At 38.1% G+C, this 144,179-nt stretch overlaps 3 protein-coding genes across 4 annotated transcripts in view; all 3 read right to left on the bottom strand.

Annotated features, from left to right (window-relative positions):
* Positions 1 to 21,480, bottom strand: part of LDLRAD4 (low density lipoprotein receptor class A domain containing 4) — a 246,518-nt gene extending 225,038 nt beyond the window's left edge. The window contains exons 1-2 of one of the 2 annotated variants that reach the window (XM_018081925.2): positions 21,445 to 21,480; positions 7,936 to 8,066 (exon numbers count right to left, since the gene is read on the bottom strand). The gene's annotated coding sequence lies outside the window, so the exon portion shown is untranslated. The remainder of the gene's footprint in view (positions 1 to 7,935; positions 8,067 to 21,444) is intronic. The other variant, XM_018081916.2, reaches the window with a different exon arrangement.
* A 54,770-nt stretch (positions 21,481 to 76,250) lies between these two features.
* On the bottom strand, positions 76,251 to 136,514 carry CEP192 (centrosomal protein 192). The gene is made up of 43 exons (XM_018081893.3): positions 136,293 to 136,514; positions 135,290 to 135,412; positions 133,603 to 133,757; positions 132,042 to 132,088; positions 130,395 to 130,527; positions 129,393 to 129,547; positions 128,168 to 128,308; positions 127,576 to 127,912; positions 127,060 to 127,200; positions 125,009 to 125,073; positions 124,749 to 124,931; positions 123,148 to 123,271; positions 122,888 to 123,018; positions 120,183 to 121,206; positions 119,954 to 120,080; positions 119,017 to 119,188; positions 115,178 to 116,072; positions 114,083 to 114,231; positions 112,081 to 112,311; positions 110,520 to 110,645; positions 109,440 to 109,574; positions 109,156 to 109,219; positions 108,394 to 108,533; positions 108,189 to 108,281; positions 107,229 to 107,344; positions 105,545 to 105,721; positions 103,851 to 103,941; positions 103,002 to 103,178; positions 102,238 to 102,498; positions 101,909 to 102,018; positions 99,727 to 99,836; positions 96,796 to 96,925; positions 96,053 to 96,225; positions 95,596 to 95,719; positions 92,391 to 92,496; positions 90,872 to 91,076; positions 89,254 to 89,333; positions 88,280 to 88,375; positions 86,621 to 86,740; positions 82,716 to 82,834; positions 81,777 to 81,900; positions 81,292 to 81,350; positions 76,251 to 76,723 (listed from the first exon to the last, which is right to left on the bottom strand). Exons 1-43 carry the CDS (start codon positions 136,460 to 136,462, stop codon positions 76,585 to 76,587), a joined length of 7,578 nt encoding a protein of 2,525 aa, XP_017937382.3. The 5' UTR covers positions 136,463 to 136,514; the 3' UTR covers positions 76,251 to 76,584.
* A 3,626-nt stretch (positions 136,515 to 140,140) lies between these two features.
* Positions 140,141 to 144,179, bottom strand: part of SEH1L (SEH1 like nucleoporin) — a 34,767-nt gene continuing 30,728 nt past the window's right edge. The window contains exon 10 of the mRNA XM_029959394.1: positions 140,141 to 140,905. Within this exon, the coding sequence (XP_029815254.1) occupies positions 140,716 to 140,905 (190 nt within the window). The 3' untranslated portion in view covers positions 140,141 to 140,715. The remainder of the gene's footprint in view (positions 140,906 to 144,179) is intronic.

The raw sequence follows: 144,179 nt of genomic DNA, 5'->3' as shown, positions 1-144,179 counted from the left end.
TTTGTATGTAAGAATTCAGTTACTGAAGCTAACAAATGTATGCAAATAAAACCAAAAGGCTTGAGAATCCTAACTAAAAGCTCTTATAGCTTCTACAAAAGACATTAAGAGTATTTAGATACTGGATATAGGGAAAAGATAAGTACAAATCCATTTAATATAGAAAAAAAATACAGTTGCTCTTAGAAAGAGAAAATATTCTTATAGTGCTTTAATGTGTTAATTCTCCATTATTATATATTTGTAAACTTAGAAAGTACTACTGAAGTTGAGCTTTGCTTTTCAAGTTTCCACAAAATTAGCACTGAAAATGTTGTGTGTCTGGTTACATTACAAGATAAATGTACCACTAAAAATAATGTTACCCAATAAAATAAGGACTATTAAGTACGGTAGAAGTTACATGACCAGTGTAATTTGTGTACAAATGCATATTATCATTATATTGTCAGTAGCTTAAAGAAAATCTAGAAATCAAAATCTTTGGGCTTGGGGCTTTATTTGCAGGAGATATTTTTCATACATGAGATAACTTTTTTTTTAAATATATCTTACTCATCTGAAAACTATTAAGTCAAAGAAATCATGAGCATAATAATGAGCTCCTAGTACTTACTTGTTACTGCTCTTGTTTGATATTAACACTGAAGAATCAGAAAACCACGGGCCACTATCTCTCTTATGCAATCATACAATACTTCATTGTATGATGTGACTCTTTAGAAGCACAAAACTAAATAAAATCAGGTGTTTAGCTGGACTGCTTCATCTCTATCTTTATTCAACAGTCAACAATAATTAAAAGCCACATATGAAAAAAATAACTGGCAATTCCCCCAAATCATGCCAGAAGAAAATTCACTGATGAGTCGAGCTAGCCTGCAAGTGGGACACAAAGTATGATTCATAACTCATTGCTTCAGGTTTAATTCTTGAGAGAGAAAAAGCTCCATCAATAACGTAATACAGAAACTCAAACTCCGATTACAAAAATATAACAATAAATTCACTGTGTCCCTTCAGTTCTGAATAATTCTGCTATGTATGTTCACCACAGGGTATAAAGCCATGACCAGTAACCTTCAGCAGCTCCTGCAGGCAGTGAAATCTTGCAGAAGACATGTCGGACTGCATTCCTAAGCTGTCTTCTGCACAGCTGTGGGGCACAAACTCCAGTGTCCACCACTGGGGCAAAGGGAATGAGACCTTTATGGCACAACTCAGTCATTGCCAATATCAAATTTATAAAAGCAGCTGAGATTCAATAAAGCTGCTTAACTTGCTCTTTGTGGTTTTTTTTTTTTCAAATGCAACATTTAGGTAAATTGGACTACAACATTAAAAAAAGATGAGTCCAATGAGATTATAGCAGAGAACTAAGAGGTGCAAGAAGGATCACCACTGCCACTTTAAGACTACAGATCAGATACTAAGCACTACGTCAAAAATGACTTCTGGGCTCAGCAAATTGGGTTTTCAAGTACATTCCCCGTCCTCTGCACTGCATATTTATCTCATTTCTTTCTTTCCAATCCAACCCAAAACCAGAGGCTATGTGACGTAATTCCATTTTAAGCCCAAAGGACATTTATCACAAGATTATTTTTAATATTTAAAGTATAGTAGAAAAAATAAAGAAGACTAAATCTACAAAGAAACAAAAAATAAAGATCCGTGGGCCTCTTTCATTAAGGAGCAAATAAAATAATAAAAGAATCTAAGAAAACTCCTCCTCCAAAACCCTGTATGACCTTGCTGTTCAATCACATCCTTCAAAACGACCACTGAAAGGAATGTAAAGTAATATTCATTTTCCCACATCTCTCATCACAGGCCAAATGACAGCTCTGCCACTGAAAACAGACTGGCAAAATATTTTATTTCTCTTTAACCTCAGTTATGAAAATGATGAGAAATAAAAGAAAAACTAAAAAGCCACGCTGCTGTTGGACACTTCATCATACATCATACCTGTACTGTAGAAAACATGCAACGAGATTAAACTTCTAAAATGTAGCTGGATTAAATGTATGCCACTTCACTTACATTCTCAATTAACAGGCCTTTAAAGAAAGATTATCAAAAACACTCCAGTCACTGTGATGTGAAGACAGAACAAGTAAGCACGACCTTGAGTTTTCCCTTCGTATTTGGTGGCATTTCTTCTTTAGCATTTTTTAAATCATCAAAACAGTAAGCACTAACAGGGACACTATTGAACAGAACGTGCATTTAGGGTGATGACAATTACTTGAATGAATGTCTTTTGGTTTATGTGCTCATTTACATTCCCCTCAGGAGTAATATATTAGCAATGTCACTGCTATGAACAAGTAAGTGACATATCAGTAACGACCATTTATTAATAAATACTTCACTCATTCCATGAGGTTAATCTTCATCTGCACCCATGAGGCAGGAAATTATAGTCAGTATTTCCCATGGGGAAGCTAAAGTCATGTTATAGACTGTCCTAGTCCATGCAGTGATTCAGGTGTCAAAGCCATAAGTAACAAACCATAAGAAACCCTGCCTCCCGATCCCACTTTCTAATCATTGAATTTTCCCCATCTGATGAAGAAAACTATAAGGATGATACTGTCTTGTCGTAACTGAAATGTAAAACATTTATTAAAAGCTGTTAGAAGCTTAAAGATAAATTTGCCATTAAAATAGAAAACACAAAAACCCCCTCAAGATTTAACAGCTAGTTTCCCCTTCATCTTCAAAGGATGTATGCATGATAACTTACAGAGTTAGTGCTCCCTCAGATTAACTAAGATCTTTATTTGGAATAAAGATCTTTTGTAAGGAACTTAAGAATATTTTCTCTGTCTAAATTTATTGACTTCTCTTTACCTCTTTACCTGGCTCCTAGTTCACAGATACTCCCCAGAATGTGAACAGAATGGTTATGAGGAGATACTACTCCTGTTGCCAAGAAAAGGAAGAGAAATATTGACTTTGGAGAGGGGAAAAAAAAAAAAAGAAATGTTTTGCTGCACAACACAAATTTACTACTCATTTCTCTAGTTTGCTTCTAATAAAATTAATAAAGCAATGAGTAGGTAGACAATCTTCTACATGAGCGTAGTGGTTGCCTTCAAAAAGGGAAATGTCTTCTGATACTCACAAATTGGAGAAGAATTACAAAAGTAGGATTCTATCCATATGTTAAATGCGTATTTCCGGCTCATCCATATTAGCTCAGTAAATGTTTCAAAGCTGACCAGGACACTGAGATAGAGAACTTCCTTTAAAACTAGTAGGAATTGTATGAATAAATCCCTTAACAAGCTTTCAGATCTCCATCCATGAGTTAAGAAAAAAAAATTTTGGCTGCAAATCCTGAAAGACTCCAAGGGCTCTGGAATTTCACCTGTCCAAAAATACCCACAACATCTACATTTACTGTGTGCAGCAAAGCATTTCTGTTATCACCCAGAACCCAGGAGGTGAGAACTTGGGAAACAGTGAAGTTCTAATGAATTTTTAAAAGTCAGTTAGGAGCTCTGCATGGAATTTTGAACGAGTTCGGGGTTTTGTACAGACTTCTTCCATCTCAATTGTCAACTGCTTGCTCGTGTTTAACGTGCTGAGGAGGAAATCCTCAGAGCAGGCAGCAGCAGCAACCCACTGCAGGAGCATCATTAGGAATGCTCCAAAAAAAACTTTAGTGCCTGAATAGTTCTTTCCTTTCCTCAGGTTCCTTAAGATAAAAGGAAATAATTGCAACAGGTTCTGCTGAGCACAAACAATGCAGCTTTTCTGTACTACCGCACCCAAGAACACCCATTTGCTCATTTCTCATCTGACTGAAGACCAGCTTCTTCTAGTACAGCTGCTTCCTCCTACAGGGAACATTCATTTCCACTGTTCCTCTAACAATTAGAAGACAACACTTACCACTCCAAGTACTACAGGCCTGTATACCACAGTATAGACATACAATATACTGCTAATCTCCACCATAAATTTCCAGCTTAAAAGGAAGTACAGAGATCAGTCTTCACAAAGTCTAAACACAGCTCTCATAGCATATTCTTCCGTAAGAGCTGGGCCAATACAAACTTTATTAAAAGCAAAGGAATAGGGTCTGTGTGCTTTGTGCAAGGGTGTTTATAGGATCAAGACTCAATTGCTGAGCCATTATTTTACTTGTGCTCAGGAATCACTCCAAAGCAAACATGAGAGAGTAGTGCTTAATACAGCAACACGTATTTTCAAAATTAATCAAATGCATAATCAATTTTAAGCAATGAAATTTTGGACTTTAACTGAATTTCAGAGGTCACCAAAGTTCAGCTCTACCCTTCAGCTGATCATCCAGATTTCTTTACTGCCTCTCTACTCGTCAGTAGTGATAAACAGGTAACCTCAAAGTCACTATCACACAGCTCGAGCTAAACGTTTCTTTCAAAAGTAAGTATTTCCAGAATGGATTTAAAATCATATATATTGTTGATAGTACAAATAAGCCAACAATACAGGAAGTCCTTGCTTTTCTGTTCTAAATATAGCATTTTTCCATAAAGGGATATGGTTCCTCCCATGTAAGAAAGGAGAATGAAAGTGGAGGTCCCTACCACTTCCACATTCAGTGTGCACAACAAAATGGGATCTGACAAATCTTATCTCCTAAAACAAATGTTCTGGAATCTCACATTCATTCCCCCGTCACAGGAGTCAAAATTATTTTTAGCTTTTAAACAAAAAAATATTTGATGTTTATGAATGTGTACATTTTTAAAGACAGTACCAAGACTAAGTCATCATCTTTTAAATTTTTGCTTTAAAACTACCTCTTATATTTTTCTATAATACTTCTTACTATGTAGATATACAGTTTCTCTTGTGTCAATGTCAATAGGGCAGTATTTGATAAGACTTTCTCCAAAAGCAAGCCAATTACAAAAAAAAAAGATGCATGTGTCCATGATGCTTTATTTTATCTTCTCTTCATTTATGAATAATTCCTGAAATTTGAGCAATCCACCATAAGAAAAGAAACAACTTCCAACAACAAGAATTTAATCTACCCAAAATCTTCCTGAAGGGTCTCCAGAGTACAGGACAGCCTAGCGTTTCATGGAGCAGACTCCAAACCACTGAAGCAAGCGCAAGCTACATTGGAAGAGTTAAATAAAGCAGCTAAAATTCAGCAGCACTGCAAGCTATTCCAGACTACGGTTACTATAACCTACACTGGGTGTCCTCTGCATAAGCACCAGTGTGACTTTGTGGACTGCTGAGACTCAGTCTGTTGCAACTGGCATAAGTTGCCACAGGCGAGTAATCACAAGAAACTGACCTTGGCAAAAGCACATTTTACACTTCACTGCTGTTCAACTGTGTTATACTAAAGAGAGAGCAAGTGAGCACAAGCAGAAGGGGGAGGGAGAGAGAACAAAGGGGGATAGACAGCATAAAAGTGAACGCAGCCATTTTCAGCTTTACCTGCATTTAAGATTGTAAGAGAGGTACATCACACCTCCAATGCACAACCTACATATGGTTACATCAACTCTGCATGGTATCATTTTTAAATCATCAGAGTCTGGGGGGATTCTTGGGGAGGAGGAAGAGAAAGAAAGGAGACTAAATACTAAATTAGAAATTAGTATCTAAAAATAATTCTCCCAACATGGAGGGGGGGAAGTGTAGAAGACAATTACAACTTCACATTTTTCTACCAATGGATTACTGCATATATAAGGATTTTTAAATTGTTCTTTCCTCCTGTTTGGTTACACCTGTTGAGAGCACATTTTTGAACCAGCAGCAACGAATAAAACCTAAATATATTCCATGAGGTGTGCAGCAAGATGTCTTAGTCCTGATTTTTAAAGTTTCAGCTCAACCTTACCTTCAGAATCACCCTCAATAGCCCAGCAGCAATTTGCATGAACTAGTACGGTAAAATCCCCACCAGTGCACATACAGTTGTGTCTGGCCTTTCTCAACCATCTTTGGTCTCCATTGGTTTGGATCAGTTATTTCCTGCTAAATATTTTTCTCAGTTTCTGTATGACTTTTCTTTGGACCTGGCAGAGCAAGATGGCACGGGATCCCATCATTAGTGCTAACCCACATCCTGCCCAGATTTCACAGCAAGTTTAACACAAGGATCTAACCTTGCAGGTATGCTGGGTTTCCAGGACATTTGTTGGTTGAAGCAAAACATGAACAAGCTTCTTACGAGTTCCAAAATACCAAATCACTCTCCACTTGGGAAGTATACAAGGTATGCAAGTCTAGACAAAATAAAATGAGACTACGTACATGCATCTGCTTCCTTACCACTCTTAGGTCAGTGACCCAAGGACTCCATGCAACTTCTCTTCCAAATCTTGAAGCTTGCTTTTCTCCTATGTAGACAGTTTCTCTATTCCTCATCTGGTTCCAGGATTAACTGAAAAGCCTGCTACAAAAGCCAGTCTTTGTGCCTTTCAAACATCCAAGCCTTTCACATCTCTGTCTTCACAAAGTCCCCATTCCTCTATTAAAACTTCTCTTTCTCCATTTCAGTCCTCTAAATGTCATTACTACCAGTAAGCAGAAGTGGCTTTTTTTGGACACAGCCATGTTGTTCCCTTGAACCATTCCCATCTGACAAAGTCTTGTCATGGTTTAATGACCTCCACTGTCACTGGCCAGGGAGATACAAGACTCAGCCCTGACAGCAGATGGCTGATTCACACACACCGACGTTCAGCAATCCAACAATGATAGGATCACGCTCAGCCCATAAATTATGAAAACAGCAACTCTATGAAGCGTGACCTAAAATTTCAAGGGATCGAAGTATTTCTGAGTCTGAACTTTAGATCTGGGTCAAAAAGGTGTCAGCTGTGAATCTGCGGAATTTTAATCATCTCATCATAGTTCTCTCTCACACAAATGTACGATGTCTGGAAGGCCCACAGGCATGTTTCCTGACACCAAGGTAGGACTCTGTCTCAGAGGACTGGATGGGTCACCAAAACACTCACTGTTTCTGTGCAGTATGTAAGAAACTCTTCTAGGGTCTAGAAGAGAGCAAACTGATGTCTGTCACATTTTTCTGACTGTGCACTTGAGCACAAAATAGAATTATTAAAATTTTTATTTACTAAGTCTTATAACAGTTAGTTACAGTAGATAGAAAAAGATAAAATGGAAAAAGCACACTAGTTCTGCAGCAATTACTGTAGGCCTTCAGGTTGGCTATGCTATAGTCACCATTTCTCACAATGATGCACAGCAAAAGAAAGAAAAGGGTGACAAAAAATTAAATACCTGAAGGGTACTCACATCCACAGGATGAGTGAATCTTTGTTTATGCTAGCCCAAAAATGAGCACATCTTTATCTCACACAAGAGCATCCTCAGCTGAATGCAAGAATTTGACATCTCTTACTTCTTCCATGCATATCCTGAATAGTTTACTGAATTAGTCTCTGTCTTTGCAGTTCCCTCTGTGTCTCTCAAACCACACTGTATTTTAAATGTATGTGTCAATCAATGCTGCTTGAGCCATTTGACTTTACAGTTCACTGACTAGGATCTCATTTTCAAGTAATTCTTCTCACGAGGCAGAATAGAAACATTAACTGGGTCTTCCACATCCATGAAAGTAATTACCAGTATGCTGGCTACTGTGGGCATCTCATTTCTCTCCCCTCTTCCTTCTCCACCTCTTTCACCTAAGAGAATTGCTTGAAACAAGATATTTCCACAAAATATACAAGGGTTGACAAATCACAATCTTCCAACATCTAAAAATTACTAGTAAGGTTTAGTTACAGCTACATATATGGATATGTATCTATAAAACACGTAAACAAAAAATCATGATGTTGTGGTACAGTTGGTTGAAATGTTACTAGAATGTGATTAATTTGACCAAACTATTCCTCTACTGGCAAAAGATTAGCTTGTTTGAATCACATTTACCTTTCTTGAAGTGTTTCAAAAAGAAGTCTTGTCTAGTTTAAATTCATCCAATGCAACATAATGACATCCTTGAAATCCAGACAGTCAGGAAATTCTTCCTTTTCCTTCTAGTTGTGAATATGGAGTGTGATCTACAAGAAAAAGAAAGTGGGGGAAAAAGTTTGGCAGGCAATTCTTTATCTTCTCAGTGGGTCAGAATTTTCAAAATCCTTACTGAACACAGCCTTGACTCCAGAAGTTCATTCAATCAATCAATCAACCACTACTTAGTTTCCAGAAAGAATTCAAAGCAGATTTATAACTCCATGTCAGGTATTCTGTCCCTCTCTTTGCTGTCTTAATCACAAAGATATTACAGTGAAAGGTCTGATTTCTTCTTATTATTTAGGAAAAAACCTGCAATGTACAGTTTTCATTTTTCTGCTGTAAATTTAAATTTACCATCAGGAAATTTGTAACTTTTTGTTTGAACCTACCTAAGAGAAAGGTTATAGTTTCTGTGCTGTGAAGTGGTAATACGCTTCACAAAACCTGTACCGAGCCCTGAAACAGAAGTAAAACTGTGGAAAACATAAAATACCCTTTCTCCTATTAGACACTTCAATTAATCAAGAGCTGTTGGTGAATAAGTTAAGGTAAGTACTCACCAGCTTTGTTGAATAAACATGTTTTAACCTAGAAACAGCTGTGAAAAGTTCAGCAAATTTTATTCTCTGCAGTATTCTGCTACCTCTGGGATTTCCACTTTTCTAGGGAACATCACTTTTTCTAGATAGCATGTTGAGCCTGTTAATTTGCAGATACTCATGCAGTATAGTATCAGCCCAATCCTTCTAGTTCTTTCAGTAACGGCAAGCAAACTCACAAAAGCTTTGCCTCAGATTTCACAGGCATGTGTGTGCCTCTCTCTCAGTACCCAGGCTGACGTGCCAATATGTAGGATTAAACTTTTTCCAAGGTTGAATAAGCCACCATCTGTCTATCTTGTGTGGTGCTGTGCGCCATCCGGGAGACTTGTCCCTTAGAGCATGTTTCTACCATATGTCACTCCTGAGTGATCAGTTATGCCAAGACATTTGGGAAAAAATGACTAAGTCGAGCTGGAAAACCCTTTCCGAATTCCAGAGGAGGTTTGCCAAGCCTGTATTTGCAAATAACGTCGCATCCACCAGTTTTTGCATATATTGTATATAACAATAAATAACTTTTACCCAAAGGGACATGATGTACCTGCCCTCCACTGTCCAGAACTCATGTACTTTTTAATAAGGCAAGAGATTCACGTATTATGCATATTCAGGAGAAATATATGAATTTTTACAGCAACTTTTATGATCGCTAACTTAAGAAAAGAAAAAAACCAGATGTAAAGAATATATTCCAAGAAAGACTCTACTTGTTATTTTACAGCAACAACAAACTAGTAATTTCTTTCAAAATACTGAACTAAAATTACCTAAGGCAACCAAATGCAAGGCTTTTTCCTAATAATAACCATCTGAAGTGCTCACCTGCATGCAAAGTGATCACCTAAACTAAATGTTAAACTGCTGATATAGTTCATGCAATTAGAATTTGTCTAATAAAGAATATGACTCTATCCTATTTTAGATTTAAAGAACCATTTTATGTTCCAATTCCTCAATTATTAAATTAAAACTCAAGCCAGCTTCATTCTTACGGCCAGCTCAAGGCTGTTCATTTACATAACTGACTTTCAAGGGCACTTGGTTATGCAGCAATTAATACCAGTAAAAAATCTACCAGATCTGCTACCTAATGTTAAGGAAGACATTCTTGAGAACATTAAAGAAGAGAGAAATTAGTAAGTCGTGATTACAGCCTCCATGAGTAAGTTTAACATTGAAAGAAAATCTATCCTAAGGGCAATAGAAGTATTAAATATCAGAAGACAAATTATAGAAATTATTACATTTAGTGACAAAGTAAGATGAGGAGCAGTACTGAAGTCCAAGAGGGAACTTAGTCCTCTGTGTTTTGCCTTCAGAATTTGGACAACCATTGAAAAAAGAGGAAGACAATTCAGTACTGAGATTTGTAGAACAAAATGCAACAAAGAGTAGAAGTTCATGCTAGACAAAAAAAAAAAGTACTGAAAAAAGGTGATTATGAAAGGAAAATCAGGTAAACTATCACATCAGAATGGAATATGATTTATTTTTCAATGTATCTAATTTAAACCATCTCGCTATGCACAAAGAATGAAACTTGCAACGTGAGGATCTTTCAGTCAGGTGACTAATAACAAATTGATCTGTGAAGGAAAGAAAGCCTCATACTGCAACTTGGACTTGCTGAATGGAAAGAAGAGAGGAAAACAAATATAGAACAGTTAAGCAAATTTGGACTACTTGTCTACGTAATACCTAATGATTTTGAAGCCAGCATATTTTTCTAAAGGCTCAGCTCCTTCCTGTCCCACTCTGACAGCCTGAGGCATTCACAATGCTCAGCCAAGACAGACTGGAGATGCTGGTTCTACAGCATCAACTTTCTGCTAACCCTTCTTATCCCAAACAGAAAGCTCTAGGCTAACATGCACCTGCTCTACGGTTCTCCTTGTTTCTTGCATCCGTTTACAGGTCCAAATAATATTCCCTTTAGGATGAAATATGATTTAGGTTTACGACTGACCAACTCAGAGAGTTGCAAATAGGGACAAGAGGGGAGGAGGGAAATTCATCAAAGCTGCCAATTAAGAAAATTCTTATTCTGGATAAGAATTTGCACTGTGAAGCTGGTCAACAGCTTCCTCACAAAAGGAGCAGCCGTGTAGCTTCTGCACTGCCACCCCTTGCCAGAACTACAGCAGAAACAACAGTTTCACCTACAACAGGCATCATGAAGATCCACACATATCTGTAAGGAAAATCTGTGTGGTAACATAAAGGGAGAAAACATTAAAACAGAGAAGCATGAAATTTTTTCTTTCCCCTTATGTTCAGCTTGAGGAGGCTCAGGATCTGTCCCCCAGTTGTCCCGCACTAGTGCAGACATACAGACAGGAATCCTATCAATCTTCAGAAATATGATGTTTTTTAATTTGGTTTAATCACTGGGAGTTTCTTGGAAATTCCTGGCACACACATGCTGTGTGTTCTTCTGTGTTGCACTTCAAACATGTACTAAGCCTCAACACTGTTGTTCTCACAAACTTTTTAGGGAACTCTCCATGCTCCTGGAATTCATAAGCTCAGGATTCCAACGATCACATGCAAACCCATTCCCCTAAGAAAAAATTCACTCTGTGGCACAACTAAATATTTCTGTTACATAAATGCAAAACTTAACTGAAACATCTGCTGATAAATATAAGACTAGAACACATCAAAGGCAGCAACACTGAAATGTATTTCCACAGGAAACCTCATGTAGCAGGAATGACTTCAGAGACAGTGTTTACAGACAAGAAGGGTTCTTCAAGCACAAGGCCAAACCAGGAGACTTGTTATGTTCTCTGAGCCACCCATCTACAGGGTATTTCATATTTTCCCACAATCATTCATCACAGTTCATTTCCCAGTGGAGATTCTGGGCCCTACTTCGCAAGAGTATTTTTTTCAGTGACCAAGACATAAGGGAGAAAATACACGTTGGTGGGAAGCTATCAAATGTCACTGAAAACTGCAAAGATGCTGGTCCTCTAATAGAAAAGTGCAGTCTGCAAGCACTATGGTACTGCAACATAAAAAGAGTTTGTTTTGCAAAACTCTTAATGCAATATTACAACAAAGCACAGTTTCTTCTCCCATGAATCATCAGTATTCACAAACCAACTAAAACAATCTCTACATGCAATGGAAAAGTAGCTTGGAGATACCTTTGCTAGGGGTGCAAAAAGAAGTATTGTTGGGTGGGGGCAGGGGTAAGGCTTGCTTTTTCCAAGCACAGAGATAAAGCAGTTTTCCTCACGTAGCTTTCCTCTTCTTCACTTCCCCCCTCCTCCACACAAAACACAAGAAAAGCTGCCATTGCTTTAGGTCAAAAGAAAAACAGGCCCAGCTGCTGTAAGCCAAACAACGTACAGGTTTGCTATCTCCCCTGCTGTTTTGGCTCGAGCTCTTCAGACTGGAAAATTCAGAAGCACGATCTCCCAAGCTCTATAAATGCCAGAACCATCTAAGAGGAAAATAGGACAAGGCCACCCCCAGGCAAGTTTGTACTAAAATCTGCTGGCTGCAAGGCAAAAATACAGTAAACATCGCATAGGGACAGACTGCTCCTCGGAAAATATTCCACAAGAACAATATACCTTCTAAAGGAAGGCTGCGTTAAAGGGACTTCTGGAGGGAAAAAAAATGCAATGTTTTAAAATCCTTGCAAGGAGTTAGCAAGCTAATGGCACACTCAACAACAAATTGTTTGACAGGCAATATGCTTTTGACATTAATCCAAAGAAGAAATGTAAAAGCGACATTAAATGTTCTCTACAAAGTGATAACAAATTTGGTATCCTAGAATAGTTCTGAGTTCACTAAGGAAATTTTGCTTTTGTCTTGACGATTGATTATGTGGAATAAAACAAGTAATAATTAGCAATTAAATCATCAATATCATCATCTTGTCCTTTCAGGAAGGACAATTTAAGTTAAATTTTAGCAGTCCTTGAAAGCTGAACTTTGCAACTGATTACTGTATGTTTCAACGTGCTCTATACTGACTCAACCTTGAAAAACAAGCCAAAAACAGAAGTTGAAACATCCTTTTTCCTGTGTAGCTCCAATTTGCAGTAGCAAGAAGCTAAACAACATGCTCTCCACCAGATGGCTGAAATAAAAAGAACACTCCTTCTGATTAATTAGGAAACAAATGAATCTGCTGTTAGCACAACAAGTTACCATCAGGAAACCTGGGTTCCCATTAAACTTTGATATTTGTTCTTTCTCTGCAACTGTGTTCAAGACCATCCTCAGATTTGTCTCTCATTTCAGAAGCAAAACGTTACACACCAGTCCATCACACACAGGTATCACACCAGCCATTGCATAACCTAAAAGAGTATCAGCCCTTTTCACAAACTGCTATAGGCTTCCTAAAAGAGAGAGTGTCCATCAGAATAGAAACAAATGAAGGTCTCCTAGTGCTGTGAGCAGAGTCAATAGGTAAAACCACACATCCCCTGTCAGGATTCAGTGAGCAATGGAGGCTCATGCATGCACATCCCAACTCTCCAGTTGGTCCAGGAAACGGAAATCCCCAGACCAGCTATAGTACAAGGAGCACGGATGTGACAGCCAAAGCCAGAGAGGCCAGCCCCTGGTTCCCTGATGAGGCTGCCAAGACTGTCAACATCTCAAGTGAAGGTTCAGAATACAGTGCAGGCACTGGGGATGGAGACGGGTGAAGGTATAAAACATACAGAACTTACACAAAAGACATGCAAGTGCCTGCACTTAGAACATGAATAGGTATGCTGCTACTGAGCTGAGTAGTCTGGTAAGAAAAAAAATGAGCTTACCTGACCCAGTAAGGTACAGATAAAAGCTCTTGGTGTTGTCATTACTCCTCTGCTTTCAATGGAAGTCCTGCTGTTTCAGCAAGGTACAGTGTGAGCTCCAAAACTAGGAAAGGCATATGCAAGAAAACCATGCCCTGTTGCTAAGATGACAATACTGAGGCAGAGAGCCTCTAGCTTTCTTTGCATGAACAACTGCTGCTTTGCACCAAACCTGGGACTCCATACTGTCAGAAAGTGGACCCACGTAAAATTTCAGCAAATATAATAGTCTTTGGCACAGCGTTTTAAGAAGACCCACCTCTTCTTTTTGCTTATATTTTACTTGATGCCTCCTCTAAGACTCGTGTTGAAAGAGACAATGAACAATGGAACCTGTGCAGGTTCTTCCCACCACTCACAATACTGCAGACCTCAAGAATATCCTCTAATGTCTCCTCCTGACAGGATAAAGAATCCCTATTTCCCATGTACATAAGCCTTTCTGTATCTCTTAAAACTGATGCATTTTCCAAATTTTTCTCATCCTACTGTATTGTTTTTGAGCTGAGAGGATGAGAACTGCACATGATACAAGATGCTAGTGAGCCACGAACCTACACAGTGGCAACAAGTATGCCATCTCTTTAATTCTCTATTCTTTTATTAATATTTCCTAGCATTGGATTTGCTTTTCTGATCAGTGTAGAGTAGTGAGCTCTTGTTTTACACTGTTGTTTATCATAACCTGGTAAATGACTCACTCATGGTAACAGTCAGCTCAAAGCTCACCATTTTTTAGTAGAATCAGTTATTTTTTTCCCCATGTAGACCATTTGCCATTTATCTGCACTGAATTTTCGTTGCCCTTCCACCACTCAGTCACACAGCCATGTCAGGCACTACTCCAATTCTTCATGGTTCACTTCAACCTTACTACCACGAGCCGGTGAGTATCCTCAGCACCCTTTCTCACTTCATCAAGGCGCCCCTTTTCAGTATACTTTTTATATGATGAATGCATCAACCAGTCCAACTACTCTGGTGACTGTCAGAAGGGACCACCTTATTCTTCCCATCTTTTACCCACAGATTAGTCCATGACATGACCCTCCTTCTTCATGCACAGCTGCTTGGTTTTTTTCTGGTACAGAATGTTATCAAATACCTCTGAATGACATCCAGATCGTTCTTATTCACCTGCACATTCACCCCCTCAAACAGCTTCAGTTACTTTGAAAGGTGGCATTTCCCTTTGTAAAAGAAAAGTTGGCTCTTCCCACAGAGCTTCGATTTGTTCCGATAACGCATTTGTAAAAACTGCATTATGAAGTAGATATTATCCTTGTAATACATAAATTCTGCATCTTTGCAGACAAGATGTTAGGGAAAAGGGAATGTCATTTCCTTTTGATTAAAAAAAAAAAAATCCATAACCACTTGCTTATTTCGAAGCCAAACATTCAGGGAATTTAAGGTACTGCCAACCTATCCCCTTTATATATGGCTGCATATATAACCAAGAAGTGGCACAAGCAGAGTAATAACAATTTCTCCTCTTCAGTAAAGACAAGACTTTATTCAATTTTATAACTATTTTTAATCTGAGGGTCAGAAAGTAAGTGATATTTTTTAAAAAATTAAAATATTTTCCTGCTCTCTGCCACATGTGTAGGACTGCCAGCAACTGCATAGCCTCAGAAAATTTTTAGAGTCAGCAAGTTACAGCTTCTCTCAAGTTTTCTCCTTGATCGTATTCAAATTGCAACTATTCTTTACTAGATTAATACACTAATATCCATCGCCCTATTTGCTCATTTTTGCTGATCATTAAGTTAATGGTGCAGGAAAGCGTGTCTTTCCAATCTCCCATCCTAGCTGTTTCCTGCTAAGCCCACCACAGAGGGCGTGGGTACACCCATCTGAATTCTGAAAAGATATGACAGGGATTTGTAGGAGTTAGTGATGGGAAACTGATTCCACTCACTCCCATGTGTTCCTGCATTAACGGTAGCCACAGCCCAACCCTTAAATTATTGTCTGAAACCTGCAGTGACTCCTCTCATTAAAGTTCTCTCCTAACATTTATCCTGGCACTATCTGTAACACCCTCAGCTTCTTTGATATCACCACTTCCAGACTCTTTGTACCTGGATCATTAGTGTGAACAGTGGTCAGAAGCTCTGAAGAGCACAGGACACAAGTTGGGTGCTGGTACTCTCAATTTACACTACATCTCACACAAAATAACAAGTTTACTATCGAAGTAAAAAGACCTAGAAAACAGCACAAAGAAAAACTTCAACAAAGTGCAGCTTCATCATTAAAATCTCTCTTTATTTAAGCTTTCTTGTTGGTTTCATTATTCAGAGAGGCAGAGAGCTCTGTAAACAGATTTGCTTAGTTTCCACATCAGTTGCCAAATTTCCATCCTGCGGAACCAATTTTAAATAGAAATAAGTGTCTCTTCCCATCCTCTGTTCCTTGGTGTCATTCTTATTAAGGATACAGAGTAATAAATTAATGGAAATGAACTCCCCCACAGTGGGGTTCAAATCCAAATGTTAACTTTTCTTAATTGCAAAAAAAAATTCAGATCACTTTGATCCATAAGTCAGTCTTTTTTGCAGCTATGGAAAGTTTTTAAACAGAAGGTTGCCAACAATGACTTTGTTATAAACTAGGGTTCAGAGTTATTTTTATGGAATTTTGTCTCAGTAACTTTTAGCTCAGCAGTTCTCATGAAAATATTTCCAAACCACTAACTTAGCTAAATATTTCCAGTAAAGCAAAATAATTCCCATCTCCTAAATACAACTCTACTTCTTTTTTTTAACTTCACTTTATCCCTCAGAAAAAGTAGTACAGCTTTAAAAATGGGGAAGATAGAGAGGGGAGAAAGGAGACCAAAAAGAATCTAAGAAACCTTAAGCAGCCTCTCCTATCTCTGGGTCATAGCAGATGCAGGACTGGAAATGGAGATGAGATATTAGAAATAATCTCCTACATATACACAGATATTAATAGCAAAGGCAAATAAACCAAAATGATCACTGTAATTCAAAATACCACAGTACTTGCCTAGCAGAAAGATCTCAAATAGATTCAGCCATTGTTAGTCCATGCTCAGAGCCAGAATTTCCACACTAACATAAAGAGCCTCATAAATGGAAAGAAAATCTGATGGGCTTTATATTACCTTTTTGTTTAGCTTTTTCAAAGAGGGAGTGTAAAGGAATCATTTATTATAACCCTTTCCGTATCTGTCAGATGTTGCATGTTTTATGTAACTATAACACATTTGGCAAACTCTTCCTACCTACCCATATGCTAGGGAAAAGCTCAAACTGTGCAAGAGAAACCTTCCTTCACAAAGTAAATTTCCTCCTAGAGGAACTGTGAGTTGCACCTAGGGCTCCCAGATCTCCACGTTCTCCTCTCACCGCAAGGACTGATACTTCTACACAACCTAGAACTCACATATCTGCCTCCCTGGGAAGCAGAACTATCCATCGTGCACTTTACACATGGCAAAACAGCAGCTGCATTGGATCGCTTCACATACCAGACTGCTGCACAGATGCAGTACAACCAAAGCAAGCCCTCATCCATGCACCTACAATGGTTTATTCAGAATGCAGGTGCCAGATGTGTTTCCACAACTGGCCAATATGTTACCATCGCTAGTGACGCTAGTCAGGCCCATGACATGAAGCGGAATAAAAGGACGTTGACATCCATGACCCCACCACAGACTCAAGGGCAGTCAGCTGGGCATTAGAGCTGACCCCAGGGGCCAGTCCACACAAGATGCACTGTTCTGCTTGCAGTAAGTCTTGGTCTTTCACCTGGAGGAGAAGAGGCTCCCACCTCTGATGTTGAATTTCAAATCTCATTCACCATATGTAAGAGACCAAAATTTACAAGCTCCACAGGTAGTCCTGAAACTGGTACCTTCCAGTTTTTTACTGCAGTACATTGGGAAAATGGTAGCAGCTGTGATGAGTGGGAGTTGCCATCAGAATATTCCAGGAGAGGAATGAAAGGAGAGTATGGAGAACATGTAGGAAGCTATGGCAAAACAGGACAGGGTACACCACAAAGTTCTCACAGCACAACTTCAGAGAAAAAGAAACTGTTCTCAAACAATGGGGCTAAAAAAAGAAACAGAAGCGAGGAAGAAGATGAAGAAGAGTCCGGGTGCAGAAGAATGGCAGAGGTTGTGCCAGGCAGCCAAAAAGGATCTTCCTTCTTGGTTCATCCTTAAAATGTATTTTAGAATTTAGAATTTTAGAAACAGATTTGCAGAGCAAACTCGTAATGCATTTCATTCATCAGAGCTTTTACCGGCAACCTACCTATACAATTTAAAAATGTTTTCAACTTACAACATTTGCTAATTAAATACTTCACATAAACATCAAACAGTTGTGTAATCTCGGCAAATATGTGTCACAAGTAGCCCTCACAATACAACCTCACTATCAGATTCACATTCTTTAGCAGGTTTAACTGCGAGACCGAGCAGGAAGTACTCTTTGCTTTCAACATTAAGAATCAGGGCATGGGGGTAGAGATTGTGCAGGATTTTTCAAACTGCAGACAGACCAATTACTTTATCTGCTAGGATCATCCAGTCAAGTTTTGTTGCTGGCTTTGTTTGAGAAGCTGCTTCACTACCCTTTGGAGACTCTTCAGTTGCAGAAAAAATGCCTGTAACTCAAATATATACACATAGTTTAAAACTGTGATACACTTGTGTTAATAAGAACTCAAGACAGTCTATGATGACAGCAATCATGGCACGGTTTCTGCAAGAGAAGATCAGGAGTCACTGTTTTGAATGCAAAAAGTGAGCTGTCAAGTGACCAACAGGGGGAGGTTGCAACAAGATGTTTCATTGCATCCGCAGAAAATAGTGCTAAGCCCATCCATGAAACAAGAAGAGAAAAGGGATTTAAGGGATTAAAATATACAGCACTTGTTGTTTTTTAATCTAGAAAATGAACTCTGCAAAGAAGTATGATGGAATAAGGGTGGGACAGAGAGAAGGATAAGAGCAGGCTGCATGAGAGACCTGCAGAATACAAGTTAACTTGTCCTGAGTGAATAGGTTTTGATCAATCTTATAAGTGCCCTACATTGTCACTGCAAAGAAAACATGGAGCAAATTCTCATACAATTCCTGCTGGCCCACCTGAATGCAGTTACAGCACTAGATCTGAACCTGAGGGGCAAAAGAATCTTCCGTGGACAGAGTACAGAAAAAAGCATTCATTTGTCAAGTAAAAAGGGCTGTAACTGCTTATTACCTTGAAATCTTGCCTGTTATTTCTAACAAGATACCAAGGCACTGGATATTAATGTCTAGAAATAAAACCAGGTAGAGAAGCTCACAGGAAGAAAGATTATGGTTTTTTGAGTGCTAACTGATGCCATACTGAGAAGCATGGGGTTTACTTTAAAAAATGTAAATTTATGCATCATATTGTTTCAAATAGCTAATAAACGCCTCCAGAAGTGCAGTGTGGTTTATACCTGAAAACTGTGGAAATTAGTAGCCACTCCTGGATGGTGTATTAAAGATATCCGTTTCCCAGTGCTATACAAACAGAATGCACATTGGTGGAAATGCACAGATGGCAAAAAATACTCCTGCTTCATAAATACACCAGTACACGAGATGGATTACATAAAATTCTCAACCTTCCTAAATCTCTCAAGTATACTGTGTGTATTACGCTCACTTAGAATAGTGAAGTAACTCGAGTGTTGTCTTATGACTGACAAAGGCACAGAAAACAAAGGTATCAACTCACCACTAGTTTCCAGACAGCCAATTATTTAATCCTTGCTAAACTAAGCATGAAGAATAAAAATTAAGGTATCTTTACACATACACCGAATTCCTTCTGCATCCAGTTTATGATCCTGTTCCCAATTAAGGTTTCAAGCTACTGAATTTTTTTAAAAGTCTGCATTGAGTTTTCGTGGCAAGGTTTTGGCAGCAGAGGGGCTACAGACATGGCTTCTCTGAGAAGCTGCCAGAAGCTTCCCCCATGTCAACATTGCAGCCGGCTCCAAGACAGACCCACTGCTGGCCAAGACCGATCCCAGCAGTGACAGTGGTAGTGCCTCTGGGATAATGTACTATAGAAGGGGAGAAAACGGCAATTTCAGACAAAGAAAGGAAAGAGAATATGGGAGAGAAACAGCCCAGCAGACACCAGAGTCAGTGAAGAAGGAGGGAAAGGAGGTGTTTTAGGTGCCACAGCAGATTCTCCTGCAGCCCATGGTGCAGGCCATGGTGAGGCAGCTGTGCCCCTGCAGCCCATGGAAGTCCACAATGGAGCACAGATCCACCTGCAATTCATGGTGGACCTCAGCCCGGTGCAGGTGGATGACTGAAAGAAGGTTGTGACCCTGTGTGAAGCCCACACTGGAGCAGACTCCTGGCAGGACCTGTGGCCCTGTGGAGAGAGGAGTTCACCCTGAAGTATGATTGTTTCACAGGACTTGTGACCCTGTGAGGGACCCACGGTGAAGCAGCCTGTTCCTGAAGGACTGCACCCCATGGAAGGGACGCATATAGAAGCAGTTTGTGAAGAACTGCAGTCTTTGGGAAGGACTCACACTGATGGAAGGCTGTGTTGGAGCTAGAGAATTCGGGAGTGGAGTCTAGAAGAAGGGAGGGGTTGGGGTGAAGGTATTTCAAGATTTAGTTTTTATATCTCATTGCCCTTCTCTGATTTGATTGGTAATAAATTGATTTCCCCAAGTCAAATCTTTTTTGCTGAGTGATTTCTTCCTGCCTTTATCTCAAGCCATGAGCCTTTCATCATATTTTCTCTCCCCCGTCCAACTGAGGAGGGGAGTGATAGAACAGCTTTCATGGACACTTGACATCCAGTCAGGGCCAATCCACCTCAGAGAGTCCTAAATTTATTTCAGAAACAAAGTTCTCAACCCTACGGATTGAGCCCAGCCCTAATGAAAATTACATGCTCCTGTGACTTGACCAGGCTGGATGGGGTTTTGAGCAACATAGTCTAGTGAAGGGTGTCCCAACCCATGGCAGGGGAGTGGAACCAGATGATCTTCAAGGTCCCTTCCAACTCAAACCATTCTATGATTCTATGACTTAACAAGTTTCTCTTCCAAGAGTCCTCTTTAGAGGTGTGTAGGAATCTGTGGTTTGAACATGTTCCACAAGCAACCAACTTTACCTAAAAGAAATCAGGCTATGTTCAAGAGCTACACAATGCACTTTATAATAGAAACACTGACAACAAATCATTTCACACGTGTATTGTACAGGTCTAACTAAATATTGTTAAACAAAAAGCCAAAATAAAGAAAGCAAAATACACAACTAAAAATATTCTAAAGAAAATTGTGGGGGAAAAAAAATATACATATACTTGTCAAACTGTCTGCAATAACTCTACATTTTTCCCATGTGTACCTATTATGCAAATTTTTAACACAGCTGTATCTAACTACATTAAAAAATACTCCCATTGCACTGTATTGCACTTAACATACTATATCATTTGATATGCATATATTACAAATATTCTGCAAACATCACATATATTCTACACTTCCTGCTACTCTTCTCTCAAAGACCTTTTCCAATAGGGCAGTCACACCACCATCTCATGACTTGTACATTTTATTAATCTGTAGTGAATCAAACTAAATGCAAATGTAATCATTTTTACTGTGTACATTTCTACAGTTTTGACAGTATATGTCCTAATTTGACTCCACGGATCTCTTTAAAATAGTAAGAGTGTATTCATGTTTCCTTAAAACCTATATGTGAAATGATTTTGGTTATGATAATCAATATATAGATAATGCCAAACATGCATATAGAATGTAACATACAACTCGATGAAGACTGTGTTATGAGTCACATGTTGCAACTTCCACCCTTCAAGGACTAAAGGAACAAGTATGTACAGCTGAGTCAAAAGCTAGACTCTTCCTTGAGATAGAGAAGAAAAATTAAGCAGTTTACTAAAAAAAGTTAAATCAAAGGAATTTACCAATTATGTGCCCGATCTTCCCATTTGTAGCTGCATTAAGGCAGCTTCATGCACGCAGAGCACAGCATGGTATAACAACTTCAACTGTGTCACAATACTTCACCACGTTTCTAAGTTCTGCAGCTTATGCAACCTTCCAAATCTTCCGCATAATACTTACTCATCCAGCTAGAGAAAACACAAATAATCTAAAGAACCAATAATATACATGATTTACGTAATACGCCCTGTAAAATAAAGCTGTGGAACGAGTCTAATGAATTAAAGCAACACTAAAGCTGCAAGGGGTCTGAGCCCTCAGTCGGCTGCTTTGCATCACATGTGCTCACAGATCGATGGCTCCCCTGAGACAATGACAGAGCATCTGCACAAGTGGTATCTGTTCAACTTGTTAGAACTGAAAACTAGCTAATGTCACATGATTTACGCTGTTTTAAAGTATTTGCCTCATAGCATATGGTACCTCAGGAAAAATCTATCACCAATTGCCACTGACTGCTGGGAGAATGGTAACTCCTTTTGGCTGAGAGACAGTGAGTGAACCAGTTCTACAGAGTCACCTGTGACATGGAGGGTGTGACAATCACCAGGAAGAGAGTGAAGCAAACCACATGGGTGAAAAGAAGTAGTTTTACGTACATGGAGTATCTTCTCCTAAGTGGTTTCATCTTAAAGAGCTTTATCATAAAGAACTTCACTTTTTAAACCACCTAAACATGAAAAGTGATTCACTGGTTACAGCATCTGAATTTTTCAGCATCTGAATTTTTCAGCATCTTATAAAAATCTAAACCATGGATCTTAAAATTATACCGGCTTCTAGAAGACCAGAGTTCCACCTGAATTGTTTTAACCTACCAGTAACACTTTAAAACTATTTTCTCTCATTGCATCATTTTCATTGCCATTTCTGATGATCATTTAACAACTTGCCTTTTTGTGATGTTCATTTAGCAAACAGGTTCAGACAGCTACTTTCCTCTTCCTGTCACTAGAAAACATCTTAAAACATTTGATTACTAGACAGATTTCAGTAGCTTTAGTATATGGAACTACGTGCAATTTAGCCAGCTGCATGCAGTAGTTAGGACTAAGATACTTTAGCTATTAGTGGTACCAACACAACTGCCAGTGATAGAAACATATACGACATGAAGAGTCAAGTGAGAGAAAGGGGGCAAGAACAGAAGAAATGTGAAAATCCCAAGGAAAAGGGAAAATAGAAGATTCAAAAAGCTTTGGAAACTGCAAAGGCCGGCAGTGAAATGAAAAAGTATTTTATAAAAACACGGATTGTTTTCCCAGACAGTTAAAAATTTTTGTTAATGGATAACACTTCCTTATTATATAATTTCTACATGGAAACACTAAAATAAGGAAATGATGGGGGGGGGAAAGGTGAGCATTGTGTACAAAAATTGCCAATTTCTGTCCACAGCCATCTTTTCCTTCTCTGGTCTGTTTTGGAGCATCTACAGCATTAACACAGAAAGAAGGCTGCAACTAGAATCTTAAATATGACGGGATACAGACACTTGCCTTCCATGCACACTGTCATTGTGAATTAGGCATGAGTTGACAAGCTAAAGACCTGGCTTGCAGTCTCATCATTCAATCATCCATCCAATCTCATCAATTGAGCAAGGCAGTAACACATGTCCCCTCTAGCTTAAATGACAGCAAAACTGTGGGTTGTAATCACAGGTCATCTTCAAACGACACTTATCATTAAGGATGGTTTTGTTCCGAATCAATTATTATTGAGAATTACTCTAATACAATACCTCTCTTTGCTTCTTTTAACTCTTGAATATAATACTGTTTAGAAGAACATTTCAAAACAGTAATTTCATAATTTTCTAGGAATAAGCTAATAGTAAATGACATTGTGCAGAACTCAAGATTAGCCACTTGCAGTCCAAAAACTCTGGCAAAAATAAGGTCACCTATATAAACTTTCACTACTGAATCTTTAGCTAGTGCTAATCTACAGTGCCTTATCTACAGCCTAAATTATTTTAATCATGTAGAAGTGGTCTCAAATTACCCTGGACATAAAATTTTGAAAAATAAATGAAAATATAAATGATAGTTACACATCTACACATAGCATCTAATGTTTTTCTAACACATAAAATGCATCCTTTTTCTAAATTTGTCAAATCATGATTTTGTTCTTTATTGACCTTCTACAAAAAAGACTGAGCAATAGCTGTTCTCTCTGGAGCTTGAGTGGCACTACTGGACTAAGTCAGCTGAAGTGCGACCTGAAAGGATGCTGATGGAGCCAATGGAAAAACAATAGGAAGAAAAGTTATACTTCTGTAGAAAGGGTAGAAGTAAAGTGAGAATCACTACTTCAGTGAGAGGATAGGCTCATCCAGAGCTCATTTACCAGTTTTTAAACACCAAGAATTCCTTAATAAAAAAGGGTCAAATCCAACAGACACCACAGCAGCATCTCTGGGAATAGACAGAAAGACAGATTTTCAACTAGTCAGAGAAATATAATCAAATCTCTATTAGTATAATTTGCTTTGTGATAGTTTCCAACAGCTGAGGATCTGCCTTGCATATAACCGGAAATTTGTTTGTTATCTCACATCCCTAGACATGATGCACACCCTTCCCAAATTCTACCAAGCTTAAACGAAATTCTAACCACCCAGCACAGATATTTCATCACAAGTTTAGGCTTCTCTATAGCACCCTCACCACCTTCCCAAGCATATCAATCTCAAACACTTGATAACAGCTACAGAAAATAAGGGAACAGAGTTCTGTGACAGCATATAAACACTACCAAAAATATATTTTATTATCAGAAAACGTATTTTAAAATTTGCACCTAGTAAACTGTTAAATGTACCATTTATGCATCACTCTGACAAGAATGCGTTTATCCAAGTGAACAGTAAGGAACAGCTTTTAGATAAGGATATATCATAGACTCATAGAATAGCTTGGATTAGAAGGGACCTTTAAAGGTCATCTAGTCCAACTCCTCTGCCACGGGCAGGGATATCTTAAGCTAGATCAGGTTGCTCAGAGTCCCATCCAACCTGACCTTGGATGTTTCCAGGGCTGGGCCATCCACCACCTCTCTTGGCAACCTGTGCCAGCGTTTTACCATCCTCATTGTAAAAAACTTCTTTCTTATGTCTGATCTAAACTGACCCTCCTTCAGTTTAAGGCCATTCCTCTTGTCCTATCATTACAGGCCCTCGTAAAAAGTCCTTCTCCAGCTCTCTTGTAGGCTCCCTTCAGGTACTGGAATGCTGTTATAAGATCTTCCTGGAGTTTTCTCTTCTCCAGGCTGAACAACCCCAACCCTCTGTCTGGCTTCATAAGAGAGGTGCTCCACCCCTCTGATCATCTTGGTGGCCATCCTCTGAACTTGCTCCAACAGGTCCACATCCTTCTTATGTTGAGGACCCCAGAGCTGGACACAGCATGGGGGTCTCACCAGAGCAGAGTAGAATATACATATGTATGTGTATAAACACACACACACACAGAGTTTTCCAAATAACTGCTCTCTCAATAAGACTGTTATTATATTAAACAATTCATATTTTCACCTCAGTGATTTAAGAAATGTTTACCAGAAACTGGAGTACCTGAACTGACTGAGATCATGAACTGATCCTCTCCATGCAATCTGTCGCCTCTGCTCATTCTCCCATCTAGCCTGGATGCATCTCTTGCAAAAAAAGGGATTTGAGCAAACCTCTGAGCAAAAAGCCTCAATTTTAAGGAATTTTCAACAAAATATTTCTGTAGTTCCAGTAACTGAGTGATGGGAGATGTAACATAAAGGTAACTATTTACTCTCTCTAGGTCTACATTAAGTACGATTATTAACAGCTTGTGCAAAATAATCACTGCAGTGTGGCAAACAGTTCAACTGCATTCAGTCCAGGATAAGTCCTTACATCAAAAAACACACAAAAAATTATTTTAAATAATAAAATTTGGAAGCTAAATATCAGTTTAGAGTTCAACTTCATTTCTATTAAAAGATTTTTTATTTTTTTAAGCAGAATAATACCACAACCATTGATTTTCTTTTTCCTTTCATACAGCAATTGGGATTACTTTTAAGACAAAAATAAAGTTACTGACCTGCAAGATAAAAGTATTTCTGTTTTCAAATGAAATAATTAACATCATCTTTACTCTGGAAATATTTTTTACCCATGCAAATACAGACTCACAATGTCATTTTCTCTAGATCATGTATTTTAACTTAGAAAACATACCAATAGTTATGATAAGCCAAAAAATGCAAAGATAAAGTCATGTGTGTGTCAGTCTTGGAGACTGACAATCACTGGAGACTGATAATCAAAGTGCTCCTATTCTGACCACTAGGAGCAGCTATTGAGAATGGATGAATTTGAGAAGCCATGGCACAGTAAAGTAACTAACTGAATTTCAAGACAAATTAACTTAAAAATTAAAAACATCAGATATTCAATAACTGAGGTCGCTGATATCTTAGTAATATTAGTAAGGCTGGAACTTGATTATTTCAAAAATTAAAACCAAAAAAAGAGGCTAAGTGCACACAGAACAAGGCAAGTATTTTGGGATACACACAACAGTCAGTCATTCATATTTTACTTTTCTTCAAGTTCTAACTCATACTATATATCCTCAAAGTTATCTTTTTGTTTAATCTTTGGCCAAATACACTTTTTTTCCTCACAGAGATAACAAATTATTTTCATTACAGTTCTAAAGTTGGGGAGAAGGAGTACTAAAACCTTCCTTGATATGATAAACAAAGAGGACTCCTAAACCAAGATCTACAAAAGAACTTGGAAAATTAATCCGTATGTCCAATAAGAACAGTAAAACTAACACACAGAATGTCCATGAAAAATGAGCAGTCGGAGAACTATTACCTTTGGCATACTCTTGATGATAACAAGCTCCATGCAAGCCCTGAGGAATGGCAGATATTATGTAATTTTTTTTCCAGTCACCTCTTTATAATTAACTTCAAATATGAATGGGAGGTTTCCAGTGTCAGAGCTGCGCTGCTCCTGTGTAAAGGACACGTACCCAACCAGGGACACCAGAAATGGTTGTATTCCCCACCGTTAATACAACCACCACTTCATACACTGGTATGGAAGCCCTCACACCGGTGGTTCTTGTGGTGTAACACTTCATGTAAGTAGCAAAAGATCCGCTGAGCATTTGCTGAAAAGAATAACATAACAGTTCCAGCCAAACATGAAAAATGGTTTCCCCATGTGACAAAGCAAATCCAAAAGTCAGAAGGCAGACAAGTATGTCAGTAGGCAGGTCTTTGGTATGACCATCTCACCAGTGATGATCCTGCAGTGATTAACTGCAGGTTTATGTGGTGATAGTGGAGGATATTAGCACAGTATGTCTTAGGGGGGAAAAAAAAAAAAAGGGAACTCAACTCCACAACTTAATTTTTGGTATCCTCTTAAGATTATAACAGGACTTAAATAACTGGCTAAAGAAAGAGTAACCTTGGACCTACGCACCACATCCAGTAACTTTTTTTCCGAAAGAGTGCTTAGTTGGAAGGATTTCATGTTCAAGGTGACAGACTGGCAGTAATGAAATGTGAACTCTTCTATTTCTCTTCAAAATTGCAGGCAACAACACAGGGAACTTCTCACACTGTCCAGTTCAATTTCCTTCTCACTTAATTATAGATCAGGAGTAATTCCACCACAATTAATTAAGTTACATCAGAGGCTGACAAGAGAAGTAGCAGTCTGTCTACAGCATGACACAGGGGAAAGACGACTATTCTCCCACCACAGCCACTCATTTTTAGCCTCAAAGAACATTAACCCATTACAATTGCACTAATGACCAGAGCTATTCAATGAAAGGGCAATTAAAGTTCTGCAAAATTGAAGTCCTGAAGTCCAATCATACTTTTTAGGAAAATACCTTAATGAACAATGTAAAGACGAGTCTCAGAGAAGGGCTCTCCGGCCTTCCTGTATAAATTGACACAAGAGCCACAGGCAGAGAAAGGAGGAGCAGCTTGCAAGGACACCCACTGCTGGAGAAGACTCCCCCAGTGTGGTCCTTCTCATCTAGACTCCAGTTTTTAGCATTGCATTTGGCAAATGTCCAACATTTGCTGGACAAAATGAAAACACCCCTTTTTCTTACTTGTTCCTTCACAGCCATAACACTGACCGCTCTGAATCAAATTTCCATGTTTAATTCTTCATTTTCATTGCAGAAGGAACAAAATGCTCTAGTGAACTAAGACCACCATACAACATCTACCCGAGAAAAAAACATGACATAAGGTGAGAGTTTTCAGGCCTGGACTGGATGTGACTAAGTAAACTATAGATGAAAGTCACCTATAACCAAGGTTCTGGACTTGGAAAGGGAGAATTAAAAACAATTAAAATGTAACAGAACTCCACTCACCATCATTTCTGGATGTCTTTTAACATTATCTACAGTTTTTCAATCATAATTCACTGCTCTTGTCTTCTGGTTTATTCATTGGGTTCTCCACATCCACCTCAGACCTTTAGCACTCTCTCAATCAGTCTCTTTCCTGCTCTGCCCTGTTCATTTCCCTTTCACTTACTGCTTCTCTCTAGCCCTTCGCTGTACAGAGCAGCTCCACTCTCTCTCTCCAGAGAGAGTCACCACCTTGCTTACATTTTACTAAGAGCAGAATGAACCTGACTAATTCTTACCCAGTCATGGACTGGTCACTGTGGGGTATCTCAGAGGCTGACCCCAATTTCATGAGCAGACTGCAGACTGGGACTAGGGAGACAGACTTTATGTGCAGAAGAGGAAGAGAAGCAAGGCAAGATAAGAAGGGAGGCAGACGCAACCCATATTCTTTTGGGGGCTCTCTCTGCACTGCACAGATGTTGCCTTACACAGCTCATCATAGGAAGCAGAGTGTGAACAAGAATCCTGGTGCTTCAGACACTTTCAGGGAAAGGCTATCCAACTACTGGAATGAAGCTGAAAAAAAAGACAGAATGCACAGGAGATACAGTTTTTAATGGAAATACGGATTAGATGTCAGAGGGCTATGAAAATACCATAGGTTACACTACAGCTGACATAGTTTTAATATTTAAAAATCAGTGTACTTTAGTACTATTGGGGAAAATAAATTTGAAGTGATAAGCACGTGACAGTATGATTAAAGACAAAAAGTGGAGCTGCACAAATCTGAAAGAGTCACTTTTATGGAGTGGTGGCTGCTGCAAACATGAGCTGTAGAGTGGGTGGGCACTTTCTAATGCAGTGCAACTCAGAGACGGTCAGTTCCCTTCTGCACTGCATTCACATCTAAAAGTCATAACCTTAATTTGAAACTGTACTTTAAGTCAGTACCCAAAAGGCACACTGGAACTTCCTGTTTGTACTTCAGTATTCCTTCTCTCTTTGTTACAATCACAGAAGATGGAGACATACCACTGGCTCTGATCCACCCAAAACCACATGGATCCTCTATATTCCTAACAATATTTATTGACATTTTGATGGGGCCACCCTTAATAAACAAAAGAACAAAGATAAATTACTTATTAGCCCATGTGACAGATGCACAGAAGTCTGCTTTAACCAACCATTCCAGATCCATTTCCACTTTTTACATGACAGCATATGTTGTTATTTACTGGGAGTAATCCCACAGGTTACTGGTTAACTTTACAGCAGCATGTTTGGGTTTTCTATTTCTTGGTCTAACATTCAGGCAATGTTTATTTCTGCATTTAGCCTGACAACTTAAAGTGAAATAATTCTACTAGCTTAGACATTTCCTCTGTTAAACAACAGAAATCCAGGGGTTTCTGGATTCGGTAGGTCTTCAAGCCCAACTAGCAATCCACAGTTCCCTGCAAGAACATGCAGCATAAAGCTAACAAATGGCATAGGAGCAAGAGGGTTAGAAGCTACGTATCTTATCAGCTGCATCCTAAGTCCCTTACATGAAAGCCTGGCCTAACTGAACTCACTGACCAGAACTTTATAGATAACTCAAACAAAAGGGGATGTTTTTTCATGTGTTTTAAGTCAGTTATTAAAAAAAATGCCATCCGTTGCTGTCATGCAACATGGTAGGGAGTTATTTTTCCATAGTTGTTCTTCACATCACTCTTCCTCAACTCACTCCCAAACCCAGGTACTTCCAGTTCCTGACACAACTGAACAACCATTTTTGTAATACCAGTCCCAGAGTGGGTCATTTATAGAGGCTCCTTGTTTCTAAATAGGTTTTTTTACTGTTATTTTTCTTATAAATTCCTTCTTTTGCCTCCTGCAGTTTTTTTACACACAGAAGGACTTAGGACCCTTGGAGAGATATTTTCCCCAAACAAATGAGGGCTCTGTGTTCCCATACCTCTGGGAAAGACCAAGATCACAGAACACATACATATGTGCTCCCAAAGTGCTGACAGTGAGATTCAACCTAGCTAGAAATCCTCATTTAAGTACAATTTATTCTCTTCAACAAGATGCTTCCAAGTAAAACATATCATAGTAGCCCTGCTAGATGAAGGAGTGGCTTCAGCAGTGGCACTTGCTTGAGACATTCTCACTCCTGCTGACCACTCCATTCCCAGCCCGCAGACTGCTGACCCTTCCTCCTCTTCCCCTACTCCAGTCATGCCTCCACGACCACTTGCAGGGTTGCATTTAAATCGTATGGTGGGAATGACCTGCATTAACAGCAACTCCCTTCCCATTCCCACTTGGAGGTTTAGTCTAAATCCAGACCCTTCAAGTAACCCACTTCAAAGCACACCACTGCAACAGTTGTCCTAGCACAGCTCCAGCAATGGTCAACCACCAAATGTAAAGTCTTCCCTCAAAGACAGTCACGAATGGGTGAGACCTTCCCCCTGACACAACAGTGATCGTCTTCTTTCCTAAATTCATGCTCAGAAATACTTCCACTAATTTGTTGCATCTCAGAAGCTTTCCAGCCCAAATAATCAGTCCAAATCATATAACCAGGATGTAAAATTTTCGCTCCAATGGGTCATATTTGAGAAAGTTACGAACAACTGGAATGGTCTTACCTAACTAAAAACAACAGGAAACCTCAGCTACTCAAATGCTCAGTCTGTTATAATTTGAGCGTATAATTTTCCTCTCTATACTAATTTTTACTTAATAGTGTTCTATTTTTGCATTTTTTTCTCCTGAAGATCACTAGGAAGCATTTTTTGCAGGTAAACATTATAGACACTTTTTATCTGAAAAATATTCTCTCAAGCTTATTGATACTAGTCTTGAAGGCATATAAACTAAAGCATTAAGCATAACCTAGAAGATTTAAGTTCTTTGTCCCTACAGCCTAGTTATTTTCATTAAGACAGTAAAGTCTTATGTATCATGACTGTCCAAAGAATCACCTACAAAAACAAAAGATGAAAAGTTCTACTTAAGTGACTAACCTGTTCCTCTTAACTCCTGTTGAATCCATACTTTTACAGCTGTTCAAACAAAAGGGAAAGCAACCATACAAATCTTCTTTCCTGCCTAATTCCAAATCTTCTGAGGGGGAAAGAAATGACACTATCAGTATCCTCTAGAAATAGAAGCATGGAAGCTCAAAACCCCCACCTCTTACCATCAGCTTGCTGACTTCCTCTTGATAACATCACCAGATTTAAAACGGACATTTCAAGAAAATATGAGAAAAGCTGTCACCTTTCTACAATGAATTTAAATGAGAGGACATCACGGTCTGAGCAGCACCTCCCCAAAGCACCTCCCATCTCTGCAAATTTATGCAAAAAAATTTGCAGTGATTATTCATATTGCTACAGATTAGAAAGCTGACACTAATATGCTTTTGGACTGCTTCTCTGGACAACAGTAGTTTTGCAGAAGAGTCTTCCCTTCCAGGTTCAACAGCACACACCACAAACCAAGGGCTTATCGGATTGCATCCAAGGCTTAAGTCAGCTATTCAACAACAGAATGCAAACAGGGATGAACAGCAAGGGAGGGGGCCTTCTAGTCTGAGACAAACACCATTATAGTGTCAGATCACACCTCAAATCACCTACAGTGTTATGCACTAGAAGAATGATGTATCTCTAAACAAAGGCATTTTGTAATAAAAGAGACTCACTCAGAGCTCATCTCTCAAAGTTCCAGCGGAGGAGTAATGCTACCAGCATATGTGATTTTAAATACAATGCCCTTTCTTTCATAAACAGTTAAAAAAATAGATCCCACTATTAAATCTTTCTTTTAAAACCACAGATGGAACCACAACAAGTGAGCTTGTCCAAACTCATTTACACTAACTCCCCCTCTAAAACACAGTCCCACAGAGGATGTCTTTACTGCTGTTTAACAGTCCTTTCTCTCCACTCCAGATAAGTTCTTCAGGTAACTTAAGAGTCTTCCTGGGTTTTTGTGCCTTAACTGAACATGATGTTTACATGTGATTTCTGCTATAATAAATTCTTCATGCTACCTCCTCTAAAGTACTCTATATGCAGAGGAACAACTTAATGCTGAGCCAGAGCTGCTGTTCCTCCTCAGAATGAGGATCAGAACTTAAGTCCATGTTGTAAGGTCTATTCACACCCTGCTCTGGGAAGAAGGATTAGCACAGCAGAAATGATGCGGAGTTATCTGGCTCTTCTGGGGAAAAAAAAAAAAGAGAACTAAAAAGAAGAAAGGAAAAAAATACAGATAAAAATCTAATATTTTATTTAATAAAAGTTTGTATATTGTTCATATTATTGTTCCATATAAGCACTTGTTACTACACACTAAGTGCAAGCTAATGAAGACTAGTCAAGTCCCTTTCATCTTAAAAAGAACTGGAATGGACTCACTGAAAAAAAAAACAAGCAAAGTGAAATAGTAAAATAAAACATACAAACAGTTTTTCCAATGTTTGCAACTGTCGCACATGCCATTGCTTCTACTCTATTAACTTTCAACAAGAAAACAAATCATATTGGAAATTGAACTTTAAAATTGTTCAGAGAGTAAGTGGGGGAGGAAAAGGAAATTAGTAATCCACTAGTGGAGGATAAAAATCACAATGAGTCTATATCCTTGGATCACCAAGTGTTCTTCTGAAGCATATACAGTACATTGGGTTGACATGATTCCCAAACTGCAATGCACCTTCGAAATTTTAATTCACTGAAATGTAAGAATCATTATAGGGCAAATAGAGAGTCTTCTTTGCAAAAAACTAGCATAGAAAAGATGTTTAATCACATTAAAAACAAGCATCTAAAACAAATACAGACGAACTCTACTATAAACTATTGTGCCACGGTGAAGCCTGAGCTCTTAATGCTACAGATCAAAAACACAAACACACTTGTGTTGAGATCAGCCTTCAGACTCAAGAATAAGCTTGAATTTTGTAAGAATTATGATATATTTGGACTTTTGGTTTCTTTAGTTATCTATTATTAGCTGGAGTTTAGTTGTCAAGACAACAGTTTCCTCTTCTACAAAATGCTTTAACTGTCAGCAAAATGTCACAGTCAATATCAAAAGTTGACCAGATTGGCCATGTCTATAGGCAGGAAATTAGAGTATTTCCTGAGGGCAGGGTCAGACTGCCACCAGAACAATGGCAATCAAACCAAGGAGTCTGGATATTTCCGAAAGATCCTCCTAGTAGAAACTAGGAAGGATTCAAGGAGCAATCCACCTTACACGACATTTCCTGCCCTACTGGAATTCTGTGCAATACCTGAGGACAACAGCCACTCCAAAGTACCGTATGGTATGTGTAACACAACTGATGAAAGGACATGTTTCAACAGACAAAAACTGGATTTTACGTATCAGAGATATCTTTTACATATCAGAGATATCCATGGCAAAAACGCCCCAAAAATATCATAATGCAATGAATTTGTGTTACCAGAGAAATGGAAGTCAAAGGAACACAACAGTTAGGTGCTGAACATATCCTATGAAGAAGTGTAAGGAAAAAAGGAATATGCTCCCAAAATTAGGTCAAGCCTGATATCAAGAGAGAATGTGAACAGACACTTAGACTTCTTTTTTTTTTGACTATGTGATGTAAGCATGATAGCAATAATCATATTGCAACATGAGTCATGCCAAAGATCTATAACTCACAAGGTTCCTATATGTCCACAAGTCACTGTTGGGAAAGCCTGACAATATACAGATTAGCTTTTGTAAAACCTAGTACCTTAGGATTACATCTATTTTTCTTATACTCTATTTTTCCCTCAAAATAAGTGTTTTGTATTAAGAAAAACAAACAAACAACCACAGTAGATCAACATAATGAAATAATGATATCCTCTTATTAATCCCAGACTCAGACTCTTCACAGTGTGACTGTTTGCATGCATACAGACAAAACAACACACATCTCCTTGGAAGGCAGATGTAATGTGCTCCCTGTCACTAGTCACCTTGAGGTCTGTATGAGCCAGAGGCTGAAACAACAGCATAACAGACTGCCCAAAGCTTTATTCCCACCTGACTGGTACTCACTCAGCACGGGAGAACAGAAGAGTACAGAGGTAAGGATATTCAAGGGTAACTGCGCACAGAATACTCTACAGGATTTAGAGTCAGACAGCATTAGTCACTTGACTTTAAAGATCCACGTGACTAATTTTTTCTTTATATATAATATGTGTATCCATGCACATACAGCTCCCTACGCAGTCATCATCTGCCTTTTATCTCCGTGTTTCTCTAAATAGACACTTGCTTTAAACTAAGAGAAAGTAACTGTATCCTAAACCCCAACCTCAGATGCAATCTTTCCCCTCTGATGGAATGCTTCATAAATATTTACAGTATTTAGTCAGAACACTTATTTTGTTGCAAGAGCAACTACCTGAAAGTACCTATATTAGCTCTTGTTAACTCAGTTTGCAGGGAACTAGAATAGCTCACTGGCAGCAAAACTCAATAGAGAAGGAAAGGCAAGTAGAGAAGAGAAGGGAAGAACAGAACATTAGTGCACAAATAACCTCCTCTGTATGCCATCCTGAGGGATACATGGGGAAGTTATCTGGCAAACTGGAAACAGTCCTCCTGGACAACAGGCGTTTTTGTCAAATTTGCATTTCCAGGGATACAAGAGTATTGTTGCCTGCATACCTATGTTGGAACAGCTCCTCAGCTCAGTGAAGGCATCAGACACGCATTTATCAGATTTAAATCTTCTAGATTAAATCTTCTGGTCTCTACTCTTTAAGCACTGGGTTTTTATTTTTATCTCACAGGTTATTTTCAACACGTGGTAAAGTAACCTCTCTAATTTCAGAACCAATCATTTCTTTGCATTAAACAGGGTCAGTGCTAATCTATTCAGAAATGTTTATTTTCCTTTAAGTTTCTATATTTACTTCTAACCAGAGGTTGAATACTACATATCATGAGGAAGGTTACAGTTGCCTGGGTTGTTATTTTTAATTATCATTTCATATTAAGACTTATAGAATACTTCTTCCTTTTCTTACTGTTAAAAGTCATAGCTTTTTTCAATATTTTTAATAATATGAACATCATTCAAAAATTCAAAATTTCAACTTTAAACATTGCACTTTTTGATGCCTAACAATAAAACAAGATTCTTAGATGCTCACAATATACCAATTCCTAAGCTTGAGCAATGAACAATTTTGTCACATTGTGTTAATGTCCCTGTGGTCCTGGTTTTAGAAGAGAAGACTCTTTCCTCCTGAAAGCAAATTAATGGTTTTCTATATCTGGCATAAAATATAAGAAAAGCACCACAGATCTGTGAGCACTGCTAAAATTACACCGCTAACATTTCCCTTTCAAATAACCACAATCAAAAGACTATGTAGCTGCTGGGATTCTTCTACACAATCTACTAACCTTAAGTTAAAGAAGATTTTTTTCTTACGCACACCCCAAATCATAAAATACCAAGATGAGCATTCCTAAAGCTTTATACAGAGCAAATCTTGATGTGTTCAATAACTCTCCTCACATCAAGAAGACTTATATTTGCACAGACACAATATGCAGTAACTTAAAACATAAGGACATTTCCCCCTTCACAGACATGAACAGAAGTTCAAATTTGAATATATACCACACTTTCAGTTACAAACACAGATTTGGGTATAAAAGGAGAATCCGTATTGAGAATAGTCAACACATTTTCTTGGTTATAATCTCACTTGAGAACAGTACTCTTGCCAATTAATACAGCCAGCCATCAATATCAGCACAGGATTCCTGCAGAGTTAGCACTAGTAAATTTGCTTCCCTGAAAATCATACCTAGGAATTACTTAATTTAAGCTCAATCATCTGGTAAATTGAAAAGAACTGGGGAGAGAGGAAAATCATGTTTTATAAAAAGTTAAAATACCTAAAAAGTACTGATCAGGGAAAACACTGTATTGGTTGATAATCAAATTTCCATCTCTTCTACTTTCCCCATTTTCATGACAACTGTTAACCTGCACTCAGGGACAGGAAGAGGTCACTGGGAAGTTTGATGTTCTGTCTTTTTTAAATGTAGAATTCAAACCACAGGACCAAACTATTCTCTTGCAGTGAAATAAGCAGCATTGCCTGTTAACAATTCATGTCTGACCCCCTTTGCAGTTTTCAGTGAAAGTGAGAGCAAAGTTGGTGACAAACAGGTGGCAAAGTTTGACACTTTTCTGCCATCATGGTAATATTTCTTGCACTGGCAGGATGGCATGAGCTCTACATCCTGTACAGAACCCATAAGTGACCAACTCAAGAAGGCTACATGAATATTCACAAAAATACAAACTCAGACCTGGCACCCAGGAAACTCTTACTAAGCTAAGATTCCCAAAATATGTGGAAATGGATTGAGAAATAGCCTGAACAGCAGTGAGAGGAAAATTAAAGTAACAGTGACAAGAAGGTCTAGAAGCCATCATGGTGGTTCTGGCAGATGATATTCTACACCGGCCAGTCTAATTAACTAATGTATGGGCAGGAAATGGAGTCTTATTCCTTCTTTAAACATTTGAGATAGCATGAATCTAACAGCTGTTCATGCAAAAAGAACAATCATTTAATTTTTTTTGTAAAATTATTAGAAACCTCTGCAATGTTTTTGGGTTTTTTTTTACATCCTTGCTGCAGTTCATACTGGATTTCAAACATTCATGAACCTTCATTTCAAGTTTTCTATCTGCTAATTAACATATTTATAAGCATTATAAGCATGTTTGGGTTTTGCATTATCTGTATTATTCCACCCCATTTTATCAATAACTTTCAATTATATGGGATATCGTATTTGTACCATTTACCTTTTACAGGTTATCTAAAAAGAAGATGGAGAGCATGAATAACATCACTTATTTTTTTATTTAACATTAGCAGATAAAACAATGTTTTCAGACAGGTATTTACACAAATAATTGCTCAATAATTATTCTTAATTGCAAAAAATGAAAAAAAATATTTCACGGTCAGCTCTTTGCAGGAGCATTTGACACTACAAAGGGAATACAGAGTTCACAGCATAGGCACAGAACCAGTACAAAGGAGACTGCATAATGGTACTTGTGTCACTTTAATCAAATTCTAATTAATCTGATGGTTTTACATTCTGACACAGTTTTGGTAAACAAAGACATACCTAATTACAACATGATATGTTTATCCAGCAGCATATAAGGTTTTGACTGTAAAAGTGGCATTCACAAAACAAATGCACCCTGTAGCACGTAATTTACTTTAATATGAAAAACCTCAAACAAAAAAATTATACTGTGCCAGCAATCAGACAGCTAAAAAGAAATGTAAAAGGTGGCTAATTGCTTTGGCAGACCTAAATAGCAGGTACGTGTTTTGGTATCGTTTACCATTTCTAGTGCATCAGGCTTTGATGTGATAACTCACTACAGGCTGTTCCACTACCAAAGCACATTATGTCCATCCACCGGACATTGTGTCCATCCTTAATTGTGTATTCAACATTTAGCCTCCAATGATCAATGTTGAAATGAGCCTGCTGGTTTTTACAGCATTCAGGCCTATCATATGTTCAAGCTTTCAAGGCAAAAGTCAAAGACACTCTTTTTCACTTATTTTCTATGCTTTTTTCTTTTAATTTAAGTAGCATAAAGGCTATAACACAAAATAGTGCCAAACAGAAATCACTCAGCATAAGGACTTTCCCAAGTCAAATATCATATATCTCTTTTTTAACCCTATTCTGAGTATCCAAAGACAAGGACTTAAAACCATGACTGTTAGATCCAAGCAATAAGCACTGCAGAAATTATTCCAGGAAGATGTACCACCCTCCTGCATCCCCTTTATTTTTTATCGTTATGTGTTAAAACGCTATCTTAGTATACGTAAATTAAATCAGACAAGGCAGTCCAGTTTTATGTTTATTACTTCAGTAGATGTGAAGCACATAATCTTCTTTTGTAAGACAGCACTTCTGTATCACTGGACAGGAACATATAACAACAAGAAAAACATACTCATCCACACATATGAAGTGCTGGAAGAAGGAAAACACTTGCTAGTGGGACAAAGAACTGACATAGTCAGTGCTACACACTTACTTGAGAAGCAAAACCTCATTTGGTTTACTATTAGCCTCAATTATAAGTGAACAGAAACATAAAGTGGGTTCAAAATGATTCTGTATAAATCTCCTTCCATTTGTAGGAAGTGTTAAACTACATAGGATTAGCAGCAGGTAAAAAGGACTGGGAAATCAGCAGTAGGAGATTAAAAAAAAAATAATTAAGGTCTTGCACAGTATCTGTACATGTAAGAAATGAAGGAGATCAATATTGCTAGCTGTCGAGTCAGACAAAAGATATCCAGCAGCTGAGATCAACCACAAAGATGCTCCATCTTCTTCTATACATTAATATATTCTCTTACATAGTAAAAAAAATACAAAGAGAATGAAGCAACAGAACAGAATGAAGCTTCAAAACAACAGAGGTTTTGCAATCTCCCTAATCAAGTTCCAAATTTACAATGGAAATGGAAAGAAAGTAAAGGAACTTTTAAAAACCCAAAACAAATAAATGTAATTAAATAATAAAAGCGAATCTCCCAAACAAGAAGTTATCGGTTCTTGTCAGAAATACTCCTGCGGATCCGTTTTCCACCAGAAAATGCAATACATCAAAACAGAAATATTTGCTGCAAATTACCCTTTTGATGACACCAATAATAAAATAAAAACTGAAAAGATTGAAATTTTACAATATTTCATAGCTGTATGACTTCCAATAATTTTTTTAAATTTTATTTTGCATGATACCATACAAGACTAAAGACCAATGTAAACGTAATTTTTGTGGAAAAGTACAAAGATGATGTTTTCATTGTGTTTTAAAACAATCAAGTTTTGATCCTGTAAGTTTTCCAGTAAGATGTAAAATTCTTTTCTCTCCAAAAGCTTACTCAAAGTTATTTGGATCCATCAGAGTTACCTCTGAGAAGACTTCTATATTTTTATAAGGTGATGTGGAAAGATGCTTTGCTTCTATTTTATTTAACAAGTAGTCCTCTGACAAAAGTAATACAAATAAATATACATAAATTCATATCAGTGAAGAATTGTCATCTCTTTCCCTTCTCAAAAGGTAAACAGCAACATTCTTTACCAATTATCTAGAACACCTCAAGGAAATAAAAAGTGTTGCTTACTTTAAACACATGCAACAGTTTTCAGATACTCATGAGATGGTCACTCCCTCCCACTTGCAACTAGAGTTTGTTGTCAACTTTGCTCTTTTCTGGCATTTACTTAGTATCTTTAGAATTAAGATTCTCTTTATTCATACTTTAATTTCTTCTACTTGACTTCTACTGCACTTCTGCCCAAACACAAGCAATTCAAAACATATGAAAACAATTGAGTTTCGAATATTAAGATCTAAATAACAATTTCTAGATTTAAAAGTATTTCTTCAGAAAAGCCTTAGTCCTATCACTGCAGGTTGGACAAGAACTCCAGAAGGTTTCTTCTGACCTGAATTATTCTACAACTCTCTTTGTAGCATTAGAAGATGAAGAAAGAGTGAGTACAGTTCACCTCTTCAATCTCTATGCTCCTCCATGGAATTGTCCTGATTTTACTTTCACCTACTTTTTCAGTTTAGAACTGCTATTATGCTCACAGGAAAAAAAAAAAAAAAAGAAAAAAAAAAGTTTTACACCTGTAAGAAGAGAGGCCTCTAGTGTACAGCCAAGAAAGCAATTTTTTTTCTGTGTCTTATTTAGGATCTGTTTCTCAGCCTTATTTAGGACTGGCATTGACTATCATTTTTTTTCCCCCTTGAAGTTCACTAAGTATTTGTATCCATGCCTGCTATTTTTTAAACAACATCTGTCAGGTAAAATTTACCAAACTCAGTAGGTAGCACCATGTTGGCCTCAATCACACAAACAGCCGTACCCAGAAAAGGCTGCGACGGTCTCTCTATTCCCACTGAAATCCATGTGAAGCTGAATGTAAACTCCCTTACAAGACATGGATGAAGATTTACTGATGGATCTGATTCTAGAGTGGTTTGAATAAATATATGCATTTTTCCACAATAAATTAACCAGATTGCCTCAACGCAGGTTAATATAATTGCTATTAACATAAAACATTCTTTTCATCTAAATTTGCACTTCTCCTGTTGTTTTGTTCCCTTCTCAACTCAACTCTGACTCATAGACAGATTAGAAATCAGATCAGACTAGAATTTGCAACGGTAACTCAGCCTCTTTGGACTACAAAAAAAAAATGAAACAGTAGGATAGTGTCTGAAAAAATCAGGAATCAATGACAGTCAGCTTTAATGTGCTCTATTGTACCACAGTAAGAATGTAGAGTATCTGAAGTTTACAGAGCTGGTCTTCCCACAGTATATTTCGAGTACAATTCCCAGAGCTCTGACTTTGTGGGGCCAGCCGAGAATACAAATATCTAGAACGTATATGTTGAAGACTGTAAACCCCTTTATCTTGAACAAACGTTTCTGTTAAAGTCACCAAGTGAAATAATCACCTGGTTTATTCTGTGTAGATGGGCAAAATGTTTACTATGACAATTCCAGCTCTGGCCGCTGCAGGAGGAAATCCTCGCACAGCTCCGTGTGCTAAAATAATACCCTAAAGTAGTAGCAGCATGATTGGATTTCTACACGCGTCTAAGGTCAGCCGGGCCTCACATCTAGTCTGCTGATCCCTCTGCCACCAGACACCTGCACTCCATGGGTTCCCCACACAGGAAGGCTGGAGCCATCTCCTAGCAATGTGCTCATTCGGAATTTGAGAGTGCAACATCCTGAGGCAGATAAATAGATGAAATCCACCAAGCCACAAACTTCCTGGCATTCTCCAGAATGAGCAGGGGGTTTTTTTCCAGAGCACGGAGGTTTTGGTATTAATTTGGACAGGGAGGAAAGCTGGAGTCTGCTACGCAGAAACATCTAGTCAAATAAATACGTCATTAAGCTAACTAGCTACAGGATTGTCTAGCAGATGGATGACATCTTGGTTGCTAGTGGAACACTTTTCTATAGCCTTGTTTGAGGCAGACACATATGGCTCTCCCAAGCATTGATGCAAGCTCCCAGATGGACTAGATCATTGCTGACACCTTATTATAAATCCTAGAGATGAAAGAACAGAGCACAATTTTTGAATTACAACACAAGACTCTAAAATATTCAGGCTTCCTAAAAATCAAATTTACAACAGAATATCTTAACTTCTTTATGTTGAAAGAAGCTATTTCTAACCAGGAACAAAAAGTAGGGCAAAATGCTGTATCAAGAATGATTAGAAGAGCCTTGAGGAAACTTAAAAGACCAGAAGATCCTTAATGTAAATATATAACTACATATATGGAGTTACAAATATTACAGCTCTAAGGATGCAAAAAATTATCTGCTGTACAGCTGTTACTGACACCAAAGAGCTTCCATCTGGAATTTCTTGCTTGGGATGGAAGGGGAAAGGCAAGAAGAGGAAGCCATTTAGACATTACAGATATGTTTGTATCCTAAAGGACTACCCAACAGTTAAAAAAAAAAAAAAGAGAGAGAGAGAGACATCTAGCCATAGGAGCAACAGGAAAACTAGCAGAAATATGTGGGAGATTGGGAGATAACAGAACCAGTTGCACACATCATTTGTTTTGGTGTCAGGGATACCTGAGAACATCTCAAGCACATAAGGGTACTATGGCGTATTTTACCCATCAAAGTCAGAAGCAGGAAAAAATAGTCTTTTGACACTTTTACACTGTGAAAAGAGACTATCCTTAGCATCCAGTAAGAACTTTACTCCTCAACTCACCCAAATGTAAGACTCAAGCTGCCAGGAAGAGGACTTGATACATATTTTCTCATCTCTAATATCTGCTATATTATCTAAAGCCAGAAAGTTACATCTCTGAGACCATTATAACTCTGTGGCAAAACTTTTCAATTTCAAAACCAAATCAACTCACTGACTCTGGGAATACATCGGGAATTCTCTACATTCATGAGCTGGGGAGATGCTTAAGCTGCTAAAATTTATCTGCCTCTACTGCAATGGCCATAACCTTAACAAGCATGCAAACATCTTGAAAGATTCAGCTAAATGTACAACAGCTAATACAGCATAATTCATTTGTCTCCTATTTTTTTAAATGGACAACTGTGCTTTCAGTATCTTCAACCATAAAATAATTTCAATGTATTGAAATCAGATTTTCAAGTTTTCCTTCACAGCTTTTAGTATGGCTTTTATCTTCTTGACCAATTGAAAGTTCAGAAGGTTTTTGTTACACGGTGAATACAGTAATCCTTGGATCATCTTATAAAATAGAACATCTATAAATAAAGATACAAGGGTAGCCTTTTCCTAATCTCTACCTCCATCACAACATGGAGCTCAAGAGGAATGTCCAGGAAAAGTCTCAATTTTGTAAGGGTCACTTACAAAAGGGTGTCGGTAGAACAGAATTTCCCCCTATGTATACTGCATCTGCAACTACTTCAACTGGACAGTTCCTCTTCTCTGCAACAAAACTCCCTCTGGGAGGCAAGTTCAGCTGGACAAAATAGAAAAACAGATAACACCTATCTCCCCTCTTTCTCAGAACCCTGAAGAATATATGCTTCATTTTTCATTTTTATGTGTTGGTACATAAAAGCTTCAGGATATTCTTTCCTTTATGTAAGTCTTCCTATGCAAGACACAGGGAACTGCAACTTGCAAACCTCTGTGGTCAGGGCTGACATGACAAAGGGTAAATCAAAGACTTCAGGCAACAGAGGTTTGGTTTCCCCCATCAGATGAACTTCAGATTGAAAAAAAAAAAGTGGGGGGAGATATTAATTGGCATCCACAAAAGCATAATAAAACAAAGCTCTGACTAGAATCAGACATTTCTGGGCTGCAAGATATTCTCCAATATTATTAATCTGTCTCAAAACAGACAAACGCCATAAAACTCCTAATTTCCTAGCAACTGAAGGCTTCAATTTTACAACTGTCAAATAGAATGTATTTTTTTCTTAGTTTTAATCTTTAAAAGACCAAATGGTAGATATAAAGGATCACTTCAGGTCCCCAAATATGAGGTGAGCCCACATGGCTTTCTTCAGCCCTTGACTTTGCAGCAGATTTCTCTTGCAAGCTATCCAATGAAACCACATGTTTCTAGAATCATAGCATCCCTGGTCACAAAGTGGGATCCTTGGCAGTTTAGCTCTATGACAGGAACCCTGAAAACACCAGGCCTCTGGCCAAACAAAGTTTACCAGGAATCAAAGAGAGGCTGTGTCTTATTTTGATTTCAAAGCTTGCCAGATCTAAAATATTTGCAAAGAAACATCCCAATTTCAATGAACTGCCATTTTCTGAATAAATTACATTCACTTGAAAGTTTGCAATTAGCTCCATCCAAAATGCCTCTTAATGGCAGCATCATGAAAACTGATCAATAACAAGTGACATGGAGGAAACTTGTGATAAATCAAGTACAGTATAAAACCCTGAAGTTACAGCATGGTAAACATCTATGTCAAAAGCTTCTCATTCATTCACAGATGGGTTTAGATCACTGTAATTTAACTTATGTTCTAAATTATGTTCTCCATCAGATGCAAAATGACCTTTGATTGATTCAAGCTAAATATATAAGGCTGTTCTATATTCAACAGAGCATTCACACACAAGTTTAACACACTTTAACATATACATCCTGAATCAACACTTCAAATGATTTGCTCTGGTGTCTCCATGCAGACATGATTAAAGGCTTTTATCTCCAATCCCTAATAATACCCAGGGGAAAACGGAATGGGAAAAGGCAGAATCTGTTGTTGGTGCATATTCAACTGAAGAGAGAACTCAACATTTCAAAAGACACTTTCAGAATACCTAACACATCTAACTCCCACTCTACAAACTATAGAGGCCTTCTTATTCCTCTCTGTACTTCTTTTAATTCCTTTTGGTCTGCTATGCTTTTAGGTAATTTCAAACAAAATTAAGAATCATTAACCAAATACTTTAGAACTCATTACTATGCATTATCAGCAATAACACACATCAGCACTGTGATATTTCTGTCTTGAAATTAAACTACTTGCCCAGCCACCATCCATGAGAAAAAGGAGACCAGTCTACACAGATTATTGGTACCTCTTGCTGTAGAAAATTTACATTATTGCAGCTGTTTTCATCAAAAGGCTGCAAAGATCATTAGAACAGAACAGTGATTTTCACCTACAGTTGCGAGTTATCCTCATCTCTGTAGTAACTGCAGGTGACTTCCTCTTGCAACTAAAGAGAGGTTTATCTCCCTAATCCTTGGTACATTAATCCCTACACTAAAAAGTTATACCACTGTTGTTATCAATCTAATAAGGCACCGTAAGAATAAAAATATTTGTAGAATGCTTTTATGATAAAGCTTTGCCATAAGGTGCTAAGTAGAACAGGTCAGATAAAGCACACATTTGACAAACACTGGCAGTATTTTTGTTCAACAGATGGCAGCTTTTTTAAAAAAAAAATTATTATTATAAACTATGTAAAAGCAGACACCAAATAGTACCTGTAATCAACATTATACAAGCTGCTTTAATTGGATAGATGGATCACATGTTAGAGGCTTCTCAATTAAATGAGAATAACTCATACTTTAGGATATTTTAAGTGAAAATGGGGTACTTGCAAGAAGTTTATCTCAAATGACCTGTTTCTAGAAATGTGCTAGGAAGGTTATTAAAACAGTGAGAGGAATGTGAGAGGGTCAAAAAAACCCAGAAAACATCCATGTTGGAAATATTCATAGAACCCCCTTCCTCTTCACTTCCAGTACCCATGTAAGTTTGGTGAGGAATTATAGTCAATGCAAACCTTTTGTAAAACAAAACAACTACACAGTGGCACTGGCCAACAGAGGCTATCAGTCAGCCCAAGTCTAGCTTTATATGACCAGGTGCAATCTTTAATTTAGGAGTACTGAATCTTATCTGCATGCATTTCTACAAACGTTCCATTTAATTTTGCTTAGCACTAGTTAGGCAAAACCTACAAAACCAGTCAACCCTTGAGATGAAATTGTAAGGGAAGAACACACACCAACTGGGTATTTCACAGAAGACGCCATTGCAACAGCTATGGAGATTAAGTTAGGTTACTTATAAGCGTTCCTCACGTTTTCTCTCCCACACCTTCTGCTGCGCTCCTTAACTCTGACCCATAGGGCAGAAGTCAGGCAGCTCACTTTGTCTTACAAAAATCCCAAGCAAACCATGGCAAACATCCAGTTGACATTCAATATAATACAGTCCAAAATACGTTCCACAAATTAGCCTCACTTGACTCAATGACTAATGGTTAAGCAAAAGCAGAAAATGAAGCAATACTACTTACACCCAACAGTTTAAGAAACACTGTTACATTCAGGCAATTACATATACTAAGTACATCCCTACTAGATACAGGACTAACAAATCCATATTAATTCTTGCTTCATGTGTCATTATCACCTAATGGAATGTTTAAAGGTGTTTACAAGTCCAAAGTAATAATGGATCACTCTTAATTAATGCACAGTAAAAATTTCATGAAAGTCTCAGTGGAAGAAGGCGGCTGTTAAAGAGATTGCTTCATATCTCAGTCACAGACTGCCCCCTCCTTTCCCTCTATGAAACGAAGAACAAGTAGGTTACAGGTGTGAGAAACCAAAATAATAGGCTCAGCCACACAACATAAAGAGGTAATTAAAAAAGAATCACACATCTTCCTTCCAGTAATCTTTGAAATCAAGAAGAGTGCAACTTGTGTTTAAAAAACAGAGTACTGTTTGAAGATGCTTGCAAGTACTGGTGCTGAAAATTAAAGACAAAACACAGTAGCCTTATACTGGCATATGCTAGATAATACTAGGCATATGAGTCAACACTTATTTTAGAATTCTGAGTAAATTTCAGGGTTTATCCAGAAGAAAACACTGTTTTCTAGTCTCTTATCAATGTGGGAGAGATTCTAGAACTTATTTTATTACGCATTAACATTTGTTCCTAACAGAAACTAAAAGAATTTTGTATCGTCGTCTAAAATCATGACTTAAATACACTCAGTGATCAAAGGTTATGACAGAATCATACAAATTTCAAGATATTTATCATACAAACATGCAAAAAAGCACATCTTCCCCAAAGGTCAGTGCATCTTTTACAATTTAAGAACATAGGAACTAAATGAAACACTGAATTCAAAAAGAATTGAAATCTCCAAACTCATCTCTTACAGGCAATACACGTTCACTATCATGACTACCTTTTTTCAGAAGCAGATTTATTCTCAGTTTTCAACAAAAAAGGTGTTTAGCATGGAAGAAATCAAGAACACTAGGAGATGGAAACACAATCACATTCCTACAGACACTTCATCAACTCACTCCATTCTCACGTGCAGCATTTGAGCAGTGCATCTTTTCCACACAATACTGTCCTGCCTTTCAGAACTAATCCTAAACACATGCTAATTTAGAAAAGTGGGTACACAGTCTACCACTCTCATCATTTGTTCTCCCTGTCCTATAGACAGTCAGGAGTCAACGTCTACACAGGTAAAACTTTGCAAAGATCCCCACGCAACTGGCAAAATACACTTGTCCTTTTATCCACTGCAACCAGCACTTAAGTCCAACGACTTTAATATTTTCATTTTTCAACTCACCTTAGTGAAACCAAACAAAATCAAATAGGAGCATCTGGGTTTCAGTTTAGTACTACCCAACAGTACTCATCAAGTACTCACCACTGTTCTAGTGAATAAAATTTCTCTAGAGAGGAAGAGTCTTCCAAAACGGTAAAACACACAACTGAAACCTGTACTGAAAAGCAAGTACTAAGCATACACGTTTCCAAATTCAGTCACGTGCAAAAAAACTATTAGAATTATTTTGGATTTAAAAAATATTTTCAGGCATGCCTACCAACCAAATGTCTATTTATAAATTTGTCTACAGAGGACCCATGTTTTTTTGGTTCGGAGAGACTAAAGCCTGGGAAAAATGCTGAAAATGTTCGTCCCTTAAAAGTCTGAAATGATATTCAGTTCAGAATACAACTAAGTTTGCTCAGTCAGATTCAACCTCTAAGACTAAACATCTAATTCAACACAAACCAATATATTCTGGTTTTAGTGGCCCCATCTTGGTGTGTAACTGATTCTTGTAACAGTTATCTAGCCATCAGAGAATCTATTACACCTGCAATTCTACTTAACATGTACTAAAACATAAGCACAAGGTCATCAGGCAGAGCCCACACCACAGGTTTACACTGAGCAAAAGTGTTATAGCAGCAGTGGTTTATTTATCCCTGCCATGTAACTTTAACAGCCTTTCTGTGTGGATTCTGGCAACCAGGGACTTCCATTGTTCCCCAAACTGTTTAACAACATTTTCAAATACTTTTCAGTTTTAGCAGATAATAAAGCATAAGACCACTATCATTGCCCGTCCTCTTTGATGCTCTCCTCAAAAACTAACCCCCCAAACTCATAAACTGCTTTCCTAATAAAACTGTATGAGAACACAGCTCCCTCAATTTGAAGGACACAGACTCCTGCCCCCAGTGAGTTTTCAAAATCCTGTGGGGTAAGGATTTCTGACTAGTTTCTCTGCAAAATGCAGACATTAAAAATAAATTATGGGTGTGGATATGCTGCCTTCCCAGCCCTCTCCCCACCACATGCACTTCCACCTCCAGCTTCTTCGCTAGTTTTCATGCAGATTTGTGCCAGACTTTCGGCATCCTCATTAAGTGGTGTTTGGCAACCTGCCTAAGTTTTAGTGGGTTCTGGGAATGCCAATATATTAACCAGAGGACTTTTTGCATACCCTAGAGAGATTTTATTCTAGAAAAGTCAACCATTTGGCACAAAGAAAACTTACTTTAAACCTAGAAAAGCTCTCCATTGGCAATAAGAAGAAAAAACGCATTTAGATTGTTCTTAATTTCTGCCTCCTACCTGAAAGAAAAGTTTGATGTAGAGCAAGATCATTCGAACACAGTTTAAAAGGTCAGAGTGCTGTCTGCAGTAGGATTTTAGAGAAAAGAACAGCAGATATGAAAAACACAGACACGGTACAACATCAAGAAAATTATTCATTTTCAGTCCCTTGTCTCTTGTGACCAAAATAATCTTAATCAGAAAGATTAAATTTACCCATTATTATGCTGAGTGATAATGAATGATGATATGGGTGCTTGAAAATTTCCACTGCTTAACTAAACAATGAGAAAAAGCATTTAGTAAAATGCATCTACATTCAGCATATTCCAAATATGCTAAATCAAGGCATACGCTACTGTGAAACGCATATATTAAATAAATATAGATGACGAATATGGAGACATTTTGCCAGCACGAAATACAGAACACACTGTAATGTTGTGCTCACTCTTATTCACCTGCAAGCATTCTTTCTACTGCTCTCCCCTTACAGTAACTATTATTCAACTGACTGTCTCAGAAATCAGCAAATAAAACTCCTCTGTAAAAGAAAGAAATCAAGTTTATTTTTCAAATATGAGGTTCAGAAGGAGACAATAGAAAAAAAAATAAAGGTCCACAGCTTTCCTTCACTGGAATATTCTGCTCATGGAGCACACAGAGAAATTTAAAGTACACTGGACAAATGTGTCATTTCAAGGCTGTTTCTGCAGGTTTCTACATCCAGAGAATCCGATCCTCTTCAAGAACTTATTCAGGTAATCTGCTATCATACAGATATCACTATCCATTGTTACTATAAATTGCTTCAAATCTTTACTTCAAACTCATCATCTTTGTGCAAAAAATTGCTGACTTCCTGATACCAGCTCCAAAACACCATGATCCTTTTAAAATGACCAGTTAGCATCAGAGATTCAGCAAGAATCAATTAAAATCAATTCCATTTAAATGTTTTAGTGTACTAAGATTATGTTTGGTGTGAAAGAAATTTTTAGCTATCTAGGCTGCCTTTGCTTAGATATCAACCTTCTGGGCAAGACGGCTATTCTTAAAAATAGCTGTCAACTGAGAAAAGAAAATGTATATGTATGAATCATTTCACTACAGGGTTGGATTCCCAGCAACTGATGCACCACTGTTCTGGCATCAGTGCCTTTAACGAGCAGCTGATACTAGCTTGGTGCCATTGAAGAATTTCACGGTTACCACAGAACCAATCTGCAGAAAAATTCATCTCTAAACTCCTAGAAGTATCTGCATTGCCGTAACTGGCAATTCACTTGCAGGGAGCTGTTTTGAACCATTAGAAACTAGACAGAAAAAAAACTTTTCCAAGACCACTCACAAGTTGAATGCAACAACCATGACTCCTGATGCAAGAGCTGTTGGACAGACATCCACTTTTTAACACTTCATTTCTCTCAGAGATTACATTAAATTACTTCTAAGGTACTTCTCTATTATTTCAATAATCATTTACTTCTCTCTGGCACATCATATCCTGAAAGTATTCCAAATTATTTCAGATGGTGTCACTTGACATGCAATTATTTCTTGTCAGAAGGGCAGTAGCCACTAGACAGAGTATTGCAGTGCAGATGTGAAAAAGAGAAGTAAATTTTGGTCAAGAAAATCAGAAAACTTCTCTTCCCCTCCTCCCCCCCCAAAAGTGCACCTTCAATGCAGAAAAAACGAACAACTCATCTTTTCAAGTCTCTCACCTTAATGTCCTATGCAAATACCATTTTACCTACTTAAAAATAACAAAGGGACAGGTTAGTTCTAAATTCTTAGGTTAAGCTACTCCTTAATAGTTTTAGTCTTATCAAACTTAATGCAACTGTGCCTCAGTCTTGAATCTCGATTTCCTTCTACTTCCACAAGTTTTCTAGTAACAAGTCTATGATGATGAAGACTGAATTCAAACTTCCATCAGTCAAATGCTGCCTAGTGCCTGCAATGTTTCAGTTAACAAAAAACAATGGTCTGAGACATACTGTCTCACATTGTTCACTCATTCTGCGTTACACACTGATCACCATTTAGGCCCCAACTGGAACCTGAATTTACTGGAGAATATTGACATGCCTTATGTGTATGCAACTATGATCTTCACATACTTGAGTGGGAACTAAATATGCTGCTATAAACACAGATTACATAAAAACATGCATTCCTACTTCCATACATAACTCCATATAGTTGACACATTCCAATTTGATTTCTCCTCATGCTGGTCACTTCATGTATCACAGTAACTTAATACCTGGTGCTAAAACACCAGTACAGATATAGATGTATCATCACTATCTCAGCTAATGTGGATGAGGGGAGGCTGATTAGGCTGCTTCCCACTACTGTACTGGTTTTCCAGCAAAACTTACCCTTACAGTCACAAAGCCATAATATTTATATTCTCATTAGTGGAACCAAACACGTGTGCACCACACGCAGTAATTTAATTCTACTCAACAACTCTGGATCACTGCAGAAAAAAGAATAGATTTCCCAAAACATTATCTTAGAAATTAAATTGGAAGGCAGAATAGATAGAAGTTTTGTCTAACCAATATATCCAGGGGTTGAAGGACCAGCAAGGAACATTGCTCATACTTACGCAGCATCTATGTTCTTACCTCACCTATGACTACCAGTAATTGCCCCTCAGGCTTTCTTACTGGCAAAAACTCCCTTCCTTTTTGGCTAGTCTCAGATGTACAGTGCTGTAGACATTTCACTCCATGTGCTACATGATGCACCTTTCCAGTCCACAAACATTTTAATGCAGTAATTTTTTTGTTTGGAAGCACAGACAAACCTCTTAAAGGAACTTTTCGTCCTGACGAGAAGATGCCCATGTTTTAGATCAGCAAACTTTTATAACACCAAATGCTATTTCTAACACCATATGAAATTATTCACCAGACTTCTGGTCTCTTGCACAACCATCATTTGCTATTCCAAAAAGGTTCTGAATCCCACCAAAATCTGTATCATTCTAGGTGCTAAGATCTCCTAAGAAAACAGAAGTTACTTTTGTATTTTGCCCTATTTGTTCTTTAGTGAACTTAAAGTTAGACAAAACGGTGCGTTTGCCTCTTCAGCAAGCATCAAACCGTAGCCTACGTATAACTACCCACCCACCTATATGACAGAAAACGTGGCACACCATTCAGAAATTTGGGATGTACATATTCAATGCAAACAATGCAGGCAGGCGTCTGATACAGGCAGGCAAAGCTAGACTTCTTATAAACTTTCTTTTTTTAGGGAAAAAAAAGGCACTTCATTAAATATAGGTCACTGGTGCGTGAGCCCGGCAGCCGCACTGCTGCTCTGCCTTCCCGTGAAAGTTGCCCGCCCGGCGCTGGGCGCGGACCGCGGCCGGGCATCCCCGCCAGGGTCCCCCCTGGAGCCGGGCAGGACCGCCGTTCCCAGGCTGTTCTCGAGCTGCGACACCAGCCCTGCGGCGAGCCGAGCCGAGCGGCCAGACGGAGCTCCAGTACCCACTTCGGAGCAGCCGGAGAGGACGTGCCGCGCACTCCGTGTTCCCCAGCGCCCTGCCCGCCGCCGCGGCTCCGCAGCCCCGCTCGTCTCCGCCTCTCCTGCGGAGCGCCGGAGGTCTCCCCTCCCGGCGGCCGCTCCGGCTGCCTCCCCGGGCAAGGCGGAGCAGGACGGCGGCAGCGGGGCTCCCCGGCTGCTCCCCCCCTCCGGGGGTACCTGTCAGCGCTGCCCCTCGCCCCGGCCGGCACCCCACCTGCCCCTCCGGTGCCGGGGGACGCGCTCAGCCCGGCCCCGGCAGCGGCTCGGGGGGCCGGGGCTGCCCCGCCCGCGGCACGGACGGAGGTGGCGAGCGCCGCCGGAGCCCCCCGGCAGCCGCCGCCTCGTCCCTCGCCCGCTCCCAGACCTCCAACTCGGGCCTCCCCGCACTTTCTCCGGCACTTTCCGCCGCGGCCCCCCGCCCGCCCCCGTCCCCGCGGCGGGCGGCACTCACTCCCGCGGCCCCCGCCGCTCGCCCCCGCGACGCGCTGGCCTCCTCCGGAGCGCCTCGCCGCCTCCCCCTGCCTGTCTCCGGCAGCCTCTCTCCCTGCGCTGAGGCTGTGCCTGCCTCCAACTCATCCCCAGCCTCTCCTCCTCCTCCCCCCGCCCTGCCCGCCCGCTGGCTGCCGCCTGTCTGCAGCGAGTCTGGCTCCGGCGGGCGGGCGGGGCGCGGGGGCCGCGGCGGGGGCGGGAGGCGGGGGGAGGGAGCGGCGCTCCCGCCCGGCCCCGCAGCCCACACTGACACCTGCCGGGCGGATGTGCTGCGGCTCCGGCACCGGCCCCGACGGCGGCGGGGGGCGCACGAAATTCCGGCGGGGACTCTCCTTCGAGGAGAGAAACTGAGCGAGGTTCAACAAGGACAAGCGTAGGGTACTGAATCGGGGGAGGAATAACCCCAGGTACCAGTACGGGTTGGGGGCTGACCTACTAGAGAGCAGCTCTGCAGAGAAGGATCTGGGAGTCTTAGTGGATGACGAGTTGACCCTGAGCCAGCAGTGTGCCCTTGTGGGGAGGAGGGCCAATAGTATCCTGGGGTGCTTTGGGAATAGTGTGGTCAGCAGGTCAAGGAGGGTGATCCCCCCCCTCTACTCGGCTCTAGTGAGGCCACATCTGGAGTACTGTGTCCAGTTCTGGGCAAGAAAGACAAGGAGCTACTGGAGAGGGTCCAGCAGAGGGCCACAAAGATGATGAGGGGTCTGGAGCATCTCTCTCATGAGGAGAGACTGAGAGAGCTGGGCCTGTTTAGTCCAGAGAAGAAAATACTGAGAAGGGGTCTCATTATATATATAAATATAAAAATACCTCAAAGGCAGGTGCCAAGAGGATGGTGCCAGACTCTTTTTGGTCGTGCCCAGTGACAGGATGACAAACAACGGCCATAAACTAAAACAGAAATAGTTCCACCTCAAAGAATTTCTTTACATTGAAGGTGGCAGAGCACTGGAACAGGCTGCCCAGGGAGGTCATGGAGTCTCCCTCTCTGGAGTCACTGAAAACCCACCTGGAAGCAATTCTGTGTCGCCTGCTCTGGGGGACCTTGCCATGTCAGGGGGGTCGGACCAGATGATCTCAAGAGATCCCTTTCAGCCATAACAATTCTGTGAATCTGATTCTGTGCGCTGCTGGAATTGCTTCAGGAACAGCGCCACACTGGCTCCCAGTCAGGCACTGGGCACGCAGAGAGGGCACAGGCCATGAGGAACTCCTGGCAAGGGGGCAGCCACCAGCCCACCCAGTCCCCACAAGGCAGCCCCACCACCCACCCACCAGTCCAGAAGGCAGTCCCTGCCTCCGCACCTCTGTAAAGGTCAGGACTAGTGCGGGAAGGGGGGAGCAAAAAAAGTACACTTTGTCCCGTGCAGAACAAGAAATTTTTTGACATTTCAAAAAATGTTGCAAGACAGGAAAACCCAGTTCATGTCACAGCCCAGCAGGCACGAACCCAAGGCAGCTTCTGCCCTGCCTGTGTTCACTTGCAGGTCCTGTCCATCTCAGACTCTGTAATGCAGCTCTGCATAGAGCCATCAAGCATTCCATAGCCCTTGACCTCCCCCTCTTCCTGTTAATATCCTTTGGGATGCAGGGCTGTGGTACAGATCATCCATTAAAAAGGCCACCTTAATCTCAGTTATGCCAAGCCACTTGGGAACAAGTGTAACAACCAAAGTTGCGATTACATGCAGGAATATTTACACACAGAATTCTCACAGAAAAAAAATCCCTATTTCTGGGAGCACTGGAACAGATTAACAGATTGCCTAGAGAGGTTGTGGAGTCTCCCTCACTGGAGATGCTCAAGAACCATCTGGACACAATCCTCTGCAATGTGCTCTGGGATGACCCTGCTTGAGCAGGGAGGTTGGGCAGGATGACCCACTGTAGTCCCAGCCTGACTGGGATTCTGTGATTTCTGCTGATTTAGACCATCAGCCGCAGTCCACATTCCCATCCATGATGCACTCTGAAGACTTTTCCCTTCCCAGTTATACCTGTAACCCTAAGAGTGAAGAGGAGAAATAGCAGGGACAAGCTAACACGAAGAACTATAAAGGTTGCTAACTTTAAGCAGGTGCATGTTTGACTCAAATGTGCTTGTTTCCCTGCTTGCCTCACCTCGCCCTAGTTGCAAGTTGGAAGGAAGATGTAAGTCTGCTTGAAGGAGCCAGGAATCTGCCAACCCATAATTCAGAGCACCAAGCTATGAAGATCACGGAGGTGATGGCCTGTGGTTCATGCTGCGAGTCACCATATGTGACTGGAAATGGGGAACTACCAGAGTAGTTCCAAAACAGAGAAACAGTCAGATCAGCAGTGAAAGACAAATTTAGCAAACGTATTTTGGATTAAGACACAAGGAGCCAAAGGAACATCAAACACTACAGAGAGGAGGAGCTTCCAGTAATATGGATAATATACTGGAGCTATTTGTCCTGAAGGTTACAAAAATCATCAAAAGATCATGGGGTTAATCCATAACTTGGTATTTATAACATTTATTTATAGTCTAGCAAATTGGGAGAACCTTGATTTCAAATTTGCTCTGTAGTAACCCATCAAGAGTCAAGTGCTCCATTTCCAAGAGTGCCCTGGTAATCTGTATATGCTTCACAACAAATGGGTCTGACATGCTTCAGCTGTGTTCCCTTCAATGACTTCTCAAGGAAGACCAGCATTCATTCACTTCTGCCAAGAGAGTCTTGTCGTGTGCAGAGGAATATCCTAACCCATGGAAAACTTTGTAAAGCATAACAAAATCACCTACTAAGTAAAAAATTATTTCTATACAATACCTCTTGAATGAAAAAAATTGCCTGGCAGCAATTTGGGATATTTTGGGCACGTAGAAGGAGGACAGCAAAAATGAGAGAAAATGCATACACTAATGCACATGCTCAGAAAGCACCACGCATGGATCCACGTCTGGAAAAGGAAATGCCAAGAACACTATACTGCTGGTACTCTTGTTCCTACCCAAGGTATCTCTGGAAGAGACAATCTGCAACCTAATATACTGTTGCCAGTGGGCAACAATTCCTCAGATATACAAATTCCCTTACCTTTCAATCACCAAAATTACCATTAGAAGTTCTGTTCCCTGTCTTGCTCCGCTTAAAAGTGTCTGAAGATTATCAGTATTTTTGAAGCATAGAGAGATAGTTAAAGAGGAGTGTTAACATTTTTTCCCTGAGATCTTGGAGATCTCATAGGAGATCTTGGAGTTGTGTAGAGGTTTCACTCTAAAAAGAATCCCAGGAGAGTTTGGTTATATGAAGAAACTTACCTTAAAACAAAATAAACAAAAAAACCCACAGAAACATCCCTGCAGTGAAAGCCATACTGACAGTATCCACGAGGTTGCACAGGCATCCTGACAGTTCATTTCCTGGATAAACAAGTTCTTACAGCTGATTTAAGGTATAGGCAGATCTGTGTATGATTTACATTCTTATCTTCATCTTCCTCTCTAAACACAGCAATGATATAGTTAATATTTGAACAGTTGGGGGGTTGTTGTTTTGTTTACTACTTTATCATTCATCTGACAGTAAAAGTTACTTCAATGTTACTGGTAGACACCAAGGTGCTGTGTTCCTAAGGGTGTAACTTAACAACAGAGCACCACTTAGCTCTGCCACGTCCAGAACCCCAATACTAGAACCAAAGCAACCTGGCAGACAGGTTCTCTGCTGACTATAATAAATACTTGGCCCAATCATGCTATTAGATCTGGTAGGAGATACACAGCCTGGTGAAGCACTTAGTCTGAGCGTCCATACCCATCCCTTGTGAGCCCCTTGTCTGGGCTTGTTACATATGCTGTAACTGCTATCCCTTCTTCCTTCCCAGTCTGGCAGTCTGCAAGACATGCCGCACTGCTAGGGAGGAAGTCAGTGGGAAAAGCAAGTATTTGAACAATTAGACTGAGAGGAACAAATTTGAATCCAGGGACATAATGGCTGTTGGTTTTAGTTACTGGTGACTCATCTTGTTTCCCACCAGGAAGCCACAGATCAGTGTATTTCAAGTATTACTGATTCCTATTATCTGTTACACTGAGAGAACAAGGAGGAAGAAATTAAAAACACTCAAACCGCAGTAAGAACGTAGACAAATAACATATGGGCACATGTAATAAACCAGTCTTGCTAAACTACACATAAAAGCATGCTACAAATAAAGCACCTAAAACTAGTCAGAAGAGTATTCATTAGGGTTTTTTACCCAACAGGTCATCCAGATTCATCTCACAGTCGTCCACCATGAGCAGATAAGCACTGCTCATAATTCTAACTTGGTGCTGTTTCACAAAAAAAAAAGACTGCAACCTTGCTGGCACCCTGCAGTACACAGGGATAGAAACATCTTCAATATGCCATCTTCCAAAAGACCCTACTCGATCAAGTCATGGGGCGGGGGCCTTGGTTTTGGTGGTTTAGTGCATTTTTGTTATTGTTGGGTTTTTATCACAGCAGAATCTAGTGAGGGAAGCATTACAACAGAGAAAAATACGACAATTGTCTCTTCCTAAAGCCAGGAAGTTATATTCTTTCTCTTGGATGATTCCCAAGAAGGTCATTCCTTTCAAGGGCCTCCACTCCCCTTCCTGATTAGACTAACTAGAGTACACCAGGGAAGAAAATCTCTATATTAAGTAATTTATGGAACTAATAGCAAGCAATCAAATCTCCTCAAAATTTAAAAAATCAGTAACATACAAGAAACATTCCACAAGCTTGCCATTACGTTTTTGGCCATTTTGAAGGAAAAAGGTCTGTCAAGTATTTTAGGAAAAGATGCTGAAATTTTCTAAAGTGCTTCAAAATCTTAATGTAAATTCTAATGTTTCAGTGGTAGAGGGATGGGGGCCTCAGTCTGCACTGGGCTTGACGTGCATCTCAGTGCCCCAGCAGATGTGTGCAAATGGACTTACTTGTAGGGCCTCTTGACTAGACACAGGGTTCCAGCACAGTGGTGTGACATTGTGTCACTCCAGTGACCACACCGTCCACTTCATATGTCTTGTTAATTAGGCGGTAGGTATTAAAGCAATGACAGGAGGAAAAAGTATGGAAGGCAGCACAAGAAAGATTACTCAAAATATCTTGCTGTTGTAGAAAATTCTCTGTCTGTTCTAGTCATTCACTGAAATTAGACTCCAGCTAGTTTGTTGTTCATGGGTGCACACACATACTCACGCACATTCTGCAACATGTTGTTATCTGCCAATTCCACCCACACACCTGCAGACCCCGTCCCCAGATGTCAATCTCAGTCTGTAAACTTAGTGAGTGCTATGAATATCTGGATTGCATCCTCAGGTTTCAACACCAGCGTAATGTCACAGAGCATGTATTTCTCTGTTCTTGACAATAAAAAGCCTTGGAAAGGACATCATTACACAATACTATAGAGAGAGCAATCAGCCAAGTCCAGACTGGAACTATAGTAAGTACTTACTGCACTGCACACAGTAAGTAACCTAAGAGCTTGGAAGGGGCACAGCAGAAATCTCAGTTGGACACATATTTTATATCTCTCATTGAAATGTTAAAGACCGCACTGTCAGTCACAATGACATTTCTTGACATTCATTCACCAATGCACAGGTGAATTTGGAGTTTGTAAAAAACAGTGGGTAACTGATGCCCAGCTAACAGAACAAGCACCCCCAAGACTCTCCAAACTACAACGGCAGCAACATCACCCCACTTTTTCCTAAAAGAAGGCCTAAAGCAAAAAAAAAAAAACCTTCACTACAGGTCAGCACAGATCAGTTTGCCAGGTCTACCTCTAGCTTCTGATAAATCAGCCAAGACAGTTATGATGTGAAAACCCTCTGTGAGGAACCAAGCAAAATGGACTGGAATCAGATCGTATCTCATAAGCTAATAAATACCATGTACATTACCATAATGAAGAGGGAAATTACACTCCCTGGTAAGAGGGGCTGGATGACCCAAGACAACATCTTATTATATAGAGTCAATAATGTATATAGCAATTAGACAACATCTGATCATCAGACAAGAAACAAATTCATGTTTTAACCTGGCTGTTCTACAGGATGTATTCTGTTGTCATCAATTTACAAACAATTTACAAAGAGGTAAAATAAAAGTCTTTGCTATGTGAAAGATACAAGATTTTGTTTATAATACAATTTCCAAAATATACTTTCGATTGTTTTCCCAAGTCTAAGACTAATTTGTGTTGGAGGACAACCCTTAGTATTTGCATGATACAGATACAGAATCTAAGTCACAAAAGAAATCCAATTTGCCTTAAGAATGTACTATGAGAACAGGCATAATTGGGAACTCATCCAAATTTTCCTGGTTTATTCTACAGTATTCTGTCTACTGGACCACAAAGAAGCTATTCACTGCTTCTTATTCTACAATTTTTGATTTAATGTACCACCAAACCCCTCTTTTTCTCCAAAAACACATCCAGAATTACTTTCTTAGCTACCAGTCATACTGCACTGGTTTATGTTAGTTGTGAGGGGAGCAATTAGCTTGCAAAGCACTTTTAAATTAAAGAATTGACAAATATTGCTGGACAAGATTCTCTTTTCAGGTCCACATCAGAAATCCCACTGACTTCAGTAGAAGCACAATCAGACTTGTTGTACACACACACAGAAAACCCATAGAAGAAGTATTTAATAAAGAATGTGGTGCCCATCTAGTACATCAAATGAAGTCACGGTGCAAAAACTCCGAAACTTTGGACAGTCTTACATGAAAAGAGGGAAATCGCATGAGAAGGATGCATAGTAGAACTGACAATCAAAAAAAGCATCATCATCTTATGCTTAGCTATAATAGTAAAATCAGTATTGCAATCTATAACCTTCTGGTTTTATGTTCACTAATATAATAATTCCTATTCAGCTGCCCATATTCCTAGTTTTCAAATCCTTCCCAATAACTTGACACATCCACATGTGTTTAAAAGCCGCTCTAGTCTTCTTCTTCAAGGCTTCTCAGAATATTTCTGGGTTTCTATTTAAACACTTAAAAAAGTCCCTCATATTTTGTGATAAGGACCATCTTCGTTGTTTCCCTAGTACAGTACAGAGGCACCTGGTCAATGCTTAAACTTTAAAATATGGCTGTCTTCATTTTAAGAACCCTATACTGCAATAAATTTCTTTTAGTTCTGCCCTTCAACTCTCCCCAAGGATAAAGCTGCAGAGCTCTGAGAAGTTCCCAGTGTCCACTTACTACAACTCCTCCTTTTCTCTTTCTCCTTTTGTTACCCCTCTCTGCTTTTGGACTTCTTTTAAATTAAAGCCTTTGCATTAATGCAGTATTGAAAAACATGAAGGCTTTACCATCACAGAAGACAAAATTAAAGCAAATAGGTTGGACTAATAACACTATTCAAATTGCATATATTGTCAAATAGTATAGTAGCTGAGTGGTTTTCATGCCTAAGAAGCAAATCTACATCACCTTCAGGCACTCCAGGCTAACAATGACCACTGAATCCAATATCCATATTGTCCGGAACGAGAACAAGTGGAACCTGCTGCTGACCGTATGCCTGTTTTGCTTCATCTGCTGCTCTGAGCAAATGCATTTTTTCATGTCTGGAAAAAATGTTTTTACAACTGCTTACAGAAATATTGCAACTCAGACTGTTATATTATTCCCTTCTAGCTTACTCCTCCCCAGAGGGATTTTAGGAACTGTCTCTTTGCTCTTTATTGTTAAATGAAAACCAGTGACTTTTTCTTTATATTCCCCACTACTTTTGCATGTCACCTGTAATATATTTTTAATATTGAAAATCTTCATAGCATGCAGTTGTTTAATGCCCTTCATTAAAGCCTCTCAAAGCATTTTGTTGTCACTAACCAGTTCGATCTCACCAACCCAAGCATACACAAGCATTATTCCTATTCTATAGACAAGGAAACAACTACAGAGAAGGCTGAGTGGTAGAATTCATTCCTGCATTCAAACTTCAACCACTAGATCATGAACAACTTGCAAAAAGACAAACTGTTCTCTAATGCTCAGATATCTGTATGATTGCATTAACAGGAATTCCTCCAATAACTTGCTGTGTCTTCTCTCAGATACTTCCTTGGCCATTCATTTATTAGCAAGCTACCCACAGATGTTAACATACCATACAAACACCAAGAACAGAGGCCAGTAGAAAAAAAAAGCCATTAAAAAGGCTCTTCTCCAGTTAGTTTAGCATCATATAACAAGCTGCAAAAGTGCAAAGTACATAAAAACTATAAATTTTTACATTTTTCCTTTAACACACTGACGACCCCTTTGGCTGGCATCTTCAGCACTCTTCACTGTCAGCTGAACCACTTTAAACAAGACACTACTAGAAAAATGTATTACAAACTTGCGGAAAAAAAAAGTTTCTACATCTCAAAATTTTAACTTCAAAGCTCGATTTTATCTTTATATGTACCAGCCTAACAGGTCATACACATATCCCTCTAGTGAGTGTTAAAGTACTGAGATGTGCCCTGCCATGCTGTAAAAATGATACCCTGATGCAGAAGTTTAACATAATGAGATGTACAAAAACCACCTGTGTATTTCTCACTCAAATCTAAGGAGTGGGAAAGCACTATATTCAAGAACAGTCTTCTGCAACAGATTAGAAACGCTACAGACTATACAGACTTTCCCAAGTGAAAATGGAAGTAGGTTTCCTAGGTTAGGAAACTATTTACACAGTAGGTAGAGATGTCGTATACTAAAGTTTTGGAGTTTTTTAAATGTTAAGTGAAAGGACAGATTGCAATCCTAGCATTGAAAAACTCCTGTTGCAGAGTAATGCCACTTCGGAAGTTTTTCTGATATAATACCAACATTTGCAGAAATATGAGTCAATTTACACTATGTCATTAACTTCTATTTTTGTTTATTTCCTATTATTACATGTTACCATTTCTAGAGTAGTTTTCACTTTGTTGCATAGAATAGAGGCTGTTCAAAGGATGAATCAGCAATACATATGGAAAGAAGTTCCCCTTGGTAGAAACTCTGCCCCACTTGTGGAGACTTACATCTTTCTGTTGTTAAGTATCATATTCACTATGTCACACTCCAGCAGTAGGAATTCATGATCAAATTGTCACAAGTCAAGCAAGGATGTCAAACATACTATAAGTCAGTTAATCTTCAGTTATTTTCTATAAAATGTATACTCTGCCCCAGCAATGCATGCAAAAGTTGGTCCTTAACCAAGAAAATAAATGGCTTGAAATTAGCTCATATTGACCTGACAATAACAATTTGCAAGCAGGCAGTTAATGCAAAACAGCTGACTTGGAGTAATTTACTTAAAATAAGGAGTCAGAGACTGAGTAGGTTATTCGTGTATGTATACTCTCAACATACATGCACTTAAATTATGTCAGACAGTCTGGCAACATTTTGATAAAATACAGGTGCACCTGTAGCTTATGCCAATCTAAGTTACGTTTTTTTCAAAAAATTCCACTTCTTCAAGCTCTGTCTTTCTGGCAAGGTGAAAATGCGTGAAATGATGTCGTTGTTCTTCAAACTTGACACTTTTCACCATTGTGCATACATGGGCAAATAAAAACCTGTTTATGGTTTATTTGTAGCTGTACCGTTCACAGCCTTTTAGCACATAACTATCCCAAACTTCAAAACTGGACAGCTCTAAGACAATAAAGCTTCTTCTTGCTCTCAGGTTTTAGAACTGTCTGCTTCATGTTTATTTTTCTTTAATCTTTGCTTTTACAATGCTATTTATTTATTTCTCTGCTTACTCCATTTGTTACTCTGAAAGCATGAGAGATGACCCACATCAAAACCTGAATTACACCCCATGCAGCGAGGTCACACAGAGACCTCAGAACCCCCCAGGGAAACAGGCACAATGTTATCTCCAAGCCCTTTCTCCCTACAAAAATCTGCCCTTCTGCTGGGGGCAAGGCAGCAGAGCACAGAAGATATTGTTTTGTTCAACCCCATTCCTGGCACCGCAGCCCAACAGCAGCAGGGAGATTTTGGCAGGGAACGTCAGCGCTTGGTCCGTTTGAACAGTTGCACGGGGAATGCAGCCAGAGGCTGCCCAGCTGCTTCTGGAAGAGGCTCCAAGCGACCCTCTCACCTACTGGGCCTCTCTGGTTTCACAGACCGCTCGCCGATACAGTGAAGGTTGGAGCAATATCAAGGAGACTTCTCACCATCCACAAGTCCTCCCATGAACCGGCATAGGCTCTACTTGGTAGTTAACTGCAATGATCCAGGCACAGGCTAGATGCTGAGATCATTTAAAGAAGCCTCAGAATCACATCTGCTACCAGAAATAAAACCAAACCCACTTTCAAGTCAGTATAGCTGTGATTTGTCTGTTCTTAAAAGAGAATTACATGAGCATAGGAATTTATTTGTCAGTGGGCAGTCTCAGCTTTGTACTAGACATATGAATTTATATGAAATCCAGATGTCACTTAGAACAGTGTCAAAAGTCAGACTAAAATTAGTATTCACCGAATGACTTTTTGAAAGAAAAAATATGCTTTGCAGCTTAAAGAAAGAATTGTAAAAATATCTCAGACTTGTGTGTTTTTCTTAGCAATGTCATTGAGGTTTCTCTGGTACAAACAGATAAGCCTGAAGAATCAAAAATGAAAATACTTGTTTCTGTTTAGATATGGCTCATAACTTATCAGACTAAGTCTCAGTAGTTCCCCCAGAGTACAGAACTGTTCACCACTACACTTTGATTTACCTGCACGCTATCTACCTACATGAAAAGTCTTGATACACTGGAAAAGACCAAGATAGGTTTTCTACATTTATTTAGCAAACAAATGAAATTACTTTCAACAGTCTTCAGTTTTCTTAGGCAATACCAGAAGTGCCTGCACACTAGTCTACTAGTCAGTACAAGCAGGGAAAAAAGCCCAAAACATTTTTAATTTTTTTCCAAGACAGCCACCCCAAAGTTCTATCTACCACTCTACAGAGTGAGTTCACCTTCATGCCATGCTGTGCCTACCCAAATAGTAGCAGTCACCCACTTTCACTGAATAAAATGGTGCTTTATTTGTAAAGATGTAAATAAAGCTCTATTTGTTCATGAAAGATCTCTATTCTTTTCAGCAAAAGGCATGATCTCATCATTCTAATATAATTGTCCCATTAATTGCATGAAAGAAACTTTGCATTGCTGCAGCTGGGACAGGTCACTCTAGCAGGTGAATCCGAAAATTTAGAGGGATGCTTACAATTTACCTCACCAACAGGAAGAAGAATGTGTGTCACTTGGCTATTCCCTAAGAATGAGAAAGAAAGCAAAATCAGCACGAGGCTAGGCTGACATCGAGATGCCATTCAAAGAGTATCCAGACTCAACAATGTCTCAGCCTCATAATAAGCCTTTTACAATCAGTTGGCCCTCAGCTGCATTGTAAAATTCCATCTCAGAAAGAGATTAAAGATATCTTTTAGTCAGGAACATTCCGTTGCACCTTCGGGAACACCCATTTACTTTAATTGTTGGTGTTGATATTTTCTGCTGCACAGTCATCTTGTAAGTTCCACACAGACATTCTTTATGCAGCTTTTTGTTCAACTGCAGGTTTTTGACTAAAAAATATTTAGATTTGTAAATTACAGCAAGGACAATTTCAGAAAGAAAATGGTATTATTATAGTTTAGGGTTGAGTTTTTTTAGAAGAAAACATTGTGGTCATACAATAAATAAATCTCTGTTGTAATAGATAATACCATTCAATACAGTTTTTAAGCTAGTACCTTTCTTTGAAGTTGCTCTTCCTTCCAGAGTTCTAAACGAAAAGAGAGAGTGAATGAGAGATGATCAGATACAATAGTTGTATGAAAGAAAAATCCTTTCTTTCAGATGCACCCCAGTAAGTAGCTGATTTCAGCAACTTACCATTCTTTCTTCAATCGACATGAGTACTTCAGTTGTTTCTAAAACAAACATCACGAGTCAGCTACAACAGAAACAGTGTCACTCTTCAGTGCTTTGAGAGTTTCAATTTATCAAGACCGACAATCTACAGCAGCTTGATACTGAAATAGCACTAGTCATCTGGATGCAAGGATGCTGCTAAACAGCCAGCATGTTTGTTCTCTAAGTCCCACTAAGAAGCCTGAAGTTCTTGTGAGAACACACTGTTCTTGGTGACTAAAGCCAGATTCAGTAATGTGGAGTTACAAGATTAGACCTGTGCCCTAAGCACTACAGAAGGCAAGACCAAGTAAAACACTGTCTCCACCACAGGTCCTTCTACTTTTCGCAGCTGGATGTCACGTTGCACATCAACACTAAGCCAGAACAGGTGAACAGACTTTTCACCTTTCCTTCAGTTCATACTCTCGTGTCCTAGGATTGCAGTCCTACCCTTGTACGCACATTATTTCCACTTGTATTTCATCTAAAATACTGAGTTTGCCTCTTTTGTCTCACACACCTAACTCTACAGGTACAGCTGTTTTATCTGCTTTTTCTGACATAACTTCTTGGACTTTGGGACTGAGTACAAATTGTACAAAGGAAGATCCATTTGAGGGACCATATATCAGTCTGACCTGCTAGATCTTAGGCCTATCATACTGACACAGAAAACGGACTTCATCCTATGCCTGAATAAACAAGTAGGGCAAATCCTTGGCAAGGGGAACCATAAATTGCCTCCTTTAGGTATCAATATTTATAATGTTTCATATCCCGAGATACATTAACTAGGATAAGCTCTGTAGAGTTCTTCCTCTGCAGAGACAAAGTACGGCCTCCCACACTAATAAGTCCTCAACTCATGCATCTAGCAGAACAAATGCTTTAGCAACTCCCACATTACCAAATTAACTTAAAAGCATCTTAGGACAACCTTCATGTTACCACTTCAGCATATATAAATTGGATTACTGAGAAAGCAGGTTTTCAAGAACTGCAGTGCACTCCAGGGCATTAACAGACCCCCCCCAGTCTCTGCTGTTGCTCCTGCAGCAGCTGTCCCCCCCTTTTGTTGCAGTATGGGGTAAGAGCACCCGGATTTCAGCCCAATTTTATCAAGTTCAGAAAAATGGCACCTGTAGGTGGGCTGGTCTTCAGTCAAAGGCATCCTCATACTCAGCATCACTGTTCCAAGCTGGCCTGCTTTCCACTCCAGCATGTCTTTCTGACTCGAACAGGCTCTAAATACTGACACCCTGCTCTAAGTCACATGCCTGTAGAAGGGAGCAGATCAGCAGCATGGGTGGCTCTTGGCTGTGGAAGTGCCAGAAGCAGCTTTGCAGGGTGAGGGGTTGCCTACAAGACCCCCACCCCTGCAGCAGATATGCTTGCTTCCACCCAAGTTTTGGAATAACTAATTTGTCTTAAGAAACTCCTCCAGCTCAGAAGAGGTTACAACCTCCAGCCACCTGTCATCACCCTTCTGCTTGAGATTATCTGCTGGAGGGGCTCTTATTACAAATGTTGCACAATCTGTTGCCTTCAAAGTGAACCAAGTTAACTTAAAAAAAAAAAATCTTTTTAACCTAACTCATTTTGGCAGACATGTAAGAAAATGACAACACGCACAATGAACAAATCTGAGATGATGATAATCACCAGCTGAAAAGATGGTGACAAGCAGCTGAGGGGCATTTACCTCTTCTGCATCATAGCAAGATCAGACTGTAACTCCTGCCCGTGACTTCATCAAACTACAGTTTTGTCTTCTAAATGGCAGTTTATTTTCTATACATTGCTAGAATCAAGAAAAATTATTATTATTCATCTGTGTAGCTAGAGCTAACATCTTCTACTTAATCCACAAACAACACTCCTTCTGCACAAATGCTAGTGATTATTCTTTTTTTGAATAATCCTGTATTGTTACAGCAGTTCTGGGAAGCTTCAATTCTTCTGGGGGGGAAGTTATGTTTGTTTGATTTGGAGATGGTGGGAATTTTTTTTAAACTCCAACATCTTTTCTTGTTTACAGCAGGACCAAAAATCCTAACAGACTAGTTTCTATAGGCCATAGAGAGATGCCTGGAGCTATGATAGTAATTCCTCTGAGGACTCTGGGGATGATCACAGGGGAAAGGGGTACACAGAAACTGTAGAGACTATGCAAGAATAAGCAGCATATGCAAGAGGCTTTGAAATAACTGCCTAACATACACAAGCTACTTAACACATATTGACTGACCCCAGGAAAAGCTATGCAGGTGTGAAGGGGCAGCAAGTAAGTTTTGGGGAATCACAAAATTCACCCGTATTAAATGGTTTATGCAACTAAATGGTGAGATTAAGCACCAACTGTTGTTCTAGGCATGCAAGTGCTTTGAAAATTTCATTCCATCATTTAATTTACTTGAGTTCTAAAAACACCAAACCTCTTCAATTAGTATTCAACTACATAACAGGTTGCTAGTCTGCAATTCAGCATTATTTTTAGACACAACTTTTAGGCTCATGGTCATGTTTTCACAAATAAAAACTAGTTAAGAATCTTTATCTCATGATCTTAGGTTACGTTCACATCCTGTTCACACACATCTTGCTTTCTGTTTTGTCACAAGGACAATACAGCTCAGACACTTTTTACTACCACTTCTGTATTTCCAATTAATTCTTGTAGTTCTTTAATTCTTGTAATATTTATTCCATTTTCAGCTACTGTCAAAATCCAAGTCCATCAAAATTTTCCCTTCTTCTTTTTGACTCTCTAGGGAAAAAGCTAAGGGATGGCTGGTGGCTGTGTAGTTTTAAAATTTAAACTAAAACTGTTAAAAGTTAATGTTGTTAGTCCTTTTCCTCCACGGTTTTTCATATCAAATATGCTACATTTACAAGACAGACATTTTTTTAATTGCCAGTACAATCGACTACCAAAGAACAAAAATAGGATTTTAACTATATTGTAGAATTATACTGAGATGATTGTGTATATATTGACATAATCTACACCTCTAAAACTTCTACTTGAAATAAAACTGAGCTTGCACCATACTTAGGAAATGCCCCTCTGATCCTAATGCACAATTCTGGTTTACTCCATAGAAGAAAGCATAAAGTACACAAGGTAAGCCCTCAAAAGGCATGGGTTTGTGAGAGATTCTTAAAAGTAACATCTGTTTAAATCATTAGAAAATGAACCTAAACAGTTCATTGAAATTTGTTTTGTCAAGTCATCTCTAGATTCCATTAAATGAACCTTTCCTAACACTTTCTTTCCCTAAGACTCAATAATACAATTTAGAAAGGAAAGCATGTTTGTTCAAGAGAGGCTTAGAACAGAACACAAGGTCCAAACATTCTTGAATTTTAGGAAGTCTACTTACTCTACACTGTCTTTATTTACACTGGAAGAGCAAGAGACAGAAAACTGTGAGGAGTTGTAGCAATATCAAAGTGAGGAGGACATTTTAAAAGTGAGAAGGACATTTTAATACATTGCCTTTGCACCTAGTGTTTCCCATAAAGAAAATCAAGAAATCACTCCAACACCAAACACTGTAATGAAAATTTAAAAGAAATATAACTCAATACTAACATCTCCTAAACCCTACAGTACAGACTGTTAGACAATCAACAGGGTGACACACCCTGATTTACCTGACAGGTCAGTTAAATTACGAGCCTTCATTGCTTTGGCATTCCCTTCCCTCTCCATGTAGGTCCTGGTCTCCAAACATTGATAGGTAGCATCACAGGAACAAATAAATTGAAGTTCTGAGCTGATTTTCACACAATTGCTGAAAACCTGTAAGATAAAGGTGAAGAACATCTGAAGAACAGATTATTGAGAAAGAAAAAAAAAAGCCTGCAATATGAGGACACAAAATACTTCTTTCTGAATATAGAAACTCCACTTGCCTAGCTATCATCCTTTACTATGAACAAACTTTCAAAGACTATTTCTCTCTAGTACTCATGAGTCATTTTCTAACATCGCGTCTTTGGCAGCTTGAAGCATTTTGAAAGTGGAAAGCAAACAAAATTGCTTTTAATGCACTCATAAGAGGGTACTTCAGGTTTTTTAAAAGCCATTTTTTCTCTATCTTTTAGCTGCTAGGAGGCTTTAAATGGGACCCCTGTAGGTTTTTGTCTGTAAACCATACGAGAGCATAAAAGCTTGGAAAACTTGCAGAGATTCTGAAGCAGGTTCACACAGCTTCATTGAAACTGTGTGTGGTTTTGAAGCTCACCAGGGCTCTACTCACCAGGAGCCATTTAAAATTGCCAACTTAAAAAGTAGATTTAAAACTCATAAAGGATTATGATGAAAACCGAAGACTTATATTGCAGGCTTCCAGTTTGAAAGAAAAAAATACCATTCTGTAAATAGGGAGGAATGGGTTTTCATTCTCTAAAGGTTTTGGGTATTGTTTCTTTGAAAACACATACAGTAGCCTGAAAAAGGGATCAGAGTAACCTCTGTAAACACAGCCTGAATTAACCTGCATCAAAGTGATTTACCCGTATCAAAAGAATCAAACTGATCAATCCATTATATCAACACACGGTGGCTCAACTATCCTAAATACACTGGCAGGACTGTTACAATAGAAATGTGTCAAATCTTTCCCTGTCTTTCGAGGTGACTCTTCTCAACCCACTTCAGTATCAATCAGAACAGCCAGCAAGAAAATGAGGCTTGGAAAACCACTATAAATACCACGAGAAATGTTAAACTACTTTCATTTATACAAAGAATCAGTCAAATAAGATTTGCTAATACCATTATCTCACTACCACCTCATAATATATTGTAAGGTTTATTAGAACTTGGTGCTGCAAAAGAAGATGGAAAAGTGTTGGTTTGAATGAAATTTTATCACAATAGAGTCTAATATGGCAATTCTTGTACCTATACAGTCATCACTGAAGGGTGTGAGAGTTCTGTGAGGAAACATTGTCAGACTGGATTTTTACTTCAGTCAATAGAGAAACTCTAGTAAAATAGCAAGAAGTTAATGGACAGACATTAAACTGGTTTTTGTGTCTTCTGATGGCAAGTAGTACAACGGATGGATGATGTTTGATACTATTTAAATTTGTTGTGGGACTGATTTTACCATTAATGTTTGCTTTTAGCTTTTATACTCATTACTTATCAATTTTATACCCATTGGTAATAAAGAATACTCAGCAGTCCTGTTGATTTCAGTTTAACCATTCAATACATCAGCAGCTCTGCAATGCCAGGGAATCAATGTAGCTGTTCACTGGAAATATAAAGAACATGGGCTTGGTCACAGAAGCTTATTTTTCCACAATCACAACCAGCAATGGAATTAATTCCTAACTCAGGAAGGTCTATGTAATGTCTCTTCTGCTAATATATAATATTCCAAAAGCTGTTTTTCCTAGCATTCTACTTGGCTAGGAATCCACTGTCCCACATCAAATGATCAAAATCGGTAATATGTGAGCCCTTGCACAAGAGCAGAAGGGAATAGAGATCAACAGCTTCCTAAGTCCTTACAACAGCTGAGGTTTTAAAGAGCTTCCAGAGGTACTACGGGAAACATTCAAACCATGAAGAGGACACCAAAACATTTATCTCTGCCTGTTGGGAGGGGACAGAGGACTCTACCTCAAATGTAGATACAGGAAGCAAGATACACTGATCAGGTGCTTAAAAGACTTTGTTGCCAAAGACAGCTCCATTATACACCTTGTGGAGACACTTGTGCTTCAGAAGAAGGTAGAGAGGGAAACAAGGAGGGGTAATGGGAAGGGGAAGGGAAGTTTATTCCTGGATCTTAAGGGTAAGTAGCAATTCTGAAGCATGGCATTAATACAGCAAAAGTGTAATGTAAACAGATACTCAAGTAGTCTGTTAAAAAAAAAAAAAAGAGAGAGAGGAGGGGGAGAAGTACTATTCAAGTACTACTCAAAGAGAGTAAAGTCTGGAAGAGCACAGCCCATGGCTGGCATCTCAGTATTTCTTTTCCACCACTTAGACCAATTTGAAGAAAATCCCTGCAAAGAAGCTTTCATAAGATGGCATTTTTGTGATTCAGTATAGCACCAATATTCCTTTTGAGTTTTATAACTGTTCCTAGAACATTCTTGGCAATGAATTTAAACTTTTTGAAAGAGGTCGCATTTCACTGTAAATGGTTATCTGGTATTCACAACACAAAATAAGCATTTGAATATTTATTGTGAGCACATTGCATTTTAGGGAGAACACACAAAGATTCTTACCACAATTATCTTGTTCCAGCTTTAATATATTAGCTGTCACCTCTTTAATGGATCTTGTGAGAAAGGAAAGTTTCTTTCTTTAAGTCTCTTTTCCCCCTGAACGCAATTACCACCTCATTCAGAGCTCTTTGTGTCCACCTAATCTCTCTGATTATGTCTCTGACACCACCACAATACTACATGACTGACATACCTGACAGCTGTGACTAGTGACAGAATACTCACAATGAAAACCAGCTCTATGCAGGATGAGTATTACCTACCGCCAGCCTTACAGAACAAACATGGAAGGAAGGTAAAAAGGGGTGGGGGCATTTCACGACCAGCCTAACCCCTACCGATTTCGCCTCCTTTTAGAGCCAAACAGCATTGACAGGCAGAGCCTCTTTGTACATACCTACCTAATGAACCAATTGTCGGGTGAATACAAAAGAACACCCATTAGTATTTTAATTTTTAATTTATAGAGTGGAAAATGCATGTTTGGAGACCTGACTTACAAGCAGGACTTGATGGACCATTTTGTCTCACTCCAGCCCTTTTATGCTTCTCCGGGTCATAACTCCCAGCTGGTGCTCAACTGTCAGATTTAGGCAGGTGGCTACAGATGAGAGTCTGTGAGGAAAGCTATACCTGAAAATGTCATTCCCAGACAAAAACTGCCCCTGGAATCAAGGACAAACTATTTCAGAATACAGCATTTTGAGCCAGAAAGACATGAATTAGTATTATGAATAACTGGGTAATACAATAGCAGTAATGAATACGTTAATCAAGAAAAATATTAAGAGTGCTTTACAAAGTGTCTTATATTTTAAAATTCCATGGTTTTAAGTGGTATTTACACATTAAAAGCTTCATCTTGTCAGCACCGACTTTCTTCTCCCCATTAAAAAAAAAAACAGTGAGAATTTTGGGAATAGAGATAAAGCCAATTTTTCTAAATATGCTGATTATTCAGAACAAAAATTTAGTTGCAACTCTCTGAGCTCTTGAGCAGCTCTACAAATAACACACTCCTAGAATCAGAGAGAAGGGGCAAAAATCAAAACAACATTTCCACGTTGGAAATGTCTAGAGCCAAAACTTGCCACTCAAGCATCCAGTTTTCAGAGACAGTATTTACACAAAATTAATCCAAGTGCTTTATATCCGTCTGATTTTACATCTAAAAATGCTCATGCAAGAGTGTCCTCAGACAATCATACAGTAGAAATAAAGCATGCAGGATTGAAGGATATGCTTAGGAAAGCTTTGTGGTCAAACAGTATGTTATTGTAAGAAGAATTTTCATTTTCTGTCTTAACTTTCTTATGCTGCAAGTAAGGTGGTTTTGCTCTTACTATAGATTCAGCACATTGCATTAGGTTTGAAAAGTCATGCCTGTCTTCCTGATAAGATGTATATTCTTCATTTATGCTATACAATGAAAAAAGTAAGGCACAAAGTTCTATTATCTAGGGTTTTTGGGAAAAAAAGTAGAAGATAGCTAAAAGTCAGGATACTGAATAACAGTCCTAGGGACAACTGATCTTAGGTCAGCTGCCCACTCTCTCACTGATTTCCAAGGACTTTTGTTCCCATAATCCCTTCTTTCATTTCCAAAGATGCTGCAATATAGAAAATCGATATGCTTCACCTGCAGAAAATACATTACCTACTAAACTCATAGTGAACTTTGTCAACCCCATAGCCACCCACCTCCTCCACAAATCATAGGAGCAAGAATATACCAGCATTTCACTTATCAGGAATTTCTACAACAGAAATGTCCCAAAGCATTTAGTACTCTAGTTCAAAAAGCCACCACTGCCCTCAGTAACTTACTTTATACACCAAAAGACACTCACAAAATTCTCTTTACCATTTTAACCTTTTATATGATCAAAATAATCTTCTAGACAGCCAGGCCTTGATATGCACCTTTACTAGGTTTTCTGAACGCTAATTAGTTTCAGATGCCAGGGCAACAATCTCCAAAACACACTGAAGCACGTGTACAGAATGTATTATAACTCCATTTGTAGTCAATGATGTGAAAACTTTACAGAGCTCTTGAATAATTATGATTAGTAATATCCCAATTAGGTTGAGCAGGTACAAAGACATCCTCAGTGTTAGACACTAAAAGAACTTTAAAAAATAATTTATTTCTTAATTTTCTCTCTGACTGGTGTTAAAAACAAGTAAGATGAGTGTAATTAAAAAGACATCATTTCAGGTTTGTTTGGGATTTTTTTAAAGTTTGCTGCTCGGGAAGTTTGAGTCAATCTTGCCAGTCTGAGACAAGAGATTGTACCCAACAACACAAGAAAATTGAAAAAAGTATCAAAATTGACAAAGAGCAAAATGAGAGAAGAATTATACCTAAAACTAATTCTGCTTATTTTATCAAAAGTATTATGGTTCAAACTCTTAATCAAATCTGCAGTCTTGGAAAACTAGTCAGAATTGTTCTAATTTTCTGTATCCCTAAAAGATGTAGAGACAGAAATCAGGACTTCTTTGTAGTAAGCACTGGACAACTCACAGCAAGGTCATCTTGACTACAAGAATTTACTACATAAATAAAGCAACCATGGGGAAAGGAAGCAGTCTCAGTTTATGGACTGGGAATGGAACCAGTTTGAAATGACTTCCTCAAGACTTTTGAAGTCCCACTGATGTTTCCATTCTGTAACTAAAAATACATTGGTTATGCTCTAGCTCTTGCACCTTCATTACTGGTTAAAGACTTTATCCAGAACAGGCAAATCATTTGTATATCAGACTTGGGCTTGAGTTTGCATTGCACATGCTAGAGCATATACTTTCCAAGAGAAAATTTCCTTACATGCCAAAGTCAAGTCCTGAGATGGCAATTACTGCGAATACATTCAGCGATGGTTGTAATCGTACCAAAATAGTATTGGGGTACTTAAACTGGGGGGAAGAGGGGGAGTCATGCACAATTTATTCTTCAGCAGAATTATTCTTCTTGGTTAATTACCCATCATGTAGTACTAATACAAACTTCTTTTTAATATTTGTGTAACAGCAGCCCGAGGAGTAGAAGAGTTAAAATATTAAAAGATTACCTATCCTTCCTACATTTTGATTTGTCTTATAAATACAAGTATGACAAAATATTTCAAATAGCCAAAACAACTGCTGGTACAAGTGCTCTACGGATCTTCTCCAGCACTGCATCTGGATATAGAATTACAAGTCTGCAACTTCCACTTCACACTGCAAAGGAAGTCATTGTTATTAGGAGTAAAACAAGCACACTGGGCTGCAAATAGATGCCAAAATATTTACCATCACCTGCAAATCAGGATTCCCTCGGATAACGAGGGCAGATCATTTGCTCATACTTGTTCTTCTAAATGTGTTTCACCCATACATATACTTAGACATCTGTGCACACAAGCACAGTTCACCAGAGTATCCACAGCAGCACATCCTGCATCCTTTTCCTCTCTCACATCCATTCCAGGTGGCAACACAGGAAAAAATGCATAAGCATTCCTCCCAGTTCTTCTCATCTCAAGAAAAGCCCATAATAAGTGTGTACAGAGTCCAAGATATCAGGTCTGCTATAGGAACAGCACACAAAGACAATTCTGAATCTAGAACAAATACATAATTATCCAAACTTAGGGCTTCTTATTGTAATTTAAAGGCAGCTCAGTCTTTTTTGCAGTTTTGAAAAAGACTTCTCATTGTGCTTCTAAAACTGCACAAACATAGGCTTTTGTACCTAAGGTCTTTCTCAAATGAAGCAGCCAAGCCTGTCGAGGTGAAGCAGCAGATAGAAGGTTCCCTTTATTCCAATTCTCTACTCAGAAGTACACATCAACTAAGGAAACATGCAAGCAACATCTGGCAGAAAGAGGAACATGGTAACAGGATCTCATAGACAGGAGCTTACGTGTTGGGAGAATAAGGAGGTGGCAAGACTTCTCTAGTTTAATTCCTTTTAATAAATCTTCCCTTCCTGGTTTCCAGACTGCTGAGAAACGAGGTTTTATAAAGGAACAGCAGCGTTCATGTACTTCTAAATACTGATGGCGTATATCAAAGGCAATGAGAAGGGTACTTCAAGTTTTTCCTTCCCATTTTTTCAAATTTCACTTGTTTGAAAATGATGTTAAACAAACAACCTCCTACCAAAATGAATTTCACTCACACTTTTACCAACCTGAAGAAAGGAATAAGGTACATAAACTATGACAGAACTATGCTGTCAAAAAGCTACATTTCTAGCTTAAAGCAATTTCAGACATGAAGCTCCATGCTACAGAAATAAAATAGCAGACAGCACTGCAGGGTATAAAGGACATGATATTTAAAAAGTCATGATGGTGAAGTCCCAGGTGATTGTTAACAGGGAAACACTGCACCCATTTTTTTAAAAGTGTAAAAAGGAGGATCCCAGGAACTACTGACCTGTCAGCCTCAGCTCTGTGCCTGGGAAGATCATGGAACAGATTCTCCTAGAAGCTGTGCTAAGGCACATGGAGGACAAGGAGGTGACTTGGGACAGCCAGCACAGCTTCACCAGGGGAAAGTTCTGCCTGACCAACCTAGTGGCCTTTTATGATGGAGTGACCACATCAGTGGACATGGGAGGGGCTACAGATGTCATTTATCTGGACTTCTGTAAAGCTTTGACACGGTCTCCCATAACATCCTTCTCTCTAAACTGGAGAGATGGATTCAATCAATGGGTGGACTGTCTGGTGGATAGGGAATTGGTTGGACAGTCATATTCAGAGGGTAGTGGTCAACAGCTGAGAGTTCCAATGGACACCAGTGACAAGTGGTGTCCCTCAGGGATCTGTACTGGGACCAGTGTTATTTAATATCTTCATTAATGACGTGAAGGAAGGGATCAAGTGCACCCTCAGCAAATTTGCAGATGACAGAAAGCTTAGTGGTGTGGTTGACACATCTGAAGGATGGGATGTCATCCAGAGGGACCTGGACAAGCTTGAGAAGTGGGCCTATGGGAACCTCATGAAGTTCAACAAGACCAAGCGCAAGGTGCTGCACCTCGGTCAAGGCAACCCCCAGTATCAACACAGGCTGGGGGATGAGCAGATCGAGCAGCCCTGCTGAGAAGGGCTTGAGGGTGCCGGTGGATAAGAGACTGGACATAAACCAATGTGCACTTGCAGCCCAGAAAGCCAGTTGTGTCCTGGGAACACGTTGCCCAGAGCAGTGAAGACATCCTATTCCTGGAAACAACATTTAAGGTCAGATTGGATGGGGCTCTGAGCAACCTGGTCTAGTTGAAGATGTTCCTGTCCATGGCAAGGGGGTTGGTACTAGACAACCTTTAAAGGTCCCTTCCAACCCAAACTATTCTGTGATTCTGTGACATGGTAACAATGGGTAAGGTGATTGTGGAACTGCTGTTCAATGACTCCTACAATTTACGAACTGGAGAGTACTTAACAAAATTAGAAATAAGTCAGTTTATCATAGAACAAGAATTTTGTCAAAAGAGTATACAGTGAACTTTCGGAGCTTGCTTCCACATGAAGTTGTGGAAACAGAGTATCAAAAGGGTTAAAAAATGTGAACAGGTAATTTCAAAAACAGGCCAATAAATGGAAAAAACGGATAGGTGGGATTCTACCTCCCATTCCTAATCCAATGATTGAAGATGCTGAGGAAATGGAATTCAACCAGTAAGCAGCCAGGCTTATGTCATCTCCCAAAGGAACATCTTTTTGTGACTGTTAAGAGACAGAGCACTGGGTAAGATGCACCACTCTGGAGGGCTGAAGGCAGTACTGCTCATGTTAAAATTTACACTGTTTTCACAATGAACTGTGTAAAAAGCTAGGGGCTGACTGTCAGATCATTGATCTGGTCCCAGTGTCACGAGATGGAAACACAATATTAACAGGTCAGTTTCTGTACTGCAATTCCTCCCCCTGCTCCCCCAAAGCCCCAACAAAAAATTAGCACTGTCTAAGAGTAGGCAGCTTGATCCCTTACTCTCAGCAAAGAATCCTCTAAACAAAAACAGAAATCAGGTAGAATCAACTGTTTACACATAGATTTTATTTCTGTATTTACAATGTTTAAAATAAAATATATCAGTATGTAGCTATTCCCAATAAATGCAAAAATAGAAAACTTCCATTTTCATCAAAAGTGCAGAAACATAAATTAGAAAATTATAACTTTAAAACATACAATGTTATTTCTCAATGTTTTTACTATGAAAACAGATTTGTAAAACAAGCACCATCGTTTATCTTACAGAATTCTTTCCATCAAAGCAGCATCACAGGGCAAAACAAGTAGGACATTAGTACAGAAATATAGTAGCAAACCTTTGAATATCTTAAGTGGTATAAACTGTTATAAATTCTTACAAACACTTATAAAATTCTTCTGACTATTTTTTTGGAATAGCTTTACCACGTAGCCGAATATTAACAGGGCCATATTCCATCGTCAGCACAACGAAGAGATCTTCAAATATTCCTTCTGCCTTTGGCTTGAACTGGACTGGCACATTGATGTAATGATAAGATCTGCAAAAAGGCAATTATGGGCATATTAGTTATTAATTAATGAGTTAATCCTAACAGACAGACAAATTCCTGTCTACTTTTCATTTTCACCAAAACGGTGTATCAGATGTGCACTGGATCATCAAGTTTATTTTTACAGATTTAATTATCTATTTTTCTTCTGAGGGACTTTGATCATAAAGGTCATTTTTTCCTACTGATTATACAACGTACTACAATACTTTACTGCTGCTAGTTTACCTGAATGAGCTTGGTCTTTGCAATAATATTGCCAGTATGTAAACTATATTTAGAGCATAATTACTGCACTTCTTCCCTTGAAAAATCATGTTTCAAATACACTTAAAATTTTCAATTCGTGTTTTGAATTCCACATATTTGAAGATACTGAAGTACTTTCCATTACTTTAATTGTCTCCACATTAAGAAATATTTTGCTGAATCATTGCAAATCAATATACCCATCCTCAAAGAGTGTTTTGGACATTTTTACACCTTTTTAGGTTACATAATTCCTCTTCTACTCAGATTGCATAAAAACATACCAAATGTAATGGGTCACTCTGTCAACTGTCAAAAGCCTAGACTGAATAATTTAAAAATATAAGCTGTACAAGTAGTAAGTTGGAAAAGTTGAGTGGCAGCCAATTGGATTCCATGGCATGCAATAGAAATATCCAGCACTAAGAGACAGGTAACAGTAACGGGCACATACTGGAACAAGGAAAAATGAACAGCATCACTTAGTAGAAAAAGAAAAGAAAGCTTTGTTTGCTTTTATTGTACTTTCAGTTTTCTCTCCTTAAAGCCCTCTGGAATGTGCTTATATCCCCTACTTTTTCTCGTTTTGTTCCTACCTTTTCATATTCTTTTTCAACCTATCATAGTCAGTCTGTGTTCTTAACCATCTACATTTGAAAATCATAATACTGGCCCTACATACAATCCTTATTTGCTAGTACCACCCTTAGTGCTAAAAGAGGCACACTAGTAAATGTATTTTGTTTTCTTCTTTGTTTTTTTGGGGGTTGTTTTGTTTGTTTTGTTTTGGTTTTAAATTTTCTTTTTTTTTTACCAGATCCTGGTAAATCTACTAAGAATACACACCTTCAGAATGAAGGTACTGTATTTTTTTCAATCAGGTTAATACAGAAACAAAGCACTAAATATGTTGTACTGAATCACAATCAACAGTGTACCAAAGGAATACAACCAGATCACAGTTTCATGTCTCATACTTGATTGCCAAGTGTTGTATAACAAATCTGGCAGGCTTTGCCTCTTTCTCCATCTACAATATACAGGTTGAAGATACTTATTCAGCTTATTTTTAAGAAATCCATTTTTTTAAGTGAAGAACATCAGTATGACTACTTAATCTGTAACATGCATTATGTTAGAAAACACAAATTTTACTAGGAATAGAGTCTGAAGCTGCATATAACTAGGCCACCTAAGAATTCACAAAAATAAAAGTAAATTCAGTAGAAAGCCAGGAGAGTTGCAGAAGTCTATATATAATAATATATGTATGCTTCCTTACATACTACATACCACTTAAAAAGAACAATACGACCAAACTCAAACTTACACTACCAAAAACTCAACAGTAAGTTACGTATTACTGTTTTTAAGATGTGGCCACATCTGGTTGTCAAATATTTATTTCTAGATTATGTACTATATGACCTCAGTGGTACTCAAGGCAGAGCAGTTTCTTAGCATATGACAGCTATATTAAATTCCTCTTGACCTCTAAACTCAGGTGTCCATTTGTTAAGTGCTAAACACATTATCATTCTTCCCTAAAAGCAGAATTAGTCAGACATTACATAGTCTGTTTTGTAGCAGTCAGTTGATTTCTAACAACTGAGATAAGACTCACCACACTTGCTTCCTAATCCAAAGGGAAAGATGCTATTTTCATTTTCTTCAGCTAAAAAAACTAGAAAGCTCAGATTCCAGATACAACAGTTCTTTGGGTTACTACATAGCATAAATGTTCTTAGAAACGAAGCAACCTGGAGCATTTTTCTCAAGTAGAGTAGCCAGAAACTACTCAAGAATAGCGTCAGGACAAGTAGAATTACCCTGCAATTAATTCTTTTTCTCTTATTAAAAAAAAACTTATTTTGTTTCAAACTTCCCATAATGCCTGCGACTCAATTAGTCTTTGAATACTGTATGGCCTCTACAGGTTGTTGCACCAGTTTCAAGTGGTATTTCTGAAAAGTCAGGGATGTCTGAAGCCTGTTTAATAGACAAACTAAACACTGCAGTAGGTAAGCTGAAAAGGAACAACATGGGTAAGCACTATCTAAGCCATAGTAACCAGATGGCTCATCAATGAATAGTGACCCCTGACACCCAGAAGGATAGCTATAGGAAACAAAAATCATTAGTGAAGAAAAAACCTCCAAACAAACAGTTCTACCTTGACTATTATCTAAAACATATGCTACCCTGTAATCAACTTATTTCAGATGGTTTCTGAAAGCAATACAACTAGAAACACCTGTTTTCAAACTTTTTTTAAATAGGCATAACAACTTGGTAGTTAGCCAACTTAGCCAAACACTTTTTTAAAATTCCAGTGTTTTTTCATGTTTCATCCATATGTTTGTATCATTTAGGAGCCATCTTGTTAAAAGTATTCTCTTTGCAGTAAAAAAAAAAAATAGACGCAAGACAAAATTCTGTAGCAGTGCTATGTGTTGGTACTTGTGATGACATAACCAACTGAAGAACTGGCAAATCACTGTACCAACAACTTCTGAAGGTCAGACTCGATATTAAATACAAACTTGAAGCTTTATTATCCAGATGTAAAACTTGATTACACAGGATTGCTTTCAAATTTGGACCTCAAAATTAAGAGCATTCAACAGACCATGTTTAATATCTAACATGTTTCTGGTAAAAAACATATAGGTAGGTGGTACTTTCCATTTTTACACTCTTATTTACAGACTAACATTTCAAGTTCCTGCAGTTTTCTTATCCAGTTAGTTTTGGACATTACTTCATATGATGTCCAAATTCAGAAGGATCTAGTTTAGAAGGAAACAGTTAACATTGGCTCTTAATAGCCTCCTTGATGCTGTTCTCAAGCATCTATCCAAGTCAAGTAATTCTGTGCTTTATGCTCGTAAATGGGAGAGTTTCTTCAGAGTGCTATATGTTGACTTCAGTTATTTTTTAAAAACCTAGGAAAAGTCAGTATTTACAACCAAAGAAAAAACAGCCAAAGTTATTAGAAAAAAAAAAAAGGTAGACTGACTTTTAAACTTGTTAAGTTTACTTTAGAAAAATGCAGTAGGAGTTCATAATTTCTTACAGAAAATATACCAAATAGCTTTTACAGCATTTCTCAAGAACAGTTTTGAAATATCAGTGTCTTCCAGTGAAGTTACTCATCTTTTTGTCAAGGATGACAAAATCAAGTTATCCTGTCCTTTATCTTCAGCTGTACAGACCCAGATCTAGCTAGTTATCTTTATTTAGATAGATTTTATCTTGGTCACTACCTCCATAAAAAAACCCTTCTGTGCCATCTCATGTGAAATATTTTTTAAAAAATGACAGTTAAATAAAAACACTGGAACACATGCCTAAGTGGAGTTACAACAATTTGCATTGATAAGTGGTCTTAAGAATACCTTGAATACCTTTGGCTAACACCACCACAGCCCTGTCTTTATAGTAAATGCCAAGCAGATTAGGAGTCAGAATACCTAGCTCCATTTAGAATTTTGCTCCCAATTTTTGTCCCATATACTCCTAGTTTCCCTGTGTTTAAAACGGGGACCCTGTCCAAACACCGAGAATGTATGCTGTAAAACTTCTAACGAAATGGTTGCATTTCTGCCTTCCTGACAATCCCACTGTTGCAGATAAGCATGTGAGATGCTATACTTCTGGAAGAGATGACTAATACTACTGTCAAATACTTGCTGTAATGAACTCCACAGATGACTGGGTTTATTTTCAGGGATTGTTACCACCAACTCGAAAATCTCTTTTATGCAGGTAAAATGCTGAAATACTTGGTATGACCAGGCAATTCCACTGGCTGCTCAAACCTTGTATTTGCAGAGAGTCTTTGATGCAGCTCTGCAGGTTTGTCAAATTAGAAGCATGATGAAGGCAATTTGCTTGGTCTGTTGTGCAGAAAGTATAAATGGAAGGAATGACTTGATTGTGCACAGCATGCCAAATGGTTACATGAAGCATTAAGCTTAACATTAAAAGCAGCAGCACTGTTAGAAACAATTTGCAGGGAAGAAATTGGCAGATGCAGAAATAACTGTGTGGTCTCGTTCTGCTTCTAACCAAGATTAGAGAGTACAGCTTGGCAAGAAAAAAAAAACTACAAAAAACCCTCACACAAAATCCCAAAACTTAACTAAAGAAAAGGCAACAAAAAAGCCCAACCCTTTACCTAGACAGCAAGAATATTTTTATCTACATCTTAGCACTGTATATATACATAAGATATTTATCTCACTGAATTACTTGGTTAATTTTTTTGTTAGGAGAGAGAGAATGTTAGCATATGCATCACTCACCTTAGAGAGTATTTCAAGTGCTTGATGTAGAAAGGCTCTCTGGGACTTAAAAATTCCAGCTGTAATTTAATATGAAATGCTTAAAAGTGCACTATATATATGCCTATCATATTCAATTTATGACAAGTCACTCACAAATACAGTCGTACACAGACCCATGGTGTAAAAATAAAGAATGCCCACACTTGTGAAAAGAAAAAAATTCTTATCTCCATATTTTAATGAAGTTAAGAAATGAAATCACTATATCAGAATAATAACAAGCCTATATTATTTTTTCAGTTGTAAACATATTATAAATACACTCAGTTATTCAGTCACAAAATAGAAAAATTGCAGGAGACTAAAATTCTTCAAGTATTGGTCATTGAAACTAACAAACTAAGACTTGTACTATTGCAATCTTTGTGAAAAATAAAGGAAAACAAAAAACAAGAAACAGTGCAATTGAACTATCTGTTTAAGATAAAGTCTGTCAAACTTACCACATGTGTTTTAAGCGAATTATTCCGTAAGTTGACCTTTAATGTACATGTTTCCCCAACTCTAGCTGGAGGAAAAACGTAGAGGTCTTGTGGTGCATATACCCCTTGAATTATCTCCTTTTGTCTAATTTGAAAAAAGGATTTAAGATATTAACATTTCTGACTTATATGATCTGGATATATTGATTGCATACTTAAAGATAACAGGTGTATTTTCTGAGATTAAATCAGGAAAAATGGAAAGATCCAGAAGATATTTACTTATACACACTTTCAAAGTCCAAATTTTTTCCCCATATGCTTTACTAGAGAACTAGACTCTTCTCAGAGATGCCATGTTTAACCAAAAAATTTTACTCCCCCTGACATATTCACATCATCCCACAGGAAAAGAACTGAAAATTAACTTAAGACTGAAGAAGAGCAAGGTTAAGACATGCAATACAGTGGTTTTCTCAGAATTGACTTCATAGTCGAGTCTCCAAAAGGCAAATATAGAAAAAGTATTCACAAAATTCTACTGCCGATACCAGTTCATTTACCACAGCATATCACAGTCAAACAACTTAGAAACCCAACTGAAAAGGAGAAGCCTGTGAGACTGAACAATACAGAGCCATTAAAAGGTTTGGCAAGTCTGTTTTTTGCAGCTGTTTACTCTTTAACCTGGAATCATAGGGTCATTCAGGTCAGAAGATACTCAGGTGGTCTCCAGTTCAACCTCTTCCTCCAGTCAGGGTCAGCTGTGAGGTCAGACCAGGCTGTCCAGTTAGATCCCAAAAACTTTCAAGGACAGAGACTTCACAGCCTCTCTGTGCAGCCTGTTCCACCATGTAGACGTCCCAAGAGTAAAACAGGTTTTGGTTGTGGGGTCAGGTTCCACCCCCAACCCTTTTACCCAGTTGCAGACCGCTGTTTTCAAGTTTTGTCCATACATACCCTGTTCTTGTGCGTCCTTCAGAGTAAACTTTCATTTCTGGTATAACTGGAAGCTCAGTTTTTGTAAGGGCACTTGCAGAAGCTTCCACAACTGGAGTTGCACTTTCTGTTTTAGCACCCTATTTGGCAAAAATAGAGAAGCCTGTAAACTTCACATTCAAAAGTATTTAAGTATTCCAGTACGTAAGTCATTCCCCTTACCCAATCTAAGACCTTTTATTTAAAGTATAATCTTTCAGGAAAAGGAGAGTCTGGATCATTGAGATAAAAGCAATAATTCAGGAGGAATACTTTAACGTACTTCTGTGCTTTACGAATACTTATTTGTTACAAGACAGTTCACAACAAACTAGCAGTGCAGGTGGAATCTCAAGAAGGCTGCTAGCAACAAAGATTTTACTAAAAGCCAAAAAAAACCCCAATTCCTCTGCAGATATTCTGCCCATATGTCTCAAGAACAACCAAGCTGGCTAAACAACTGCTCAAAAAGAAGGAAGGCATAAGTCAGCATTATAATTTGAATTCTCACAACAAGAAAAAAGCTTTGTAATAATTTTGTATTATGAACAATATATCCTTCTCAAAGAAAGGCCTCTCCAGAGAGGCAGAATCAGATAATGCATTACAGAGTATTTGTACACTCAGAAATTAGGCCAAAATATTCACCATCATCAGGATGCCCATTTAGTGTATTCTAACACAAGGAGATCAGACCACCCTAAGGAAATACTAATCAAAATAACCAATTTCAAATTCTGCACTGCTTAACGAATCTAGCCAGATACTGTTTGGAGTCCCTTGGGTCACAACATCTTAAACAAAGTTAAAGAACCGAAAGAACCTCCCACACTTACGGTTGTACAACATTATGTCAATTCCTGAAATGGTGCTGACGTTTTAGACAAGCAGTTGATTCCCTTACGCAGGGAAGATGAAAAAAATAGATTCATCTTCAATAGAGCTGCTATGACAAACTTGTCTTTTAGGCATTCATTTCTTCTATTGAAAGAGCTGCTAATCAGTCTGTCAGAAATAGCAGCAGCCAAAAAAAAATTCTTAAAGAATATTTTTCAGTTGCAAATAACCCATGAACCCCAGTAGACCCCAATATATAAAGACAAGAAAGGACTTGCACGTGTCTTGTTTCCAGAGCTTTTAATATTCCATGTAGTGAAAAACTACGGGTATCATGCCTCTGTTATCATTCAAGTTCTGATTTATCAGAAGGCAAGTTGACTGCATGAGAATAAGGTACATTATGGAAAATTATCAGAAGTTACCCTAGTCTTTTTAAGGGCATCTTGAAGTATTGTGTGCTTTACCATAGCCTGTACTGAATTCTCCTGTTTCAAATGGGAGCAGTATGTTAACATTCCAAATGATTACAACTGAGTTCTGCTGTCCCAAATCCACCTCAGAAGCACAAAAATTTGTATAGCTTGAAAATCAGAATTATTTTCCTCACAGAGTTTAAAAAGATTTTTTCCCCTTCCCTCACTTCCGGAATACCCAAAGGTGATCAAGCTTTGTGCTGCTCATAATAGTAATCAAATCAAGAACTCTTTGTTAGTTTTGTGTTAAGCATAAAAGGATCTCAGTTTGCTGCAAAACGATACATGAGCTGTGTAACTGCGTAACTTTTTAAAGTATATAAACCATGTAAATTAAAAAATAGCACACACTTAACATCTGCAGTATCTTAAACAATAGCAGGGGTTCTTTATGAAGTTCAATTTTCTACATGCTAAAGGAGCAGACAGGACTTCAGTGCTGTCCCAGCCTTGTGGCAGGTGCTTGCTAGTTCACCCAGAAGGGACCAATAATTAGACCAAAATACCAGTCCAAGATTTCTGTGCACAATGGCAATAGTCACTCTTAGCTCAATGATCTTAGAACAACCCCCAACAGCAGCCCAACTAATGTTTCTCAGGAAAAGAAAAAACAAAGTTTTAATGACTAGTATTGAGAGGTTGGGGCTGCAAAGCACATTTCTTTTTCTCTGGGACCAGTTTTGGAGATATGATGATCTGAGCTCCTGATTACAGTTTCCAGTGCTGAGAACTGCAAACACATGCAGAGCATAATCAAAGGTACAGTTAGTTAATTTTTCAGGAAAAAAATAAAAGTGGTATGTGCCACTGATTTTCCTAACTTAACCTTGTTCTTTTAGTTCCTTCCTGAGTTCTTCCAAAGTTTTCATTTCTTTTGAAGTGGTGCTATAAATAAATGCCACTCTGAATGACAGTCAGTCAACTCTTCCCACCTGATTCTATCAAAAGTCACATTAACCACAGCTGTAGCCCTCTGCCTCAGCAAAACCACCAGAATTCAAGTCCTTTCCAAAGTTGTAGTAACACTGTCTAAACCCTTGATCCCTAGGACATAACAGATTATAATTGACTTGTCTTCTCAACTAAAAGCTGCAACAATCTGAGTAAAGGTTCTGTGTAGATCCCTCTCCCAAAGAGATGTACAGTTCCTTACTAGTTGATAAATAAAGTACTTCCTTTTCAAATCTTTCTGAAAATGATAGTGACATGCATTTCAAGTATTTTCTACAAAATTTTTCCCATGTGCAGAGATGGTAGAAAGATCTAATTGTTAACAGCTTTGAGAAAAAAAAAAAATCAAGAAAAAATCTGACACAGTAGTTCAAAAACATTAATATCAAGTTATGCTGCTCAAAGATCTATAAAACTGACAATTAGTCACGTTTAAAGAAGAGAATTCTTTAAAACTCTAGAGTTCTGTTGAAGAATTAATCTTCTCTCTATTTCAACTAGCTTTAAACAGACAAACAACTTAGATGTTTTCCTCACTTTCAGGGAAATTATATTCAAAGAATTTGATGAAAGCTGAGTAAAAAAGCCTCCCAAACCACACACTATACAGGACTTTTATGCCAAAAGTCAGAAGTTATTTAACTATCTTGTTTTACAAGCACCCTTTTCAACAAAATTAATTTGGAAAGAACAAGGATCCTACAAAATAAAATGTAAGGCACCCCAGCAAGAAGGGTGAGTAAGGTTCCTACTACTGCAGCAGCCTTGATTCTCTACAGAAAGATCCCAAATCTTAGTCTGGGCTTCTGAGAAAACTCAAGTCAAACCCTCTGGAAAGGACAGTAAAGCACATATAGCAATCATGCAATACTGAATGTACAAAGCTCTTCACATTCAGCTTATTTAACTAATCATTAGAACTAATTCTTCCTTATGGTAAATCCTCTCTGTCCTATGTAAATTTTTCTTGTATGGATGGTGAGGTAGGGATTAAAAGCAAGGTAAAGAGAGAGAACACAGAAAACCACTTCTAAATCCTAACACTCTTCTTCCAAGCCTTACAATAAAGTTTGAGCTGAGGAACAACAGGGCAGCAAAGAAGAGCTCAAACCCAATTGCTTCCATACACAAATCTCAGCATCACACCCCCACCCACACTGTTACTCTGATAAAATACTGAAACAGGTTCATTTAGAGACATGTGGATACCTCCAATTTGGATATTAGAAAATTCCAAAATTGTATTTACATATTATAGCAAAGGGTAGTTACTTTGCTATTTATTTACAAAGATAAAACCAAACCACTTAGTGTCTTATACAAAAAAATCTTTGCCTACAGAAACAACTCCTCCCAAAGGCAAGTTTTCTCTCTACTTACTCTGAGAAAAATAAAGTTCTACATCTTACATGGCAAAAGATAATGCCATAAGCATATCACATAAGCAAGAGAGAGAATGTATTTTTGTAACATAAGAAAAACAATACAATTTAGCCCAAAAAAATATTAGCAGGGTTGGGTTTTTTCAGAATATACCAGAGCATAAGAGTACTGTATAGTAAAATCAAGATGTTATCAAAAATTTCTGCTCAAGACAGCATTTATAGCATTTTATATACTCACTGTCCCAGAAAGCTGAAATTTTAATTTATGTTTCCAACTAGGCTTTTCAACTGGGTGACACTCAAGGTCCCAGAACTGGGAGTAATCCCCTTTATCTCTAGGTAAAAAGATTACAGCAACCTACAAAAGAAAGAGAAAAATTTTGCAGAAGATTATTAAAATACCCTGACATCTTTACAATTTTACCTGCAAAAAGTTATGGTTCAGCCAGCAGAAAATTTACACACTATAGAACATACATGCCACACACAGGTGATCTTGCAGAAAACAATACAACTAAACAAACTAGTCCTCCTTTGCCTACAAGAGAAAACATTGGATGAAACAGGTTGCACAAGCAATTTCAAACAAAATTTGAGTTCAGCTAATCTGCTTTAAGCAAAGTCAGTAAGTGCTTGCACAATTACTTCTATTAGTAAAATTGAGGAAAAGGGGACCAGGAGGGGAAATACGTGCAGCTGAAAAACAGCGACACCTTCCTTCATCTGTCAACTAAGCTGTGAACAAATCTACTCCTCCAGTGCCAAGTCTGTAAGTACATTGTGCTACAATTCACTAGAAGGCCTGACATTTAAACCATCTTGCAAACTATGAATTTGATCATTCTTGAAGGTCACCTGTGTAACAAGGGTTTGTCTCCATAACGTGCTGTACCAGGTTAATTCAAGAATAAACTTGCATTGTTTTTAAAGTTGAGGTTGAGGGAAGAAAGAGAAGGAGAGCAGCAGATTAGAAGAGATCACTACAACTATATCTAATTAGCCATATATCATATCCACTGCAAAAACCAGCACATCATGGTAGCACTGTACCTTATCAGCTCCAGCCAAGAGCCTGACATGCCAATAAGGTAAACATTATTCAAATAGGCCTGAACTAGGATTGCTAAGGTAAGCACAACTGTTTAAATTCAAATAATGGTTTGCAATAATATATTGCAAACATAGTATATTCCATAATACTATGGAATTACTATGAAACTAGACAGGAGTAAGTTTTTCACTCTTGTAAATAGATTATGAATTGCATCTTCATAGAAATAATGTCATAACAATCCATGACAATTACAAGATAGGTGCTTATGAAAAGGAAGAGATAAAACTACACAGGAGAAGGTGAGAAAGGGAAGCCCCTTACAAACCCATATTCAGTATGTCCTTGGATGTGCTTTATAATTGTGGTTATGAAACCCTCTACTGGCCAGGAGATAAAACTGTAAGTCAAATGAAATCCAACTTTAGGAACAGACAACTGTTCTTAAAAAAGTATGACAGGAATGTTTCTAAGGAAGGAAAACCAGTTCTCACGTCACTTTCATAAGAACCCAACATTATTTGAGATTTTCTGCTGGACTTTTACAAAACATTTAAAACAATTTTCTGTTCTAAAATAATTTGGCCTTAAAAAACCCCCAACAGTAACACAAACCCACCATCAAGTTGAAATCAAACTACTTTGATTGCATGAATTCTTAGAATCAACTCAGCTGACATTATAACAGCTGAGATAAGCAGATACTGACTACCTGATACAGACTCCAGAATCCAATACTGAAAGTGCAACATTTCATTATCAGATAAAATTTATTTCTCATTTAAGATCCTATTTTACAGTTGAGATACACTACTATGCCTGAAATATTTATACATGTCAGTTTACCTTCTCTTGTCCATGAGCTTCAAGAGTACCAGAAACACGGGAACAGTTGAAAGCAGAGTAAGTAACCCTAAAAACACTACCACTTCCATCCACATCCTGCAAATAAAGGTATGAGTCAGATTCAGAAGGCGAAGAAAAAAAACAAAAAAACCAAACCAAACCAAACAAAAAACCCAAAAAAACACAATACACCCCCACACACCCTTGCAAAGGGCTGAGGAAAATACACCCAATCAAGCTGCTTTCAAGTAAACAAGTAATATTGACTCCCTAAAAGCAAATTAATAAAGACTGAAACTACTACATCTGTGCAGTCACCATGACTACTGATGCAGTTCAGAGGTGGTGCAGTGCCTGGAACATGACATACTCCATCTTATGGGGTAATGCTAAGAGTGCTACATAACCATTTTTCATCATTTCATGAGAATGGACCACAACAATTCTAGCATAAAATCAAAATTATCATCACAGTATTTCAGACTACCAAAAAAGTAGGGAAGCTTTTACAAATATCAATAGTACAGCTACAGTAATTGCACAGGCAACAGCACTGTAATTAAAATATCCTTGCTGTAACTCAAATTACCTGCAGAGATATAGCATAGAGCACACTTTCAGCAGCACAAGTCTCAAAACAAGGCAAGTCTAGCATTCCGGATCCAAAAAGAGACACCTGTCTTTCATGTGTGCTTGCTTACTTAATGCAATCTGGATGGTGATACTGTATGAGCACAAGCAAACTCTGTAAGCCAGTAAATGAACTAGAAACTGCCTCACAGACCACTGAGTGATTCACAGTCAAGGAACCACATTAGAGATGAAAGAGGAGGAAAACATTTTGCCAAGAGAAAAAAATTTTGTAACTGAGGTCATGCTCGAATATATACGCTTTCTTGAGAGGAAGCAAGAAGAGAGGAGTTAAAAAACCCCCAGAGATTTGCATAAGACTCCCAATGCAAGCATTCACTCACTTTAACATAAGGTGGTGCAAAAGATGACAAATTCCACTTCACGTTTTCATCCCCTTTATTCTCCATTTCCAGGTAGCGCTCTGAAAGTAACAGATTAGTATACTAAATCTCTTTGTTCAAGTATCTCTAGGAGAAAGAGTTTAAGCAGAAACTATGTTTCTAGACAAGCAAGTTAAATGGAAACAGTTTTCATGGTAACAACCCCAAGAGCAGACTCAAACAAAGCATGCCATCGTAAAATTCCTGAAAGCTTATACAGAAGAAATTTGGAAGTTTTCTAGGGAAGAATCTTATTGATGACGCTTACAAGAAACATGGTGAAGCCTCAATCTCACCCTCGATAACCCTCCAACAATAATACATAGTCCTCTAAAAGAACCTGAAGCATATCAAAGAATGGTATGTCATTGTGTTGCTGATAGTTTGAAGTCAGGCTCTTATAAACCCAGAACATGACAAATAGCAGAGAGATCTAAGTCACCTCCAACAGTCTCACTTGATTGCATTCAGGTTTTTGGCAGATACCTTCACACACCAATATACAAAAAGAAACCAAAACCACCACACCACACACTAAAAACAGCTAAAAGATACCCAACACCCCCCACCAACATATTATTTGATCATTCAGAAACAAAAAACTCAGAGTATTCCAGTTTGGGACCAAATAAAATTGCACCAAAAAATCCATTCTCATCCTAGTATGGATTTGTTACTAAGCAAGAATTAACAGGACAAGATCATCTCAGTCTAGAGCAGCACTTTCAGAAGTTTAGCTGCATATATACAATATATAGGACATTTATTAAAAAAGGAAAGAAGTATTATATTACAACCCTATTCCATAATTTTAGCAAAAAACCTCCAGATATAATTGATAAATTAAGCATTGAAAGATCTTAAGTATGTTGGATAAAATGTAATGTCAATGAGTCATTAAGAAATCCCTCCTTATCTAGAAAAGTAAGTGCTACAAAAAAATCTGGTATCTAGATAACAGAATGACAGTTTCATAGAGTTACTTTGAGAATTTTAGGCATTACAGGAATTAAAAGTACTGACCGAGCATTTCAGACTCCATCACCAACAGTGTCCTCCTCGATCACTATGTACTAAGACAAGGACAAACAGCCTCAGGGCTGATATTCCCCCTGTTTTAAGGAAGAACATTTATTTCTCTGCTAAACACAGATAGATTTATCTCACATCTTAGGGACATCAACACAGATGAGAATGGATCTACTCCAGAAGTGCATTGAGCCAAAAGAGCTTCAACTAGAGGCAGTAACCTTAGAACGCTCTCTTTGCCCAGGCACAGTAGAGCTGCACTCATCACTTAAAAAACTGGCAACTTACCTGTCTGTATGCAAATTTTTCTGTGGGAAAAAGGTGTGACTACTGTATAAGGAGAAAAAACAAATAAGAAAAAAAAACCCAACAAAAAAACCCAACATTTGAAACTGAAGACAGAAGGAGGGAACTAGACATTCACACTCATCAGACTAAAAGAACAAAATTAAAGTCAAGGCACTCAAGTTTCCAAACATGTAGTACAGTAAACAAAATCTCTGAACACATGATATTACAGATGTTGTATTTAGTAAGTAAGCACTATTACCTGAGCTTTGGCCAGGTCTTGTTTTAGGAAAAACAATGTTTCTGTTCTTTATCTCCATTTTTGTTAGAGGGAGCCTGGAGAGAGGCTTTTCCACATGAACAGTAGGATTTTCTGACTGTGGAGTAAATATATCACATCTTCTACATGGAAAGTCTGCTCCAGACACTCTGTGTGTGGTTGCCTCTTGAATATGCACTTTAACAAACTTTTGCACAATTTGGAGAAAAACAAATATTTAAACAGTGAATATTGATATATTAACAAGTGAAAACATTTAGCTCTATTTCCCTGAGCTGTAAGAGCTCATGCTCAGCTTTACATTCTAACAGAAGAAAGGTCTCATATGTTAAATCAGGTCTTCTCCAGCCTCAAAAGCTTCAAGATTCTAAGACAAGTTTAACTCAAGAGAAAAGGAACACTTACTGAAAACTTTCTATCTACACATTTTATTCAACAGAAATAATAATTTTAACTAGTTTAACTGACAACTTCTACAACATTCTCTGCTTGTAGAGAATGGAAACAGGGCTGCCTCATTCAGAATGAGCTTTGTGTTCATTTCTGCACATAATTAGCACTTTAAAAAGTTTCAGTTAAAGCTAGTAAAACCTTAGCATACTTTTTGCTGATTCGGATAGGAAGCAAATAAATGGCAAAAGCATTATCAACTACCAGATCTCTTATAATTTGATTGGCTTTGCTACACTCTCTACACTTGTCCTATTAGATTTCTTCAATCCTTTTCTCATATTGTAGAGCATAACGTAGTTAAATATGTGCGCAAGCATCATTTCATTCTCAACAACTTCCCTGTTTGTTTGGTTTTTTTAAGGTAGCTTCCAACTGCTCACTTCCTTTCATGAAGAAGGAAAGCAGATACAGTGTTTTAACCTTCCAGTGTCTTATTTCTCTCTCTATGCATTGTTACAATTAACCCCAAATACATACTGGCTGTAAAAATAAAAAAAGAGGTCTCTTTCTTTGGGAGACATAACCAAGGAGTCCTTCTGCTTTTATACTGATGAAAGAAGAAACTGTTGGCTTTCTTAAATTTTATTTACATATCTTAATTCAATCAAGGAAAGGTCTTGGATTAAAGAAGTTTAAGTTTACCTTATGGGAGGTCCAAAGAAGCTATGGTGACTTGTCCAATAACCTCTTTTGTCTTCTTTTATTTTAAAACACGACATAGACTACTTTTATGTGCATGTGTACAGACATACGCTTAGCATTTTAGAAAATGATGCCTAAGGCAGTGGTGGGTGTAGAGATGCAATTTTGTTGGCAATTCAGCTGAAGCATTCACAAAGTTTTTCTTCAGAGATGAATGAACTAAGAATCTCATTTTGCAAAACAGCATCTCTACTTCTATTCTTTTTTTTTTTTAAAGAGAACTTTACAAATTGGAATGAAAAATGGAAGTTGACTCATACCCAAAAGGTTTTAGCAACATTATTAGACCTTATCTGGCAAAGTAAAATAAACAGTTGCAATGTCAAGTCTCAAGTAAACCACGTACCTTTAGTCCATTAACACTATGGATATAGATTAGGCCACTCCAAGGAACTAATGAAGGCTTTGTGGCAAGTGTAGGATTAGGACTCACCAGAATTAGTGCACTGCTCCTAATGAAGAAAAAAACCAAAGCCAGCTAGCATGATCCTTATGTTCCTCATGTTAGAATGAGTGTCTACAACAGATATCACTACACATCACAAAAGGATGCACTTCTGGGATAGCAGATAAGTGAAGATGCTCTAGAGATAGTTAAATTTAAGGTATTCAGATATCCAATATATTACTGAGCTTTAGTAGCCAGAAACTTAATGCTAACACATTTAATAAATCTGTCATGGATGGTTTTATAAGGGTCAAAGGGGAAAAAAATAAATCTTATCTATTGTTAAACATATACACAACCAGACAGACCATGTAAAGTAGATATGTAATTATATGTTTCAGGAAAAAAAGCTTCAATACTAGTCAACAAGGGAATGTTGGTGTTCAAACAAAGTATACTGCACAAATTGCATTTCAAGAATTTTTTAAACTAATTCCAGTTTTAGAGAAGCAGATTGCTTTCCTTCCTCCCTTACAGAACTGATCCTGGAAAAAAAAGCGTTTCAGTTTTATCAATGCTTTCTGTAGTTATCTAGAGTAGAAGACATAGAAGAGCCAAAAATCAAGTAGCAGTAGTAATGAAGTCAGGCAGTCATTTAACCAGTGAGAACAAATTTTGGTATATAGTGTTCCATACTCTGTGCTAGATTCATTTAAATAAAGGGGAGAAAGTTAAGTACTGAAGTATTTGAAAAATAAGTACAAAATCATTGAAGTAAAGGTCATTAGTTGTATGTGCACAAAAACACTCAAGCTACACCTGAAGAATTAGCTTAATATGCCATTAGCACAGCACTTCACATTTGAAAAATTTAGCGTAGGAACAAGATGAGTTCCAAAATCATCGTCACAATATGACCATCTCTACAAACTTCAACTAACAGATGTTATAGGTCTTAAATATCAAATCTGGATACTGGTATTTCCTTAAAGAATTCTGAGACTCTTTTTGAATTTTAGCAGTTTTCAGAATCTTTTCAGTCACACTTATGGTTCTCTCTCATGTACAACTGTGTTCATGAGAATATGCTTTCTTAAGTACACACAGTACCTGTTACCGGAAACCATTCCACTGCCTTTGCTCCTAACCAGCTTGTCTTGGACATTTACTGCAAACTTCTCACAGAAATCCAACTTGCATGGGGTCACAAACCACATCTCTCTCAGAAGAGACATGTCAACCTAAAGACATAACCTTTGAGAACTTTTATTGCTATGGAAAGGAAAGGAGCCTAGGGAAGAAACATTTTCCAAAGGTGGCTCTTGCAGCCTTTGGAGATTCCAACAGTTCCCACTCCAAAAGTGCAATTCCTTTTCCAGCACTTACCAATACTCTCAACACTGAGGCACAGCAACATTATCAGAGGTTAGCTTCAGCTCATTTCCACAAGAAATCTCTTGGAATGGTACCAAATTCAGTAGGGACCCAGGTTTTTGATATTCCATATTCAGGCAGGTTAGAGATTTCCTTTAGCTCATTCCACAGAAGTTAAGGGGTTTAGTCAAGATGAAACAGAGTGTGATCTGTTTGCTCTAGCATGACAGTCAGTCCTTGATCCCTAGGACCTTCTTTCACCCTCACTGAGAAATCAGACCTTCTCCTTTCACGGCCTAACTCAGTTCAAGAATTCCGTTGGCTCCAGCCATTGCAGTGCATTGTATAAAAGATCCTGGCTGGATAACTGCTCTTGGCACTGCAGGGACATAGTCATGAAAAACAGAAAACTGGGCAAATGCAGCTTGCTGTGCTTAAGTCAGCTGTTCCCACGGATCTGTTTCCTACTTGTGGACCTCTGTTCTTGATCCAAACTAGTTACTTGGACCCAACATGTGAGAATTCAGCCCACTCTTTTCCAATGAAGAGAACACATTTTAAAATTCTGCATTGCAAGAAAACTGCTTGCAGAAGGCCCTTTAATACCCTCTTTTTAAGAAATCATTCCACAGATAGTCCTGAATGTAGGGTATGAGACACCCAAAACATCCTTACTTTCACAGCTACTGGGTAGTTGTTCATTGTTACATCTTTAAGACCGTTTGTTCTTGGCACTGATTGAATCTGCAATGAGGTAGATATCCTAGCCCTTCCACGGAGCCCTATTTATTTTTTTCTCACTAATGATGAAAGTTTCCCAGCAATTTACATCTATCTGAATATGAAATTAAGTGTTTAAATACTATCAGTGATGCAGGACTGAAGAGAAGTATGTTTGGGCAAATGTCTTCAAATTTAAAGCAACTACTTAAATACAACTCTGAAAGTAAAACCTATTGTTACTGTGGGAGACTTTTTTTTTTTTTGGAAGACGAGTCTAATAACAGAGTCTTAAAACTTTTTCTGAACTGACCTTAAAAATCACCATAAATTTAGAAGGGAGAGGTGGGCAGAACTTTCAAGTGTTAATTGTGAAAGTCTTTGCTGGCATCTGTGAAAAGTCTCATACACATATGCACTGATATTATGATTACTGTGCCAAAATACTGCTAATTAAGACATGGGCAAGCAGACACTGGCTTGTCATTATTTTCATACCTTTCATTATTTCATTGAGAAGCCAAAGGTTGAATGGCAAAACCCAGTTTTGTCAAAATACAAAAAAAAAAAAATAAAATATCCCACAGTCAAGTTCTGAGGAATATCAGCATTTTATAAGAACTGCTATTTTGGGGGTTGTTTGTTGCGGGAAGGGAGGAAGTCTTTCTTGTTTTTAAACACCCAGGCAACTTTTAAACAAAAAACTATTGCAAAAGGAGATCTTAAAATCTTCAGCTTCAATGAACACCCAGCTCCTGAAAAGTTATGCAATAATAATAATAATAGCACTTTCAGGCATAGAAAATTCCTGGCATCCACGTGGGTGACAGAAGAACACTCTCTATATACAGAACCATAAAAGGGTAAGGTCCTAAAATATAAAAGCTAGATTTGTGTGCTGGTTGATAAAAAGATTAACCTTGCACTAAAATACTTAGTTTCAGGGCATAGTCTAAGCAAACTAAAGTAAATTCCTAAATTAACTACATTCCTAAACTAATTAAAAATAAATTCCTCCAAAACCTCCTCACACTTTCACACGTAAAGGAACTTATAGAAAGAAACTTACTCTGGTTCAACAACTCCACGTTGTGGGGTTATAGTAAGGCAGTGAGCTGGCCAGGAAAGCTCAAATGTCAACATTCTGTTGGAATTGTTGACAACTTGCACCTGTCTAGTATCCGCTGTTCCACCTGTAATACAAAAAAAAAAAAAGGTAGTACAAAAATTCAGAAAAATGCCCAATACAGAGAGATGCACCAATTAAAATATTTTCTGCCCTAATTTTACCTTCACAATGCTTTGAAAAATCTTCATAGGTACGCAGTGCATACTATATGTATACACACACGGAGCACACGACCTCTGACAATTGGACCAAAACTGTGCTCAAACCAAGTTTACTGTTTAGATATGAACTACTGCAGAAGATTACTGGCCAAGTCACGTTTCCAAACACAGTATGCAGTACAGTTATCTGAATACCACAGTGGCCAATTCTATTCTATTCTTTAAAAAATACTTACCAATAGAAGGACACGTCAAAGTCAAACAGTCAGGTTTAACAGCCCAAATCTGTTGAGTGTCTGATTTATTCCGAACCAGATCATTAGTTTTTACAGATACTGAAGGACCCTGAGGTCCCTTAACAGGAAGAACATCCAGAGTTGCATTGGTATGTCTGACAACGTTCTCAAACCTGAAAATAAGATTGTATTAAAAACGGTAATAAAAATAACTTATGAGTAATTATAATAGCCTACTCTTAGTATTTCTTAAAATTTTTATTATTTATAAAAGACAATGTTCTTTACACAATTACATTTTCAATGTAATTCAATTCTCCATTATTAAGTAAAAAATAATTCAACAGTTATATAATGACACAGCTTTTTCACAGAATGTTTGGAAGTGGAAGGTCCCATTTAGAATGGAAGGTATTAAAATAAACAGTTATCTTCAGGAGATAATAATGTAAAATAATTTGAATAAAACAGGTATAGAGGAAACGAGTACCACAGGGAATAAGTCAATGCAAGTTGTGTTTCACAGAGTGCTGTGCAACACATGCTGGAGGAACCTCTGGAGATCACCTAATCCTGACATCACTGCCCAAAGGAGAGTCAGCTACAGCAGAACATTGATCAGTCAGTTTTTTAATTACTTCACAGATGAAAACTTTTCAGCCTGTCTGGGCAACCAGATCCAGTGTTTAACCAGTGTTTAAGCCAGAAGAAGTTACATACATATAGTTAGTAACTGTAGCTACCTGTCCAATTCCAAATGACGTCCAGGAGAGTGCTGATCATAAGTGGAATATCCAACCACAGAAAGGATAACCTTTTGCATATTTGCATAGAAAAGACAGATATCATTTGTCTCCCGTGGGATATCACATACTAAAAATGAGAGTAATAGAGCAAATCTAATAAGAACAAATCTATAATACCCAGAAATTACACAACAGAGATTTAGGACAAAGACCTAGTTAATAATCTGTCAGATAAGATATCCAAGATCATTCAAAAATTACTTCCTGCAAGATCAGTTATCAGGCATAATTCATTATTAACATCAAATATAATACTTAAATCCAAATACGCACCAATTTTAACTTTTTTATTATAAGATAGATCTTTTCCACCTGTACACAAATGGTATATACTAATAATTAAAGTTAGGTTTTATCTTTTACCCTCACAATAAGACCATTACATTCCTAAGGCTTCACAGAAAGAGATTCAGCTTTAGAGAATTATTCAGTTTATTCAATCTAACACCAAAAGGTCAGGAACATAAGAGCATGATGTAAAAATAACCAAAAGTTTCATTAAAATGTTTAATAGTCAAGTTTTCTCCTTTTCTTTGAGTCATTTAATGCTGAACAAGTAGAATGAAGTGACCATTTCTCAAAGGATACATTTGTCTCAACTGGTATTTCCTTTGCTACTTAGTAGATACCAGGGACAATTAATATTGTATACAGTTACTACAACTGAGCTACAGATAAGACAGATCAACATCTCTTGTAGACTAGTGTTTTTAGTTAGAATTTAAATGCATCCAGAAACTTGTTAACAAAGCTGTCTTGCAAAACGGTGTCTAGTAGAATGTGTTTTTTGGAAGAAATAATTTATTTATTCTGTCATATATATGACAATTCAGACTGAAAGTATATTCTTTCTTTAGGATGACCATTATTTCTACTCTAAAGTGTCTTTTATTCCCTTTCCCACCCTCCAATGGTATTCCCTTGAGTTCAAGAAATCCCAAATTTCAAATAACCCTTTAAAATATTTAACACTTAGAGCCTATCTCATTTTCATCAACTCAAAATATCGAAATGGCTAGTTCATGGTATCATTAAGCTAAAATGCCAAGGTCACACTGCACACAAGTCCAGACCCAAAGTGTCAGACCCAAATCACAGCATACAAACAGCATGATGGTGCCACCCTCACAATCACGACACACAAAACCGATTTTATACAAAAGTTTAAGCACTATAAAATATAGCAAAGTACATCATATGACACCTAGAAATGGGCAAGAGGATCTTGCAAACACTACTTGATAAGCATTCTTTCCCTCCTCTTTAACGATACGTCCATATGCAGACAAGATGTTAACACGCTTTGGAAACTAAATTCATTTTGACAACCTAACTACCGAAGTCACGAAACCTTTCAGGTTTAGAACAAAAAGTTCTGCTTTAGAATAAAAAGTTGTTGAGATGTTAAATAGCAACAACCACTGCCTCTGTTCAGTTAGTCATTGAAGCATATTTTAATAACTAGAAACATATTAGATCGGAATGCAAAGGATGTCTGATTAGTGCAGCAAACCACACTAGTGTTAGGGAGTAACTGAGTCTGGCAGCCTCGCAGACATGCCACAGGTCCAACCAGTAGCAAAGCTGAGCACATATTCCCAGTAAGCAACTCAAGAGCCAGAGCCAGTCAACAGAGACCAACACAGACAGAGACACTCAGCAAACATAAACAGCACCAACGGCCTCATCCTGCTTCCCTCTCTGCTGCTCAGGATGAAGACTCAGGACTGGGAACATACAGGTACAACAAGGATCCTCCAGCTGCTGGCCCTAGACCACACCACACTGATGGATCAAGCAAGCAGACTAGTGAAAATCTGACACAACACTATTTCAAACACTAACGCTAGTGTGCAATTTCTTAATTTTTTTTTTTCAAATACCTCTGTGGACTAAAGCACAAAAAAGAAAAGGCACTACCAAAACTAGGGATCCAACCTCACGTTAATGCAACCCTTAGAGCCAAGACATCCTATTCTTCGAGCTTTTATCAGCATCATCTCTTTAACAATCTTTCATTTAAAAGGGGCAAAAAGAAAAAGAAGCATTTAGATTTGAAAAAAATAACTTACTTTTCAACTAAAAGATAGCACCTTACAGAAGAGAAAAAAATCCTATTTCTTAATTCCAGGTACTACTATTAGTTCCTGCAAAATATTAGACTTATAAGAATATGTAGCAAAAAACAATTCTGTAGATATTCCCACTGAAAAGTCAGTGAAAAATAACCTGTGTAAAATAAGATTGTACTATTCACACCAGACATCACTGGGTGACAAGAAGATAAGGAAGGGCTTGAAATTTGTATTATTGTTAAAATAATAACTAAGATTATATATATATATACATATAACTAAAATAAATACTAAGAGCTAATCTTCCAGCACTTCTCCTTGAAGGCATATTTGCAGTGCTGTACAAGTCTGTTTCCTGGCTTTTTTTATAACAATGGTCTTCACCTCAAATTAATTGACTGAGTAAAGAAAGAATACATAAGAGAGCTGTATTTCACAAAGTCAGGAAAGTATGCCCTCAAAAAGAGACAAAAAACTCCACTAAGATTCAAGAAGAGGGTCTTGTTTTCTACAGAAAGGACAAAAAAATTAAGCTACCATTAGCAAAACTCTCACAGTAAGGCAATAAGAGATAAACAAGGATGCCTAGACTCTAACACTGGCTTAAAACTTCAGCTGGACAGGGGAGAGAAAACACAACGAAACTCTACCCAATATATCTGTCCAAATTGAGAATTTTATTTCTACGTTTATAAAGAAAAATAGCAAAGAAGTAACTAGGACTCAAGCCAAAAGCACATTTCCCACCCAAAAACAAATATCACATTTTTCTTTTAAGAAGTTATAGGCTTACCTTCTGTCACAAGCTGCTCCCCTTTAAATTCTTCATCAAATACAATGTTTCTTAATAAGCTGTTTTCTGGAATTATGTGTTTTTCTATCTCAGGTTTATACCTCACAGCTCTGTTAAAGACAGAAAGAAATAGGAGTCATTAAATTACAAAAAGTACTAGAAACAACAGTTTGAAAAGATTGATAAGATTGGTAAGAATCCAGCATAATTTTCACTCAATCATTTCTTGACTACACCAAACTCAAATCTGCGAGCATTCGTTTGAAACTGAAGTCTTTTCACAATCTTAAAATGGTTAAAGAAATACCTACCCTATAGCTGCAGAGTAAAGGAAAACACTGAAATAATGCTTACCATGTGTTTGTCTTTCCATGATACTTGTTCTCTGCTGTCAGTCATACCCACCTAGATTTCTGCTAAGTACATTAGGCATTTGAGTGATGCTTCAATCACCACAGGAAGCAGAGAATGCTATTTTCGTTACAAGTGAAAGCCTTTTAAGAGGAAAAATTCACTAGTCAGTGTCAGAGTGGCAGCAGGTGCCAGCCAACAGCAGGAACACAGAGCCAAGGAGCATGACTGCCAACAGGATAGAAAAGACTGGGAGGTACAAGGATATAAATAGTCCTGGGAAAAATGGGAAGCTGCAGGTCAGCAAGAGGAAACCTGGCACTCAGATAGGGTCAGAGCCATGGAAGGGGAAAGAATATCTCAGCACTACTAACTCTCAGTTCTAAGCTACTTACCAGGCTACTGACTATATATAATACTGGAGTGAAAAACTTGAGGCACGAGTTGGCAGAATAGGCAGAGTACTCATTTCACATTCCTGTCCCTAAGTCCCAAAACATGTTCTTATTCTAGAGCACAATTACAGAATGGGGTTTAACTGCCTTAGAGCACTCAGTCATCATAAGAAATATACATCTCTTTTAAATAATTAGGCAGATTTCAGAGAACCTCCCACCAATAAACAACCAGCTAGACCACTATTTTCAAGAACAAAATGCCATGCCTGCTGACTAATAAAATCAACAACAAATCATTTTGCTCACATACCAACATCCAGAATCTAAACAGAAAACGTTTCCGACACTACCTATGTAGTTGCATTGGGCTTCTAAATGGGTTTTCTGTTGATCTATAGATCAAAACTTTTCCCTAAATACTTTTGCCTTTGGAGAATTCCATGATAGTGAACACTGCCTCATACAAAAGAGTCCAGGATAGTGAGAATTGCCTTACACAAAAGAGTTTATACAAAAATTAGGAACAAGCATATTCTAAGATATCTGAAATAAACCAGTTTCCTATTAAGGTCAGAAATGCAGCTACGCCGTGAGCTTTTTGTTTAAAGTCATGCAGGTAAATTCAGCTATGTTTAATACCTCATTTTGATAACAATATATACAATGACTTTCACACACTGTCAGGCAATCATATTTAAAAGCCATCATGAAATAATGCTGTTCTGAAGTTTTGCACTGAATTATGTTTATCAGCACCTTAGTGCTCTATGCTGTCCTATCATTCTGCATTACACTCTAGACAGCACCACTCAAAGACTGCCACTTAAGTCATTACAAGTAGAATTTGCCCTTTTTGTGTGTGTGAGTCATACAAAATGAAATTCAGAGTAACACAGCCTCTATTTAAGATCAGCAAAATATTTGCTACAAGTTCCCTTAGTGTGTTACGAGCATATGTGGATGTTATTTCCCTCAAACACACATCTACTCAAATACTGTCTTCGTCAACAGAATTCAGCAAACCAAGATGCAAACCTTGTTCAAAACTTAATTCAGTACTATTCCTTTTATGAGCCTTTTCTTTCAAAACTGAAGTTACATATGTATTGCAAAGAGATACCACACAAATCTCTTTTGATACAAAAAAGAAAACATACCCCAAAACCCAAGACACTTGAATTCAAGAATGGTAAAAGAATAAAACTCTTAACTAGGATTGTAGCTACAGTATGTAAGCAAAGACAAATGAATAAACCAAACCCCTCATCAACAACTTACAGATGTAACACCTAATAGATCTTTCCATATCATCACTGTCTTTCAGTTTGTTCTTGCTATTTTGGGAAGCATGTTAAGACCATACTTGTGGCAGCACACACCTCTAGTTCTAACTTCTTATTAAACACCTGTCACAATAGCAAAGCACATCTTACCTGCGATACTGCTGCCTAGAAACTTCATCTCCACAAAAAAAAAATACTGTTGATACCAGCATGTTTGTTGTATGGAATGTTTCCTTTGGATTCCATGTTACAGTAACCACCTGATAAAATAAATAGACAACATACTCAGGAAAAAAAAAATCTTATTGTTAGTATGAATGTTTGGAATATGAGTCAACAAATTACTGCAATACAAGTGAAACAGGACTTAATAAAAGTTAGGTGAGATTTTAATACAGAACTAGTCAGATATTTTCACTGATCATTCTTATTTTCATTTTAATTAATACAATATGCTCAGAATCAAGTACTGTACTTACTTCGTGTGTTCCTTCTCTTAGTACAAACTTCTCTGGAGACACAACCACCACTTGAGGATCCATCACTGTTTTGGTCTGTACATTTGCCAAGCACAGTGCTCTAACATAGGCAGCCCGAGCCCCCGTGTTTCTGATGTGGAAGGAAGCTTTCCGCCGTCTTGCCGACAGTAATCCATCCAGTGTGACCATGTAACTATGTGACAACTTTTTAACGTTTTCTAAAATTATATTGCTTGTTCCTCCATATCCAGACAATGGTATCTGGGAGAGAAAACAAAAAAAAACCACCACAAAAAAAAAATAAAATAGTAAAACTTTCGTACAACTATGGAAAACTACATAAAGTTACAGAAAAACAAATGACAGTGTTTAAAATGTGAACTGAAAAGACTCTGCATGAACTAGAAAGGCCTACATCTCCATTCCATCTTTTTCAAGTTCTACTTAAAGTTCATTGAAGGTCTATTTATAGAACAAGACAAGTTCGTATTTTTTGCTACTTTGAGTTAAAATCTTAGGCTATTTTTAATATAGTACATAAAACATTTCTTCTTCCTTCACAAGGAAAAAAAAATGCATGCAAAGATGACACTAATGTTCCAACTGTGAAATTTAGTGCCTGTACAATCTTCAACAAATGTACAGATACCCACAGTGTGTACCTTGAAGTTTCAGGGTTTTGACAGAAACAGCTATTAAGTGCTAGATTTTAATTACGAAAAATGTACATTTAAAATTATTAGAAGTTAGGCTGGGACTCTTACAGTAAACTTAATTCCTGGCTGTGATCGAATGCCCAGCTGTTTGATTTCCAGCTTTGCAAAGCAGCAAGTTACTCGAGTAGGTGTAAACATCAAGTATATGTTAGTATCTTCTTTGGGACGGATTTTGAGTTCCCAATGACTAGTGAAGCGTTCTTCTGATCCAAATATACTTTGCAGCTATAAAAATGAAGACATTAGAAGTGACTAGAACAAGAAAAACACATAGCAGCAAAACTTACTGCACTAGTAACTCAAAATTAACTTCTTCGAAATACAGATTAACTCAGTTAATGGCATATATTTAAAGATGCAATGAAAAAGACAACAAAGCCCAAGATACTCCATATTCCCACAAGGAGCATGTCAATGCCTCTCAGTTTAGACAGTTTTTTGTCTTCAATCCCCAGTATGGTAGCGCTGAACCTTACCAGCACTACGCGCATTCTCTTTCAGTTTAAGATTTTAGATCTAAAAAAATCTGAACATTTGAGGGAAAATGGGGATAGAAACACATGTGAACTACAAAACAAAAAAACCCTTTAGATATAGTAATTCCCAAAGGCTCATTCCAGTTTCTCTGTCTTTGCCTGGACTCCCTCCTACAGGAGGGGCCACTGATGGTTCACTCCACCAAGTATTGACTCTGCTGTGACACAACAGCTTAAAGAGGTTTAAGTTGAGCTCCAGTTTGCAGCAGCACTGCAGTTCCCGAGATTGCCAGTGTAGCTTAAACTCTGCTACTATGTTCATCTTGGCAGTCTCAGAACAAATATATGGGCTACTAATACTTCAGGGTAAACACAGCCTGATAACTGTCAAACACTGAAGTGAAATTTTAATGACAGCCACCTGAAAGCAGTCTTGATCCTGGCCTCTTATTAACAGTCTTAAATGCTGGGTCACAGATGGAGAGTCATTTCTTAGAGTTAACTTCTTCTGTCTGAAAAAGATGTTTAGTTAGATTTTACAGCAAATACAAATTAACTGCATGTATTTATTCATGGAAACAAATGAGACAGTAAATTTTGAAGTAATTTAACGGAAAAAAGTCACCTCTTGGAAAAACAGAAAATGTTACCTAGAAAGTTATTTCTGTATTCTCAGACTTACACATTCTACAATATTATACACTATAACACACGAACACTTACATAGCAAAACAATCCCCAAATATATATATATATATAAAAATATAGTTTTTCTGAAGTTCAAGTACTGTACTTAACAGCTTGAACTTTTAAAACAAGCAGTAGTTGTGTCAATACAAAAATTTCATACAAATTCCCACTGTAAGACACAGTTATGATTAAATTATCCAGAGTCACTTAGATATGCAGAAACAATCTTGTGAGTAGTCTAGCTCAGCTTCACTGGAACAGTTTTAAAAAACTAAATTAAGGAAATTAAGGATAACTTTTCCTTTTCATGTACTTTTCAATTGAATTGTAACACAGAAAGTTATGGTCACTTGACAGAATCAGGTTGACCAAGAAGCTATTTCTTTTCTCTCTGATACATCCTACCATTGACCAGATTTCTGATACTCAGATCTTTCCTCAACAGAGGTAGGAAACATCTCCAGCAAGAAGAGCAAGTGCATTTGTCATTTTAACACGTCAAAAAACATTTACAGAAGGATGTGACAAGTGCTAAAACTGGTAAAAACCTAAGAGAACAGATCATACAGTCTCTTCTCAAAGAGAAGGACAGATTGAGAGCAAAGCCTCTCCCTGATTTTCAGTGACAGACACTGTTTTGTACTGTGTTGGAACAAAATTATAAAAATAATTTCAGCTTCCTAAAACCAAGGGTTCATCAGAAATGTTTTACAGGAGGAAAGAAAATAAAAAGGTAGCAGTATACAGGAAAGAAGTAGTAATTCCCAAACATCAAATAGCCAAAACTACTATGTTAGAAACATACTATTGTAAGAAAACAGACAAATAGAAATGTAGCTATTAGAAATGGTTCTTGGCTGCAAACATGGATTGCTTTTAAAACAACCAGGAACATTACTGGATTCCTCAAAAAGTTCAGTATCAACCAACAGTGGATTAATCCCTAAAGTAATACTTATCAGAAGTCCAGAGATCTGTAAAACTTGCAGCCTTTACATACAAAAGAAGCAAAGTATGTCCTGAAAATTATGAACAGTTCCATTAAATCACAGAACACTGAAACTGTAAACTTGCAACTTAAAAAATCCAGACAAGAACTAATCTGAAGGATTAAGTTAGATGGGAAATATTTTTCACCTAATTTCTACTTATATGACATATGAAACTTACAGAATCAGATATTATTCTAATGATAGCTAATGAGTCCTCAAGAATACACAAAGGTCAAACAAGATCACAGTTTGTTTCCAAAAATTTCTTGCACAAGAAAAATAATTGTAGTACCCTGCTTCCCTCGAGGAATAAAACAGCTTTGTTTATCACCTGTGGATTATCAATGTGAATAGGAAATTTCACTTCAAATAAGTGCAATATAAAATATTTAACACAATATTCTATATGAATGGCTGTTCAACTTATACTTACACTGATGATCCGAGTGATACTGCTCCCCAGGCAATGAATTGTTTGTTGGAGAGAATGGGTGGAATGTCTGAGCACCCAGTAGCTGTAGACACAGGTCTATTTTTCTCAGACTCCACCTCACCTTTTATCACCACATCATACTGAGGCCCAGATGGCAGCACAAGGATTTTCAAAGTACTTGAAAAATAAATAAATAAATTTAAATCCCACAACAGAACAAGATTAGCTGATGAAAACAACACAACTGAAAAAAAAATTACAGATAGGCTTTTTTAACCTTCTTAAGGGGAAAATACAAATACTTCCTTTTATTTTATGACAAAGGTCAGCTTTAGGCACAGCAAATTTAAATTCTTTGGGCTGTAAATACGCAGGCCACATGTACTTCATGAAATCTTCCAAAGTATTTCATCTGGAAATGGTTCAGACGAGTATTTCAGAGACTACAGTTAGGTAAATTAGTCCAAGCCAATTTCTGATTATTTTGAGTCTGATTTCGGAAAGAAACAGTGTCTAGCTGTCTCTGTGTAGATTAAAGAGATGCCTTTTGAATACCTTGAGAAACTTCATTGAATTTTTACAAGTCTGAAATACACAGGAGCAACAAGGAAGGAAATCAAGCTTTTAAATAATAGGTTGAAGCATTTGCTATAGCACAGACATGCTCCATACCAGGAACAAAACTCAAGAACCTTCATTCTAGCTGCCAGTGAATTCCTATGATGCCTGCTAACAGAGAGCCCTGCATCTCACCAGCAGGCAACATGGATCCTGAGTTATTTTATTAATCTTTTGGCAGCACTTGCATGTAGACTGCAAAGTTTCCAACCCTCCCAAGTACCTTGAGTCTGCAAAGCAAAGGAGTTATGCATAATGCCACAGGATCATACTGTCACTAGCACATAACTTCTCATTGTTTGATTTAATGCACTGGGTAGGCCTGGTTAAGCTAGGTAGTGAAGCTTAACATACTTTGAAGATACTCCTTTGTCCATTCTTGCTCAGTTAGAGCAGAAAATGGAAAACATATAACAAAAGAGCAAAGGTTGCTCTGGAGAAATGAGTCAGACACCTGTCATTGCCAAAAACTCTTACAAGGCACCAGAATGGTCACTTGAACCATCAAGTCTATTTCACAGAATGAAGTTTAACAGGTGTTATGTGCAAAACTATGAATGCTGTACATCTGCAAAAGAAACATGTACAATGCTGTACGGAATGTACAGTCAAACATTTATTTGATTGTGGCAAGCAAAATTGATGAATATTTGTGATCTTGATCAGTGCTTGAGTTTTTTTTATATGTAAAATTAAAATAACATTTCCCTTGCCTCAGCAGACCGATGAAGAGGGAAGCGACTGAAGGAGCTTCTGAAGTATTTTGAAGCTTTGTTGTACTTTAGAAACAACTACCATATAAAGAGCTTCAGGGACTTGCTAGATTTATTTATACAAAACAAATCTCAGAATATTTCTTGATGGAAAATATTACCTATTCATTAAGTTATACATAGCACAAGAGGCAGATAATCTATGGAAAAGGTGAACCCTAGCAAAAATCCTTTTGTAATGGATGAGGACTCTTGTGAAAACAACTAAAGCCAAAGTTTCTCTTGCAGGTAAACTTTCAATTTACTACCTTAATGTCAAAAGTACACAAGCAGCATAGAATCTGTTATATTACCTTTCTGTAGTTATTACATTTTTTGGAAAAAACAGGACAGTCACTGCTTGTTCTTCTCCAGGAAAAAGAAAAAGGCCCTCAGGTTCAACAGCAAAGCAGCTGTCCTGATCTGATGTCTGAAAGCATGCAAGGGGAAAAGGGAGGGTTATTTACTTATTTTAAGGGAATAAACATTTCTACGACGTAATACAGTTTGGTAGTACATCTGTTGTAGTTCAGACAATTCAAATACACCTGGAATCTCCAAAACTTTATCAATTAGCATCCACTATCATCACGTAACATGGCATTTGTGATACTAGTCATACATCCTATTTCTGTGGTCTCTGATCTGAAAAATGATGGGCTCACAACTCTCCATTTCATTTTTTTCTTATGTAAAATGGGACCAACTGCTCCTTCTGTTGACTTTGAAATGCTAGTTTCAAAAGTATTTAGTTCCCTTTCATTTTAGTTACCTGGGACCAAACTTTCCATGCATTCTCTAAAAGAATTAAAGTCAAGTAAAGACATTGCATATCTGAAAAGAACTCGCTTTGTATTTGGGTTGGCAAGATGTACACTGAAAACTGATGCACCTTTGTTAGAAAGTATAGATGTTTCCCAAAGATAATATTCATCTTTGCTCCAAACAGGCTTTATTCTACTACCCAGTTAACACCTGCTGTGCAGCACAGGGTTCACTGCTTTTACATACCTGTTATATACTTGTTAAAATATAGTAGAAATCATGAAGTTATTTTTGTTAAAACAAATACAACCGAAGCTGAGCAACAGAACATCCATATGCTTTTTCCAATAACATGAGCTAATCTCTTTGCTATCTTTCATTCTCTCTACATAAACTTATAAACCTCTTGTCAAGCCACAGAGTTGAGCTAAAACCCCAAGGCTCAACTCTAGTTTCAATAGTATTAACAGCACAGAAATCATGATTTCAAGAGGGAAAAACCAACGTACCTTAACTTTCAAATATACACTAATGTTTCCAGCATTTTTCAGTGGCAGCTGCTGTTTGGCTGTTGAACCCACACTAGCAGACAGATGTATTTTCTGCAAGAATAAAGTAAATGTGTATGTATGTATATATACATACATAATAAAAACGAACATTACAAAAACAGGAGGCAAGAAAGAGGCAAATATTCTTGAAACACAAACAAACCTGTAAGTCCTTTGGAGCATGTATCCTTGCTGTTCCAGCTCTTGCTCGGAGAGAAATACTTTTAATGACAGTGGTAGGTCCTGGACTATCCACTTCCACATCCACTCTTGCCAAGAACTCATCCGCTGGACCCAAGGGATCTAGAAACAAATTTCATGAGTAACAAAAGCAAGTTACTGCTCAATCTTAACATATTCATGTTGTGGTGATATTAACAGAAGCTCTCCCATTACCCTGGCAACACTTTTCTTTCCTCTTTAAAGTTGCACAGGATCTTACTTGAGAGTTTTACTTTTCTGTCAGTTGTGACTGAAATTGTCCCTAATGCAAACAAAAAAACCCCATCCTACCATACTAGCCAAACTAATTGATATATGTAATATTTTCTATCCAGGAAGCCAGAAAAAATCAGAGATTTCTTCAAATTTATCTATTTTACAACCAAAGCAATGTTTTCTTTAGTGATGATTTAATTCCCTCAGCAAAAGGAGTAACCCAAATTCCATGCATCCTGCAGTACAAACTTTGTACAGCTTGATACTGAAGCATAAATGTCCCTGATAATATATGAAGAATTAAGATATAGAAGTATTCTGTTTCCTACAGTTATTAAAACTGAATGTGATACCCAAAATATTAGGACACATAAACCCAAGATGGACTGTTTCATCTGAAGTGTACAGCCTGTTCCTGCAATTATAACACACATATACACTAAAAGTCAAATCTGTTTCAGTTAAAATGAAAATCAAATTGCTATACCTGAACAGGAAATTTGTTTCTTAGGTGCATGGAAAAGAACCCAAACTGTCAAAGCTTCAGGATCCTGAAAAAGAATTTGGTTGACATCTTAATGGGAGGGAGAGAACTATTAAGAGAGGGGGAAAAAAACTCACAAGCAAAAACCCCACCCACAAAACCTAAACAAAACTATACTGCTCAAACAGGTAGACTCCCCAAAAATCATTACTGTGAACTCAGATATTCAGCACTGCCATTTCAGACAGCAAATAACAGGAAGAATCAGCCAACCACAAACTACTTACTTGCCCATCATAGCTTGCATGTATCACATGATTTACAACTGATGGAGCTGTTGTCTGAGAAACTGCATCCATTTGTTCATCAGAAGGATTAACAGGTTCCTTGGAAAAGGTGAAGCACCGCCAAGCTACTGCATTCTGTCAAAGAAATAAAGTATTACAAGTATTAAATCTCTTATTGTCACTAACAGCAATGCTGACCAAGCCTAGAAATGCCAAACAATTTTGAATTCTCCAAGTAGTTTGGGAAAAAAAAAAAAAATCAAAAATTAGCCTGTAGTTTCAGTTAGTATATGATAGTCCAGCAAACCCTCTAAAAATAGTAGGAAATCCTTCTGCAGCAAAAGGGGACAAGTAGAATCTGCTTAGCTTAAGCTTCCAAGAAGTTTGGCTGTTGAAGACCAAATATCATTAGTCACCACAATAACCCGATCCACCTTAACATAAGGCCAGTCCGTTCTTGTTCTCCCATATACGGAAACAAGGCCAGCTCTTCCCACAGCACAAATCAGCAGCCAGCCTAGCCAAAAACCTGAAATCTGCATTGCCAGAGAGATACAGAGAGGAGAATCCTGTAGCCTCTAATACAGGTTATTCTCTAGTGGGACACAAAGCTTATAGAGCGAAGAGTCCTGCTCTTGCTCCTGTTAAACTTGCTAGCAGCAAGCTTGGCTGCTTCTTTGAACAGTCAACTGTTCCATTTGAATAGTGGAATATATCTTCAGCTTCTCAGAGGGAAGGTTTAGGCAACACAACCCTTTTGCTATCAGCTGCCCTGTGCTATCAGAGCAAGTGTCAGAGGCAGAAGCCCACTGCTAGGCTACAAAAACTAACAAACACACATGAAACAAGAAAACCACACCTATCCCAGCAGCACTGGTTTTTGTACCATTACAGCAGACTCAGATCACTAACCTGCAAAACCAGTTTATTTCCTGACTAACCAAAGATGTCTTGGGAATCTTACATCTAGTGTCCAGGGTATATTTCTTAATGATATATAACATAAAGTGAGTGTTTGAGTATTAAAATTCAGTATCACAAGATGTTAACTTGCACATACAGGAAGTGTACTGTACTTACTGCATTAATAATAAGTCTAATTGGCACAAAAGCATGGGTTTTGTTGATAAGTTTTAGGGGAAGAGCCTTCCAACTGCCATAAGTTAAGTCACCAAAATCCAGACAATCTCCTTTTCCTGGTTCCACCTGGTTTTAAAACAAAGAAGAATTCAGAAGGAAGGAAAACCTCCAAAATACACTACCATACAAAAGCACCAGGAAAGTAAGGATGTTATTCACCTATTCCATCCTCTTAATGCTATATCCACATATAATACAAACATCCTATTGGGGTAAGAGAAGTCTAAGAAATATGTTTCCTTTCATATTAAAAGTGGTTACAGCCAATTGGCTATCTCACATATATTTTGCCTGAATTAATTAAGCCAATCTTAGTGCAATATTCACCCACCAAAACCCAGTAGACAATCAAATTATTTTGGCTAATTTAAAAAAAAAATAAGTTTAAACTATGATTATTGTTAACTAGTAAGAAATGTCAGTTTTAGATACTTAAAAAGCCATTTTAGCAAGTTAAAAGTTAAGAAAATAACTAAAAAAGTTAATTTTTGCTAGTTTAAAAACATTAAAGTGTCATGATCTGCAGCAAAATATAGTTTTTATTTGGTACTTTTTCCAATCTCAAGAATATAGAGACCGACCACAGGGTTTAATTTTAATATGAAGCAAGTTTGAATGAACCCATGAAGAACATAGAGAATGGAGGATTTTTACAAACTACATAGAAAAAAATGCATTAAAAATAAACTAAAATTTATGGAAGAGACATTAAAAACTATATGCATTCATGTACATTCATTACTTTAAAACATATACTTAGCCGAAAGAAAGTTAACAGACCACCTTAAAAGGGAAAAAAAATTGTAAGCTGTGGCTAATGACTGAAAATTTTACTTTTATCAGCTATGACACAGACTATCAGGTAATTTGTTCAGGAACCTCCAAAAGTATCATCAAGCCTATTTCTGCCTGTCCATACTCTTACATTCTACACAAAGCCAGATTTAATTCTTAATGTCACACTGTCTCCTACCTGGTTGTTCTTCACGGTAAGACTCAAGACAAAAGCATTTTATACATCCACTTACCTTTAATTTTTAATTAATCCAAAATAAGAAAATATTCTCTACAACCATAAACAAGCTGGAAGTAATAAGAAACCAAGATAAAGTCTACTTGATGTAAAAAAAAAAAGAAATCCTTATAATTGGAAACAAATGCTTTTTGTTACATTTAATGTCCAACCCAACACAGTAGATACCTAGGAAGCATTAGACATTTAAGATCTCATCCACTGTTTTAACAATGGAAAAGTAATACATTTTAATTTATTCTTTTCAGTCAGAATCCTTTTTTTTTTCCAGTAGGTGCTTTTCCACAACTACAGCTTCCCAGACAGCAATAAGCTTCTCCAACATTTTATTGTATTCTCTTCCCACTCAAAGCATATGAAATTCCAGGTTTCTTTGGGAGCAATCCTGCATTCCCTATTATTTTCCAGTGTCATTAAACTATTCATAAAATTTCAACAACAAAAGACCCACAATCAGCAGCTACTTACTTCTAAATGAGGATTTTCAGCGACTGCTGTCAGAACCACTCTACTGGCCAAAGCTTCTGACTGAACGATTGTCTCGGCATCTGCAGAAACCGGCCAGGATGAAACATTGAGAATACACTGAAAGATCCCCGAATGAGAAGGTAAGAAAAGGATTTTCAGATCGTTGGTAGAATAGGATCCTACGATGATGTTGTTCTTGAAAACCAGACACTGATACTTCACAGGATCCACCTGAAAAAGAAAATACCTGTCATTTTCAACAGCCCTTTTGCCAGAGGGTCATTTCTTTCCAAACACCACATTTATATGGCACCGCTGCTCAGCACAGACATTTCGTATATGTTTTCCCTCCATTTAATTAATGTGTCTTCATATTCATGTCCCATTTCCATCTCACCCAACTGTAGGCATTTTCTTTTAATTTAAAGAGATAAGTCAGCCTGAAAATTGCTGGGATTTCTTTCCAGCTTCTAGTGAAAGACTGACACTGGAAAAACGAATTCATATGTGAAACTCCGATTTTTGAGAAAGAACAGCAGCAAAATAAACAAACAAAGCCAACTCCATTTGGTGTTTTCTGCCATCAGAGATGGAAGGAAGAGCTATAGTGGAAGAGTAATTGGAAAGTCGGTGTATGGAAGCCACTGGTCAATCCTAGTGTCTTAAAATTTCTGTTCTGAACATATTTGTAGATAATTTTCAAGCAGGAAAGACAGACTGTAATGCATACTTCGTGTATCTCAGAGCTGACTGAAAAAAATGTAGTTTAATTATACTGTGCAAACAAATGCATACATTTATTCCTGGAAATAACTGTAAAGCAATTTCATCTAAAATAATCACCTCTTGATACAACAGAATCTCAGGTTAGAATAGTTGCATAAAAGCCCCATGATACTGAGCTATTAGAAAAACATGTAAAAAATCGTAACTCTCATATGCATGTGTATAAATATATACGTACACAAAAGTGTGGTTTGGTGTTCTTTAAAGAGGAAACATGGTGAAAAAAGGACAGCAAAACCACAAGTCACACTCCTGGAAAGACATGTGCTACATCTGCTGGAAAAACATGCCTAAGGAGGGATACGATTGGGATTTATAAAACTTACAAGCTGCAATATATTAAGTGAATCATTGTTCGCTATTTCTCAGTAACACAGACCAAACAAAACCAGCAAGAACCAGATTTAAATCAAGAAAAGAGCAGTACTGTATACAATCTACAACTGAACTATGGACAACACTACATAATTTCAGCAGATTAACTAGAGAAAGGGCAGTCCACCACAAACTATTATGAACGGAAATAACATCTAACACAAAAGTTCCCAAGTATCAAACTGCCAGAAGCTCAGAGTACCCTATGTTTGTTTGTTCTTATATTCTTCTCTACTAAGTGTATTCATCAGTAAAAGACATTAAATCATACTAACAGACCTTTAATCTAACTCACTGTCACGTTCTTGAGATATTTTATTTCTGGAACCATAACTACGATAACAGAAGCAGATAAAATTTAACAAAATTAAAGTGCAAGACAGTTGATCTATGGCCTATAAGCTACCTACAATCCATCCAGCTTGAAATCTGCTCCAAATATTTCTCATTCTCCATCACTCAAGATCACCTGATTTCAAGAAAAATAGGAGCAAACTGCCAAAAATGTTTTAGCAGTAACAGTTCTCAGTGTGGATGCTTTCTTTCCTAGGGCTGCCTTTTCTTGCATACACAAAGGTGGGAACCAGTAAACTCAAACCTACCACACTTCATGCACACAGTACAATTCTACAAGTCAATTCTGTGATGTGGCATTTACCTCTCAAAGCCTACTTGTTGGAGTAAGTCAGGTGGCCTGGCTGAGAGAAGGTAGCACTGCTTTCGTGCATATTAAATATAAAACGGGGGAGAAATTACAAATCTGTACAGAGAGCTCTAATTTTACCTACGACATCTGATAAGATTACAGAATTATTCAGCTTAAAAAAAAAAAATCTCTTACCTTTTCTCCATTAATTGAAACACTTAGTATTCCAATGCTGACCTGCAACCACCGGTCAGTTGGATTATAAATGCTAAGAACCGTCTGTGATGCAATTCCCACACAACAGGCATTAGGGAACTTCAGTTCTTCTGGTATTTTTACCTGTCCTTCAGAAGAAAATATGCTCCTGTTAGTTTCAAGTACCTAGAAGCAAAACAACACTCAGGCTGCCACTATATCAAGTTTATGAACTTATCTGACAAATGCTTCATTATGGCAAAGAAATGTTTGACTCTTAACATTCTCATAAGGATGTTTTCCACAAGTCTGAAATGTGAAATTTCAATCATTTCTAATTTGCATCTTAAAGTTCTACTCTCACAGAAATAAATATTTATGGAAATAGTACATTCTATACACACCCATCAAATATATGTATACACAACTCATAAATTACTCATTGGTCACAACTGAATCAGTACTAGCCCAACTCAGAAAATCTGAATACCAGTACTATGACATCTTGTTGGTATAAATACGGGCAACGAGTAAGAAGTTCAAATTTCACTATTTTAAAATGCACTAACAAGATCAATGACTTAGAACAATCAATAAACAAGCTACAAACTGTCACAAATTCAAATCTTCAACCCCACTAGGTTGTCATTTAGACTGAAAGAATGAGCTAGAAAAAAAGTATTGCAGAAAACAACTAAGAAGATTGTAGGTTAAAAGAAGTCTTTAAAATGAAATAGTAATTTGCATTGCTTAGGTCTAAATACAGAGTAACAGCAGAAAGGTCAGAAGATACTTGGCAGCTTGTCTTTCCCCTTTATAACCAGCAAACAGTTTGAGGCCTCCAGTCTCCTCCTTGGACTTCTGGCCTTAACAGACTGCTAATGCCAAATGAAGCTGGAAATAGAAATGTCATCTACTTTCCTGATAAAATACAATGGAATTTCCAGGATTTTTAAATAATAAAGACTGCATAAACAATAACTGTGGTTAAACTTAGTAGTCATCTTAATTTTATTTACTGTAATATAAGCAACATTGCTATCACCATTCTTGCCTACAGCTATATTTTAAACACACTGTAAAAAACACACTTACCAATACCAGGTGACTTTGACAACTCCCACTCGTTTCTACCAGCTCCAAGAGGTTGTCCAGTACATGATTTTATATTTAAGATATTATTCCATGCAGTAGAGTGTGGATTATAAAGCGAAGCTGCACCCAAAGAGCCAGGACCAATATTTGGACCTAAAGGAATTCCTACAGTAAGTGGATTCTCAACATGTCCTGCTGGGATATTGGAACATGGAAGCCCTGCTGCAAGTCCAAAACCTGCAGAGATGCAGCCGTGAAACTGAGATAGAACTGTATTTCCAGAAGACGGCATATTTCCCAGATGCTGCTGTGCAAATGGAGTTGTTGCAAGAGAATGCCCTGTAAGCAAGGGGGGAACAGAAGGAATTGCTTGACTCTCGGAGGTAGTGACATGGGATTTAAATGTTGAAATAGGAACATACTGTTCACCAGATGAGTTTTGACTGCATGGCATGTAAGCGTTTAATCCAGAATATACAGGTAATACATTCACAGATTGTAATCCTTGTCTCTGTGCTTTGTTTGTTTGGTCCTGACACACCTCTTGTGTATCAACATTGACCGAATGAGGTTGAAAGGTGCATAATTTACTTGGTAAAGCTGATTTAACATGGTCTGGCTCTTTATGATTTGCTGGTACATTTGAAGGAATAGATGCAACCTGCTTTTCATTCTTTGGAAAACCTTCTTCAGACAGTTCTTGATCCAGTACATTATCAAGTTTTCTTTGAAGACCTACAAGTTCATTTTCTTCTCGTTTCTGGTCAATACTAAGTACTGCTTCTTTTCTATTTCTTTGACATGAATGGTCTTCTAGATTCTCCTTTGCATGTTCCCGTGGAGGAGTTGGGCTGGCTCGAATTATTGTTGTGCTCAGTTCACTAGCATTCTCATCCTAGTAAACAAACATAACATAACATACTGCATATTTTCGAAAAGCAAGCAGGGTACATAAGACAGAACTTAATATTGGTATTGCCTGCTAAGGAAATTTTCCTGTCTGACCATTACTGGTATTGCCATTCAATACAAATAGTCAAGTTTGCCAAGTCTTGTCAGAAGTTTTACTTTCGTAACAACTGTGGCTCTTTGCCTTGAAAAAGAAAACCTGCAACTTCAACCTGTCTGTTATCTTAAGTCACATTCTACTGGTCTGGTTGGGATAGCTAACTTTCTTCACAGCAGTCCCTATAGTGTTGTATTTTTGGATTTGTATCAAAAACAATGTTGATAACACACAAGACATACTTGCCAGCTTTTTAAGAAAGAGCTGAATGGCCTTGAACCAAGTCACTGATCAAAAAGGAATCAAGATGCATGAAAATGCTCTGACACAAACATGTTCTTTGTGCGCTCACACAAAGAAATCATTCAAGCCCAGAGACCTTCCATTTTGTCAGGTACTCATGGTATAGCTGGAATAAGCACACCTCACCCCCATTCTCAATTCTTCCTAGTCCCAGAATCTTGAGGTTTTTTCACTTGGAAATCAAAACAAGAGAAACAGAAGTACAGATCATAAATATGCATACACACAATGGGTTTCAAGGATTCTCCTAGTGGGTTAACAGTCAAGAGCAAAAGTGATTACACCCTCTCATGCACTGTTTGTAGCTACTAACAATAGCATGGACACTAATCAGTAGAGGACTGACCACAGGAAAATCACCCTTCCACAACTGGCATCACACTTAAGAGTCTTCACAATGGACGCACGGAAGCAAATCCAGGTATGTCCCCTACCAATCTGGAAAATGGAAGTGTTCTTTAGATGTGCTACAAAGGTTAATTTTTTTCTTGTTAAGGACACCTGTACTACAGATTACATTTTCAAAAATGGAGTTTCAGAATAATTTTTAAAAGTTTCAGAACCAAAACTAGACAGTGTGGTATCAAAGCAATGAGACATCAGCTCAGGACAGGTGTACCTAGAAAACTCTGACACAGGAACAAGAGAGCTACACAAAGGGATGGAAAGTATCTACAGTATAAAGTAATTATTCATCTTAAGTAAACAGGACCTGGGAAGCAGGGAATAGCATGTAAAAGAAGGGGAAAGACCAATAAAATAGTCGCTCAGATTGTTGTAGACGAGTAAGCTGCAAGTTACAGTCCTTTATAAAGGGCATTCAGAGCAGCGGCCCAAGGTGCAGCTTACCAGGCCAACTCAAGCAAACAATAAATAAAAAAATTTAAAAAATTAAAAAAACATGCACTTTTGACAACCTGACCCTAATGTTAAAGGGAAAAGGTATCACTGGTTAAAGAGACTGTGCTATAGTAAGTATTCAGATCTGAGAGTAACACCAATACAAACAACTTGTCTGTAGAAGCTTCAGCCAAGGGACATGAAAGTGGTTCTCAACAAGAACAAATGAGATTAAAATCTATCAGTCACTCCCTCTCAGCATAAAAGATTCCTAACACAAAGGAATAAATTAACACTGTGGGGTATTATAAATGGGACTTACAAATGTACTCATAATACAAATGTAAATCTTTGGCAAAGTTCTTGAGGATCTCCTTTCTGGGCTATCCTGGGGAACAAAGACTACTTAAACAGCAATATCTCTTCAAGACAAAGAGGTAAATCAGTATGCAGTCAGTTATGTCAAAGCACAAAGAGCCACCCATGGGCATGAGGTAACAGTAATCAAGAACTATATGCAAATCTGTGAAAAACAGACCTATGAGCTGATGCTATGCCAGCATGGACTGCAAGAAAACACCCATTTAAACTTGTCCTTGGGTTCCTTCCTATTGGGCTCTGATTCCCACTGGAAAAATCAAGATGGAAAACAACAAATACTTCCTGTGTAACTCGAACAACTAGACCTAGAACAAAATGGGCCATAGGCCAGCACACACATGCTCCAAGGATCAGGAAGAAGCAACATTGCTGCTGGTGCTCCTATAGGAGGAAGAGAAGGCTTCACTAAGCTTTCACTAGTCAGCAGTCCTGAAAAGACTCATCCTCTGCAAATGAAAGGAGAAAGTACAGTATTTCTATTTCCTGTGTTAGAAAAAAGCACAACTGAAAAAGATATTGCAAAATAAATGTAGTCACTTGTATTTACTCAGATATCCACACAGTCACAGAGGTTTTTCAGTTTTTGTTTGTCTGTTTTTTAAAGCTCCATCCACAGTTCTACACACTTTGGAAGAGGGGAGACAATACAGAAAGATCTCAGATCCAAGGAATACATAAACTCAGATAAAAGATGGTCAATTATTTCAATCAGCATAAGACTGCAAGTCTGAACACAAATTTCACTCTCAGAGTATACTCTTCCAAAGCAATAAAAACAGTCAGAATAACTGTCAGAGGTAGAAAAATATAGTTTCAGTCCTGAATAAAAGTAGTACAAGCTAAACTATGTATTTATAAACATTTCTACAGAAAAAGAATTAAACCGGGAAAAGTATTCTCCTAACAGCTTAAGCTGAACAGAAAGGGAACATCAGGAGTGATGAAAGCAGATATAGATCCTACAAAATACTACCGGAATACTGCACTACATTCCAAGAACAGAATGACTTAATGAGAAGTTATGGGAAAAAATGAAAGGAAAAAATACACCACATCTAACTTTTTCAAAAGTTTGTCGTTCTTTGATTGTTTTACTCTGTTTATATTCATTAGAGTACATGCATTTAGCACAGTCTATTCCAGAATTCAAATTCCTAAAAAATCAGGACTTGGGGAGAAGCAGAAGACCTTTTCCTTATGCACAGCATGTCCTAAACCGTTCTGAAACCCTTTTCTATTTTAGAATTACTTTGACCATTTAAAAGATCTGTTTGAGGGTAAGGGAGAGGGGCTGTTTTGTTTTTCTTACCCAGTATGTCTCTGGACTACGTACTGCTGCTGTGTTCTTATGGGTACTGCTGGCTGCAGAGACATAGGTCAATCTGCTCATGCTTGGACTTGAGTAAACTGACTGAGGTAGTACATTCTCCTTGCAAGAAGATTCCTGATACTGGGAGGGGCAAGTAAAGTCCTTTTCAGATCTGAAAAGCAGATTCAAAGTATGTGAGTATTAGAAGATATTTCTAATGCTGCCCTCAAGAAAATCAATACTACACATTAGTTAGACTATTCTAAAAGTCAACTTAAGCATTCTGTTTAACTTAGTCAGTAGAAATGAGAAACCACAATTTTAACTGGAAATCCTAATATCCACATAACATGCCTGAAAGAATACACACACTACTGCACATATTAACTTTTGAGAAACGCCCAACAGCCCACAACTCTAATAACATGTACAAAACACTAACTGTAACTTAAAAGTTAAGTCAAAGAAATCACTTGCCTTGTCTTTTTATGAGACTGCACATAATTATTAGCTACTGGCCATGTTTATATGTTTAAGACTACATTAATTTAGTTGTAATCTTTCACCTTATGACACTTACTGTTATAGAAGTTCATTTAAAATACGTTGCTCCTTCAGTTGCAAAGAAAACTTTAAACCTTAGACAGAACTATCCGTCAAGATACAAAGTGGTCAAAAGCAATATAAATATTTCTACCCATCCTCTCTCACAGCAAGCAATGGTTCGAATTAGAAAACCAAATGGAGTGAAATACTTATAAGTTTAAAATACACATCTTCATTGGTCTATAGAATGTCAAGGTTAGTCTATGAATGAAGTCTTAGCCTAAAAATGAGCTTCTATAAACCTACATGAAGGACAACATCTAAAATAGAACTTGATCCCTCAACAATCCTCACAAACCATTAATTCTTATAACCTGCACCAAGAATTTACCCTGAAAACGCTGTTCCAGAAGTCTCACTAGGAGAAGAGTGAATCAGAGGTGAAGTTGAAGGTCTGAAGCTATACTGCTCATCCTCCAGATGCTGTAAGTCACATTCAGGTAGAATGGGTTTATTGTCTATCAAATAAACAGAATTTAATAACAGTATTTATTTAGGTACACGTCTACTGTAAAGAAAGTCTTTTCAATAACTGGTTACATTTATACAGGTTTACTTACCAGTACTATTCTGGGAAGGTGGGGAGAGCTTCTCAAAAGTTACACGTTTTCCATTCCCACCACAAGCAGTATCGGCATCCTTGTTTCTCTTCTCTATTTCTGCATTTTGCTTCCTTTCATCATTGTCCAATTTCTGCGTAGGCTTTGCATTTGTAGGACTTACTGAGACATATCTAGTGGACTGCTTGGTAGGTTTTAAGTTGCTGAGACACAGAGTATTTCCTGTACTTCCCTCCAACAAATCATTACGTGGTTCAGGAACAGCATTTGTTGCTTGATCTACTGTTTCTCCACCTTCTCTTATACAAAATCTGCTACTGAGATTGCTGTTCTGGTAAGCAAGGGGACTTCTCTGGGCCACTTCCCTGTTTACTGCTAAAGGAATTCCACATGTGTGGGCTTCATTTCCATTAAGTGTATCTGATCTAACATCAGCACCCATTGACTGTAAATGTTTACTATTTACTACATCTGACAACTTTTCTGAACATTTAACACTATCCGCAGTTACGTCTTCATGGTTGGGAACACCAGACAGACTGGAAAAATTCTCACTATCACTTCCTTCATTGAGATAATTCAGCAATCGCTTTTCTATTTCTTGCTGTTTGCTGTGATTATTCATCAAGTCTTCTGCAAGAGCATCCTTACTTTTATCTTTACCCAGTAACAAGGTATCAGAGGTAAGGTTCTGGACAGATACCCCATGTTTCACAATACTCTCATATTCACTTTCATGTCCGTTCTCATCTGTTTTTTTGAGGTATTTTTCCATATCAAATACACTATTTTCATCATTGCTGGATAATACCTGAGTAGCAGAGAGTTCCGCCTCTTTAACAATTCCAGGAAGGAAATGTGTTCTTTTACTTTTATTAGAGAGTGCCATCATCATAGCAGCTAGCTGGGAAGGTTCAGCACTGGTTGAAGCATTAGCAATAGCAGCTGCAATTGTGCTAATACTCAGGACAGAGTCAGAATGATTAGATAAGCCGTCCTCAAACTTGTCTTTATGAGTTCCATCCTACAACAAACCAAAATGCACCACAGTAAGAAATTTTTTGTTCAGTGTTTTGTTTCCTGTATTTTGTTTGCTTGCTTGAATTATTTTGCATTTTGAGATATGGTAACGTATTAACATTTCTAGTTGTCACATTTTTAATCGCCTGTCAAGAAGGAACACTGCAATAGGCATAATTCTTATTCTGCTGATTTTTTAAAGTCTACTCCACAAAGGCTTTTTTTAAAGATTAAATGAAGATTGCCTGCTAGGAAGTCTTAGTTCATGTAAAACTCTTCAAATCCTAAAAAGCTTTAATTCAGTTGGAAAAACTGGGAGTAAAAACCCATTGAAAACAAACAGCAAAGAAGGTACCATGACCAAATATACAGTAAACTCCCATTTAACTTTAAATCATCCACCTCTCTACAGGGGGAAGACAAAGCTATTCCTACTGTTTCCTCTGTCACTCAAGTCTGATTTGTTCTTCAGTTTTCACATCGGCCGTGCTTAGCAAAGAGCATGGAGTACATAGAGAGTCACGTCCAGACCAGTCTCTTCCCACCTCTCAGACACACACCCATTCAGCAAGAATTGAAAACAGCTGTCCTCCTGTAGATATGCATGTATGTCTTCACAACATCCTCATAAAAAGATGGACAAAGTATGGAGCAGATAAGTAGACCGTGACTGGACCAAAAACTGGTTGGTCTGACAAGCTCAAAGGGTTGTGATCAACAGCACAAAGTCCACCAGGAGGCCAGTTACTCACTGGTAGAGTACCCTGGAGATCAAGACAGGGGCCAGTACTGTTCAACAAGTTCATTAATGATGTGGATGATGGGGCAGAGTGCACCTTCAGCAAGTTTCATCATCATACAAAATTGGGAGGTGTGGCTAATACACCAGGAGAGTCAGTTGTCATTCAGAGGGACCTCAACGGGACAGAAAAATGGGCTGAGAAGTTCAAAGGGAAATGCCAAGACCAGCACCTGAGGAGGAATAACTCCAGGCAGCCATACAGGCTGTGGACCAATCAGCTGGAAAGCACCTTGGCAGAAAAGGACTTGAGGGTACTGGTAGACAGGAAGTTGACCATGAGCCAGTAACATGCCCTTGTGTCAAAGAAGGTCAACAGCATCCTGGCCTACATTAGGAGGAGCATTGCCAGCAGGCTTAGGGAGGTGACACATTCAGGCAGAGAAGGTAGGTGTCTAGGGTAGGTATCTAGGATTACCAATTTGAAAATACACTTTTTCAGACTTGCACCATGTTGATATTCTTAAATTCTATCAACTACAAGACTTTATTCCTACGGTAAAGACAAGTTGTTTTCATTAAAAAAAAAAAATAGAAGAGCAAGACACAGATGAAATTCAGAAACTTGATGGCAGAATGTTAATAGCCAACGAGTCTCTGAAAAACTATAGGCTGACAGACTAACAACTCCAAAAGTGAATTTGGAAGAAAAAGGAAAACAAAATGGTGATAGTAACACCTGGCTCACTACAGGATCATGCTATTCTAATGAAACCATCCTAACAAACAGTGGCACCTATTATGATTCAAATGATCAATATAAAAAGCAATGAGCTGATATGAAAGCCCAAATTTAGCTGTAACCAAAGAAACAATAATAACTGGAGTCAGTTGAATTTTCTTTCAGTTCACATTTGCACTTTAGAGAAAAATACAAGACAAATACCTTTGCTTCACTTTTGGTAGCAGCTTCTGTATTAATGCTTTTATGTATTCCAGCTGCAGTATCCATCCTGTGCCCCAAATCTTCCGAGCTAGTAGAATTTGTATGTTCTTTTGTTTGTGCTTCTAGGTCATCTAAGAACAACAACAACAAAAAAGACATAGAGTTAATTAACAGTAAGGAAATTGTCTAAAAACTTGCATTCCTGGGATAGAATTGCTCCATTAATGCCCTACACAAAAAAAGAGCTGTTCCATAATTACCTGAGAGCACCTCAGACAACTGTGAAATCTCTTGGATGGTGTCACCTCCTGATGAATCAGACTGCCTTAGCAAAGCAACAGGTTGCCTTTTCTTCGGAGATGTAATATAGTAACCAAAAGATGGCTATAAAAAAAAAAATACCCCAGAATACAGCATGAGTAAATTTAATAATTAACAAATAGGTTCAGTGGGTTTGCAAAGCAGTTTCAGCCCACAGTGCCTGCCCAATTGGTGTCTGGCTCTCATACTACTAAGAAATAACATGTGCCTCCTAATACTGCAAATGCCTAATCCAAATACATACATTTCCCATATATATACATACATAAAATAAACTAACAAATGTCATGGTTGAACCCCAGCTAGCAACTCATTACCACACAAGCCATTCACTCACTCTCACCACCACCAGAAAGAGCTGAAGAGAACAGGTAAACCTTGCGGGTTGAGATAAGAACAGTTTAATAACTGACACAAGATATAAATTAAAACTACAGCAATTGTAATGAAAAGGAGGGAGGAAAGAATGCAACTCAAAAGAAACAAGTGGTGCACAACACAATCACTCACCAATGCCCAGTCTGTCCCTGAACAGTGATCTGTGGCTGCCAGCCAACTCCCACCAGTCTATAGACCGAGCATCATGTTCTATGGTACAGAATATCCCTTTGGCCAATTCAGGTCAGCTGTTCTGGCCATGCTCCCCCCCACCTTCTTCTGCACCTGCTCACTCACAGAGCACGAGACACTGCAAAGTCCTTGATTTACAGTAAGCACTACTTAGCAACAACCAAAACATCAGTGTGTTATCAACACTGTTCTCATATTAAATTCAAAGCACAGCACTGTACCAGTTACTAAGAAGAAAACTAACTATCACAACTGAAACCAGGACACAACTCAGTTACACCAGTTACACAAAACAAAGTACACATGCTCTCATCATCTCTGCCTGGAGTCATGCTCTGCCACTGAGCCTCAGAATGCACCAGGACAGAACATGCCAACTCTAACAATTCATCAGGACACAAGTGAATTTCAGAAGCATACTTGTGTTCTTCCTCCCATAGTACACACTTTCCCATCCTTTTTTTAGTCTGAAACACAGATGAGGATCCTGTTTACCAAGAGCAGGTGAGAGAAAGGCCAGGTATCCCATAGATGTAAGAAGTATACAGATGTTGGTAAGTCGAATCTAGATGACTTTTACTGAAGTTGGGCATTTCCCTAGAGAGCATATCAATTATCAACAGCCACTCAATGATGCCCTCACTGCTCAAATACCCCTGTCTGAGCAGCATTTCATTCAGCTATTATGTGAACCTCCAACGTGTGCCCTGTGTACCTTTCTCCCCCTAACCCTACACATAATTGGTTCCTGACCAGAAGGTGAAGATCAACATTCATCGGTAACATTGGTCAGCACATCACAAATTCCAAGTAGGAAACTAAAGTCAATCCAGATCTCTCTCACACAGATAATTTCCTTTATAAGTCAACTTAGAAAATTAGTTCTCGGAATTAGTTACAAGATAAGAAAAGTAGTGCTAGTTGTTGTTTTTCTTCTCCTTCTCTTGTCTCTCAGCATTAAGATACATACCCGTTTTACATCACTGCCTCCACCAAGACAACCAAGAGCTTCAGATCTCTGACCAAAGAACTCCCCCAAAGACAAATGTAAATAACTGGCATCTTTATCAAGATCAGATGTTCTCAGCAGAATGCAGCTATTAGCAGACTTCCATGAAGTATTTGCTAATTCAGATGCATCTACTCTTTCTGCCTGCAGACAAAGAGATTTCAGAAGTTGTAACTTGTAAATAAATTACAGAACTATTCTGTTTACATTGACATAGTTACCTGCACAAGTCTGTGTGCTTTCTCAAATTCTTCCTCGTCCTGTGCAATCAGAGCTGCTGCTTCAGCTTAAAACCAAAGAGAACATTTATTAACATAAGGCATAAGTTATTAGTGCCATCATTACTATTTTTCATCATTAAACTAAATTCTGATGGACAATTATTGCATATATAATTCTAGATCTGAGACAGTCTGAGACACAGTAGGAGTTACTCCATCCCATTTTGGTGAGAAAGTTATATAAAATTAGTTTTAAAGGGGTACTCACTGGATCTTAACAAGCCAAAGTAAAATCAGCATTTACCTAATCAACTTAGGGGTGAATAAAGGAAGTCTCTTACAGCCTTAACCCCAAACTAAACTATGACTTTTTACAGGTTATGCTACCCGTACTAGCTAGAATCAGGCATCATGTAGCTAATTCAGAACAAACTTTTAATACATTTGGGATTGAAATTTACTTCATCAAGGTGTGAACTGGAGCAAAGAAACAGACTGGTTTGTACCACTTAATGAAAAACCTATGCAAATTAAACAGGCCAAATAAATCAATGTTACTTTTGAATTCAAATTATTGTACTAATTGCACAATTACCACTTACAGAACAATGAACACTCAAAGTCTCTTCAGCAAAATTATGTGGAAGACTGATCAAGAGGTACTGCTCTACCCCCTTATTTCAAAGTATCGTTAAGTTCGCCTAAACTTCTAAAATATGCAGTTTTGTCCCCTAGTCATAGAGGACACAGGGCAAATGGAGGCAAAAGTCAAGAATGGACACAAACTTGTAAAGTGAACACAGGTGTTGTCCATAAAATTACTTATGAGAAGATGCAATACATACTCTGAGGAAAGAAACAAAGTTGGAATATGAAAAGTTCAGCAATTCAACTGTATTTCCTCAAGGCAACCTGGCACTATAAATGACCCATAGTGATATCCAGTTGAACTCTAAGTCAATATTAGTTCTTACTTAATCCTGTGTATAAGCATTACACCTCTCTGGAGACCTTTTGAAGCACTCAACGCTCAAGTGAGCAGTCCTGCACTACTCCATACAAGAATACACTGTATGCATAGCTTGCTGACAGACAGATGTCATGAGACTCAGAAGCATCAGATGCAACATTTCCTTTCTGTTTCTACAGCTGCCAAACTCCACACTTGAGCATTGCAGACAGACAAGCAAACTAGCAGCCAGAAGAATGCTAACAACCTTGAATTTGTAAGTGTGTTATCCTCTACCATTCAAAGAGGTGAGCCAATTGGCTCAAAAGCAGAATTGCTTTAAAAACCCACCAGGTGGGAAAAACCTAAACAGCCTTGGAAAAATTTACAACAGTCTAATATTTGAATTTGACAGTGCACGTCTAAAAAGTAAGAATGTGTCAGAAATATAATGGTATTTGAAAAATAATGGAAGAGCACTACTTTATTGACACAGTAGATGGGGTAGTTTTTCCCAAATGGGATCATATTTGCTTGAACCAGCAGAAAACCACTATGGTGTTGAAAAACATTATTTCAACCAGTCAACCCCATTATTTCAACCAGTTTGATCACTCACTCAGAAGAAACAGTTTTAGACAACACCATATACAGCATTTTCTTTTGAAAGAAAGAAGAATCTTGAGTGGACCATGGACATCTTGAGAATACAGTAGCCCATACATACATCAGCTTTAGAAATTATAAGAGACTAGGGGAAATACTGCTGCACACAGTGCTTGAATCTATCTAGTAAAACAGATGACTAGATGACATTTTTGTGCTAAGGAATTGATTTGTCTACAGTGGCACATGTTAGAATGCTTTTTTTTGGTTTCAAAACACCCTTCTTGTGAAGAGTAAGAAACATGGAAAGAAGCTATCAGCTATAAATAATGATAATATCATTGTAGGCTATTATCAGCATCAACTTTCAAATAATTTGTAGTATCTAAAGCCTGGAGGCTTTAAAACACAAAATACTGATTTGTTGAAGTGGAAAAAAAAAAAAAAGGAAAGTTTACAGACAAGTGCTATTTAAAAAGGAAAAAAGATTACATACAGCCAGTAATGAACTCCTCATTTATTTTATCATCCTCAGACAGATTTAAATCTTGTTCTTCATCAAATGAAGTATAATATGCAAGATCAGTCACCCATCTGCCCTCTTCATTTTGATAGACAATGCTGTGTGGAAAATCACCTGAAAGATATGAAATGCTACACTGTGGATTAAAATAAAAAAGAATGCAGTAAAATCTCCTTGTTTTAGATCAAAGTTAGATTAATCTAGATTAAGTTCCCTTCCCAGAAGTCAGCAACAACTTAAAAAAACCCAGAGCTCGAGTTGCTGCAACTGCAAGCTTAAACTAGTTTCATCAGCAAAAAATAACAGTTAAGTGCAACATACAACTGTTTCTTAAAACAAAAGCAACTCAAAATTTATTCATGCTACATTGTTTTTTATTACCAACTCCCACAACCGAAGAAAAATGTCTAGTTTACAATTTTATTTGTTTTTCCATGCAACAGAGTGTGGTCCCAATTGCATAGATGGGTTGTATCTAAAGCATCCTACCTTTGTCTGTTGCACCTAAACTTAAGTTCTCAGAGCTGTCTCCAGTTGGTGACAGGTAAGCATCAGGAAGACCAACTTCACATTCAGGTGCCTCTGCCTGAGGTGCATTTGCACTAAGAACTTCAGCAGTGGCGTCATGCCCCAAAAACCCTCTTGCTGTGTTTAGTACTTCTGCATCAGAAGAAGCAGCCTGACATTCAGAGGACTGTATTTCTTGCTTTGGAAGGACGTCTGAGACATCTGCTTTTCGGCTGTCCATGTGCTGGAGATACAGTGAATCTAATCGCAACTCAGCAGCAGCGCGAGAATCCAGCACATCTCCAGTAGTCATGGAATTCTTCAAAAACAATAATCATTTGAAAAGTGTCAGAAGGGTAGTTGTTAGCTATTTGTACTAACAGTTCTAGATACAAAACATTCCAAGTTAACTATGCTCAAAAAATAAATCTAAAAACCAAGTGGTGTTATTAAATTTTTTTAAAGAAAGGTTGTGTGGTTAGTTCAACCTCTAGCAAGTTTTCAAACACACTGTCATCTTCTACTATAGCCTTAGTCTATAAGATTAACAGGAATTTGAATGGCAATTTTGTACCAGTTGCTGTACTGCTCTAGGCAGCATTTCTCTTTGCACAGGACATCCGGTTATCCCTTCATTTTGTGAATCTTCATCACTAGCATTTCCAGAGTCTACTCCTGTCACAGCCTTGTAACTGGCAGAATCCTGAAAGTTCTCCTTTAAATTAAAAAAAAAAAAATAATTAAAGTTTCACTAGAATAGATATACCAAAGGAAAAAAATTAACACTATAGGGCTTTTTACAATTTAAAAATTTCCTAGTAGTAAAGAGATGATCATATTTTGTTTACTTGTGCCATTGCCATAGGCATCTCTAGCTGCCAGCACCACCACCATGGACAATAGTTCCTGGCTATGCCAATCCATGCACCTGCCTCTAAAGGCATACACAGCAAGAAGATGGAAGGATCCCTTCTTTTTTCCTCCTGTATGCTCTCATTCCCTCTAACATGAGCAGCGTGCTACTCCTCTTTCCCTTCTGATTACTCACTGTTGGATGAGGACTCCAAATCCAACTCAGAGCCCCACTGCCTATCTACTAGAGCAGGAAGATCTTACACCAGTAGAGAAGACCTGAGATCAGAGAGTAGAACTCTTGTTATTCTCACTCTTTAAACCACTTATCCCTTTCTTCATGTACAGCCATAGACCAGCAACTGGCAGCCTATGCCGACTACTTGTACAGGGTTAACATCACTTCCCACAGCCTGGAAATTGATGTCAGTTGGGAAATTTATGAAATTTCAAAAACTACAGTTTATTTAACTGTTTAAAATCAATCACACTTCTCCACTCTGGTCAAGCATGAGACTGCCAGGATTGCATCCACTGTTGCAAAGTCAAGAAAATGGAAAGGCACTTAATCCCTGGCAACCTATCTGCAATGGAGCTAACTGTTGCTCAAAGGCAAACCACAAGCCAGCCAGTTGTTGCCCTACATTTACCTTTCACACACTTACCAATTATTTAAGAGATTGACTTACTCTCCTGGAAACACAAGTCTGTGATGCTGTGCACTTAATAACACTTTGGACATTGCTAACCAAGACTTAAAAAAGGAGTGATCAAAGAGAGTATTTATAAACTCGCTGTATGATAGGAATAGCTATAAGAAATAAAAAAATAAACCAAAACAGTTAAAACTAGCTCTATTTAAGAATAGCAACAAATTTAGCTACTGAAAGTTTGTTTAACATGCTCAAGGACCATTTGGTAGGCTAAGCTTCGAATTTTAAACCTACTTGAAATAAGCCATTTTCAGAAAGCTTCAGCCCTCTCCAGAATTCTGAGAGTTTCTGCAGGTTGGTGTCTCCTCTCGTCATTTCTGGTTTTATCAGCTGCTCAAAATAGGCTTCTAGTTCGTTATCAAAGAATTCCTCATCATCAATATCATCATCTATTGAAAGAGAAGAAAATAACTACTTTTAATGGTCATGTTATATCACCTGACATACTATCAAAACAGCTCCATAATTTCTAATGCATTGAGTTTCACAACACACAATCAGATCAGAATTATCCTGTTTTTCCTTAAAATAACTGGGTCACAGAAACATTACCACATGACTAATGATACACAGCAAAACAAGATGACACAAGCTGCCATTTTAACTTCCAGGCTATCAAATAACTCATCTTCCTTCACACATCTATACACCATCACATCCCAACTAGTAAATCATATATATACTTATAAATTAAAAGGAAAATTTATGTAACATTATTCAAACTTCCCAGAGAGTGACTGAAACATACACATATATATTCTATATTTCAATGGCAAAAAATGTTAAGTGCTACTACTAATAACAATACTATTCCTATTTGCCAAGTGAGAAGTTTTCCAAGACACAATTTTTCTTGCATGCTCTTCGCCGCAGAAGTTTATCTCTACCAAGCTGAACTGAAACTGTAGCTACAGTTACCACTTTACTAAATTAAAGCCCACATTTGTATTTATATTTTTGATTCACAGTAACTGAGGACTGTTGTTTAATTTTTTAGATTAAAATTCCAATTGTGAACTTCTCTGACAAACTCCACAGTCACCTAGGCCTGCTACGATCTTAAAATAGTCAGTTTTCCAAAGAAGAAGAGTTTTGTTTCATATTGCTACACCAGCTCTTCATCCAGCATAATCCAGTAATAAATACTTCAGTAAAACAATATCTTCCTTCTAAAGTATGTAATAACATTGAATCACAATTATAGACTCAACTACCAAGGGTTATAAACACGCTTACCAGTGGCATCTTCGTCTGAACTTGGAAGAGATGAGAGTTTCTCATTTTCCAAAAAACTTGAAAGGCTATTGCTAAGGTGATCACTTGAGATTTCACCTTCTATCAACTTTTCAGAAGGTTCAGATGGACCAACCTGTGAAAAGCACCCATAGAGAAATGTTTTGGGGAGTTACTAGCTATTGTATAAATTCAGTTAATAATAAACAATTAATGAGGTTAATAATATTACAAAACTTCACACACACTTTTTTTCCTACTTATCCCAGCATACACTCTAGTTCCAACAGACTTTGTGTGCTGGCTTCCAGAATGGATGCATGCAAGAAACACAGCAATCAAAAGGGGGAAAGAGGGGAAAAAGCATCTGTGTGACACCAAACTTAAAAGACCTCAAAATTAAAGTACTGAACCACTGCATTAAAGAGTTTACACTAGAAAAAAACGCCCTCCTCCATTCATTGAGTTGCAATCCAACTCAAAGTACAAAGACAAGTCTCAATAGTTTCCTATGCCGCTAAAACAGTGGTTCCTCAGCAACTGTACACCCGATTTTGTTGGAAATTTCTCCAAACGAGCACACGAAATTACTGATAAAGTAATATTTCAGCTGAATCTACCAAACTGCAAATATTCTATCTTTTCTATATCTGAATGATTTTTTTAAAACAGCACAATGTAATTTCTGTTTTGGATTTAGTCTCACATTCTTTGTGATTAACAGATTCATCTTTGACAGACAGCAAAAAGTCGAAGTTTAGAAAGCAAAGAATTTGAAAGGAACTTGAATTATGGTTTTTAGAAGACAGCCTGAGAGCATTTGACTGTAACTCACTGACCACTGTGGGCCCTACAAGAACAGAATGCAAGAAAACTAAATGAATTCAGCAAATGCTAGCTGACACATTAAGGAGTACATATTGGACAGCATTTGGCTGCAGCTTGACACATATTTTCTACAAGGACCAGGAGATCTCCCATTCCTGTCTGCCTTGTATCTCTGTGTTCACAGCTGTCAGCTTCTCCAACACAGTAGAAAAAAGAGCTGAAGCCTAACCCTACCTGTCAACACCTGCAGCTATTTGCTAGCTCTGGGATAAAGATACACACACACACAAATACAAAGGCAGTAGGAAGATTGTGTTCTTCCAAATGGTGCAGTTATTAATGTTAAGGACAGCAAAGAAGTCATCTAAACTCATAGTCCTCAAAGTAACAAACATATACAGGGGCAAGTCAAATCAGGTTGATACTGTCTACTTCAATTCCCAAAAGTATTCCAAACAGTTCCTCAAAAGGCTTTTCACTAAGCTTAACTACAATGGGATAAAATGCAAGGTCCTTACATTGACAAAGGACTATAAGACAGCAGAGGCTAGGAGAAAACAATTTTCACAACTGAGGAAGATTAGATGGACTGATGCTGCCATGGTACTTATTACATAAAGCAATGTACAAAATGGAGGCAAAGCGAGGCTTGACACAACCAGCATGCCAGCACCTTTACAAACTTAAGGGATACATGATACATGACAATAAACACAGTCCAATGTCCTCCATCCTCCTCGCACAGAATTAAGTCTGTGAGGCCTAATTACAAGATTAATATTAGAAAACCTTTAATTTCACTGTATTTAGAAAAGCTTTTACCTGGTTATTTTTAATGTCCGGAAGAAAACATATTCCACTCGGCAAATCTGAAACAAAGGAATGCAGTGTAATCAGTATTTTATTATATTCTCATGTTATACTCCTAAGTGCCAACTATTCTCTACGACAGCAGACTGAGCCTCTTGAAGGTCCTGGCACACACCACAAAAATAACCCTGAAACATACACATTACCACAACACTAAAGCTTCCACATTCTTGTAACAACGGCGTAAACTATTTGTGAGTAATTAAAAAGGCTTCATCAGAGTTAGAACTCTAAAAATTATGAAAGACAATTATTGCCTTAAGGTTTTCTACAAGGCAGAGCAAAAAAGGAAGGAGTCCCAGGCTGCACTAGCAGAAGTAAGAAGAAGCATTCTGTTTCACTATTGCATTTCACCTACTGGGCCAATTCTTTTTTTGGATCACTTTAAGCAGGTTCCACTTGTCTTTGTGTTACATTCACCCATAATCCAAACAAGACAGAGAACCTTTCAGACACACACATACAGATTTTACCAAAAAAAGGTTCCTAATTCTTAAGTAATAGATGTGAGTAAAAGGTAATTTCTAAATCTTGAATAAACAATAAGTTAAAACCAAGCAACTAAGTCTAACTGGCTACTATCAAGTCCAAACACTGGGCAGTCCCATTTTTCCAAGGCACCATGATTTTGTTGCCACAGTTACTGCCACTTCCTCAAGAGTACAGTAGTTAGTGACTGAAGTCAACACTTCCCTGTTAGAAGTGTGTTTTATAAAGGTCCATTTATATTAAAGATCATAGTACGTTCTAATTGAACATGTTCTCTGTCAAAATTACTAATACTCACCTCACAAAAAACTTTCACAAATACTCAAAGTTGAGAAAAGGTAATGACTAGAAGCATATATTTACTAACTCTATTTATTGAATTATAAGGAATAAGTAGAATTTAATCAGAGGACTGGCATTAGCAAAAACCCCAAACGAGTTTAATATCAATAGCCATGCTTTTAAAATAAGTTGCAGAAAATTCTTTTGCTTACACTACTCTCTCTATTCATGCTTCAAACAAACTATAGTTCTCACAGCAAGTATTTGAAACCACTTTTTCATGCATCATTTCACTAGAAGAGTATGTTCCCAGATTGTACAGCTGCAGTTAAAACCTCTATTACAGTTTGGAATAGGGCAAGAAAAGAGATGTTAATTAAAGTACAGTCTCACAGCCTTACACCTACTAAAACAGAAGGGGTAGAGGACAAGTTACATACAATTCTTCCACAGAGTTCCTGGAATTAAGTCGGAATACTAGTTCCATTCTAGTATGCTACTCTACAGCAAACATTATTTTCACCAGCTTCCTGTCTAGCTTTGTACTTTGAGGAAAAATCCAAGAACATAATGGCAACTACAAGCTTTCTCGGTTTTCAGTTTGCTCAAATCCAAGAGATTATTTTTCAGAACCTGTTTATACTCTGCCATAAAACAGTGAAAGAGTCAAGAGAAGACATCTGTAGCATAAAAAGCTAATTACAATGACAATAAGTATAAAATTTTTCCCCAAATTTAATACCTTCCAATCGCTCAGGCGGCAGGACTTCACGTAAGGTACCTTGACTGCGATTTGAATGCTCGGTGACATTCTGATCTTGCTTTCCATACATTGAGTGGGATTCTTTCAAACTAACACAAGTTGTCTGACCCTCTACGACTTGTGTAGCAACGTCCCTAAAAAGATATTAAAAATTAGTGAGTTACACAGACCAACATGAGTATACAACATCTCGCTACAGAGAGATTTGATAAATTCTCCAATTGCCTTGTTTCAGTCCTCTGTTTCCAAGAACAGAGATTCTACAGACCTGTCATTTTACAATAAAGGAAAAAATATCAAGATTACAGGACTTCAGTTTCACAATCTAAACTGTGAAACAAATAGTTAAATTTCATGCAATATATGCCTCTCTACCTGTTTGTTCCTCTCTTTCGTTTCTGTAAAAAGGGTCTACTCTGAGCAAGTTCCATGATCCATTTAAGAGAAAGTCAAATATTAGAGAAGATTTTCCCAAGTCCACAGTATCAGCAAGCTTTTTGTAATATTAAATTAGGGACTAAATTACAAAGAACATGACTTACTAAAATTACATGTAGTTAAGTAACAGCTTTTTTAATTCTGCAGGAATGTTATTCTTCACTTCTGGTTTTACAGAACTTCCACGCAGGCAGATAAGCTAATTATGTCATATGTTAAAATTTCCACTCAGTTGAGTGAACTGAAGCATACTTTTGCTTCAACATTTTAGATAAATAAATGAAACTAACTCTCAAAGTCTAAAATGCAACTATTCCATGTTCTGTGGCGTTTGTTTTTTTTTACTTCAGTACAATCAAGACACTGACTCCTTCTCAAATCTTATATTCTTTGTTTTTATAGGGGCATACTGCCTAGACTGCAATTTTATCCCTGAGAAAGACACACATTGCAGTTTCCATCACAACAACAGGAACAAATTTGACCTTAGAATAACCTATGCAACAGCTTCCAACGCTTCCACCTCTTAGTAATGCTCTCTCAATTGGATCACTGACATTAGTTACTTCCTACAAAACAGCAATCATTGAGGTTACAAGGAAGGTAAATTTAATAGAAATTGATGCTCCTTTCTGTATGCAAACTGCACAATACTTACTCAGAGCAGATTTAAATCAGTGCAAGATATTATTCACACACATGACATGAACTAGAAAGATCAGCTTAATTCCAGATTTGTAAAGTAAACTAGGTAAATACAGGCCAGATTCAAATAAGTCAATTAATTATTCATGCTTAGGAAATTTTTCATTAGTGTGACAACAAAACAAAATCTCACAGTTTAGAAAACATCACTTCTAAATATTCATTCCTGTCATGTACCTGAAGCCAAATTAGTCAATCAAACAGCAGAATGCTGCTCAGGCTAAGTGGCAGCACTGCACAGGATGATTCCACGTGGCCTGCCACTATCCCTCTCCAGAAAACATAGAGGAGCTTCTTTTAGTAGGAAAAGCTGCTCAGTCTGTCAAACACTGTAAGCTAACAGGCTAATGTACAGCTGAGCTCTCCAGTTATAGTCATCAAAAGGCCAGTAGTAAAAGCTGCTGCTGAGGTGGGCAATTCAATTCTGAAGTAGTCCATAATTAGCTTATAGTACATATAAATTACATTCTACACACTGGTACCTGCACTTTAGAACAGAATTAGATTTTAATTATCTACTTACATGTCATCAGGAAAGCAGAGAGCAAGTCCCTGCCTTGGCTCAGGACCTGACTGACTACTGTGAGAAGACCCTGATGGAGATGAATGCTTTCCATCTAAATAGGATGCACAGTTATCAGAAAGCCTGTAAATTTGGGGAGGAAAAAGACACATCGGAATCAGGATTATTCTAATACGCACTGCGCCTGTTTTCCAAAGAATGGCATAAAAAGAAAATCATACTGATGTCCACTTATCTCCTGTAAGTTAAGTTATTCTAATATTTTAGCATTTTCTAGCTAATCTGTATCTACAGGTACACATATGTACCCCAAATGATCTCCTCCAGCCTTCTGCAGTTCTTTAGAAAAATACCGCGTTATAATTTTAATGGTTAGTGGTACCCTTTTGGAACCACCTTTTGGTTGTGGAAAGACAGAGTATTAAAGTCTGATCTTACTTCTTGTTAAGTCACGGGACAGCAGTTAAGTGAGCAAAGGCTTTTAATTTTACTCTTTGCTCTGCTGCTTGCTGAGCAAAACATTATAAATTGTGTTAAATTAATTATTCATGCTTAGGAATTTCATTCTTATCCATAACTCTAGTTCTTACATTACCCTTTCTAAAATGAGTCAGATTCAGGTAAGTTCAATGAACAGTTAACAGAGTTAAGAAAACACATATGTAAAAAATATATTATTCTCTACATTACTTCAAACTTGACTATACTAAGAAGATTTGACTTAAAAGAAACTTGATTGTTATCAGTCTAAAAATGAAATTACTCTTTTAAAGGGTAATTTCAATAAATTTTAAGTATTTTACTAGTCATTAGTTTGATATAGATTTTTCATTGGCAATACAGACAAACCAACATTTGCCAATTACTGTGCGACTGATTAGTAAACAGTTTTATCAGCTACCAAATAATCTGTAAAAAGACTTTTTTTCCTTTAAAAAGCTAAACGTTTCAAATGGTTCAAACGGATTTTACCCTGCTGAGTGGCATTTACCAGCAGTCTCACCTGTTGTCACACCCCTTTTGGCTCCTGGCAACAGTGGAGGCCGCCACAGGTAATCCTGGGTTTGAGGCGACAGTGACATTCTCAAAGGCGACACTCGCGCTGCTGTTCAAGGAATAGCCCAAGAAGCTCGGGAGCGTCTCGTCGGCGATATTCCTGAAGTCTTCCATCATTCTGCACAGGCTGCTCAGAGCAGCACCCGGCCTGGCCACACCATCAGCCCCGGCCCGGCAGCATCTGCAGCAGCGGGAGCAAAGCAGACAGAGAGTTACACAAGCCAACACGCTTTACTCACACCTCACAGCCGATGTTCTTTGGTAATCACCCCGCTTCATCCACAGACGTGCTTAAGAACCATTCCCGACCCTCTCCCGCCAAGACTTTGTTTTATAGCTTTCCCGGACTGCCAAAAAAAGAGCAGCTTACAGAGAGCCGGCGGCCGCGAGACGTGCCAGCCTATATTTAGGCTGCTAAGCGCCGCACCGAGGCAGCAGAGCCTTCCTGCCCTTCCCTGGCCCCGGCAGGCGAGCACCTGAGGCACACGAACCCCCGTGTGTGCCCCGAGCCGCAGCTCGGCCCGGCGAGTGAGCGGTGGGAAGGGCCCGGTTGTCACCAGCAACTGCGCCCCGCGCAGGCTGGGAGCCGGCGACACCCTCGTACCCGAAACAGGAAGGGGTTGGTGGGCTCTGCCCTCCCAAGGTCCCGCCACCGCCGCCGCTCTCCCCGAAGAAGCGGGAGCGCCCGCGAACGGACCGACCGCCAAAACCCGGACCCCCGCCCCGCTCCGCGCCGCCGCCGCAGCGCCCCCGCAGGCCGGGCGGGCACCGCCACCCGCGCAACCTGGCGCGACGCGGGAACCACCGCGGGACCGGGACCGGCCCCTCCCAGCCCCAGGGGCGCGTGCGCACCTCCCGCACCTCCCCGGTCCCGCCCTCCCTCCCGCCCGGCCAATGGGAGAGCCCAAACAGCGGCCCGCGATTGGCCGGCGACGGGACACGGCCGCGGCAGCAGCTTGGGGAGGGACGGCGGAGATGCTGATTGGGCGAAGGGCGCGCGGCACCGCCCAGCCCCGCCCCTCGGCCGCGTTCTGGCGTCCGTTAGGCGGGAAGCGGTAAGGGCGGGATGTTTCCCGGCATAATGGACGTTGGAGGGGTTGTTTTGGGAATGAGATAATGACATCGGTTTGTTTTGTTTCCGGTATTTGCTTTCAGGCCGGCTAGGCTTAGATCCCGGTACCGGCGAGTAGCTCGGGGTCTTCCAGGGAAAAGGCCGCTGAGCATCCCACGCGGGATGTCTGAGTAGGACCAGCCCACCTGGCCCGGCTGTCTCGGCCAGGGCACAGCCGCCCAAAAAGAAAAAAGAAAAAGCTTCAGTCGGATTAATTTATATGACTTTTGTTTATTTCTAAGACAGACGTTGTTTATATTCCTCACTGTTATATGTCCCGTTTTTGCCACGTGAGTCACTTAGATGAGGCTGATCAACAGAATCCCAGAATCGTTAGGGTTGGAAGGGACCTCTGGAGATCATCTGGTCCAACCCCCCTGCCAAGGCAGGGTCACCTGGAGCAGGAACACGTCCAGGTGGGTTTTGAATGTCTCCAGAGAGGGAGACTCCATGACCTCCCTGGGCAGCCTGTTCCAGTGCTCTGCCACCCTCAACGTAAACAAGTTCTTTCTCCCGTTGAGGTGGAACTTGTTGTGGTTCAGTTCATGTACAGTACATGGAAAACTTCATTTCCATCTTGAAGCATAAATATAATGGGATTTTTAAGTAGAGGATGAGAAGGCAGCAGGTGCCTTCCAAACATCTCTGTGTGTGTGTGTGTGTGTGTATGACAACAACAGATCTACATAAAATTTAGTGTTATCCAGGACATTTTTACAGTGCACTTCTACAACTGTATTCCTGATATAGAGAAGGCAAAAACCACACATTCAACATCATCAGAAGTTCATACTGTGTTCAAATACATTCAAAACAAAAGCAAACAACAAAAGCAAAACCACCACATGAAAAACCCCAAAGCCTAATGGCTACTACAAGACCCAAAAACTTCTAGTCCTAGAAGTTGAAGCTGAGATGTGGTCCAAGCATATCTGGTACTCTTTCTGTGATCTGGAAAGAGAATAAGAGATAATGTGTATCTTCTTTCAGAAGAAAAGGGACAGAAGCCTTACAAAGTGCTGTATAAATTTAAAATATCGCAAGTACCTGCTGTAACCATCCCTTCCTAAGCCCTTCTATTATCGCCTTCCCTTCTAGGGGTTCTGCTGCTTATGCCCAAGGGCCCAGATCCTGCACAAAAGCACAGTTCAGAGTTTTGAGTCAAGGAAGCAATACAGACGAATAAAAAGGGAAGCATGAGTTTGAGGAAGAGGAGGTGGACAGCCAAAGACAGGGACTGAAGGGCCCAGGTTTGGAGAGAGGTCAGTACAAAATAGCAGGCTGGGGGAAAGGCAGGCTTGAGCCACAAAACCAGCCTGAGTTCATTTGTTGAGGTCAAAGTACATGGGCAGTTCATCCTAACACGACTTGTGTGCACTGCAACTGTAATAGCATGTTTCCATTAGTAAGAATTACGAATGGAACTAGGATATCTGACAGTACGTGCTCATCACAGAGGAAAATAATGTGACCATGCTGACTAAACTGTAAACAAATGCACTAGAAGCTGCAAAAATGCACAAAAGCTGCAAAAATATTGTCATTTATTACTATCACTGGATATTCTGTGATCTTTTAAAGGGTTATGACAGAAATTCTGCAAGTGGCTTAAACCTTCAAAAGTACATTCTGATGCTGGCATACCCAGAAACAGTTTGTTCCTAACAGTTGTTAGGAATGAATCCCTTAATAGTATTGATAGGTTTGTTGGGTTTTTAATTATTAATTCTCTCACAGAGGAATAGTTACTTCCCACCTTCCATTTAAACTTTATTTTCTAATCATGTAACATTTCTGTTGTTTACGAAGTATGGCACAGTTTTATAAGTGTTAACTTTTTCTGGTAAAAAGGTATAGAACTTTTTTCTTCCACAGTTCTGTTCCTGCTGGCTGGAAAGTATCAGCAGCCTCCCTTCACACACTGTAAGCAACCACCCCTTAAGACCAGTGTACCTCATGGTTTTTTAGTAAATTGAGACTAAACTCCTCAGAGAAAAATAAGGAAACAAAAGTGGTGGATCTGAACAAATAAAGTTTTCAGAATACAGGTAAAACTCACAGGAACTTGCTGTCACTTTGGAAGGATGCAGGCTGCCCTCTCCGTTACCTTATATTAGTGCTCTACTCCAGGAAGTATCATAAACCCATTCTGAAGCACATTGAGATACACTATTACACTTTGGATTTCTGCTGCACAGAAGCCTCCTTTTTCCTTCCTCCCCCGAGATCTGCCGAACAAGCTTAGCAATTACATCCTGTACAGTAATGCTACTCCCTAGAACTACCACATACTCTTTGTCCAGTGTTACCCTTCCACCTGTCTTGCACCAACATCTGAGTCAATGCCAACACGCAGATACACAGGAACTATGTTTCTGTTTTGGAACACATCTTTTAAGTCAGCACTCTTTCTTCAGAAAGTCCTAAGTGATTCAGTCAGTCACTGAAAAAGAATTATGAGATAATGTGAAACCCAACAGCTCTAGCAGTCTCCACAAACCTTCAGCATCCATTAGAAAAGTTGGAGCACATTCTGTGGCAGACACATGTAATATGCAGCTGCACATCTGGAATGGCACATGACAGTACAAAAGCAGAGCTAGGAGAATGGACACCTGAATCCAAAACCCTCCTTCATCAGGAACAGATTAAAAAAAAGCCTATTACAAGGAAAACTGTACAAATACAGATCTTTCAGAACAAGTTTATTAGTCAAACACAATTATAAAATTTAAATATTTATACAGCAAGATGGAAAATTCTAAAGTAAAACCAAACGAGCCAAATTATTTAGCTGCAGTATACACAGGAATGGTTTTGTTTCCTTTATGAGCTGATCCAGTATCGACTTTTCTCAACAATTTCTTGAACACACATTTAATTCTGAGAATGTGTTTCACATGTCAGTGCAGTATACAAAAAGAAAAAATTAAAGACCGTACTGAACTGATTTCAAAAAGAAAAAAAAAAGAAAAAAAAAGAAAAAAGGACAGGCACATTGAAGTCAGCTACTCCATAAATAGCTCATGGCTAATACTGTTTGTATGTGTTGCCATAGTTGAAAGGGTACAAATTAAAATGTTGCTTTGATACACAAGTAACAGGTTCTAAATCTTCTTGTTTGTTCTGCAAAACATGCATGAATTTCCCAAATTTTTGAAAATCTTCTGTACAAGAGAAGGAATACAAAGGCAGCCAGAAATGGAAGCATTCACAAACACCAGAATAAGGCCCTTCAGAGTTTATTTAAAGTAACAAGTTAAACCCCTTCATTCTCAGGTAATAGATTAAGAGGCCGAGATACACATCGTCTGCGAGGGTGAGGATACTGGAGGTTGGCAGTGTCAGCATCGCAAGATTGCTCTATCAGAGGAGGAGGAGGAAGGAGCTGGGCATGACTGGACCATCTCGATCCAGCCCGTGGGGAATCCAGAGGGGGAAAGAAATACCTGAAACAATTAAGAAAGGAACAAAACACCAAAACAAAAAACCAAACCAAAACAAAAAAACAAAACAAGAAAAAAAGAGAAAGGTAGTAAATACAAGGAGAACCAAAGGGGAGAAAAGACATGCTGGAAAAAAAAAAAGGCTTTAGTATATCCATGCCAAAACCAATAGAACATAATAGCAGAAATCAAGGCTTGTAATTCAAAACAAGACAAATCTGGAAATTGTTCTTTAAAGCAAAATAATACAGTCTTTTCCACTGAAATTTATAGAAAAGAATACCATAGTCATAGTTCTAGTATACATTTTTACAAAAGAATGGATTGCTTTGGAAATCAAAAGGATGGTGTGGTACAGCTATTAACAGGTTTTCATTCTCCCAGAATTTCTGTGATTTGTTAACAGCCTTCAGTAACGCTTCATTTGTGACACAAAATATACATTAAATATTACCAAAGTACATTTTCTGCATATGCATCTAATTCAGAGTAACTTCACAGCGTTTCTAGAATAGACGTAAAAACATCATTGTTTTTACATTAATACACATTTATAGAGAATAACTATTTTCAATGAAATACAGCCTTTGAATGTATTTACATATTGCTGCAAAATCCTCAGAGTAAATTTAAGATTCCTGGTGAGCGCAAGATTCGGAATTATGCCACTTCATGTCATTTTGCTGCTGTTTTTATTAGAACTTACCCGTAACACTTGTGCATTTTAGCATAATTATATTAGATACCTACAGATGTTTTCTCTCTTGTTTACAGTTCTGTGGACTTACAGAAAGGAACAGCTCTTAAACTAATTAATGAAATTATGGGACAATTCACAACAAGCTGCATTTTGGTTTCTACCTTTATATGGCTAAAGTGTTTGCATTTCTTAAGGATGCTATGTTTAGAGAATTTTAGGTACTCCATGGAACTATTACCATAGGAATGTACAAATACATATCAGAAAAAGTACTTCTCTTATGATGACGAAAGTATGACAGTACTCATAAAACATTTATTTGAAGTCATACTAAGGGATATAAACGAAGCAATACCCAAACTACTGATAGCTACCATCTGTACAATTGTCAAAACAGTTTTCTTATTCCCTTTAAACTAACAGTTTCATATATTACAAAGCAGTTACAACCTTGTAATGTTTAGGAATCTTAATCAAATGCTGAACGCTATGAAATGCAAAACAAATTGGTTCTCAAAACAATTTTAATGGAAGTTATTATAATGGTCATTTCCCTCCTCCCATCCCAAACAAGGACAAAAATTCTCATTTTTAATCATGAACTAGTCTTTTAATTTGACAAGCTTTCATATAATACGTTCTGATGAAAGTTTTGGGGTTTGGGTGGGTTGTTTATGGGTTTTTTTCCAAACAAGAAGCCTCTCCAAATATTTTTCTATCAGGAGTTCCAATAGTATCAAACTGTGCAGGCTAGTACAAAAAAGTGTACACAACGTGTTTTAAAAAGGCTTTTTGAACAGCATTTAGTAGTTAGCAGGCTGCTGGTGTCTTGGGAGAGGTCAAACGGCGTTGGGGAGGGGAAAAAGGAGTTCGTTTTCCATTCCTGTGTGCATGCAACAAGCAGCAAAACACCAAAGTTACTCCAGTTAGCTTGGTATCAGCTCTGCTTTCTGTTAAAAAGGACATAATACAAATGGAGAATGGAAATTGTATCATAAATCTAGACACACAATTACATCAACATAACAATATAGCCCTACTGATTTATTTCGCAACAATCTATATCACCTGTTCTGAAACTTAATTTTGAGTACAAATCCAGTGTGGTGATCGTGCTTTTACAAACTTTTTCAGATCTGCATATTCTTTAGCTGTTTTAAGTGTTTAAATGTATAGACACTGAAACAGCATGTAGAGTCACAGACAAAATGAATTATGTGTAAGATACCTATTCAATGTCAATACATCAATCTTTACCAGCGTCTTAACACTAACACAAAAGTTAACAACTGTGCTTACGCAATTCAAGGCAGCGTTACTACAAAGAAAAACATGGAGTTAAGGCATATATTTTTTATAGTAAGGCTCAGTCCTAGGACAAGACACTGTATGTTTGGGAATTGCACAGCCAATGACATAATTTTGGAATTAACGTTTTGTTACAAATTGGAGCCAAGAATAATTTATTAAAAAACAAAACAAAAAGCCCTCCAAAATGCAAAGCAATCGAGGGAGTCTAAAAATAATGCTAGAAGTTCCAGATTCACAATGGCTTACTACCAACTTCAGGGACAGGAGAAGAACCACCAAAAGGGTGGGGTAGGGAAGGGTAGTCTTGCTGGCAGCACGCTTTAGATAAGGAGATTGAGAAACCACACCCTATGCAAAACGAGTACAAAATAGCCTGTAGTTCCCCACAGGAGCCCAAACAAAGAGTTACACAGCTCTGAATATACTATTCCCAAGATAGGGCTGTATTTCAGCATTTTTTTGCTGCACTGCAAGTAGAACATGGAAGCAGATGACCAATATGATTCTGATGCCCTTTTTTGTGGGACTATTACCACCCCTTGCTGTCCCATTTATCTTGTGAGGAAAATGTGAGAGCCCTCCTCTGCTCAACACAGCTAGGGATCTGGAAGCCAGAACTGGCATTCAGGATTGACTGCTGAAAGGGAAGGAGAGGCAGGGAATGATGACACAGTGCTGCTCTCCAAAAGCAAACTTTACTGATCAGCATTTTAAACCAAAAGAAAGCCACATGAGGAGCTGCGCACGGATGGAAATGGAAGCTATGCCAAGGCAATAGAAAAAAAATAAAGGTGGCCACAAAACTTGGAAACTGCAGCTACAGAATTTGGCAACATCTAGTCCTTCCATAAGATTTACAGTCCTGTCAAGCTGAGTGTACAGATTCCACCATGCAGAGGAGGGGCTCAGTGTATTTCTACATTTCAGTGTGCACAAATTTAAATGTTTCTTTTTCAGAAGAGGTAGTTAAATTTACCTACTAAACAGCAATTATTATAGAAAAAAACCTAACAGAGATTAAAACAAATTATCTGCAATACAAATGCCATATAAGGAAGATTAAAAAAACCACAAAATTGATGCTACACCTGCGAAAAGCAAGTTAACTAACAGTAGTATTTGATTGTTGAAACCATACATTATGAAGTAGCTTTTCCTCCTTCCCTTCTGCTACATTACCCCAGTGAAAAACAGAGTTTGTTGCTGGTATTTTTGCTTCACTTTTAAACACGAATCTAAAGCAAAAGGGCAGTTATACAGCAGTTA

Source organism: Manacus vitellinus, unplaced genomic scaffold (genome assembly GCF_001715985.3).
Source record: "Manacus vitellinus isolate BGI_N305 unplaced genomic scaffold, ASM171598v3 scaffold_1_pilon, whole genome shotgun sequence".
NCBI classification, from domain to species: Eukaryota; Metazoa; Chordata; class Aves; order Passeriformes; family Pipridae; genus Manacus; species Manacus vitellinus.
This window is presented reverse-complemented; position numbering and strand designations above follow the sequence as displayed.

What these genes read in the sequence shown, in the direction of transcription:
- CEP192 (XM_018081893.3), bottom strand. Translation starts at nt 136,462, where the DNA reads ATGATGGAAGACTTCAGGAATATCGCCGACGAGACGCTCCCGAGCTTC. An exon ending in CTACCAAAAGTGAAGCAAAG is followed by an intron (nt 121,207 to 122,887) that starts GTATTTGTCTTG and finishes GGTTTGTTGTAG; the next exon opens with GATGGAACTCATAAAGACAA. An exon ending in AATTTCAGCTTTCTGGGACA is followed by an intron (nt 82,835 to 86,620) that starts GTGAGTATATAA and finishes TTTGCCAAATAG; the next exon opens with GGTGCTAAAACAGAAAGTGC.